Source organism: Panthera uncia (genome assembly GCF_023721935.1).
Source record: "Panthera uncia isolate 11264 chromosome A1 unlocalized genomic scaffold, Puncia_PCG_1.0 HiC_scaffold_17, whole genome shotgun sequence".
NCBI lineage: Eukaryota > Metazoa > Chordata > Mammalia > Carnivora > Felidae > Panthera > Panthera uncia.
The window spans coordinates 17,395,094-17,539,272 of NW_026057577.1; the positions used below are offsets into that span (position 1 = coordinate 17,395,094).

The window sequence follows — 144,179 nt, forward strand, 5'->3', positions numbered from 1 at the left end:
TTGAGATTCTCTCCCTTTTCAGAACCAAGATGGCTGCAGCAGGATCAGGACTTTCATCCTTACATCACCAAATTCTGTGGAGGTGTGAATACTCTCCTTTCTCAGAAGACTAGCCAATGTCTTGTCTTATCTCCTTGGCTCTGATTGGGTTAGATGCCCTTCACTATTAGTTGGCCAGAGGATTGGATATGCTAACTGGTTTTCCCCTGGAACAGGAGAAACCGGTACTCTAGGACAAATAATGACAGCAGAGGGGAATGGTTTCCCAATGAAATTTTAAAATACTAGAAAGAATGGAAATGTATGTTGGGCAACGGTAAGTACCCCCTATAATAATACCATTATGTTAGTAAGAGACGTTTTAAACTTTGCTTATATTTTTTATGTCTTTTTAAAGTTTATTTATTTTGAGAGACAGAGAGACAGAGAGAGACAGAGAGAGAGAGAGCACAAGCAAGGAAGGGGCAGAGAGAAGGAGAGAAAGAATCCCAAGCAGGCACCGCCCCATCAGCACACAGCTCGACGTGGGGCTTGAACTCATGAACCGTGAGACCATGACCTGGCTTATATTTTTTAAAGTAAGAAATAGGGTCATTTAGTCTTATAAGCACCATGATCTGATATACAAGTATAAAATATATCAAGCCCAATTGCTTTGATACCTAGTGAGATATTGATTTTGTTCCTCTTTAAGTCACTGCCCTTCCCACTTTGCCTCCCATATTTCTTTATGCAAATTGTGCTCCAGCCTCATCAATCAACTGTTCTAGATTGCTACATAGCTACTTCCTCTATGAAGCGATTGAGAAATAATGATTCTTTCTCCTAAATTTTCTCATAAATTTTAGGTTGAAATTTGCAATTTTACCACCAATTCCCACTCTCTTGACTGTGGAAGGTATCACTTTGATGTTGGCAATCTTGCCTGCTGACCTTGAATGTGGTCATTGAGTTCCCTATATAGCACTCCTGGAAGTCCCTAATAATCAAAGTTGCTCATCAAATGAAACTTACTGGCCATTTCGGATGAATACTGGGCATTATATCCTCACTCGCTCATGTTTGTAACTCTAATACCCCATGTCTTATGAGCATAAACATTCAATAAGTGTTTGGAAAGTGGAACTTAATTGAATCGAGGAAAACCTAAAAAGTAAGTTAGACAGTGGTAACTGGTCAAAGCTAATCATGAATTAAGGATACACACTTCTAACATGAACATTTAAAATGTGAGAGCTCAGAGTTTCCTTTCCCCAAACAGTGGGTTTTCACAAAATGTGAAATAAAATCTTAATGTACATAAAAGCTTTCCCTGAGGAAATGGTTGAAAACCATTTAAAGCAACACCACTGGCATTTAACTATTCCTGATCCTAAGAAATAAAATAGTTTAACAGATTCATTATTTAGAAAATATAACATGTGGCAGGTGATGTATTTGAAAAGAGGGAGGAAAAATCCATCCTCATAGCCAGATCTGGCTGGGGAATAATTTCTGGAATGGTGGACAATTATCGTATATATTTTTAGCCAGAATTTCAGATGACCTTGTAGCATTGGGAATTGCCCCACTTTATAGCCCAGAAGTGATTACATAAAATAGTGTTAAAGTGATCATAATAAGAACTACACAGGCAGTAATGTTTGCTGCTTTGCAAAATACTTAGCCCAGGAGACTCTTTAAAGCTGAATGGGACAGAAAGTGCTGGTAGTCATATTAGACCTATTCCTCCACTAAAAGTCAGTGCTCAGTGGCAACCAAAACACAACACCATTTTCTCCAAATTTCACATCTCATTTCCCACTTGACACCAAAGCATCCAATTACATTCTTCAAAAACAGAACAGACTAGCTATTTAGCATCATGTCATAAATGCTTCCTCACATCACCCCCATGACTTTTTATTTAAAATGTTCTGATTTGAATACACTGATAGTTAATTGCTTAAGGCCAATCGGTGAAGAAGGTGTCGAAATAACATAAGAATTAAAAAATTTTAGGGGCACCTGGGTGGCTCAGTCAGTAGATAAAGCAACTCTTCATCTTCGGTTTGTGAGTTTGAGCCCCATGTTGGATGTAGACATTACTTAAAAAGAAAATCTTTTTTAACAATTAAAAATTATAAAGTGTCGCTTAACTTAACCAACATAAAACTTCCAAGTTTTTGCTTTTAAATATCAGTTACTTTTCTAGTGATTTTTCTACATTTGTCATTAAGAACCTTCTCAATAGGGTGTTTGTCACGTTTTTCCTATACAAAGTGTATTGTAATGTTTCCATGTAGTTGATAAGGGAATGTTGTTCTTTATGGAAGAATCCCAATTGATAAACATGAAAGATTTATGGAACATTCAATAAAATAATAAATCCAGTAAGTGAACATCAGTGGCTGTTAACACTAGTAGACAAAACATTCATGGAGAATTTTATAATGGGGCACCTGGCTGGCTCAGTCAGAAGAGCATGTGACTCTTAACCTCAGCAACATGAGTTCAAGCCCCCACCCTGCGGGGTAGAGATTACTTAAAAAAATAAAATCTCCCCACCAAAAAAATTGCTAGTACTAATACATGAATTCAGCAAAGCCACAGCATATAAAATCAACGTGCAGAAATCTGTTGCATTTTTATGCCCCAGTAATAAAGCAGCAGAAAAAGAAATCAAGGAATCCCATTTGTATTTGCACCAAAAACAATAAGATACCTGGAAATAAACCTAACTAAAGAGGTAAAAGATCTCTACTCTGGAAACTATAGAACACTTATAAAAGAAATAGAAAAGGACATAAAGAAATGGAAAAGCATTCCATGGTCATGGATTGGAAGAACAAACAATGTTAAAATTCCATACTACCCAAAGCAATTTACGCAATTAATGCAATCCCTATCAAAATACCACCAGTATTTTTGCAGAACTAGAACAAACAACCCGAAAATTTGTATGGAACCACAAAAGACCAACTAGCCAAAGCAATCCTAAAAATGTAAAAACAAGATGGGAGACATCACGATTCTGGATTTCATGCTATATTACAAAGCTGTACTCATCAAGTAGTATGGTACTGGCACAAAAACAGACACATATATAAATGGAACAGAAGAGAAAATCCAGAAATAGACCCACAACTATATGGTCAACTCATCTTTGACAAAGCAGGAAAGAATATCCAATGGAAAAAAGACAATCTCTTCCGCAAATGGTGTTGTGTTGGGAAAACTGGAAGGCAACCTGCAGAAGAATGAAACTGGACCACTTTCTTACACCATACATGAAAAGAAATTCAAAATGGATGAAATACCTAAATGGGAGATAGGAAACCATCAAAATCCTAGAGGAGAACCCAGGCTGGAGCAACTTTTTACTAGACACATCACCAAAGGCACAGAAACGTAAGTACACATGAACTATTGGGATTTCATCAAGATAAAAAAGCTTCTGCACAGCAAAGGAAACAATCAACAAAACTGAAAGACAACCAACGGAATGGGAGAAGATATTTGCAAATGACATATCAGATAAAGGGTTTGTATCCAAAATCAATAAAGAGCTTATCAAACTCAACACCCAAAACACAAATAACCCAGTTAAGAAATGAGCAGGAGACATGGACACTTTTCCAAAGAAGACATACAGATGGCTACAAGACCCATAAAAAGATGCTCAACGTCACTCATCATCAGGGAAACACAAATCAAAACCATGATGAGATACCACCTCACACTTGTTAGAATGGCTAAAATTAACAACACAAGAAACAACAGGCTTGGTGAGGATGTAGAGAAAGAGGAACCCTCTTGCACTGTTGAGGAAATGCAAACTGGTGCAGCCATTATGAAGAACAGTATGGAGGTTCCACAGGAAACTAAAAATAGAACTCTACAATCCAGCAATTACACTCTTGGGTATTTACCCAAAGTATACAAAAATAGATTTGAAGAGATACATGCATCCCAATGTTTATAGCAGCATTATCAAAAAATAGCCAAATTATGAAGAGAACCCAAATCTCCAGTGACTGATGAATGGATAAAGAAGATGTGGTACACACACACACACACACACACACACACACACAATGGAATATTACATCAGCCATCAAAAAGAATGAAATGTTGCCATTTGCAATGCCATTTGCAATAAGGCGAATGGAGCTAGATGGTAGTATGCTAAGTGAAATAAGTCAATCAGAGAAAGACAAATACTATGATTTCACTCATGTGGAATTTAAGAAACAAAATAGATGAATATATGGGAAAAGTGGGGGAAGAGAAGACAGGGAAAGAAAGCACAAGAGATTCAATGATAGAGAACAAACTATAGGTTGATGGAGGGAGGTGGGGGAGATGGGCTAGATGGGGGATGAGTATAAGGAGGGTGCTTGTGATGAGCACTAGGTGTTGAATATAAGTGATGAATCACTGAACTCTAATCTTGAAACCAATATTGCACTTTATGTTAACTAACTAAATGTTAAATATAAATAAATAAATACATGCATAAATGTATGCATACATACATAAAATCTTTAAAAAGAAATGAAAGAACTTTATAATGGAATGGTCAGGTTGACAACACCTGAACCTATTGATCGATCATTAAAAGTATGTCAGGTAAACGGGATGTGATATACTAATAATTTTTTTTTTATTGTGTAATATGTTACTCCACAGTTTAATGGCTTAAAACAATACCAACACAATTTCTCTGATCAGGAATTGAGGAGTGATTTATCTGGGCAGTTCTAGCTCAAGGAATCTGGAAGTTGCTGTCAAGATGTCAGCTATGGTTACAGTCATCTGAGGTCTCATCTGGGACTGGGAGATCCACTTCCAAGATGCCTCACTCTCATGGCTGTTGGCAGGAGGTCTTCTCCATAGGGCCACTGAGTTTGCATTTGCCCTGACATCTGGCTTCCTGGAGACTGAGTGACCCATGAAAGAGAGAAGAAACAGCTATAAGGTCTTTTATGACATAGCCTCATAAGTCACGTATCATTTCACCTACACCCTATTGTTTCACAAGTCGGTCATGCTATTCATTGGGGGGTTGGGGAGTACTACACAGGGCATAGATATGAGCAAGCAGGAGTCACTGGGAGCCATCTTGATGGTCATCTCCCACAAATGGAAAGCAATCCTATGAAGTATTCTTGTCCCATCTCCCATAAAACCAGTCCAGAATTAAATCAAATATCTAGAACTAACTACCAATAAAACCATCCCAGAATTAAACATCTAGATCTGACTACCAATATATAAGGAGGAGAGGTGAGGAATGGGTACAGGAACAAATTAACACAACAGAGCAACAGTCAATTCCAGAATGTGAGACAATATAAAGAGGAAGATCTGATTTCTTCAGCTAGCCAGTGATATGAAGGAATGGTTATAGATGAAAAGAGATATAAGAGATAAAATGGCCAAATGATAATGATTAATACATCTCAATTGTAAAAATACTTTTTCCACAGTTGTAAAAATTTCAAGGACTGGGTATTAAATGGTATTTTAAAAATTGCTTTAAGGGACGCCTGGGTGGCTCAGTCGGTTAAGCGTCCGACTTCAGCTCAGGTCATGACCTCAAGGTTCATGGGTTCGAGCCCCGCGTCAGGCTCTATGCTGACAGCTCAGAACCTGGAGCCTGCTTCAGATTCTGTGTCTCCCTCTCTCTCTCTCTGTTCCTCCCCTGCTCTCACTCTGTCTCTCTCTCTCTCAAAAATAAAGATTTAAAAAAAATTTTTTTAATTGCTTTAAGATAATAGCATCATGGGTGAGTGTACCTAATGCCTGATTTCTTACTGGTACCTGCTGGAGTATGTGAAATGCAAGGTTGTGTGGGATTTGTTTTAAAGTAATCCAACAAGGGGCACCTGGATGGCTCAGTCAGCTGGGCATCTGACTGGCTCAGGTCATGATCTCACAGTTTGTGAGTTCGAGCCCCACACCCGGCTCACTGCTGTCAGCGCAGAGTCGGCTTCATATCCTCTGTTCCCCTCTCTTCCTTCCCCTCCCCTGCTCACATCTCTTTCTCAAAAATGAATAAAAATTTCAAAAAATAAAAAATAAAAATAATCCAACAAAAGTAAAAAAGTTGGGGAACATATAAAACACGATTGGCCAAAGTTGAAAATTGTTGACATTGGCACCGGTTTATGAGAGTTCATTCTGAATACGTTTGAAAAATCTCCATAGCTGTAGACCCCTTAAAGTCTGGGGTTCGTGGCAATAGCTAGAGGTATCCAAGGAGGCACTGCTGGATTTTTAGGTGAGTCGGAGGATGAGGATGGGTCTACAGTTGTGATTCTGCCCTTCAAAGACCTCGGAGTCTGGGGCAGGGGTGAAGGCAGACTGAGATGCAAGGGAAGGGTGGGCAGGGGGCAGGGATGTCAGTTTGGAGTCGAGGCAAATGCTGGTGCTTCATGGTGATAAAGGTTTCTTGTAGGGAAGTGATCCTAAGACCAGAAAGGAAGGAAAAAAAAGTCCTGCACTGGGAGGGGGTCCACATCCTCCTATAATCCGCACTTGCTTCCTGTCCAGTCACCACTATTTCCGGTGTAACTTCCCTCCCAGGGGTAATGTTTTATCTGTGCCTGTAAGCAAATCTCTTATCGTTTCAACTCAATTTTCCGTAACCTTAGAAAAGTTTTTGTTCTGTCTGCAGTTGAAGATTTGTTTTCAAGGGTGTTGTCAGGGCAAGAAGATACTAGTTGTTTTTACTCTACCTTTCAAGCTGTATGTCTCATAGGGGTATTGGGACAATATTTTAAAGTGTGTGATCCGTACTGAGCAATTTGGAGGAAGCCACTTTGCAAATACCGAATGATAACTATCGTGAGGATAAATTAGGTGTCACACAAGAAGACTAAGAAAGACGGTGAATTTTTTATAACTGCTTTATTTTGTTTTTTATTTTTTTAATAAAGGAGAAAGGGAACTGTTGATAGAAGAGAGAGAATAAAAGGGAGAGAGAGAATCCCAAGCAGATTCCACATTGTCAGCACAGAGCCCGGTGTGGGCCTCAAGCCCATGAACTGTGAGATCATGACCTGAGCCAAAATCAAGAATCAGACATTTAACTGACTGAGCTGCTGAGGCGCCCCTCTTTTATTTATTTATTATTTATTTATTTACTTACTTACTTACTTATTTTTGAGAGAGGGCCCAAGTGAGTGAGGGAAAAAGAGAAGGGCCGGAGAGAGAGAGAGAGAATCCCATGAGGGGCAGAGGGAGAAATAGAAAGAGAGGGAGAGAGAGAGAGAGAGAAGCGGGGCTCACCCAACACGGGACTCAAACTCACAAACCCAAAAAGTTCATGACCTGAAGTCAGATACTTAACCGACTGAGACACCCAGGCGCCCCTGCCCAGGTGCCCCTCTTATAACTACTTTTAATCCTCTCATTTAAAAAGTATTTGTGGGGGCGCCTGGGTGGCTCAGTCGGTTGAGCGTCCGACTTTGGCTCAGGTCATGATCTCACAGTCTGTGGGTTCGAGCCCCGCGTCACACCCTGTGCTAACAGCTCAGAGCCTGGAGCCTGTTTCCAATCCTGTGTCTCCCTCTCTCTCTGCCCCTCCCCCAGTCCCACTTTGTCTCACTCTGTCTCTCAAAAATAAATAAATATAAAAAAAAATTTTTTTTAAAGTATTTGTATATGACTTGAATGAACAGGCTCATTTAGGACTAATTTTAGAAGGTTGTTTAAAATGTTTATAGCTTCCCTGTATAGAAACCATTCCTATATAGAAACATCAGCAATTTGAAAACTTTGAATTCATAAGGAAGAATAAAGAAGTGTCCAAGGAAGAGGAAAGCCTCACTCTGATATCACCTCAGGAATGTTTTTTATCAAAATCTTTCTACTAAAAGTTTATAATTTATCCTAAAATAAATTGGAGTTCCCTAGCTACTCATAGCTCAGAAAATGAATCATTTTTTTGGTCATTTTCAGATATGATCTGTGCTTGAAAGTGGTGGTTAAGAGAGAGGAAAGGTAAGGCGTCTGGGCCGCTCAGTCAGTCAAGTGTCGGACTCTTGATATCAGTTCAGATCATGATCTCACGGTTCATGGGTTCAAGCCCCACATGGGGCTCCAAGCTGATAGCACAGCTTTCTCTCTCCCTCTCTCTCTCCTCCTCCCCCACTTGTGCACACACACATGTGCTCATTCTCTCTCTCTCTCCATCTCTCTCTCTCTCTCTCTCTCTCTCTCTCTCTCAAAAATAAATAAATAAATAAACATAAAAAACAAAGAGGGGTGCCTGGTGGCTCTGTTGGTTGAGCATCCAACTCTGGCTGAGGTCATGATCTCACGAACGATCTAGCATTTCCTGAGTTCGAGCCCCACATCAGGCTGGCTGCTGTCAGCGCAGGGCCCACTTTGGATCCTCTATCCCCCTCTCTCTCTCCCCCTCCCCCACTCACACCCTCTTTCCCAAAAATAAATAAACATTAAAGAAAAAAAAAAGAAAGAGGAAAGGTAGTCAATGATATCTCAATAAAGCTGGGGGAAAGCAGAGAAAGAAAGAGGAAATATAGTGAGTTTCAGTTTCCATAACTGAAATAAAGTTAATTATATGCCCAACTGTTCACAAAAAAACACTTTCTTGAGTATATAATGCTTTTGTTTAGGGAATTTGTTGAATTTTTTTGTATACCCTCCACATAAGGGATGTCATAACGATTTCAAATAAAGGAGTGAAAACCTGGACCTCTATTCTAAAAATGAAACAAATTAGTTGTAAAATGTAAAATTCTGTCAAACTGATCACCTGGGGTTATGTAGAACCATAAAACCTGATTTAATTACAACACAGTGTGCAATAAGGAATAAGTCAGGAAAAGAACACTTGTTTTTTTACAAAAGAGACCTGGTGACCTCTCTTACTAGTGAGCTCAAATACGTGTGCCCATGCAGGACCAGTATCTTTAACTGGATTCTTCCTGGGCTAAAGGATGGAGACAGCCCATGAAACAAGTATTGCACCTGTTCCCCAGTGTCTGGACACTTCCACTGTGGTCCCTGGAACAACACCTTCTGTGATAACCAGGAGCTTGTTAGATAGGCAGACTTTCAGGCTCCCCCCATCCCTCCTGCATCAGAAACCATACTTGAACACATCGCTGAGACGATTTGTATCCACAGTGCATTTCGAGAAGTACTGCTCTACATTATATCAGAAGGCTGTAGATTCTGAATCTAGCCTTCCACTACAAATCTTAACCACTAGATGCTTGCATCTTTGTCCCTGAGATGTTCCCTCTCCATTTCTGGCTCAGGCTTTCAGGATATCAGATAGAGCATCCTGGTCGAGACCCTAACGCCTCACGTTGTAAGTCCCTTGAGGGCAGGGAACTGGTCAAAATCATAGCTATATCCATTTTAGTTCCTGCCACAACTTAAGTACCATTTGAAGAATGAATGAAATGGATGGCCTGCAGTATTAAATGGAGGCAAGTACGAAGCCTGGCCCCTCCACTTACTAGCTGTGTAACATTGAATAAATTACTTAACTTCTCTGAGTCTCACTAAAATAGGAATCGTGATACCTATCTCAGAGATATTTCTCAGGAGTAAATGAAACTAAATGCATCTGGCATAATGTACACATTCCCTCCCAAGGGCGCTAGCTATTTTTTCATGTGTTAATAAAAGAATACTGTATTTCTTTCCATGTTTCACCATTGTTCTCTCTCTTAGTTGGCTTGGGCTGCCGTAACAAAATACCATACACTGGGTGGTTAGCTTAAACAACAGAAGTCTATTTCCTTGTGTCTCTGGAGGCTGGAAAGCCCAAGATCAAGGTGCCAGCAGGATCCGGTTTCTAGTGAAAACTCTTTTCCAGGCTTATAGAGAACATTCTTCTTGCTGTGTCCTTACAGCTGTCTGGTGTCTCATCTGTTTTTTGCAAGAACACCATTCTCATCAGATAAGAAACCTACCTGTATGACCACATTTAACCTTAATGGCCTTGCAAAGGTCTCTATCTTCAAATACAGTCACAAGTAGGGCTTAGGGTTTCAACGTATACATTTAAGAGGACACAGTCCTAGCATCCCCAATACTTGGCACCGAAGGGCTCATAGTCGCAACAAATACTCTGTATTTTAGACACACCTACATCCATTACAGCAACACTGATTCTGTTTCTTTGGCCTTTTAATATCTTCATGCTCCCCCATTCCAATTTTGTGTTTGTGCAGTGTTCTGTATCCATCTTACCCATAGACCCTCTTGTGGATCTCTCGTCTAATAATTGTTACCAGTCCTAGGTTCAGCACAGTGCCACACTATTCAGCCATCTGTCTGCCTCTTGAAATTTGAAGCCTTAGATTAAGCAAATAAGCTCTCAGAAATGTAAGTACTATTTATTTCCCTATACTATATCAAGATGAAAATAGGTTAAATGTATAATGACAGGAATTCCAAAAATTCATTTTGAAAAAAGATAATACAAATTAGCATCCTGTTTTGAATTTATCTCTGCTTATTCTTCTGCTCCCTTATTCTGTTTTTAAAAAGCATGTAGGGGCACCTGGGTGGCTCAGTCGGTTAAGCGTCCGACTTCAGCTCAGGTCACGATCTCACGGTCCGTGAGTTCGAGCCCCACGTCGGGCTCTGGTCTGATGGCTCAGAGCCTGGAGCCTGCTTCTGATTCGGTGTCTCCCTCTCTCTCTCTGCCCCTCCCCCATTCATGCTCTGTCTCTCTCTGTCTCAAAAATAAATAAACGTTAAAAAAAATTTTTAAAAAGCATGTAATTCCTTAAAAAAGGGCCATTACGTACTTTCCATTCATAGCAACATTATTTTTAAAATGAACAGGCTCTCTGGGGTGCCTGGGTGGCTCAGTTGGTTAAGTGTCCAACTTCTGCTCAGGTCATGATCTTGGGGTTCATTAGTTCAAGTGCCACATAAGGCTCTTTGCTGTCAGTGCAGAGCCCAGCTTCAGATCCTCTGTCGCCCTCTCTCTGTCCCTCCCCTGCTTGCTCTCTTTCAAAAGTAAATAAACATTTTTAAAAATGAACAGACTTTGCCCTAAATCCCTAGATGCTATTGTCTTCTTTCACTACTGTGATCAGGTGAAAACCGTGCCTAGTTGAACTCTTAAATATCCCCTAGAACTGTGCAGAGTTAGATAAAACATTTAACTCTAGAAACAATTAATGACAGGTTATAACTCAGTAAATGTCTACTTCATTCATCGTCCTTGGTAAGAATATAAAGATGGGAAAAACACAGATTCTTCTGTCTTGGAGCTGGTTGACTAGTGTGAAAGGCATGAATATGAACGAAAATTAAATAAAATGTAATCGTTGATTCTCTAATGAAAGTGTCTACAAGACACAAATGATTGGTGGTGTGTTAGGTATACTTTGACTGTGGTTGTAAATCGATATTGATGACAGCAAACTCCTCAAGAGCGTTCTTTAGAGTCGCTATCTTCCATTCCTCTTCTATTTTCTCTTGAAAATGTGCCGGGTAAGCTTTGATCCCATCGACTCCTTTGATACAGTCTTTGTCAAGGTCACCAACTTCTCAGCCTGTCCCACGGGTTAAATTCCATGGTAACGTCTCACACATGTATTTCCCAAGCCTGGATCTTTCCTCAGCTGAACTCCAGACCATCCCCTCGAAGGTAAGACAGATTTACAATCCGTATGGCATTGGTGTAATCAAAAATTGTATCTACACTGAGTCCTCAATTTTCTCCCACAAACCGTCCTCCATGCTCATTCCCCCATCTGTTATTTGCTGCTCAGTCCTCAGCCGCTAGACTCACCCTTCATTCTTCTTACCTTGCATCCACTATGGGCTTCACCATCAAGTCCTGTTGACTCTACAGCACGACTCCAAACCGTCAGTATTTCTTGCCTGAATTCTGCAATACAATACCTTCTAACTGCCCCCACCCTCTGCTTCTACTCCTTCTCCCTTACCCTGGATTGTTCACCAGGCTGCCGGAGACATCCTGCTAAAATTGCAGCCAAATCACGGCACTGGTCTGCTCCAAAAGCATCCAATAGCTCCCCATCTCACTCAGGGTAAAAGGAAACACACTGAGTGGCCTGTAGGGCCCTATGCAGTTTAACATTGCCGCCCCCACCTCCCCTTTGCCTCTCTGAACTCTCCACCAGCTCCTCTCGCCTTCCCTACTCATGTTCCACCTCACTGGATTCCTTGCTGCTGCTCACCCACACCAGTCATGCTCTTGCTTCAGGGCCTTTGCTGTTCTCTCTGCTTGAAACACTCTTGTGCCAGATATCTTTCTGCATAGCTTGCTCCCTCACCACCTTTTGATCTTTGCTAAGGTATCACCTTTTAAGTTAGACCTTCTGTTCCAGACATGGTTCAGTCAAAGGAGCAGAATCATATGGAAGTAGATGATAGATAGATAGATAGATAGATAGATTTAAAAAAAATTTTTTTTAACATTTATTTTTTTTCAGACAGAGAGAGACAGAGCATGAAGCGGGGAGGGTCAGAGAGAGAGGGAGATACAGAATCTGAGACAGGCTCCAGGTTCCGAGCTGTCAGCACAGAGCCCGACGCGGGACTCGAACTCACGGACTGCGAGATCATGACCTGAGCTGACGTTGGACGCTTAACCGACTGAGCCACCCAGGCGCCCCATAGATAGATAGATTTGAGAGAGAGAGAATGAGAAAGATTTGTTACAGAGATTGTTACATTGACTTCATGTGATTATAAGAACTTGTTAACAGTCTCTGTGAGGCTATTTTGTTTTCTTTCTTTTTTCTGTATTGTGGACGTATAAGATAAAATGATTAGTTTGATTTATTTGCCTTGAATCCACAAATTATTTTGGTGCCATCTAAGCACATGTGAAGAAATTACTGAGGATAGGTTTGAATGTTAACTATATTAGACCGATAATTATCTAACTTCTGTTGAAAAATCTTGGGAATTTGGATTTTATAGCTACACTGTATAACAATTCTAATAACAATCGCCCTGTCCAAAGCTCTTCCTTTTAGTTAACCAATAGTTCTTTTGTCATGATATATATCCATTGCCTTTTGATCTTTTGCATGGTATCTATCGAGACAATGGGAATGGTTTTTATTGTCGTGGTCTGTGCAATATTTGTGTGAACTCTCAAAGAACCCAATGAGGAATGATAACGCTCAAGGTTGGGCTTGCTTCCAGCTTTTCTTGTCATCTCTGCTGTACTCATTGAAGCAACATAACAGGTAAGGTGAGCAGACTTATACGTAAGACTGTTTTCTTCACATCCAATGCTGGAGCTTGAAATCTACAACTCAGAGAGTAGCACACAGGGACGGATTTAAAGCTGCAAAGAACAAGGAGAAGCTGGAACCCTGTAGGACACACTGGAACCCGAATCTGTTCTCAGTGCCTCCAACTTGTTGGTGTGGGTGTCCTCACAACTAAAGAACTGGCCCCCTCCATCCTAGAACTAAGCATCTAGCTGGCCCAGGAGTCAGAGAAGGCGAAGCAGACAGGGGAAGGTAGGACAATAGCAGTTCTGGCCACCGCCCTACGCTGATGACGTGAGTCAGCAGACAAGCTACAATTTTATGAGCTACGGTCAAACCTGTCCTGAGCTCTCAAGCATAAAAAACACAATGGTGGCCGCTTCACTCCCTCTCTCCAAATATTACACAGGAAACATACAGAGAAAGGAAGCATCATTCAGCCTGCTCCAGTGACACGTTACACAGCCACCACCCTTTCCAGGATCACACAGTCTAACATTGTAACCCTACCTTCAACACTCACTACCGTTGTTTAATTTGTCTCTATGGCATTAACTTTTCTCATATTTTCCTTATTTGTTTTCTCTACTGGCTGTCTTACCCCCATAAATGTGAGCTTCATAAGGACAGGGAGATTTGCCCACTGCTCTATGATAAGGGCCCGGAAGAGTACCTGGCACATAGTAGACCTTCTGTGAATATTTGTTGAATAAGTGAATTATAGAAGCATTCCGACGAACATTTTAATAAATCTTTCATTATGATTATTTGTCTCTAGGACAATCACATACAGATTTTCTGACTGTAGCAAATGAGAATTAGAAGTATCGGTGATAAACTTACAACCTATGAAATAGCAAGACAGCTAAGGACTAATGAGCTATAACTTATTCCTATTCTTTATCCTTTAGGAACAGGGAATAAATTCATAGAAAATGGTGAAGGAGCAAAAAGATGGTTTATAACATCTTTCAGATAATGTATGGAACAGTGAAGATAAGGCTTTGTTAAAGATTGCTTATCACCCGATTTCTCCCATTAAATTAGGCACTTGATAAATATACTTGACTGCTCTTGATGAGTATCTTGAACATTTTGTCTTACCCTTCCACTCTCTTTTCAAAATGAGCATGCTGTGCTCAGGTGTGACCATGAGAAATGGAGATCAATGCTTCCGTTTCCCCTGCACCTTGTTCAAAGCCCCCTCCTCAGAGAAAACTGTTTCCTCACCCAGTGGTAGCATGAATTATTCCTTTTTATAAAATCCTATTGTATCGGTTCATCTGCAACACAGTTCATCTCTTTATGAATCTCTGTATATCTGTCTTGCAAGCTCACTATAACAGTCAGGGTCCCGACACTAACCAGACAGCACACACACGTTGGGGTGATTCACAAGGAACTTGTTACACAGCTCCAGGCAGGATGCAGGAGTAGTGGAGACAGTCTATGAATCTGGGTGCTGTCACCTCCTTAGACACAAACGGAGGAAGGGGTTACCAAAAGGAGAGAAAGCTGTGGCCAGTGGGTCTCCTTGAGAAGAGCCAAGACTTTCTGTGATGGCCAACTTGTAAGGTGACTTCCCAGGAAGGTCACCAGGATCATAAATACCCTGACCTCATTCTCCTTCCCTCCTAATTGCCTATCAAAGCAACCCATTGGCTGACCCCAACCAGAAGCTGGGAACCACAAGACTCATTGATGGAATCTCTACTAGTTTGCTTCCTAGGACCAACAGCGGGTTGGGGAAGGGTGTGTGACGAACCCAGAATGGCATGTGGAAGCTATGCGGCACTCCCAGTGAAAAGCAGGAACTAGGTCTCCTTTTTATCCCTCAGAGAACCTTCACAAAATACTTGGTGTGTCCTTTGGATCCATACAACGTCTTCCTGTGAGTTCTACTAACCTACCTCCATACAGCTGGGCAGAATGTGAGGTAGATCCCAGGGATCACAGGTTGACTGTGGTCCTGAGATTATCTATCAAAAACCAGGAACCAGCCTAAAAGACAAGGATCTTCCACCAAGAGTCTTTGGCGACCTGATTAGGAGAAAAATTCAAGGGTAAGGCCCTGAAAGAGCTTCTGAAATATTTTTGGTTGGTTGATATGCTGACCTGAAGGTGCCAGCACACTCCCTAGGTGGGAGGCAGGGAAACCGTGCAATGAACTGTAAGAGCAATCAAACACTCCGTTCCTACAAAAGCATGCCTGGTGGTGAAACACTGGGAAGGTAAGAATTCACGGACTGGGTGTCACGGGTAGCATCATCGGTCCTTGGAAAACAACCCCCTCATATAAAGACAGTGTTTGGCAAAGTCTCACAGCTTTATCTTATTACTTCTTGCATTACTCTTTGAGCCTTACAACTTTCTGTGTATGATCTGTGCATTGTATTTAAATGTTGGTCGGTGACAATATAAAGGAAGATCAATAAAGAAAGGAGAAAGGTACCTGAGAACTTTGGAACTTAATTTTTTAAATGTCAGCCTAAGGAAATCGCAGAGGGCCACTAGGAACATGGCATATATCTTAAAGACCAATTAGCATTTTACATGTCTTTTATTAAATGGATACGTCCTTTAACTAGCCACATCACTTTCACTCAACAGCTTAATAACCCAGAAAGTAGTAAAACTAAATGCCTACCTTATTGATTAGCTGTCAAAAATATTATAATATTTTTCACCTTTCTCATAAAATATGTGCTAAAAATTTATTAGGACATTAATATACAAATTTACCATTCCAGTGGAATGTGCTATGAATTCAAAACAGCTTGCTTCCTTTGGTCTTTTCAAAAGCAGTGTTCTTATACAGAACTACAGAAAATATATATAAATATAGCAATTTTCCTAAATAAGGATTTTTTCCATGAGCCTTTCACATATGTTCTTAGTTCTTTTGTTAGGGTTTTAAAATAGCGTAATTTCTGTATAATCCTTTGAAGATCTTGAAGTAAGAAAGAAACCATATAAACATATATTAAACAGAGCTCATTTTTTTTCATTTCTGGAAACATACGATAAAAACAAAAATTATTGTGAAACAATCATGTTTTTCTCCCAGAGGATAAGGACCCTCTTTTATTTACCTTTGGATTCCCAAAGTTGACGTTAATCCTGGCATATCCTAAGTGTGTTATAAATGTTTTAGTCACCATACATGCTAAATATGTAGCCTATATCCCTCTCTTGTTATTAAAACCCATGCTGTAAGAATTCTCAAATCGCTGCAATGTACTAAATACATGGCTTACTCCAAAATACGCGAAATAACGTCTGTGGCATAGTTTATTAATTAGAAGGCTTTCGGCTTCTAGGAACAGAAGGCCTTGAAGCCTTGTTTTAGTCTTCCAAAACAATAGGAAAACTGATTCTCATGTGATAAGCGGTCATGAGATGGGGGGGTTCCGGACTGGTAAAGTTGGCAGCTTAGTGACATTTCCAAGGACGCAGATTCTTTCCATCTCTCTTTTGATTCCTTGCCATATCAGCCTCATCCTCAGACTAACTCCCCCCCCCCCACAACGGATAATTCCAGAAATGAATGCATTGTTCAGAGAGGGGAAATAGAAAGTAAAGTCCCTTTTCTTCCCTGAGTCTCTCTCTTTTTTTTTCAATGTTTATTTTTGAGAGAAAGAGAGGGAGAGACAAAGAGCAAGCAGGGGAGAAGCAGAGAGAGAGAGTGGGAGACACAGAATCCGAAGCAGGCTCCAGGCTCTGAGCTGTCAGCACAGAGCCTGATGCAGAGCTCGAACTCGCAAACCATGAGATCATGACCTGAGCCAAAGTTGGCCGCTTAACCCACCGAGCCACCCAGGCGCCCCTTCTCTGAGTCTTTTTTTTTAAGATCAAGGAAGAATTTCCCAGAATTCAATCATTATGCACTCAGCAGGCTTCTCCTCAAGTCTTAAGGGCCAGAACTCTGTGTGTGTGTGTGTGTGTGTGTGTGTGTGTGAGTTAAGGAGAGTACAATATCCTAATTATGTCAGAAACAGTTGTCCTCCTACATTCTAATAGGGCAATCAAGAATTTGCTACAAATTTAATTGGAAGTAACATGTTCCTTATAACTTACGATAGGAAAGCTTTTATGTACACAGCAGATGCTGTTGACTGCCTACCCAACAGCCATACTCCTTCCTTTTTTTCTTAGTAAAGCTCTATATTATTAGCAGAGGTCTTCAAGATCATCTCACTGATATTTGTTCACACTAAAATGTACTCAAAAATTTTTTTTGTTTCCTTTACTGAAAACCATTGTTTTTCATTCACGCTATTTGATACATCTAGGGTACGACTGTGAACAATACAGACCAAAATTCCTACCCGCATGGAACTTAAATGCTATTACAAATAAGATACACCTCAAATGAGGTAACGAGATGCCAGCTTAAAAATATGCAACTTTAGGGGCGCCTGGGTGGCGCAGTCGGTTAAGCATCCGACTTCAGCCAGGTCACGATCTCGCGGTCCGTGAGTTCGAGCCCCGCGTCAGGCTCTGGGCTGATGGCTGGGAGCCTGGAGCCTGTTTCCGATTCTGTGTCTCCCTCTCTCTCTGCCCCTCCCCCGTTCATGCTCTGTCTCTCTCTGTCCCAAAAATAAATTAAAAAAACGTTGAAAAAAAAAATATGCAACGTTAGTTTTTCATAATCTTAAAACAATCCAGTTTCTCAAAATTTATCCTGAAAAACTAGTCACATGTCATTGCAAGCATACGTTCACAGCAGCCTCTAAGAGGGGAAAATTGGATATAGCCTAAATATCCAAAATCGGGGACCTGGTTAAGAGAGAATTATTGTGTGTCTATATATATAATCATGAAAAATAATGACAGTTATCATGATGAGCTCTGAGTAATGAATAGAATTGTTGGATCACTATACTGTACACCTGAAACTAATGTAACACTGTATGTTAGCTATACTAAAATTAAAATAATAAAAAAAGGTAAGTTCAATCCTGAAACAATCAGTACATATTAAAGACATTTTAATAAAAGATAAATTCACATTTGCAAAAGAAAAACAAAAGACAAACAAAAGACAAATAGTATTTATTTATTTCTAAAAATGTTCAGGATAGAGGTGCCTGGGTCGCTCAGTCAGTTCAGCGTCCACCTTCGGCTCAGGTCATGACCTTGCATTTCATGAGTTCGAGCCCCAAGTCGGGCTCTGTGCTGACAGCTCAGAACCTGGAACGTGCTTGGATTCCGTGTCTTCCTCTCTCTCTGCCCCTCCCCCACTGGCACGCACTCTCTCTCCCTCTCTCTCTCTCCCTCTCAAAAATAAATATTTTTTTTAAATGTTCAGGATATGGGGCACCTGGGTGGCTCAGTCGGTTAAGCGTCCAACTTGGGTTCAGGTCATGATCTCACAGTTTGTGGGCTGGAGCCCCATGTCGGTCTCCGTGCTGACAGCTCAGAGCCTTCCGACTCTGTGTCTCCCTCTCTTTCTGCCCATCCCCTGCTTGTGATCCGTCTCTCTCTCTCTCTCTCTCTCATAAGTCAATAAACATTAAAAAAAAAATGTTCGGGATATAACGCTAAATGAAAAAATGAGCCACAAAGCAGTATGGAAATTACAGTAATGTTTTGTTACACATGAATAGGAATAACATCAATACAGTAACAGTACTGTGATACTGGGTGATGTAATTAGGTGATGTAATTGAGAGTAACGTTTTTTCCACCTGCTTTCCAGGTTTTCATTTATGAACTTGCAACGACTTGATAAATAAGAAGGTGGGAGGTTAAAGTCATCAACCCTGATTTTAATGTCTCACTGTAATACCATTAACCATTTATCAAGTACTTCCCATGTGCCCACTGATGCACTAAGCACTTTGTATGTATTTTTGCATTTAATTCTTTCAATGATCCCGTAGGTTAAGCTTTGCTACTTTCTCTATTTTTCCCCCCAGGCTATAAAATGGGTTTAATGGAAGTTAGATGTCGTGGCCAAGATACACACTACTAAGAGTGTATCTAACTACCAAGTGGTTCACCCTGAATTCAATCCAATCCAAAATAGTCTGACTCAGAGTCTGGTCTTCTAAGCACTGATGCTATTATGTCTACAAACACAGGCAGTTAAAAGCACGCTGACTATGGCAGAAAATCAATGAATTAGATCACAAAACTTTGGGGAAATTATAAATGGATAAAGGGCTATATCAAGAAGGCAGATTAACCACAGGAAACTATCTCCAAAAGAGTATCTTGGAAAAGAACATGATTATAGATGTATATATATAATGTGTCTTTTTTAAGAACACTGGAAAAGAATATTAACTGCTGGGGCGGCTGGGTGGCTCAGTCGGTTAAGCGTCTGACTTCAGCTCAGGTCATGATCTTGCGGTTTGTGGGTTCGAGCCCTGCGTTGGGCTCTGTACTGATTGCTCGGAGCCTGGAGCCTGCTTCGGATTCTGTGTCTCCCTCGCTCTCTGCCCCTCCCCCGCTCATGCTCGTTCGCTCGCTCCCTCTCTCTCTCTCTCAAAAATAAACATTCAAAAAAAATTTTAAAGAATAGTCACTGCTAGTAATATTTACAATTACCTGCCAGAAAGCAAGCCGTCTAAAATTTAAAATATGTTCATCTTGAAACATGTGCCAATCACACTAACCCCTGAGGCGAAGAATACAAAATGAAAGCCAGGGGTTATCGGCCACAGTAAGCAGCAGAGTGAGTGGTGCGGAGACTTGCATTCAGATCTACTGCATGAGAAATCTCCCGCTTGGAGAGATTTACCTCCAGGCCGGAGTAGTAGGTGTTCACGTGCAGGGCCCTGGGCGTCTGCATTGTCCAGGAGGACGCCACACCCAGAAGACCACTGCTGTTGTACCGGACGTTTCCCTCCTCTGTTGCTCCAAAGCACTCCAAGATTTAGCAGCTTAGAATTCTTTGGCTTGACTGCGCTCCATCAGGGAGTTCTTTCACAGCTCTTGCTTAGAGCTGCTCATGCAGCTGCAGGTGGACGGTAGCAGGGGCTGAAACGTGCAAGATGATGCAGCCACATGCCTGGTGCCCAGGCAGACAAGTTGGGAAGGCTGGAGCCCCTCTCATCCCCCCCAACCCAATTCTGCTTTCCTTTTCAAGAAGTGACCTAATGACCCCTGGGTGGCTCAGTCGGTTAAGTGGCCAGCTCTTGATTCTGGCTCAGGTCTTGATCCCAGGGTCGTGAGATCGAGCCCTGCGTGGGGTTCCACGGCGGGCGTGGAGCCCGGTTAAGATTCTCTCTCTCCTTCTCCCTCTGTCCCTCCCCTGTCTCAAGAAACAAATAAGCAGGTAAAAGAAGTTACCTCTTTCCCACTGTGCAGTTCCCTCAGCGGAGCTAAGTGCTTGTCCTCACAGGCAGGCCAGAAACCCCAGCTACACTGACGGGATCCCCAGCCCCTCCCTCCAGGGGATGTGATTTGTGAGTGACGTGGTGCAGGAAGGGAAAACACTTTCTCATCCGAGACATGGGCTGTTTAACCCACGGCTACGCATCGCGTGGTGAATCTGGGGCCCCAGTCAGGCAGCAGGGACGTAGCCCAGGGGACAGTGAGGACACACTGGGACCTGCAGGGCACCTCTGCATCTGCCTATCACTGTATCTGACAAAATCCCCAGAGACTCTTCTCTGTCCTTCTCTAACTTGGAACAAAACGGAGAAGGGGATTCGGAGAAAGAGAGCTCTCAAAGAAATCAAGCTGACAACCACACGCGGCATCACAGTTCTTAAGGAAAAAAATGGACATGATACACATGAACACATCAGCACAGGGCCCGGCCCGTAGTCAGTCTTTACTAAAAGCTCATTTATTCAACATAGAGTTCCTAAATCAAGTGACCTGTGCTAATAGTATTTAGACTCGAAATCTTTTAGGACCGTTTTAAACCTTGTGACTTGCTGGGGCGCCCAGGCATCTCAGTCAGTTAAGTGTCCAACGTCGGCTCAGGTCATGATCTCATGGTCTGTGAGTTCTAGCCCCACAGTGTGCTCTGTGCTGGCAGCACGGAGCCTGCTTGGGATTCTGTGTCCCTTTCTGTCTGCCCCTCCCCTGGTTCCTCTCTAACTCTGTCTTGAAATAAATAAAAATAAACTTTTAAAAAATGTGTACATGTGTTAAATATGTGATTTGCTGGCACATTTTTTCACAGTGACTGGCACTGCCTCTTGCCGTATCTCTTCTTTCGAACATGTTTGGAAACTCTTTATACGGATAATTGTTAATTTGGTTAAATAGCAAAAACAATACATGCATGTTGTGCATTTCTTTTATTTAGGTTTATTTTCACTAGGCTTGTAATCGAATCTCTAGTTTTAAAAATAAGAAGAATCTTAATAATTTTTTTTTAAATTTTTTTTTTAACGTTTATTTATTTTTGAGACAGAGAGAGACACAGCATGAACGCGGGAGGGGCAGAGAGAGAGGGAAACACAGAATCGGAAGCAGGCTCCAGGCTCTGAGCCATCAGCCCAGAGCCCGACGCGGGGCTCGAACCCACAGACCGCGAGATCGTGACCTGAGCCGAAGTCGGCCGCTTAACCGACTGAACCACCCAGGCACCCCAATAATTTTTTTAATATTAAATTTAACAATAATTTTTAAGGGAGCTTTTACAATTTTGTCTAAGACTTTCAAATGTTCTTCCACTGAATTTTTAGGTGCTATATTTTATTTTATTTCATTTTCAGTGTTACAGTTGACTCAAACCTTCCCAAGAATTCAAATGATTCTTTTCCTAACAACTCTATTGAGATAATGATTCACATGCCATACAATTCACCCATTTAATGCGTACAATTGAAAGTATATAATTTAGTGGCTTTCGTTTTTCATAGAGTTGTGCAATCATTATCACAATAAATATTTAAACATTTGCATCATCCCCATAGCCCCCATGTTCCTTAATCAAGTGACTCATAAATCAAATAAGTTAAATATATAATAAGATGAATCTTAAATTCTCTTAATTGTTCTAATTGTACTCTTTACAAACTTAGTAAGATTTCACCTAAAATCGCAAATATAAAACACTTATTCAATTATTCACTTTTATTTATTTGTTTGTTTGTTTTTTGAGAGAGAAAGAGTGAGAGTGAGTACAAGTGGGGGACAGGCAGACAGAGAGGGAGAATTGAATCTTAACCAGGCTCAGCTCTGTCAGCACAGAGCCCGACACAGGACTCAATCTCACAACCCTGGGATCATGACCTGAGCCAAAATCAAGAGTCGGCCGCTTAACCGACTGAGCCAACCAGGCACCCCTACTCATTCACTTTGGATTGGAATTATGGGGTCCTCCTAACAGGCCAAATTATCTAAAACGTTACAAATATCTAAATATAGATTAATCCCTAACAAAAATTTTTTTTAATGATATGGATTATCTACTTCATTATTTCTACATTTAATTCCAAATCATCCCACGGGTAAACATACACCTGCCCACTCAAGCAACCCTGTGGTGCAAATAAACATCCTTTGGGATTTGCTTTCTAGAGCAAAGTTGAGAAAATATGTTTCCATCCAGGTGTAGTTGCATATCAACAAGAGTTGATCAGCAAGTCTAGAACCAGAGATACCCAGGAAAAACTCTTCTCATAACCATGGGTGACAAGCTAAGCCTGCTTTTATGGGCACTATAGCAAGAAAATTGGCTGTTGGTGCCTCAGTGGCAGCTAAAGGGGAGAGTTTGGAATAACCTAGAAGAGAGAGGGGCCCAAACATTATGGTGGCAGGCAGAGGCTGGAGAGAAAGCTGTAGAAGAGATTTTATGTGAGGAAGGTAGCTGAGGAATTTTAGGACAGGAATGTCTAACATACTAAGCTGTAATTACCTTCTCTTATCTCCCAGCCTTCAGCAGAGGTCTGGTAGTCAGCCTCCTATTTGAAGCCCAGAAGTAGGACGAGTGGGATGGCCAAGAGTAGTGCAAGGAACATCGCGGCTCTCAAGGAGCAGACAGCGATGGGAGAAAATGCAGAAGCAGCCTGGATGCTTCTCCCCAAGGCGGTCTTCTTAAAATGGCTCTGGGCTGCAGTGATGAGGGGCTTGGGCCATGTTATTTGGCTATTAAAGGAAAAGGTGACCCCAGAAGGACAGAAGGCTAGGAAGCTCAGGCAGCAGAGGCTTGCGTTAAAGGAGGGTGTAGCCACCTGCTTTTTAAAGAAACTTCTACTCCAGAGAAGAGATGATGGGGTTATTTCCTACATTGCTCCTGAGAAGACCAAGTCATAGTGTATTTCATTTTGCTGAGTTACAGAATTTGACAGTTACATTCAGCTACTCAGCACCTCAGCAGCCAGAGAAGGCTTCCCAGATCCCCTTTTTCAACCAATGCTGATGAAAGAAGGTATCGTATCAGCCTTTCCTGTCATGAGGGAGGAAATGAATCATGTGACCGCTCTGGCACTTAAGACCTCTTGATTTGTCCCAGGAACTCCAAGGAATTTTGAATTTTGGTCAAAGTAAGCAGAATGTTTCGCTAATGTTTCCATCGGGGTTGTTTGTTTATCTTCATAGCCCTCTGATATCACTTAACGATTTAAAAATAGTATTTTATGTGCAACTATGATTATGTGTCCCCAAACAACCGATCTCTTTCAAGTGGCTACTTGGCCGTCACAAAGACACAAAATTTGGGCTTCGTTTCCCGCTTTCCATAATGATGGCTTAGCCCTTTGTATCGAAGTCAGGCCTTCTGGGTTTGGATCTTCGGGCCCCTAAGTGTACCCAGAGAGTTTTGAGAAGTGCTATTAATGTCCTACCTTTTATTTTCAACTTTGCCCAGGCGCGTTACTAGTCAAGGGATACGTAAGAGAAAAAGTGTGCACTGCTTCATGCCGCTACACCCTGGCTGCTGGGAGCTCTTTCATTCCAACCACCACAGCCTGTCCTGGCCATCCGTCTCTGGCATGTTGTCCACACTCAGAAAGAGAAGTCAGCGAACGCTTTGGTAAGAGAAGTTGAAAAAATGTGAGTGGCAGTTAGGAACTGTTCCATTTAACCTTAGTGAACAGTTGAATTTACCACAGACTTCAACTTTGGTGCCATTTTACAGCTCGCCGTGGCAGGGGGGGATTGCTCTTACTGACAGCCTTCACAGCCCCTTCCCACTGAATATGTTGCTTCCCAGCTGCTTTGGGGACAGGAGATGTGGGTAGACACTGACATGAAGGGGAACCTATTTTTCTGCTGAAGACAGAAGAAAGCACATGCAAGACTGAGCAGAGCTATAGTAATTAAGTTTGCTTTTTTTCTTTTGTCAACGTTCTCTGCACAGACCCCTCTCATATGAAAAAGCCTTTCCCCATGGAATGACATAGTCTTCTGGGCCTCAGTATACACCGTTTGAACTGCAAGGTGAAAATCTAGAACATGGCACGCCTTACAAAGGAAGGAGTTTCATTTTGATATTGCGTCTCAACTGTCCTGTGAAATACGCCCAATTTTTTCCCAATATTATGGTAAGAGGAACCCCTTTCTACTTGAGAACATTTTTAGGTTTTATTTTTTTATCTTTCTGGAATCATGAAATGCATGTGAAATTATTTTTTTTTAATGTTTATTTATTTTTGAAAGAGAGAGAGAGTGTGAGCAGGGGAGGAACAGAGAGAGAGGGAGAATCTGAAGCAGGCCCTAGGCTCTGAGCTGTCAGCACAGAGCCCAACGCAGGGCTCGAACCCACAAACTGCGAGATCATGACCTGAACCCAAGTCAGATGTGTAACCTACTGAGCCACCCAGTCACCCCCATGTGAAATTAAGTGAGTGAATATGGTGTTACAATTGCATTGTATGCCCTCAAGAGTCCTATGTGGGAGTTCTAACCCCCAGTTCCTCAGAATGTGACCTTATCTGCTGATAGGGTCTTTACAGAGGTTAAGGCAAGCTCATGAAGGTAGGGCCTAAATCAGTATGACTGGTTTTCTTATACTAAGGGGAGAGTTGGACACAGAGATACCCGTACAGAGAGAATGCCATGTGAACATAAAGATGGCCAGCTACAAGTCAGGGAGAAAGGCCTGGAAGAGATTTTCCCTCAGAGCCCCCAGAGAGAGCAAACCCTACCAAAACCTTGATTTGAGACTTCTAAGCCCCCAGAACAGAGATCATATATCTCTGTTGTTTGAGTTACCCAGTTTGTGGTACCTTGTCACAGCCATGCTAACAAACCAATACGTGTGGCAAAACAATCACCTTTCCTCCACGTCCAGCCAAAAGAGGCCACAATTTGGGTTTCTGCTTCAGAATCACAAAGTCAAATGCCGCCAGAGCCAAAGCAGATAATCCAAAGCAGTGAATCTAGCAGAATGGACTACGGGGATTGTTAAATGAGACGGCAGCACAGGGCAAAGTAGACAGCATCTGGCTCTCGGCGGTTGTGACCATGCCAAAATACACGCCTAGCACTGCCAGATAATCCGGCTTTTTTGAGAGAAACGCAAACTGCGGATTTTTTTTTAAGTGTCAAAATCTCTCTATTTTCAAATATTGACAACTAATCGAAGAAGATTTCAGTATCGTCCTGGCCAACACCACACGAGCCACATCACATTTGCGAGGATGCCCAGTTTCGCCTACCCCTTAGTGGTATTTTGAGGAGAGGTTACACAGGATGCTCTCAGAGCATAAGACGAGGGAGCCAAGGATTTCATTTCTCCAAAAACCTCATTTCCAAGCCTCCTTGAATGCAAGTTGGGACTGTGTAACTAGTTCTGACCAATGGAATGTGACCAACGGAAATGAAATCTGTCGCTGGTATGCTGAAACTGGCAAATACCTGGATGCCCTCAGATTATTGTCGTCCCCGTCCAGAACAACCTTGGAGGTACGTAGTGACCTTGCCAGTTTAAGAGGTCAGATTTTATCTGACAAGGGCAAGGACCTGGAGTGTGAAGAAAATTACAAGCTATTCACATGTGGGATACTTCTCCCTGAGGCAGACACTGAAAGAGAGAATGAGAAAAGAGACAGAGGGGGCAAGTTGCCTCATATTAAGATGGGGAACCAGGGTGCATGGTTCCAACTTCCTCTTCTCAATCTTGAAGAACAGGAAAAACATGAGTTAGGGTCCAGTTCCCAGTTCCAACTGTGAATGGCACACAGTAAGCAACAAGTGGAAGGGAACAGGTGTCTCTTTCTGGAGAACATCCACAAAGAGTTCAGTACCCTTTCCACATTCGTTCCCCCCCAAAGGACCTCTCAGAAGCACACAGCATATATATTGACGGCTAAGGGGTCCATTTACCTCTTGCTCATTCCTTTTTCCCCACTAGAGACAGTGTGGGATGATGACTTAGAAGTAAAACTTGCACTTCCTTTTTTAACTCCAAAATTATACTATCACCATAATCATTACAAAATCCTAATCAGTCACAGTTGTACTTCTAACATCTCACTACTTATAGAACTTAACGAAGTAAGAACATTACTAGAAATGGAACATGCTTTCTGGATCCTGGCAAATGCCACAGAAAGGCTCTGCTCCTTCTTTGGTCTTACAACTTGACCTTTGGGCTCTTTCAAAATTTCCATTCTCACCTAGATATAAACCCCTGGGTCTTATGACTCTTAGATGAATACATATTAACTTACTTTTGCCTGCTTATCGAGAACCTTTTACTGCTTTTGTGAGTTTATGTCCAACATTGCCCTGTCTATTGCCCTCAAAGCCTTTGCTGACTATTCCCTCCCATCTCCCACCATCATTTCTTCACCCAAAACCTCTCTGGACAAGCCCTATCTCATTAAGCTGACTTCTCAGCTTTTCCAACATTTTCATACATTTTTTTCTAATTTTTTTTTTTTTTTTATAATTTACATCCAAGTTAGTTAGCATATAGTGCAACAATGATTTCAGGAGTGGATTCCTTAGTGCCCCTTACCCATTTAGCCCATCCCCCTTCCCACAACCCCTCCAGTAACCCTCAGTTTGTTCTCCATATTTATGAGTCTCTTATGTGTTGTACCCCTCCCTGTTTTTATATTATTTTTGTTTCCCTTCCCTTTTGTTCATCTGTTTTGTCTCTTAAAGTCCTCATATGAGTGAAGTCATATGACTTTTGTCTTTCTCTGACTGATTTCACTTAGCATCATACCCTCCAGTTCCATCCACGTAGCTGCAAATGGCAAGATTTCATTCTTTTTGATTGCCAAGTAATACTCCATTGTGTGTATATACCGCATCTTCTTTATCCATTCATCCATTGATGGACATTTGGGCTCTTTCCATACTTTGGCTATTGTGGATAGTGTTGCTATAAACATTCGGGTGCATGTGTCCCTTCAAAAAAGTACACCTGTATCCCTTGGATAAATACCTAGTAGTGCAATTGCTGGGTCGTAGGGTAGTTCTATTTTGAATTTTTTGGGGAACCTCCATCCTGTTTTCCAGAGTGGCTGCACCAGCTTGGATTCCCAACATTTTTGTACTTTTATTTAAGGCTTTGCAATATTGCGGATTTGATATTGTAAATTTCTTTTTTTTATAAGTTTATTTATTTTTTTAGTAATCTCTACACCCAACATGGGGCTCGAACTCACAACCCCGAGATAAATAGTTGCATGCTCTTCCAACGGAGCCAGACTGAGCCAGCCAGGTGCCCTTGTCATTTTCTTGAGGACAATAAGAATACAGTGTATTTATTGGTTTATCCCAAGTACCTACTGTACCTAGTAGACTTCTATATTTAATTGATCACATCTATATCATTTTAAGTTATTTATATATAAGTATAATGATTTATTGTGATACTTGCCTTATTTCCACATTTCAAAAGTAAACCTTTTACTATGGGGAATAAATAAGCTTATTTATAAGTTAAGGACTGGCATATACAAACACAGAAACTGGTTCTACCTTTACATCCACATCTGTTAGTTGGTGTTTGTTTTTTACCGTAACATGTGACAAACCTAATGGCATTAGAGAATTATATTGTTCAGACCTTTTAACCATGTGACAGTTTATCTCACATGTTTATACTTGAGAACTAGTAGCTGTAAAGTCAAATAAGCAAGGAAGGTAGATTGTTATCCACAGAAAGAATTCACCTAGGACACAGGATATTGTAGAAACAGAAGGTGAGTACATTTTATTATTGCAGACTTTCCTCACTCAGCTGGAAATTTCCTTTTGTCATTTAAACATTAACTTGAATAGACTCAATTTTGCATAAATGTAAGCATTTTAATCTTCATCTCTGATGCAACTCAAGAACATTGCATTCCATACATGCCTGTACTGTTCTCTATACTTCTGAATAGATTGCCTTGTCAAAGACAAACCATCATAGCCCAATGGCTTCTGTTGGTTCTCTGAACTTCACCCATATGATATGTCTCATGTTTTTGCTCTTCTTCTTCTTTAAAAAAATTTTTTGAGTAATCTCTACCCCCCAACGTGGGGCTCACAAGGCCAAGATCAAGAGTGTCAGGCACTCCCAACTGAGCCAGGCAGGGGCCCCTGTTTTCACTCTTCTTCATACTTTTGAATTTCTAAATTTAAGCTACAGGGATTATTTCCTAATGGGTGGGCAATTTAGATACAGTCTCATGACCTATTTACCAAAATGTCCTGGTAGTTTGGGAGTGGTTGCAGAGATCTCAAGTCAGGGGGGTAATCGGGAAGATAATGGTAGGGTAAGGAGCGGAGGATGTGATGTAAGATCAGAAAAGAGGAACACCTTCAGAGGTTTGCAGTGGGTATGCTGTAAAGTCACATGGAGCCCCGGAAGTGAGTGGAAAAATACACTACGGAGAAGAGGCATTTCAGAGCCCAGTCCCCAGGAAATGGCTGGCAAGAATAACACAGAAAGCTGGCTAGCAGGGGTTCAAGGTGAGTTTGCCCTTGGGGGAATGACAAAGGATGAACATGAGCCCCAGAGACTCAGGCATAAGGAGGTCAAGCCATCCTCCCACCATCTCCCCAGTTGTACTTACAAGGCCTGACAACATGACTGCCAGCCAAGAATAGCACCGCCACTCTGCCCAGGGCTTCGAAACTCTACTGAGTAGAAACCAAAGCAATTTTTGAAATTCCCTATTAGCAAGGAGAAATCTATTGCCTAATCACTTTTGTTTACTGAAGATGGATGAGGCAATCTACAAATGACAGGGTAATTAGAGAAAACAGCTAGGATAGAGTTAGAAGTAGGACAGAAAGCTGGCAGTTTTCAAGTAAGTGCTTACCTCAGTAAAAAAGGTCCACTCAAGAAGACGCTTTTGCATCTTGGGTGGCTCAGTTGGTTACGCACCTGACCTCAGCTCACGTCATGATCTCATAGCTTCTTGAGTTCAAGCCCTGCTTTGGGCTCCACGCTGAAAGCACAGAACCTGCTTCAGATCCTGGGTCCCCGACTCTCTCTGCCCCTCCCCTGCTTGCTCATGCTCTCTCTCAAAAAAAATAAAAAGACTTTAACACAAATTCATTAAAATTATCGAGTAATTTTTTTTAATTTTTTAAATGTTTATTTTTTTGAGAGAGAGAGAGAGAGAGAGAGAGAAGTGGGGGAGGGGCAGAAAGAGAGGGAGACACAGAATCTGAAGCAGGCTCGAGGCTCTGAGCTGTCCACACAGAGCCCGATGCAGGACTTGAGCTCATAAACCATGAGATCATGACCTGAGCCAAACTCGTACCCTTAACCGACTGAGTCACCCAGGATCTGGTGACAGATCCTCATGATGAGTCTAGGTACCTACCATCTGTCACCATACAATTATTACAGTATTATTTACTATATTCCCTATGCTGTACATTACATCCCTGTGACTTATTTATTTTATAACTAAAAATTAATGCCTCTTAATCCCTTTCACCTATTTCACCTGCTCTCCTACTATTACCCCCTCTGGAAACCAACAATTTGTTTCCTGTATCTGTAAGTCTGTTTTGCCTTATTTGTTCATTTGTTTTGTTTTTTAGATTCCACGTATAAATGAAATCAGATGGTACTTGTCTTTCTGTGTCTGACCTCTTTTACTTGGCATAATACCCTCTAAGTCCGTCCATGTTATTTCACAAATGGCAAGATCTCATCCTTTTGTAATGGCTGGGAAATACACCTGTGCATATAAACACCACATCTTCTTAATCTGTTCATCTATCGACACTTAGGGTTGCTTCCATATCATGGATATTGTGAGTAATGCTGCAGTTAACATGAGGGTGTATGTATCTTTTTGAATTGATGTTTTCAAGTAGAGTTACTGGAATGTACAGTATTTCTGTTTTTAATTTTTTGAGGAATCTTCACCCTGTTTTCCTTAGTGGCTGAAGCAATCTACATTCCCACCAATATTAACTTGTGTAAGTTCTTTATACACTGTGGCTATTAACCACTTGTCAGATGTATGATACGCAAAAATCTTGTCCAACTCAGGAGTTGCGTTTTCATATTGTTGATGGTTTCCTTGACTGTGCAAAAAACTTTTTATTTTGATGTAGTTCCAATTGTTTGTTTTAGTTTCTACTGTCTTTGTTGGAGGACACTGGTCCCAAAAAAATATTGTTTCAACTGATATCAAAGAGCTTTCTGCCTATGTTTTCTTATAGGAGTTTTATGGTTCCAGGTCTTACATTCACATCTTTATCTATTCTGAATTTATTTTTGTGTATGGTGTAAGAAAGTGGTCCAGTTTCATTCTTTTGCACATGGCTGTCTGGTTTTCCAAACACCATTTATTGAAAAGACTTATTCCTCAGTGGGTGAGTGTGTGTGTGTGTGTGTGTGCGCGCGCGCGTGCATATTGGGGGAAGTCTATATTTTCTTTTTTTTTAATTTTTTTTTAGTGTTTATTAATTTTTGAGACAGAGACAGAGTGTAAGTGGGGGAGGGGCAGAGAAAGAGAGAGGGAGACATAGAATCCAAAACAGGCTCCAGGCTCTGAGCTCTCAGCGCAGAGCCCAACATGGGGCTCGAACTCACCAACCGTGATTTCATGACCTGAGCTGAAGTTGGAAGCTTCACTGACTGAGCAACCTTGGCGCCCTTAAATTTTCTAATTTGTTTGCACAGAGTTCAATTTTGTTTGTATATTATATTTATTTTTTTCTTTTTCTTTTTTTAAATTTTTTTTAAGGGAGAGCACGACCAGGAGAGAGGGTTAGAGGGAGAACAAGAGAGAATCCCAAACAGGCTCCACGCTCAGCACATAGCCCAACACAGAGCTCAATCTCACAACTGTGAGATCATGACCTAAGCTGAAACCAAGACTCCAGTGCTTAATTGACTGAGCCACCCAGGCTCCCTTGTAGATTAAATTTTTTAAGTTATTATTTTCATGTAAATCTAGAAGAAAATGGTACAAGGAGAAAATGAGTAGTACAGAGAAGATATGTCATAAGATCCAGCACATTTTCTAGACAGGGTCTGCCAATTCATCTGTGAGCTTTCTAGAAGAGTTTCAAAGAAAACTCATATAATTACTGATTCCTAATATCCATAAGATAGAAACAGCTCAGTTTGCCATTGTATTTTAGTCCCATTTTTTTAATGTTTATTTATTTATTTTTGAGAGCCAGAGAGAAAGAGAAAGCATGAGCTGGGGAGGGGCACAGAGAGGGAGAGAGAGAATCCCAAGCAGGGCTCCGTGCTGTCAGTGCAGAGTCCAATGCAGGGCTCTATCCCATGAACCATGAGATCATGACCTGGGCTGAAATCTGGAGTCAGACACTTAACTGCCTGAGCTACCCAGGTGCCCCAGTCCCATTTTTCAATCAGAGAAGCAGAAGCATTAATTGCCCCAAGTTCCATGGCTAATGTATGGAAGAAATGAGAATGATCCCCTGCTATTCAGCATCCCAACACACTCCTCTCTTCATTACAAAGTGGTTGTTCAAAAGAAGATGAGGTGAGAACAGAAAACATGCAGGGGGTGTCATTTGAGTATGACCAGAAGAGAGGGCACTATTTTAGCAATGTGGGAAAGAAATAGAAAAGGCATTCAAGGGGCGCCTGGGTGGCTCAACTGGTTGGCCGTTGGACTCTGGGTTTCGGCTCGTCATGATCTCACCGTTTCATGGGTTCAAGCCCCACATCAGGCTCCTTGCTGACAGTGCAAGCCTGCTTGAGATTCTCTGTCTCCCAGTCTTTCTGCCCCTCCCCCACTCGTGCATGCTGTCTGTCAAAATCAATAAACGTTAAAAAAAAAAAAACAAAAGAAAGAAAAGGCATTCAAAGCAGGAGCACAAATGCAGCAGCAGAAAAGTAAGATCGGGGAAAATAAGCTGTTTGTTGAGTGTTATGGTTCTGGGTGCCCAGCTTATGTGAAATGTAAACACTCTTTACCCATAGATTTAATACATTAAAATTTTAATGTATTTAATTAAATTTAATGTATTTAATTAAATTTAATGTATTTAATTAAAATTAAAAACTGGTTCTAAATATTATTCACAAAAAAAAACCATTTTCATTGGTGATAATAATAGTTAGCAGTACCTACTTCATAGGATTTTTGTGAAAATGAACCAATATAACATGTAAAATAATTAGCGGTTAGGGGACACAAGTAAGCACTCAGTACACATTAGTTGCTATTATTATTTTAATTATTATTAAGTCAATATAGTTCCTTCAAGGTATTATCTAAACACATTGTTTTAAGAACACATTTTTAAAAACCGGTAAAGATTTCTTTCTTCCTCCTTCCTTCTTCCTTTCTTCCTTCCTCCCCTCCTTCCTTCCTTCCCCCTCCTTAATTTTCTTCTTTTCTTTCTTTCTTTCTTTCTTTCTTTCTTTCTTTCCTTCTTTCTTACTTATCCTCCTGGAGGCAATGCTCTGGCCTTCATTATTTAAAGGAGAAAGTAGCTGTCGAAATTTCAGTCTACACTCTGCAGGCTGGCAACAAAACAAGAAGCCAATGAAGAGAGAGGCAAATCACTGAGAGTAGCTGTTTGCTCCCACTATATGTAAACTCAGGTCTATATCCAGAGCCATAGTCTTTGAATGCTATCAAAGAGCACTTATTTGAATAACACAAAGGAATCCATTGGATACATATGATGATAATAAACCAAATGATAAATAATCAAAGATCTGGAAGACCTATTACTACATATCAGCTGATTAAAAACCTAACTTGCCAGGGGTGCCTGGGTGGCTCAGTCGGTTCAGCATCTGACTTCAGCTCAGGTCATGATCTCATAGTTCCTGAGTTGGAGCCCCTTGTCGGGCTCTGTGCTGACAGCTCACAGCCTGGAGCCTGCTTCAGATTGTGTCTCCCTCTCTCTGCCCCTTCCCCACTCACACTCTGTCTCTCTCAAAAATAAATAAACATTTAAAGCTTTTTGTTAATTAAAAAACAAAAAAAAAAAAAACTAACTTTCTAGTTCCAAAAGGAGAGCCAAAATGGGGGCTTTTTCTTTCAAGATCAGTGTTTCTCAAAATGTGGTATTCCAATTTGGCCCCACCTCAGAGCATTTGAATCAGAAATACTGGGGAGGTGGGGGGGAGGGAGGGTGGAGCCCAGCAATCTGTGTTTGGTCAAGCCCTCCAGGGGACTCTGGTGCACACTCAAGTTTGAGAATAACTATTCTCTGTGAGTTGACTTTAACACAAAGACCTAGTCCCACAGAGAGTGAAAAAAGCCTTAACAAATTGACCGGCATCTTTCACGCTCTCATGACCAAGTGAGGGAGAAAGGAAAGGATGGTTAGCCAAAATATATCCAAGGGTCGGTTTCTCCAGCCACCATAGGTGAGTGGAGGAGATGGGTGAGGGAACATTCATACATGCATACATTACGTTCTCCTCCTCCCCTCCTCCTTCTCCTCCTCCTTTTGAGAGAGAGTGCACGAGCAGTGAAGGGGTTGAGGGAGAAGGAGAGAGAGAGAGAGAATCTTTTTTTTTTAAGTTTACTTGTTATTTATTTTGAGAGAAAGACAGAGCATGAGAAGGGGAGGGGCAGAGAGAGGGAAAGAGAGAATCTCAAGCAGGCCGAGGAGCCCATGGGGGCTTGAATTCATGAACCGCCAGATCATGACCTGAGCCAAAATCAAGAGTCAGATGTTTCACCAGCTGAGCCACCCAGGCACCCCCTGATACAGAGAAATCTTCAGCAGACTCCAAGCACATCATGAAGCCGGATGCAGGGCTCAATCTCATGATCCTGAGATCATGACCTAATCTGAAACCAAGAGTCAGAAGCCCACCCAACTGAGCCACCCAGGCACCCCTACTGGCCTTCTAACGGTATGTCAGAAGGAGAAATCATCTGCTTCCGAACCCACGTTTGTCTTCAAGTACCTGATTCTGCAGAAAGCAAAATCACAGAAAAAAGGGGACTAAAAGTCAATCACCCACTAACATTTTAAAAACACCATTGGTACCCAAACTTAAATGGGCTATATTTAATCTAGTTTTATCAGACTGTTTTATAACTAAAGCCTTCAAGTACTTTGAGAATCTGGCACCAAAGACAGAAAGGCTCACTATAATTGCTGTTTACCTGGACCGCCTTAGCCCCACAAAAATAGATAGACAACTGTAATAAAAGAAAAAAATGTCGGGGTGCCTGGGTGACTCAGTCGGTTAAGCATCCGACTTCGGCTCAGCTCATGATCTCGCGGTTTGTGGGTTTGAGCCCTGCATCGGGCTCTGTACTGACAGCTCAGAGCCTGGAGCCTGTTTCGGATTCTGTGTCTCCTCCTCTCTCTCTGCCCCCCCTCCCCCCTGCTCATGCTCTGTCTCTCTGTCTCACAATAATAAATAAACGTTAAAAAACAATTTTTTTAAATGTCCCCACAATCACACCTTCATAGAGTTTAAAATTTGTGAGAAAAAATTAATTGTACAGTCTCCACCAATTACAAATATGATTTCGCAGATATTTAGGGTCATTTTATATAATTTATTCATGAAACATCATATCATTATGAAATATAAAGAAGACTCAGGGTTCTTATTTAATTAGAACATTCTTTCAAACGGGGAGGGCAACAGGGAATGATATGTGAAGCCTGCTTCTTCATTGCAACGTGACAACTTTAATATAAAAACACACTGAGGAATAGGATGTTCTCATTAAAGACACTGAGTGATGAACAACATCACACTATAACTCTGTAAGTAACATATTGACTCTGCATATAATATTATTTTTCCATCTATGCAAATATTTTCCATTTACGCTCTGTTTGACAAGATAAAACCATTTTTAAATTACTTCCTTAAAATGACACCAACTTCTTTATTTTTTCTAAGCTCTATCTTTACTTTCAACTAAAGCTCTGGTTAAAGTTTTGGCTTCACTAGAAATTGTTTCAGGAAGGGGTTAGATATTGGCACAGGGAAACATTTTTTTAATTTGACAAAACACTACCAAACGCTTGGAATTTCTTCTGATTCCCGTTTGTACATACAGTGTTTCTTTTTCACGGGCACTATGCTGGCCAGGAGCTCATTCCCATTAAGGAATTAAGTTTCTCAGTAAACCTCAGGGCTCTTTTGAGAATTCACTTGTCTCATAATGGTGCTTTGAAAGAAAACATAATTCCCGTTCAAATGTCATCAGACGTACTGCTTTGGGGGCTGATTTAAGTGTGATATAAAAATGGTAAGATTCGAGACTCCCCCATTAGTCTGAACTTTAAATAGATCATATATATGCTGGCTTGAAGTCACCACATAGCTCTTTCATGGTCGGCCGCAAACTTTTTCGGTATTCTTGCCACCCTTGGTAATGCTTCTTGCTGTGGGAAGAGCGGCGTAAGCAGAAAATAAAATGTGTCTCTCTTTAATGCCATATGCGTCACCGCCTCCAGGCCACCATTCTGCCTCATCTGCCTAGAATTTAAGGAATGAGATTTCTCTGTTTGGCTCTGTGCGTTATCTCCTCTAATCTTTTGAAGACACCGTTAAGGAAGTTACTATTTTTATTACCCTCATCTTGTAGATGAGGAAATTGAAGCATAAGGATAATCAGAAACTGCAAAGCCTGCGTGTTTTACCACCGCGCGGTAGTTTTAGCGATGAAGGAGCCTCAATCAATGTGTGTTCATGGGATGTATACCTACTGCTCTGAAACTATGGGGTCTTACTGCATACATCCTTCCTCCCAAAGACTGGGATTTTTCAAGGCATTTGACTTCTGATAACAGTAGTCATTATAAAGAAAACCCATGCTTATCAGAGATGATTTGTAGTTGTATCATTTAGAATTAGGTTTGGCTATGTGTGACAAAAATTCCCAAAGAATGGTGACTGAAACACAAAGAAGTTTGTTTCTATCTGATGTAAAAGCCTGGAGGGAAGCATCTTTGGGCTGGAACAGCAGATTCTCAGAGCCAGGGAGTCATGTCCCCTCTGCTGCATTCCTATACCAGTCCCTGGTTTCCTTGATGGCCCAAGACGTCTGTCACGGTGCCAGCAATTACATTTGAATTCCAGCCTGCAGAATGAGAAAGAGGGTGAAGGGCAAGTCTCATCCTTTTAAAGAGATTTCCCAGGGGGCATCTGGTGGCTCATCTGGTGGCTCAGTCGGTTGAGTGTCCAACTCTTGATTTGCGCTCAGGTCTTGATCCCAGGGTCGTGGAATCGAGCCCTGAGTCAGACTCCATGCTGAGCGTGAAGCCTGCTTAAGATTCTCTTTCTCCCTTTGCCCCTCTCCCCAACCTGTGATCTCTCTCTCTCTCTCAGGAAGAAAGAGACATTTCCTAAAAGTTGTGAGTAAAACTTTGTTGACATTAAATAAGATGACCAGAACTTAGTTACATGGCCATCCCTGGCTATAAGGAAGGAGGAAAAGTTCTCTTTATTCTGGATTGCCATGATGCCTCCTGAAACCTAATGCTTACTCTTAAGGAGCAATGGGGTAGGGCTGGATTTGGGGGATCAAGCCACCTGGGGGTGGGGAGCGGCAGGTGAGAATGCATTCCTGTTGGGAGAACAACAGGGTGAACTGGGGATTTGAGAGATCTGGAGAGCATACATAGCCAGATCTTTTCATATTTTAAAGAGAAGCCAGAAATGTGTTTTTTTATGTAAAATTCCTGATTTTTAAATATTGCCAGTTCATTAAAACGAAAAAAAAAAAAAAAAAAAAAAAAAAAAAACACTGTGTGCCAAATAAATCCCATCTGTGTCAAGCCCACAGGCTGACAGTTTCCTTCCTTTGATCTAAAAGAATTGGCTTTGTATCTTTTTTAGATGTATTTTCGGTTAAACAACAAATATTGATAGAGTACAATGTGTAAGGTGCCATGTCAAGGGCAATGAAGGACAAAAAGATACTATCTTTCTTTGGGACAAGAAAGTCTCTGATGTAGGAGATGGGCTTGATGACAAGAATGGAAAAAAAGACCCTGCAATACCTGGTATTTATTTACTTACTTTTCTGTGTACAGACTTCATTTTTTTCACAACGATGATGATGATGATTTTATTTAAATTCAAGTTAGTTAACATACAGTGCGGTATTGGTTTCAGGAGTAGAATTTAGTGATTCATCACTTACCTGAGAACACCCGGTGCTCGTCCCAACAGGTGTCCTCCTTAATGCCCATCACCCATATAGCCCGTCCCTGCACCCACCTCCGCTGCACCAACCCTTAGTTTGTTCTCTGCGATAACTGGATTTTAGTTTTATGTTCTTTTCACCGTGGTCCAGTTTCTTTCCCTGACCTCCAGCACGGTCTTCTTTCCCTAGGTCTTTCCTCCATGTTTCATAGTTTCCGTCTCCATTTTCCACTCACCCAGGTCAAGAACTATGCCCCCTGAGTTCTGTATTCATAAATACATGTCTTGGAAATATTGAATAGTCTCTAATTTTGTTTGCCAACATTTTATTTTTCTGAAAAATTCCTTTAAGCATTTCTTCACATGCGCCAGTCCCTGGAAACCTAACCTTATAAACATACATCTCTGAACTTGTCTTATTGTCCTCCAAAGAACGCATTGATGGGACAAGAATTGTCAATACGTAAGGGTCTACAACATTCAGTATTATTCCTCCCAGAAGAAGAGAGAGGTGAGAGCCAAGGGTGAAGCCACCAAAGCCACTGAGTCAATTCTCTTAAGAACAGCATGGAGAGTGGAGCATAAGCTATTCTTCCCCTTGCCCTGGGGGACAGGAGACATCTAATTCTGCTGCGTCCTCTGGTGCTGTCATAACTGGCAGGCTGGAGTCACAGCTGGCTATAACATTTGCAGGACCCAATGCAAAATGAAAATGCAGGACCCCTTGTTCATAATTGTTAAGAATTTGCAGACAGTGAGAGCAAAGCATTAAAGCATTAAACTCAGCATGAGGCACTTCTGAGTGCAGGCTACAGTGTGGCTGCACACATCTCATGGCCGTGAAGCCAACTGTGACTGCGGTAGTTGCCAGGGAAGTGGGCAGCGGGTGGGTAGCAGGAAAACAAAGCCCAGAAACATACGGTGAAGGATTTGGCAGGGGCATTTTGGAGTGAGAGAGGTGCAAGGGCAGTTGGCCGTCTGAGGGGAAACATGGAGGGGAAGGGATAACGGGTTTTTGTTCATTTAAGTGTCACGATCTGCGTGTCTCCCTTCATGGTGTTCAAGAAATATGAGTGAGTGATCAGTTATTTTGAAAGAACGGTTTAGTCTCTAGGAGTCTGGTGTCATTCAGGGACTGAGACACTGGGGTCACAACTATAGACCCATTTCATAGCTACTAGCGAAGTCACTGGTTAAGGGATCACTGATACTTTTAGAGTACCGGTAGTCTGCATATTTATGATCTGTGAGAAAGAGAACACCATGCTTGACTTCCTTTCTTCCTTCCTCCAACAAATGTGAAGTCCTTCATTATCTTTGAATAAGGAGCTTCAATATTTTCACTGAACAATTGTTAAAAGTTAAGCAGCCAAAGGATTATTTGGTTAAGCAACCAAAGGATTATTTCTCCCACTACAATTGCAAAGATCATAACGAATCTTATTTGTTCATAGCTGCTACCCTATATGTCACCTCACTCAGTAGAAGTTATGTTCAAGGAAAAGGTCTCTCCAGAGTCTTCTGCATCTGTTGGCCTCACTCCTATACAACCTTCCATCCATATCTGACTTCCATTTTTCTCTTTTCACTGTGGCTCCTATAGCCCCAGTTCCTATGCAATCAAATATTCTTATATCATTGATTTCTTCCCAGAAAACTCCTTTGACCTCCATGCCTCGAGTAGTAGGTCACTTTTCACCAAAAAGATAGCTCATGCTGGGTTCTAAATATCACTTTTGCACTACCACTTTTTAATATCCTTGAAAACAGTTCCTTCTTCTTTAGATGCATACCACCTGCTATCACTCCTTGTCATTGGAAAGCACCTATTTCTGGTCACCCCCTCCCTTTTCAGGGGTCTCAAAATATTTAGCTGCCTTATCTTTCCACCAAGCTCATTCTAAAAATATCTAACCTTGAATCAATCCAACCATCCACCTCCACTCCTACACCTCCAATGCTAGACTACAGGAGAAAATAACACAAATGTTGGGATTATTGCCACCAGAAACATATGGTCTCCACCTCAGTTTAGGCTTCCAGTACTATTTGCCAGTTCTTTATATGTCCCGGGTGAATATTCTCTCCAAAACTTCACAAGATCTGTTGAAAATACTCTCCAATTTCCTCATGCCACCTGTGCTGATACTGACCTCTTTTCTCTTAGAAATTAGTCTCTCTTACCCCATAGGGAAAAAAGTGCTCTTAGGTGTGGACTTTTTCCATTTCCTGTCCCTGTAGTATTTACAAGTCTATGTAATACATACAATAAGTCTACATACAATAATAATACAATAAGTCTATGAATGCATCCACCCTGTGGTAAACTGGTTGCATCAGTGGCCCAAATTAATGGCCTCTCTTTTCCACACCCTTTGCCCTGCAACTTTGTAGTCCCCTCCCATTCTCACCCTGGGGTTGGCTCTGCGACTTCTCTGAAGGCTTGAAAAAGTTCTTGTGTGTCTCCACCTTCTTTTTTGGAACGCTGTCTTAGTCTTCAGAAGAAGCCCAGTCTAGAAGGATGAAAATACAGTAGCAGCATTGAATTGTCTTAGCCAAGACCAGCCTTGTCCTGCCAGCCCTTAGTCAATCCCTCAGTCAACCACAGATATAATCTGAACAAGCCCTAAGACAAGATTTGCCAAATCCAGTGGAACCACCTCACTGACCTGCAGACTTGTTAGAAATAATAAATGGTTTTGTTTTCAACGACTACGTTTCGGATGGTTTGTTATGCACAATAGCTAATACAAGACTCTGACTTCCCTCTCTCTGTTCTCAGAGGAAGAAGTGTGCCTTCTTTTTTTAAGGCAAATTCCTACTTCTTGCCCTTTATCCCATTCTTGCCTGTATCCTTTCAGATCTCTTCCCTTCTGATCATATCTCTCTGTATTATATTTTCAATCTCTTGATCAGCTTTCACCTCTTTCCCTAATACATGAACATGTGTAAATCTCTCTAAAATAAAACAAACATACACAAAAAAAATAAACCTGTGTGTTCAGCAAGTTACTAACCTATTATTCTGTCATTCTTTCCATTTATATGTCCTGAAAGAAAAGTCTATACTTGTATATTTGTTTGGGTTCTCCAGAGAAAAAGAACTAGGCTGGAGACTCAGGGGAATGTTGCAGTTCAAGTCCAAAGACAGGTCTGTTGGCAAAATTCCTTCTTGCTTAGGGGAGGTCAGTCTTTGTTCTATGAAGGCCCTCAACTGATTGGATGAGGCCCACCCATATCATACAGGGCAATCTACTTTACTCAAAGTCTGCTGATTTACATGTTAATCTCATCCCAAATACATCTTCATGGAGAAATCAAGAAAAATGTTTGACCAAATATCTGGGCACCATAGTCTGGGCAGGTTAACACAAGAAATTAACCATCACAACTTGCTGTATCCATTTTTTGTGCTCATTAATTATTAACCCTTTTCAGTCATCATCTTACTAATATGCCCAACACATTTAATATGAATAAACACTCTTCTTTGTCCTTTTACTTCCTTTATAGCCCTCTCTCCTAGACTGCTTCCTCTCTCTCTCTCTCTCTCTCTCTCTCTTTTTTTTCTGTTTTTAGAAAGAAAGTGTATGTGACCAGGAGAGAGGAACAGAGGGAGAGAGAGAGAGAATCCCAAGCAGGCTCCCCATTCAATGCCGAGCCAGATGTGGGGCTTGATCCCACGACCCTGGGATCATGACCTGAACTGAAATTGAGACTTGGATACCCAACTGAGCCACTCAGGTTCCCCCCTTTGCCTGCTTCTTAAATGACCCTTAGGGTTGTGCTGCCCAGACTGTCTGGATCCTTTTTTGTGCTAGTTGCTTTAACTACTATATTTTCCACTTAGCCCTCTTTTCTGAGTTTTGTGTATTCATTCATTTTTCCATTGAAGGTATTAATAGGGTTTATATTTTATTGAGTACTAAACACTAGAGGTTTGTGGCAACCTCTAAAATGGCCCCCAAGATCCCTGCCTCCTGTTATTCACACCCTTGTTCTGCCCCTCCCTTTGGGTGTTAACTTGTAAATGAGATGCTATTTCTCAGATTAGGTTATAAAAAGACGCTGGTTTCTGTCTTGCTCACCATCTCTTGTTATTGGTGCTGTCTCACTCTCTCTTTCCTAGAGTCCTCACTCTGGGGGAAGCAGGCTGACATATATGGTGTGAGGGGCATTGCAGGGAGGCTTGTGTGGCAGTAAACTCACATGTCCAGTCAACAGCCAGTGGGAACTTGAGGCATGCCACCAGCCATGAGAGTGAGCTTGGAAGGAGATCCTCTCCCAGTTGAGTCTTGAATTGGCTATAGCTCCGGTAGATATCTTTATTTCAGACTTGTGGGACACCCCTGAGTCAGAGGCACTCAGCTAAGGTGCACTTGGATTTTTGAGCCACAGATAGCATGAGAAAATATATTTTGTGTTTTTCAGCCATTTAAGTTTGGTGTAATTTGTTTTACAGCAATAGATAACTAATACAGGGTGACCCAGGATCCAAAGTCACTTAAGCAATAGCCCCTAAATGCAGTGATCCTCCAGACTATTAGGGGTGATTGAAAAGAGGCCATGATCACAGTACAATATGATAGGTGTTTTAGAAACATACAGAGAAGTGATGGGAGAACACAGAGAAGAGAATTTTTCAATTGTGCTTGAAGGCTAGTGGATTCACTCAGCAGATTTTATTTTGTCATTGAAGAAGGATGGTAAGTCATCTGAAGAAAATGAGCAGAAAAGGTGATAGGATGCTTGAGGAGAAAATTAATTTTTAGAATTTCTACCAGAAAGAATAATGAAGGATTTGGAAAAGAAATAAATAACAGAGTTGGAGGTTGGAGATCATGGACTTATACGACTTTCGATTAAGGTTGGGGGTTACTTATCAAATGGTCTTAGCAATACGGATACAAGATGAGAGAGGCTGGTGGTTGAATTTGGGATTTCAGAGAAGATTAAACAGAAGAGCAAAAACGAAGGCATAAAAGCACCTGAGAAAAATAGTAAGACAATTTTTATAGTTCTGGCTCATGGAATTCAGGTTGAATAGGGAAAGAAAGACAACCAAAGCTCCTAAGAATTTGTGGGAAATACAGCTGTTTCTGACCTCCTATCAATCACTAGGACTAAAGGAGTCAATAGTATTTGGCTTAGAGCCTAGGTCAGCCCTCCATTCTTGAGTTGGAGGAGACTTTTAGAAAGGAATGGTTACCCAGAAGGAGGGCCAGTTATGCTATCATGAAAAAAGTAATGAATGCTTTATAACAGAGCCTAGTGGTTCCCTATGATAGTTTCCATTTCCTCCAGAGTATGAGAACCTCTAATTTTTAGGGAGTAGAATAACAACTGCATTTCCTCATTTCCCATAGCTAGAGATAGCCATGTAACTAATGAGCTGTTCAAAGGGATGTGGACAGAAGTGGTGTGTACAACTTCTGGATTCGGCCTTGAAGGGAAGGGGATGGCATTCTATTTCCCTTTTACTCCTTTTCTGCCAGCTGGAAAGTAGTTGTGGTGGAGAGCTTACTTGACCATGAGGAAGAGATTACATCCTAGGGAGGGTAAAACAACAGAAGGAGCCCATAAATCCTAAATGATCTCATAGAGCCTCCATGGTCCTACATGACAAACTACATTTTTTTAAGCCACTATGTGAACCAGACGAATGCCATCTTGGACAAATCCACCATGATGACCCCTGTGTGACCTGAAGCCTACCTGAGCACAGCCCCACCAACACCCCCAACACATTCTTTCTTTTTGTTAACCACACCCTTAAGTACACCCTCAGGGCATAACGTCCCTGATCTGCTTTGGAGATATGACTATGGCACACACCTACTTTAAAAACTCTCCTCCTGTGTGGTCCCCAAGCAAGTACTCCCCAGCCTCTACGTCTATAAAAGCAGATCTTATGGGAGGTAGGGTTGTGGAGATCTATTCTGCTTGCTGCCACCGAAGGAACGCTTCTGTCTGTAAGTCTCCTTAATAAACCATTTCTTGGTCTTACGGCCTCTTCGGCCTCTGAAGGTCATTCTGCATGTACCTCCCTTTTACAGACCAGCCACTTTTAATTTCAGTCAAAGGTGGCTGGACTTATTTCAACCAAATCAGATGTGTAGTACAAAAAATAATCTGGGAATACAAATGGCCGTAGCAGAAGACAGAAAGTAGTAAGCAATAAACAGAGACAAAGGTAAACATTAGGGATGCAGAGAAGAATCCTGTCTACCCAGGCTGTGAGCTTTCAGAAGAGGTTAAAGTGTTTGATCAGTAACAGGTCCAGACTGTAGGTTGGTGGGGTGCAGGCCGGGGAATGCACCTCAGCAGCTGATTCTTCCAGACAGGGACACAGCAGTGGCTCCAGAAAGCAGTAGCACAATGGTGGCAATCGGTCTCTGCATGAAATTAACCCAAGCAACATTTGAAGTTTGATATACTTATTTAAATTAATCATGGTTTGGGCTAATGCATCTTGATAATCATCATAGAAATGTAGAAATTTAGGAGTGGGGGCGCCTGGGTAGCTCAGTTGGTTGAAGGCCTGACTCTTGATTTCAGCTCAGGTCATGATCTCACTGTTCCAGCCTTGTGTTGGGCTCTGCACTGACAGTGTGGAGCCTGCTTGGGATTCTCTTTCTCCCTCTCTCTCTGTCTGCCCCTTCCCCCTCGCGATCTCTCTCTCTGTCTCTCAAAATAAATAAATAAACATTAAAAAAAAAAACTTAGGGATGGAAAAAAAATCCTTGCAAATAGAAAAACCTGCTCTAATGCAGTTTAAAAAATAAGTTCCAGAGATGCTAAGTAAGTTTTGCACATAGTCAGTAGCACCCAGGCCTAATTCCCATGCCTTTGAGTGTTGAGAGTTTGTACTCAATTTGTAAAGAATCCCATCAAAGCTTTTTATTCCTCCAGCAAAATTATAACCCCAGGTTGCTGTTGGCAATGCCCTCTTTTAATTTTCCATGAGCATACTTTGCATTAGCAAAGCACTTTTTAGCCTTTAGAATATTTTCACATATTTTCTCATATTATCCTGAGAATAATCCTGTGCAATCAAGTGACTGGAGGATTAGTAACATTTCCATTTTGCTGCTAAGGAAATTGAAGCTGAAAAGTCTCCAAAAGACCATCCCAGGATGAGGCGCTAGTAATTGGCGGAGGGAATTATTAGGCTCTCGCCAATCATTCACTGCTTTTCCTGTTATTTGTCCAGGCTTTCTCTTACTTTATGAAGCAAAACTAATGTGTGGCTCATGTATCTGGAGTTAACTAAAGTGAAATAAAATTTAAAACTCAGCTCCTTCATCACAGTAGTTACAAGAAGGGCTCAGTGGTCATGCCTGGCCAGCAGTTACTCTACAGGACAGCGCTGACAGAGAACATTTCAATCATAGCAAAGAGATCTGTGGGACAGCCTAAAGAGGTGTCTCTTTTCCACCAAACCTCAATCTTGCCCTCAATCTGTGTATAATCCAAGCCTAAAGACTGGTCCCCAAACTCTTCCACCTTCCTGAAGGACACTTGAAAAGCGGTAATGCCGGTTTTAAAAGTGGCCCAGACTTGCTACGAAGGTGATGGTAATAAAAGTGCACGAGTCTTCCACCGACAGCACAGCAAGCGGGCGGTGAGAGGGGACGGCGACCCAGACGCGGAGGTGGACGGAGAGGCGGAGGGGCGGGGCTCAGCGCCGCGCTCAGGGGCGGGCGGCATCACGAGGCCGGGGCGGGGCCGCGAGGGGCGGGGCCGGGGGGCGGGGGAGCGAGGCGGCGAGCGCGCCAGCTTTGCCGTGCGTGCTCACGTGACAGGTCCGCGAGGCCCCGCTCGCGCAGTCGTCTGGACGAGCGAAGATGGCGGCGGAGAGGGAGCCTCCTCCGCTGGGGGACGGGAAGCCCACCGACTTTGAGGAGCTGGAAGACGGAGAAGACCTGTTCACCAGTACTGTGTCCACCCTAGAGGTGAGACCGCGTCGCCATGGGTGCTGCGCTCCGCTCCTGCCGCGCGTCTCACCTTTAGGTGCCTTTCCCCTGCCGGGACTTGTCCCTCCCCACCCCCCGGGTTTGCGGGGACCTGGTCGGGGCGACACCTGTGACGCGGGTCCGCCTCTGGTACCTGTCAGTGGGCTGGAGCGTGGCCTGGGCGGCCAGCCTCCCTCACGAGACCAGCCTGGCGGGCTGGGGGTCGACCTGATCCTTTGAGGGGCCGGGACCGGCCCGAACGTTGCAGCGCCCTTTCCCGGTTCAGCCGGCCTTCCTCGGTGTCATTTGCACCTCTTCTCCAAAGCCGAGGGTCTTGCCCTGAGTCCTGGTAAACCTTACCACCCTCCCGGGCGACCTCCGCAGCCCCCTTTGGAGAGGGGCTCGCTTTTCCTTTACCAAGGGAGGGTGTGCCCCTGGGAGGGGAGACCAGTGAACGGAGCGTTGAGTGGCCGTGGCTCTCCAGGGAGCTTGTGGATGCACTTTTCCCAGTCATGGCCCTTCATGGACTGCTAGTTCCCCTTGAGGGAGGTGCCTCTGTTTTGTATTGTTGAATGCACTTGACCGGTTTTGTCTTCTTTAGTTCTTAGACTTTTTAAGAATACGAGCGTTTATAAAATGCAAAGTTGAAGAGAGGGAGTAGTCCAGGAAAGTGCTGGTTTGGGTTTTCTGTTGTTTTTGTTTGTTTGTTTTATTTTTTTAAGTTGCCAGGAAGAAATAACCGGTCCTCACTCCCTTTTTCCTCTTTTCTCGCATGGTCAGCGGTCTCTGAAGTTGAGTGTTCCTGTTTTTGTCAGAGGAAACACTGTTAACTCTAATTGGCCTCCTAGATCCATTTCAGGTTTGAATTGCTTTGCATTTAAATGAAGTCACCCACACTTCATAGCCCAGTTTTAAGTGTGTGTGTGTGTGTGTGTGTGTGTGTGTGTGTGTGTGTATTAAAATGTAAGCAAATTGCCCAGGTTTGTTTACCTTAGGCTGTACTTCTTTATAAAGTGCTTTTGTAAGCTTTCTTGGCTCGTGCAACTCTACACCAAATCAATTGGAAATTACTGTAAAATGTCCATTATCTAAAACTCGGTTAGCTGAAACTTGGAACTTCGGGGAACCGTTTTCATCACTGACCATACTCTGCAAGTTGTATATACAGGTTCCCAGCCAAATCCCGCCTCCCCTTAGATTATATGCTTCTTGAGGCTGGGGATAGTGCCTTGATCATCTTTGTGTTCCTCACAAAATCCTGAACATTTGCATTTAGTAAATGTTTGCTGGATTTATTGTCAAAACCAGCATCTCCTAAGAATTAGTAAAAATTGCCTAGCAAAACAGATGAACCTTTGAGTTTATCTTTTTAACCCTTTATACGTACCATGTAGCTGGCTTAAAATGTATTGAGAGTTAGTGTCTATGCTGAATTCTAAGACCTGTATTTCCTTTGAGGACTATGAAGGTTTTCCACCAGCTAGGATCAAAAAACTACTGACCTACTGTGAACTAGAATTCTGTGAACGCTAAGCGTTCTGTTTAATTGAGGCTTTTCAGAGTTGAGTAGCAGGAGCTGTAAATTTCTATTTCCCATTTGGATGGGACTTTTACATAAGGTATTTGACTTTTTCAATAAAAGTCTACAGAAGTTTGAGTATGAATAAATTTATCTTGGTCGGTGCAATGTGAAAGTTGTAAACTTGGATTTGATTGTTAATCTAAACCCCTTATGTTATATAGACTCATTCAGGTTATTAGTTTTAAGGTAATATAACAGATTTGTAAAATCATAATCTTCCTTGCTTTCCAAACTGTTCTGGGGGGGATGGATCTATAGCAGTGTTTTTTAGTATACCTAAACTACTCTGAAGGAATGTTCTTTCTCAGCCCTCCACTTTTGTTTTCAAAAGTGCTTCTCAAACCTGAGAGTGTAGGGGAGACCATAGGGTTCTTGTTTGAAATGCAGATGCCTTCTCCTCACTGGAATCTGCGTGTTGAATGCTCAAGATCTTCAAACTTTATGCATAACTTACCTAGGGATATATATATACATATATAAAATTTATTGTCAAATTGGTTTCCGTACAACACCCAGTGCTCATCCCAACAGGTGCCCTCCTCAATGCCCATCACCCACCTAGGGATCTTGTTATAGTGCAAATTATGGTTCTGTAGGGCTGGGATAAGGCCATTATTATGCATTTTTAACACATTCCTCCTGGCATTGCTTCTGGTCCATAGACAATAAAAAGTTGCAAAGCCTCAGATGATTGTGATGCAGATCATCTACTTCGAATAGTTAACCTAAACTGTAAATTGAAAGTCAGATTTACAGATAAATGTATTTTAATTAAAGAAAAAGTAAGCATTTAAAAATTTATTTCTGTAGAAACTTGTTAAATTGATTGAAATTCATAGAAGTGGAAATCAAATTATAGACATTTTCGATGACAGTAAGCTTGTAATGACCGTACAATTTGGTGTATGATATTAGTCTATTTTTAACACAGTATTGGATTCCTTTCCTTTCACAATTAAGAACAGTCCCAGAAAGCCAAATTCAGTAAATGAAGCATATTTAAAAATTACAGTGTTTCTGTTGTGTTGTGACTGTGAAACAAGGAATTGGTGGAAGCTGGCATGGGGGCAGAAAATAGAATGAGAAGGGGAAAACATCTAGTGAAAGCTTTTTGGTACCAGAGAGCAAGGCTTTAAATTGTTTATGAATATTGCTTTTTCCTTAAATGATACAACCATAAGCTTAAAAGATGCTTCCCATAAAGAATCATGGAGAAAAAAGACAACACCTTTAAAAAAAAAAGTCAGGAAATATATACCTTTTCTCTATTTTATACAGCTGTATTGAAGTATAACTCATATACCATACATTTCACTCATTTAATGTGTACAATTTAATGGTTTTTACTATATTCACAGATATGTGCATCCATCACTACAGTTAGTTTTAGAACATGTTCATCACCTCAAAAAGAAACTATGGTTTTCAGCTATCACTCCTTGCCCCCATTTCCCAAATCTCTTAAACAACCACTAATTAAATTTTTGTCTCTATAAACTGTTCTGGACTTCTGTGAATGAAATCATATGTATTTTTTCATGACTGGCTTATTTCACTTAACATAATGTTTTCACAGTCTGTACTTCATTCCTTTATGGAATTGAATGAAATGGAATAATCCATTGTGTGGGTATACTACATTTTGTTTATCCATTCATCAGTTGATGGACATAGGGGTTGTTTCCACGTTCAGGTTGTTAATAATGCTGCAGTAGATATTGTACAAGTAGAATTACTGGGTCTTAGATTAACTTTACATTTAATCGTTTGAATAATTGCCAGACTGGTTTCCCAAAGTGGCTGCGCCATCTTACATTTCCACCAGCCATGTATGAGGGTACCAGTTTCTCCACAGCCTCACCAACACCCGTTATTATGACTTTTTTTTTTCCATTCTGTTTATCTTAATGGTTGTTAAATGCTATTTTTATGTGGTTTGATTGAATTGTTTTTGGTGACTAAAGATGTTGCAGATCTTTTCATGTGTTTGTTGGCCATTTGTATATCTTCTTTGGAGGAATGTCTCTTCAGATCCTTTGCTCATTTTTTAATTGAGTTGACTTTTACTGAGTTATAACAATTATTTACATATTCTAGATAGAAGTTCCTTATTAGATACATAATTTGCAGATGTTTTCTCCCACTTTCTTTGTTGTCTTGTCATGTTCTTGATGGTGTCCTTCTAAACACATTTTTTAAAAATTTGATGAAGTAAAATTTATTTTAAAAATTTTGTTTCTCATGCTTTTCACTGTCGCATCTAAGAATCCCCTGCCAAAGCTAAGGTCATGAAGATTTACATGTGTGTTTTCTTCTAAGAATTTTATGGTTTTGGCGCCTTTAAGTCCTTGATCCGTTTTGAGTTAATTTTTGTATATGTAATGAGGTAGGGACCACCTTTGTTCTTTTCCATTTGGCAATTCAATTGTCCCAGCACCATTTGTTGAAAAGATTATTCTTTCCCCCTATGAATGATAATTTGGCACCCTCGTTGAAAAAGACTTGACCATAGGTGCTCACACCTGGTTCTCAGACTAACCTCAGTCTAAATTTAGGTCAGTTGAAGTTAAGAAGAGGACGATAGTTTGCCCATGATAGGGATTATAGAGCATTTCAAATGAAATTTCGAGATGGGAGGCTCACAGGTCTTAAAATTCCTTTTCTCTAACCCCATGCTGCACTAAGTGTTTGGAAGACATCCTACTTGGTTGACTTCAGCAAATACTTGGGTATTTACCCTCTCCCGTACTATATGGATCATCATCAGAGTGCAAATATCAGCAACTACTGCAAATCTTTGAGGACAGAAAATCTCCAGTGGAGAAGAAGGAGGTGTACAGAAAACTCTGATACAGATTGTGATTTTATGGTCTGAAAACACAACCAGTTTTCACTGGAAGTACCACTGAAACATGGGGAGATTTTTATTCCTATCAATGTTCCTGACACATAGTAGATGAACACTAAATGCTTCTCTTGGCTGGGGAAAGCTCATTGAAGAGGTAATATTTAAGAGAGACCTCGAAGGGGTAATGAAATTTCAAAGTGGGAGAATAGCAAGGGTCACTTGAGGGTCAGTCCATATTCTAGGGAACCATAAAAAATTCAGAGTGGCTGAGTAGAGGATGTTACAAGTTTACTATGTGGTGAAATTGTGAAGGACTTTGGAGTAGGTGGGTGAGAGCTATGAAAAATTGTTATGGCAGTAACTTGATTATCTAGGAGGATTAATGTACTAGCAGTCTGAGGGATAAATTTGAGTGGGAGGTATTATTGATAACTCGATGAGTTGGAAGCTATTTTAAGTTTGAGGTTGAAGACCTGAAAAAGGAAAGCAAGTGCAAATAATAAAGGAGAAAAGGAAATTGATGCAACAATAGATGAAAAGCTAGACATCTAAAGACTTACAATGTCTCCCTCTCTTCAGGCGATTCTTAGACAAAGGAATTACAAGTTTTATTTGGGGCTACGTTACAGCAATTAAGAGAACATCAAGCAGCTAGAGATGCCCATGGGCTAGAAATGTTGTTTTGGGAATGTGTCATAAACTTACTGAATGATTACATTAAACCAGGCTGGACGTCTAGTCCCTGCCCTAAGGAATGAGTGTATAAACCATCAAAAGTCAATGTAATAAACCCAGCTCTGTGAACAAATGCCTGCAATACCAGATGTTACATGTGTAATTGAAATATGTATGTGCTACAAAATAGTATAGAAGACTAGAGTGACTTAATTACATAGAAATGATCTTTGAGATCTTGAAAATGGTTGGAATTATCAAAAGAAAATAAGAGTATGACAAGGGACTGTTGACAAAGACCTGCTCAGTTGGTATGTCTTGTACCTATGCAACAGGTAGTAGCAGTATATGTTTTCTTCTGTTTTCTGATCTCTAGGTAGGCCTCCAATTTTAAATGTACTAATTTTTCTGAAAATTTCTTTATGAATTACGTGTGTGTCAGAGCAAAAACATTTTGCAATCAGGTATGTTAAGGGGTGAGCACTGGAAATTATTAGAAAGATTTGTGAGCAGCCTGACTCTAGTTGACCACTTTCCCTTAAAGCTATTAAAGTGAGAGATTTTAGAATGAATTGTTTTTAGTGTCTGTTAAAAAATGTTGTTATACGAAGTTGCTTGCGGCAGAGTTGCTCACTTTGTTGTGCTTTTTTCTTAAAAAGAATGAAATTTGCCTTTACTGTTAATTTTACAAATACTCACTTTCCTATGATAAGTTGAACTGTTGTTTTTCCTGTGATGATAGTTTTTACTAGAGGCAAAATTTACCTCAGTTTAGTAAAGTGCATTTCCATCTCACTCAGGATAGAGACCACTTCCATCACCTAAAAAAATTCTCTCACATAGTTAACCCCTTCCCACTCCCAGTCTCTGGCAACCAGTGATGTCTTCTGTCTAGTTTTGTCTTTTTTTCAGAATGTCATATAGATTGAATCATACAGTATGAAATTTGGAGTCTAGCTTCTTTATTTAGTATCAAGTGTGAGACTCAGAGATGTTGCATAGATCAGTAGTTCAGTCCTTTTTATTTCTGAATTTAATTGTCTCACAGTTGATTGTTGTTGAAAGACAGTTGTGTTTCCAACTTCTGGCATTAATGAGTAAAGCCAATATAAACATTGATGTGCAAGTTTTTGTATGAACATAGTGTTCATTTCTTTTGGGTAATACTTAAGGATTGCCGGGTTGTATGGTAATTATGTTTTGACTTTGTAAGAAACTGCTGTACTTTCTGCCACAACGGTTTGAGGGAGGTGAAGTCACTTGCTTTTAGTCCCATGAGTTAATGACTGTAGTAATAATGTAATTCAAGACATATCCGTTAGGGCAGTGTTCTCTGAGTCTGAAAATTGTTAATCTATGGTTTCATTAAAACAGAAGCATGATGTTTCAATATAAAAGCATGTCAGTGTATTTCCTGGTGTCATAAAAGTTATTTTAATATAGAAATTTTATCCTTATTCCGAGAGTCACGTTTTATATGTATTACTGAGTGTTGGAATCTTGACAGCTAGCCCCAGGGAAACTTTTGTGCAGCTAGATTTGTCTGTTTTCATCTCTGGTCAAGTTTCTATTCATTTCATCTTTGAAATCTTATAAAATTATAGAAGAGTCAAAGGAGGGAAGGCAAGGAGGGAAGGGAAGGGAAAGAAAGCAAAGAAAGAAACTGTCAAGCTCTTTCCAAAGTAGATCTATCATTAATTACATTCCCATAGCAGTGAATGAGAATATGAGTTGTTCCACATCCTGTCTGCATTTATTAGTATCAGTTTTTCTTTTAGGTAGTGGTGAGCTTGAGACTGGCTTCTGTTGGCTTGAAAGAAGTGATTGTTAAATTTTCAGGGATTTGTAAGCTGGTTATTAAACACAGCCATTGTTAAAATTAAGTTATACAAACATATTTAAATGAATTATGTTAAAAATGACGGTAATAAGTATTCAAAACTTGTCACTTCCTAATTTCATTACTACTATTTATTATTTTTATGCTCTTGAGGTCATATATCTATTGTATTTTATGGTGCAAAGTACATATCTTCTCAAGTCCACTTTCAGGGAGGGGTAAGCAGCCACAGCAGGCACATTTATACCACACATCAGCAAAAGCTGTAAATCAGAGTCTTCTCCCCCAAAGACCTGGTTGCTAAGCATTAATCAGCACACTAGAGATTTTTAGCCATTCTTACAGGTTTCTACTGTTACCCTGTTGTAATTTTTTTTTTAATTTTTTTTTTTTAACGTTTATTTATTTTTGAGACAGAGAGAGACAGAGCATGAACGGGGGAGGGTCACAGAGAGAGGGAGACACAGAATCTGAAACAGGCTCCAGGCTCTGAGCTGTCAGAACAGAGCCTGACGCGGGGCTCGAACCCACCGACCGCAAGATCGTGACCTGAGCCGAAGTCGGACGCTTAACCGACCAAGCCACCCAGGTGCCCCCTGTTGTAATTTTAATATACAGTCTCTAATAGTGCTTTTGAGTGTCTTTTTATGTGCCTATTCACTGTCTGAAAATTATCTTTAGTGATGTCCTTCCTTTCACATCTTTTGCCCATTTAAAAATTTGAATTTCCTTATTGAGTTTTGAGAATTCTTCATGTATTCTAATTATGCATCCTTTGCAAGATAAATGTTTTGCAAATATTTTTTCCTACTCTGGCTTGTCTTTTTATGCTATTAACATTAGCTTTCACAGAGCAAAAGTTTATTACTTTGGTGAAGTTCAGGTTAGTTCTTTTGTTGTTGTTGATAGTACTTGGTATGTCACATAAGATATCCTTTCCTAACGCTAACCCAAGGCGACAAAGGTTTTACTTATGTTTCCTTCTAGAAGTTTTGTAATTTTTCTTTTACATTTTGGTGTAACAGGATTCATTATGAATTAATTTTCATGTGAGTTGAAGTGTCTAGTTTTTTGCATATAGATATCTAGTTGTTCCAGCACCATTTATTGGAAGATAATCATAGTGTTAAGGTTTGTTTTGTGGCTGAAAATATGGTCTTTTGTGGTAAATATTATGTTTGCACTTCAAAAGGATGTATGTAGTCAGATGTTGATGGGTGGAGTGTTCTATAATTGTTGGTCACGTTGGTTCGTTTTATTTTTCAAAATATACAACATCACCAATGAATCCCACATGCTTTAGGCTAAGTTAAAGAAGCTAGACTTAAAAAGTTTCTTGATGAGTTGTCTTTGCATCTTTGTCAAAGATCAGTTGAGCATATATATGTACATATATGTGTATGTCTATTTCTGGACTCCATTCTTTGTCACTGTTTATTGACTCTCCTTTTGCCAATTGTGTGCTGTCTTACTGTAACTAAGTCTTGAAATTAGCGAATGTGAATCCACTGACTTCTTTCAAAATTGTTTTGGTTCTTCGCCTTTTTTTGCCTTTCCATATAATTTTAAAAGCAACTTTTGACTTCTACCAAATAGGTCACCTGAGATTTTAATTGGGATTGTGATGAATCCATAGATTAGTTTGGGGGGAGTTAACATATTAACAGTATTGAACATTTAAGCATAAATGTACTATTTCTGTTTATTTAGGTTTATTTGATTTTTTCCATCAGTGTTTGTAGTTTTCAGCATACCAATCTAGTACATGTTGTGTGAGTTTTATACCTGCTTTGTGGTTTCTTTTACATTTGCTCATTGGTGGCATGTTGACCCTCTATCCAGCAAATGTGCTAAACACTCATTAGTTTTAGTAGCTTTTTTCTAGAGTCCTTGGGATTTTCATGTACATAATCATGCTATGATTAGAGTTTTATTTCTTTCTTTCCAATGTTTATGCCTTAATGTAATAACTAAGATTATCGGCATAATTTTGAATAGAAGTGGTAAAGTGGATATCATTTTCCTTTTTGTGAACTTAGAAGAAAAATATTCTTTCTCTCAAATATGTTATCTGTTAAGTTTTTCTTGTAGGTGTCCTTCATCAGGTTAAAGAAATTCTATTTATTTTCTGAAATTTTGTACTCATGAATGGATGCTGGTTTTGGCAAATTCTTTTTTTGCATTTAATAAGTTAATCATGTAGTTTTCTTCTTAGGTTAATGATGACATGGATTATGTTGATTGATTTTTTTAAAACATTGAATAAACCTTGCATTCCTGGGGTAAGCCCCGAAGTCATAAATGTGCTTACCCTTTTTATATGTTGCTGCATTCAGTTTGATAGCATTTGTTTCGGCTATTGTATCTGTCATGCTAGATATTTGTATAGTATTTTCTTTTAGTTACAATGACTTTGTTTGATTTTCGTACCAGAAATGCTGGTCTCATTAAAGGAATTGGAGAATGTTTATTTCTCTTCTATATTCTTGAAGAGGTTGTATGGATTAATCTTCTATCTTCTTTAAAGGTTGCTAGAACTCACTAGTGAAGTCACCTGAGCATGTAGTTTTGTTTTTGGAAGACTTTTAACTTCAAATTCATTATCTTTAGTAGATGCAGGACTGTTTCTTCTTGTTGAGCTTCTGTAGTATGTGTCTTTCAAGGAGTTTGTTCATTCAGTCTAGGTTGTGAAATAGGCATAAGGTTTTTCATAATACTCTTATTTTCCTGTGACAATGTCTGTGGGGTCTCTTGGTGATGCCTTTGCCTTTTCATTCCTAATATTCGTAATTTATGTCTTCTGTTTACTCATGTATTTTTTTGTTCATTTATTTTAATCTCTCTAGAGCATATCTTGGGATCTTTTCAAAGAATCATATTTTTTTTGCTTTCTTGATTTTTTTTTTCTATTGTTGGTAGAGGCTTCGATCATTGATTTGAAATTTGGTTGGTTTTTTGGGTTTTGTTTTTTTTGTTTTTTTGTTTTTTTTTTGAGTATTAGTAGTTAGCTGTATGTTTCTTTGTAAGCACTGCTTTAGTTGCATCCCACAAGTTTTGTTACTGTGTTTTGTTTTTATTCAATTTAAACTCTTCTCTACTTACCCTGGTGACTTACTCTTTGACCTATGGATTATTTAGACATGTGTTAATTTCCCAAATTAGGGAATTTTCTCAGTAGCTTTCTATTATTTCTAGTTTAATTTGATTATGGTCAGAGAATGTTTTATGATTTTAGTTCTTTTAAATTTGTTAAGGTTTGTCTTATGGCCTAGAATATGGTCTGTTACTGTGAATATTTTGTGTGCGCTTGAAAAGAATGTATATAATCTAATGTTACTGTTGGAGTGTTCTTTAAATGTTAAGTCAAGTTGGCTAAAGTATTTTCCAGCTCTCCTCTATGTTGCCTTATTACATACCTGTTCTATCCATTGCTGAGAGAAGAGTGCTGTAGTCTCCCAATATAATTGTAGACTTTAAATTTTTAATTTATATTTTCAGTTCAGTTTTTTCTTCATATTGAAGCTTTATTGTTAGACACATAGACATTTAGTATTGTTACGACTTTTTGGTAAATTGATGATCATTTTATCCTTTCATCCCCTCTTTATTGCTGATAATACTTTATTGCTGATAATACTACACTTGATCTTAGCCAAAAGGCTGAGAATCGATTGCTGATAATACTTCTTATTCAAAGTTTACTTTATCTGACGTTAATGTGGCACTCTGTCTCTGTTTTGATTGTTTGCATGATATATTTTTTCCATTCTTTTACTGTTAACTTACCTATTGTCTTTAAGTTACTTTTTTTTGTAGGGAGTATATTGTTGTGTATTGCTATTTTTATATCCAGTCTAGCTACCTCTGTCCTCTAATTGGTGTATTTAATGTAATTATTGGTGTGATTGGATTAGATCTGTTTGTTTTCTGTTTTTCCCTCTGTTTCTACCTCTGTTTCTCCCTTTCTCCCTTCTTTTGTATTATCTTGATGCTTGTAAGTATTTAATTTTAATTTATCTACTGGATTTTTTGCTTTATCTCCCCTTCCTCTAAGTATATAAATATACTTACATACATATGTATATAGAATATATATATACATATATGTGTATCTACATATATTTATAAAGAAGGTGGTTGCTGTAGGGATTACAAAATACATACCTAATGATTTATAGTCCAATTAGAGTTAATGTTATACTTATAAAAATAAAATGCAGATTCTTATGACCATTTACCTCCCTTTATATTAGTTTTCCCATGTATTATGTCTCTATACATTAAAAACCTTACCAATGTTTTAAGTTTTGCTTTCATAGTCATACACATTTTAAATAACTGAAGAGAAGGAAAATGGTCTATTATATTTCTCTAGTTAGTTACTGCTTCTGTAATTCTTACTGTATTCTTGAAGTTCCAAATCTTTGTTATTCATATCTGGTATCTTCTGGCTGAAGATTGTCTTTAAGGCCCTCCCCATTTTTTAGATCTATTTATTTCTTTTTTAAGAACTGGCCTGGTGATGGTAGATCCCTATAGTTTTCTTTCATTTGACAATATCTTTATTCCAACTTTGTTCCTGAAGAATATTTTTGCTGGATATGGAATTACGTTTACAATTCTTTTTTTTTTTTTTTAATTTTTTTTTAACGTTTATTTATTATTGAGAGACAGAAGCAGAGCATGAGCATGGGAGGGGCTGAGAGATGGGGAGACCTAGGATCCAAAGTAGGCTCCATGCTCTGAGCTGTCAGCATAGAGCTCAATGCGGGGCTCGAACTCACAAACCCAGAGATCATGACCTGAGCTGAAGTCGGACGCTTCACCGACTGAGCCACCCAGGCACCCCCGTTCCCCCCCCCCCCCCGCCCCCCCGCCAGCGCTGTGAAGACACTGTGCCACTGTCATGGTTTTCTTGATGAGAAATATGAAGTCTTTGTATCCCTAAATGGAAATTTTTTCTTTAGCTGTTTCAAGTTGTTTTTTTGTGTTTTTTTGTTTGTTTTAAGTAGACTTTACACTCAGCACAGAGCCCAGTGCGGGGCTTGAACTCATGACCTGAAATGAAGACCTGAGCTCAGATCAAGAGTTGGACACCTAACCTAACCAGCTGAGCTACCCAGGCACCCTTCAAGTTTTTTTATTTTTAATCTTTGGTTTTCAGCCACTTTTTATGATGTGGCTGGGTATGGTTTTCTCTGAAGCTGTCCTCTTAGAGTTAGCTTGTTCTCAAATCTGTAAATTTATGTCTTTGAACAAATATGTGAAGCTTTCAGCCATCATATCTTGAAATATTTTTGTGCACTTCTTTTTAGGATTTCAGTGACATGAGTGTTTGACCTTTTTTTTAATTTTTTTTTTCAACGTTTTTTATTTATTTTTGGGACAGAGAGAGAGGGAGACACAGAATCGGAAACAGGCTCCAGGCTCCGAGCCATCAGCCCAGAGCCTGACGCGGGGCTCGAACTCACAGACCGCGAGATCGTGACCTGGCTGAAGTCGGACGCTTAACCGACTGCACCACCCAGGCGCCCCAAGTGTTTGACTTTTTAATATTGTTTCACAGGTCCCTGAGGTTCTGCTTTCTTTTTTTCCCATTTTTTCTCTTGTCTTTTATTCAGATTGGTTATTTTCTAATGATCTGTCTTCATGTTTACTGATTTTTTTCCTGTCAAGAACTGTATAAAGTCTGAAATTTTATCATCCTTGTAAGCTAACACATTAACTTGTTTTATGGTTGCTGGAAGAAGACTTGATGAAGTACCTTTTTTTTTTTTTTTTTTTTTTTTTTTTGTTTTTTTAAAATTTTTTTTTGAGAGAGAGAGAGAGTGGTACAGAGTGTGAGCAGGGGAGGGACAGAGAGAGAGGGAGACACAGAATCCAAAGCAGGTTCCAGGCTCTGAGCTGTCAGCAGAGCCTGATTCCTGGCTGGAACCTGTGAACTGCAAAATCATGACCTGAGCCAAAGTCAGAAGCAAGTCGGAGGCTCAATCCGACTGAGCCACCCAGGCGCCACCCCCTTGATTAAGCACTTTTACTCCAAGCATAGCAAGCAGCATGAGTATCATGTTTGTGACAATTTCCCTTGCCTTTCTCTTGACAGGGTGGCGTGATGGGGTGTGGGGGGTGGGGTGGGGTGGGGGTGGTGTGGGGGCGGGGTGGAGGTTGATACTGCACCTGCCTTTGATCTGTGTCACAGCTGAAGAACTTGAGATTAGAGAACCCAAATCATTTATAATAGGCAGTAAGTGTGCCTGTTCTTTGCTCTAGAGGGGACATTGTATTATACCAGACAGTAAACAAATCTAGTCTTTGGAAAAGACACTGATTACCTTTTTTTTTCCAAGGCTGTTTCCCAGAAACATTGCCATCTATTAGAGTTGTAGCTGCCTGCATTGTCACACTCTTTTGCTCAACTTGGGCCACCCTTGCAGAAAAGCAGTGAAAGAAAAGAGAGAAAATACTGATGAAGATTTCTGGGTCCCCTTTTCCCCGTTCAGCTGGTTACACAAGTAAACTTTTTTCTTGGGGGTTTTAGATGCCAGTGCTCTCAGCACTGCTGCTTTAATGCACTTAAGCAACTGGGTCTGGCCTCAGGTCAGGGCCAAGAGAGACAACGGGGTAGGGATCTGAAGAAAAGGAAAAGAATTTTGCACCTACATTCTCTTGATAGCAGGGGCCCTGGTGTTATAGTCAGAAAATAAGAGTTTTCTTGGCATCATTGCTGTTCACACTGCTAGTATGGTTCTGCAGTTGGAGCCATTCTCAGGAAAAGTTAAAAGAGAAAAGAAGGGGGGGGAACCCATAAAATTCACCCTCACATTTTTGTCTCTTTCCCCAGTCTACCTGCCATTAGTTACTTTAAGTCTTTGTGCATTGTACTCTATCCAGAGATTTTAGTGTTAATCAGTGGGAGAGAAAGGGGTCTAGGGGGCTTCTTTAATGTTACTTGGGATCTTAAACACTACTTTTTAATTGAAGAGATACTAGCAACAACCTTGGAACTTATTATAGAAATGTTCAGCACGCTACTAGGTGATGACGTAGGGAGAAAAAAATAAACATTTATGAAAAATATTGAGGTCTTTACAATTGCGTATCTTGGAGAACTAGTTCTCATCACCCAGAACATGTGGTCCAGGCAAAGAAATCATCAAAGTTCCATCAGGTCCTCATTCACTGGCCGCTGTCTCCATACTCCTGTTCATCCCATGGAGAGGCAGGGGCAAAAATAAGTCCTCTCTCAGCCTTTAGTGAGTGACAGCTCCAGTTTAGTGTACAAGTTATATATAGGACCTTAGTGCTCATATCTTGCTCAATACAAGAATATCTTAGTTTTAATGAATATTGTCTGGAAGCTGAATCGTGTATAGGTGCCTACTTTTCTCATATAATGGCATACTATAAACATCTTTAGTGCCAGTGTGCTTCATTTTTTTAAATAGACTTTATTTGCTAAAACAGTTTTAAGTTCACAGCAAAATGGAGTGGAAGGTACAGAGGTTCCCCATATACTGCCCCTACACATGCATTATCCCTCATTGTCTGCATCCCCAACCACAGTGGTGAGGCATATGGTATGTTTGTTAGAATAGCGGAGTCTGCATTGTGGCATGGTAATCACCTAAAGTTTATAGTTGATGGTGTTTTACATGTTGTGGGTTTAGACAAGTGTGTAATGACACGATATGTATCCACCCTAATAGTGTTGTGTAGTTTAACAGTCCACAAATCCTGTGTACTCTGCCTCTTCATCCTGCCTTCCCCTCCTAACCTCCTGTCTTTATAGTTTTGCATTTTCCAGAGTATTCCATAGTTGGGATGATAGGATATATAATCTTTTTAGACTGGATTCTTTCACTTAGTAATATGCATTTAAGTTTTCTCTGTGTCTTTTCATGGCTAGATAGCTCATTTCCTTTTAGTGCTGAATAACATTCCATTGACTGGAAGGAAGCACCAGTTTACTTAACCCTTTAACCTCCTGAAGGACATCTTGATTGCTTCCAAATTTTGACAGTTATGAATGAAAGCTACTCTAAACATCATGTGCTGTGTTTTTTGTGGACATAAGTTTCCAGGTCCTCTGGATAAATACTAAAGAAAGCAATTGCTGGACTGTATGATAATATGTTTAGTTTTGTGAGAAACTGCCAAACTGTCTTCCAAAGTGGCTGGACCATTTTACAGTCCCACCAGCAGTGAGCATGAGAGTTCCTGTTGCTCCACACCATTGCCAGTATTTGGTGTTGTCAGAGTTACAGATTTTTGACCACTCTAGTAAGTGTTTACATATACCAGCATGAGGCATAGTGGTCTCTCATTGTTGTTTTAATTTGCATTTTCCTGATGATATGTGATTTGGGACGTCTTTTCATATGCCTGTTTGTTAGATGCTTATTTGGTAAGGTGTCTGTTAAGGTTTTGTCCCATTTTTAAATTGGGTTGACCATTGTCTTATTGTTAAGTTTTCATACTCCTTTGTGTATTTTGGATAGCAGTACTTTATCAGATATGTCTTTTGCAAATTTTTCTCCCAGTCTGTGGCTTGTTTTTTTATCCTCTTGACAGTATCTTGCAAAGGAAGTTTTAATTTAAGATTTTTTAGTGTTTATTTTTGGAGAGAGAGAGAGTGAGAGAGACAGAGCATGGGCGCACATGAACAGGGGAAGGACAGAGAGAGAGGGAGACACAGAATCCAAATCAGGCTCCAGGCTCCTAGCTTTCAGCACAGAGCCTGACTTGAACTCATGAACTTGAACAGAGCCTCATGAACTCATGAACCGTGAGGTCGTGACCTGAGCCAAAGTTGGTTGCTTAACCGACTGAGCCACCCAGGTGCCCCTAGTTTAATTTTTTAAAGTTTATTTATTTTGAGAGAGAGCATGAGCAGGGGAGAGGAGACAGAATCCCAAGCAGGCTTCGTGCTGTTAGCACAGAGCCTGACGGGGTGGGGGCTCAATCTCACGGGACAGTGAGATCATGACCTCTCAGTGGAAATGAAGTATCAGATGCTTAACTGACTGAGCCACCCAGGTGCCCTAAAGGAAGTTTTAACTTTAATGAAGTTTGTCTTATCCATTCTTTCTTCTGTAAATTTTATCTATGTATGTATTTATTTATATAGGCTTTATACCCAGTGCAGAGCCTAATGCAGGGCTTGAACTCAGGACCCTGAGATCAAAGCCTGAGTTGAGATCACTCAACCAACTGAGCCGCCTGTCTTATCAATTCTTTCTTTAATGGCATATGCCTTTAAAGGCTTATGCCTTTTGTTATTGTATCTAAAAACTCACTGCCAAATCCAAGATCGTCTAGATTTTCTTCTGTTACCTTCTAGGAATTTTATACTTTTGTGCTTTACAATTAGGTATATGACTCATTTTGAGTTGACTTTTGTGTAGGGTGTAAGGCCTATGTGTAGATTCATATTTTTACATATGAATGTTTAGTTATGCCAACGCTATATGTTGAAGAAACTATTTTTTTTTCTCTCTTGCATTACCTTTGTTCCTTTGTCAAAGATCAGTTGGCTGTATATATGTGGATCTATTTGGGGACTTTTCTGTTTCATTCATCTCTTCTTTCATCAATATCTCATTGTGTTGAGTACAATAAGCTCAAAGTCAGGTAGGTAGCTTCAGTCCTCCCAATTTTGTTCTTCTTCAGTATTTTTTTAGCTATTCTGGGTCTTTTGCCTCTCTATATAAACTTTAGTATCATTCTACTGATAATCCACAAAGTAACCTGCTGGAAATTTGACTGGGATTGCATCAGATTTATATGTCAAGTTGGGAAGAACTGACATCTTGAAATTATTTAGTGTTCCTATTCATGAATATGGAATGTCTCCATTTATATAACTCTTCTTTGATTTCATTCATAATAGTTTTGGAGTTTTCCTCATATAGGTCTTGTACATATTTTATTAGATTTATACATAAGTTTTGGGTGGGTGCTAATGTAAATAGTATTGTTTTTATTTTATTTTTTTAATATTTATTTTGAGAGAAAGCATGTGTGTGAGTGGAGGAGGGGGGAGAGAGAGAATCCCAAGTGGGCTGTGTACCGTCAGGGCAGAATCCAGTGTGGGGCTTGATCTCACATACCATGAGATCATGACCTGAGCTGAAACCAAGAGTCAGACACTTAACTAACTGAGCCACCCAGGCTTAGTAGTATTGTTCTTTTCCTTTCCTTTTCCTTTTCCTTTTCCTTTTCCTTTCCTTTCCTTTCCTTTCCTTTCCTTTCCTTTCCTTTCCTTTCCCTTCCCTTCCCTTCCTTTCCTTTCCCTTCCTTTCCCTTCCTTTCCCTTCCTTTCCCTTCCTTTCCTTTCCTTTCCTTTCCTTTCCTTTCCCTTCCTTTCCTTTCCTTTCCTTTCCTTTCCTTTCCTTTCCTTTCCTTTCCTTTCTTTTCCCTTCCTTTCCCTTTCTTTCCTTTCCCTTTCTTTCCTTTCCTTTCCTTTCCTTTCTTTCCTTTTCTTTTTTTATGTTTTACTTATTTATTTTGAGAGAGAAAGAGAGCATATGAGCCCAATAGGAGCAGAGAGAGGAGAGAGAATCCTAAGTGGGCTCTGCACTATCAGCGCAGAGCCTGACATGGGGCTTAAACTCGTGAGAACCGTGAGATCATGACCTGAGCCGAAATCAAAAGACGCTTAACCGACTGAGCCACCCAGGCACCCCTCAGTAGTTTGTTCTTAACTTCAAATTCAGTTTGTTCATTGATGCTATTTAGGAAAGTGATTAAATTTTTTGTACTAACCTTGTATGCTGCAAGTTTGCTATAATTGCTTATTAGTTCTGGAAAGTTTTGTCTTTTGGATTTCCTATTTAGATGTTTATGTCATCTGTGAACAAAGACAATTTTATTTTTTCCTTATCAATTTGTATACCTTTCATTTCCTTTTCTTGTTTTATTGCATTAGCAGGGACTTAAAGTACAGTGTTGAAAAGCAGTGGTAAAAGGTGACATCCTTGTCTTAATACTGATCTTTGTGGGAAAGCTTTTAGTTTCCCACCATTAAGTTTGATGTAGGGGCTGCCTGGCTGGCTCAGTGAGTAGAGCATGTGACTCTTGTTCTTGGGATTGTGAGTTCAAGCCCCACGATGGGTGTGGATGTTACTTCAAAAAATTTTGATGTATGTTTTTAGTAGCTGTTCTTTCTCAACGTGAATAAGTTCCCTGTAGTTTTAGTTTGTTGTGGGTTTTTATCATGAATGGTTGTTGGAACTACTCTGCTACATTTTTATGTAGGTGTGATTTAAGCTATTTCAAAATGTTCAGTATTGTAGGTAATCTCATTGACAAACTTGTGGCCACTTCTGAGGCATATTTATAATTGTTTTCTTAGAATTCATTTAACAACAACAACAACAACAAAGAAGAACTCAGTTAACAGACAGTCATTGAGCACAGCCAGGAATTGAGTGAAAAAGTAGTAAACAAAAGAAGATAGTCATAATCTATAAACAGTTAATAATTATAATGTGGTAAGAGAAATTATGATAGGAGAAGTAGATATTCTGTAGGAGCATACAGGCCATTAACCTAATCAGACTTAGCTAGAGATGAGGTTGAGATTGCCAGGAACATCTTCCACAAGAAAAATGTATAAGCTTAGTTGTTTTTAAATTCCTTCAAGTAAAATTGGTAAGGTAAATGGAGGCCCACCTATGTGAGAGGTTGGGGCTGTAAGAATGAGTTCCTGAGGGAAAAGAGAGCCTCTCCTTTAAATTCAGTAAATAATTGAAACTGATTTTGAAAGCTGTAAAGAAATGTCCTTATGCCATAGGGGATAGTTTACTTAAAAATCTAATGAGAGGGGCACCTGAGTGGCTCATGTGACTGAGTGTCCAACTCTTGATTTTGGCTCAGGTCATGATCTCACCCTTTCAAGGGATCAAGGTCCGCATCAGGCTCTGCTGACAGGGTGTAGCCTCCTTGGGATCCTCTCTCTCTCTCTCTCTCTCTCTCTCTCTCTCTCTCTCTCTCTGTATCCCTCCTGCTTGCTCTTTGTCTCAAAATAAAAAAATAAACATTTTTTAAAAAGAACTACAAGTCACTAAGAAAAACAGTAAAATGGGCAAAATACTTGGAGACTTCACAAAAGAGGATATTCAAATGGCCATTTAACATGTGAAAAATTGCTGAATGTCATTATTCCTCAGGAAAATGCAAATTCAAACCACAATAAGATACTCTTTATGTTGCCATAATAGTTAACATGGAAAATGATGGAATATATCAAAATGTTGAAAAGGATGTGGAGCAATTGATATTTTCATGTGCTGCTGGTGGGAGTGTAAATTGTGTAACCACTTTGGAAGATTATTTAATGATATCTTCTAAATCAGGACATTCACCTACCATGTGGTCTAACTATTCTACTCATACATACAAAGCAGAAATTCGATCCCGTGTTTGTTAAAACATACATACACTGGAGGTTTATACAGGATTATTGATGGTAGTACGAAAGTGAAGACTATCCACATGTCCCATCGGTAATAGAATGGATCAATCGAGGTATATTTACACAATGGAATATTTTGCAGCAGCAAGAATGAGTAATCTGTTACTATGGAAGTATCTTGAATACATAACATTAAAAGAAAACAAAACGCTAAAGAATATATTCTCTATGGTTCCAGTTTTATGAAGAACAGCAACAGTGGAAACTAATCCATGCTGGTTGAAGCTTGGGAGGTGGAGAGTAAAGAATGGGAGTAGAGCTTCTGGGGTTCTCTTTCTTGATCCTGTGCTGGTTACACAAGTGTGTTCGGTTTGTGAAAATATCTAGTGCACTTTTGACATACACACTTCTTATGTGATGATTTTAAAAAGGAGTATTGGTTTTAACTGTTAGGAAAAAGCTACAATAAAGCTAAAACCTTCACAGTCTAGATTCTATTTTGGTGGTCCTTGTACTTTAAGGTTAAGAAGTTCAAAAACAGTCCCTGTGCTCATTTGAGATGTAAATGTTTGGGAAGAGAGCTTATTTTTTGTTTGAAACCATAGAATTTTAGAATAATTTTACTCTTAATTCAACTAATACTAAACCTTTCTCTTGCATTAAAGGAATGCTTTGAACTTTTTATTCATGCAACATGTTTTCAAGATCTGATTTTTGCTCTTATGTAGTAATATTATATGTGACTGTAAAGTATTTTTTGTTAATTATAAGTCAACATGATAAATTAGTATCTCTAAAAGGATGATCAAAAAAGATTTTTTTAAAAATCTTAAATGAGTTTTTGTTAAGGAAAATGAATAAAAATGTGTTTTTGGTTCATTCTTACTCTCAGAGGAGGTAGTATAAATAGCTGTTCTTGTTCTTCACTTTTTATCAAGAGAATGTTCTATTTCTATAATGTATAGAGTCATAATTATAACAGCTAAACATGCTAATTCGTTATCTATTGTTATTTTTTTAACAGTCAAGTCCATCATCTCCAGAACCAGCTAGTCTTCCTGCAGAAGATGTTAGTACAAACTCCAATGGTCGGAAGCCTGCAGAGGTTGTCCTAGATGATGACAGGGAAGATCTTTTTGCAGGTAATTATAAATATTTTTATTTTTTTAGTAACAGTCAATTGTAGCATATATCCTGTTACATGATACTCTTGTAACGCAAAACTGAGATTTCGTGTAAGGTATTAGTGGTAGCTCTTCTTGTTAACACCTTGGAAAGATAGGAAATTTCCAGTTAGTTCCAGTTAGATCGCTTTGTGAAAAATACAGACTGTTGAGAGAAGCAAATATGTGATCCTTTCTTGTTTGAAGCATTTGAAAGTAAATCACATATTATAATTTTATGTTTTGACTCAAAAAACTAATGATTGTGGCATTCATACTTTGACAAATAGCGTTAATTGTCGTCTTTATTACTTAGAGGTTAACACAAGTAAAATTAAACTCGATTTTAAAATTATTTCAAATATGTTTGTTTCAATAAAATACTTTAGTATTTACCATAGTTCTGTTTTGATTCACTTGTGGATGAGTAAATTGTTGGTTGTGGTATTTATTTTTGATACGGGGGCAGGATTTGGTGTGGTCCTGCCTTTAAAATAATTGGATTCTTGGGGCACCTGGCTGGCTCAGTTGGAGCCATATGACTCTTTATCTTGGGGTTGGGTGTAGAAATGACTTAAAAATAAAATCTTAAAAAATTGGATTCTCTTCAAAACAGTTACCTGCTTTAACATTAAAACTTAGGCAAAAGCTAATGCTTGGATATTAAAAGGCAGAATCTGTTTAAGATTAATGACAAAAAAATTAAAGTAGTAGATCTTTAACAGCTTGATTTACCTGAACTGGTTTTCATTGAGTTAAAATTTAACAACATGTCCTCAGCTTTAACAGTAGTTGCATATTTGAGCCATTCTGTATTTTTTACATCAATGTCTTTGAAGATAAAATTTTACGTCTTGGGACACCTGGATGGCTCAGTTGGTTAACTGTCCACATTCAGCTCAGGCTGTGATCTCGTGGTTTGTGAGTTTGAACCAACTGGAGCCTGCTGTGGGTTCTATGTCTCCCTCTCTTTGACCCTCCCCTCCTTGCAAGTGCATGCGTGTTCTCTCTCTCTATCAAAAAAAAATAATAATAAACATAAAAAAATAAAAAAAATAAACATAAAAAAAAACCACATTCCTTCTTGATTAGTTTTATGAAAAATTTTTACTACAGATGAATTCGTGTATTTTAACATGTCAGAAAATTTAAAATACCATACCAAATACCAATAATATTTCCCATTTATTTATTCACTTATTTAGTAGCTACCTAACAACTTACAGTAAAATGACAGTTAACCAAAGTCATAATATTTCTTTTTGTTTTCTTTTATGGACTTTTTCCCAGGCATCCTTTAAAGTTTTTTCATGGCATTTATGTTTTAAAATAAAAGACATGAGTCCTTTCTCTTCTAAGTGGGTACTAATTTAAAGTATGTATTTCTAGGGCGCCTGGGTGGCTCAGTCGGTTAAGCTCCCACCTTTGCCTCAGGTCATGATCTTGAGGTCTGTAAGTTCAAGCCCTGTGTCGGGCTCTGTGCTGACAGCTCAGAGCCTGGAACCTGCTTAGAGTTCTATGTCTCCCTCCCTCTCTCTGCCCCTCCCCTACTCACACGCTGTCTCTCTCTCTGTCTTAAAAATAAAGAAGCATTAAAAAACATTTAATAAAGATTAAAAAAAAAAACCTGGCACATCCCAAATATTTTTTAAAAATAAAAAAATAAAGTGTGTTATTCCCCCAATAGAGGGTTTTACATGGAAGTTTTGGATTATCTGTTTTATAAAGGTCCCTTTCACCTTGAAGTCTCAAAACTCATACGTAAAGAATATGCTGAAAGTTCTAACGCCAGAACTATGTGAGGGTTTTTTTGCCTTTTTTTTTTTTTTTTTTTTTACCAGTATCCACAACTGATCAGTTTCCAAATGAGGAGTATACGTTGATATTTGCCCACTTAGCTTAATTAGAAAAATCTTTTTTGTGCTCTGCTCTACCTAGCAATCTATACTAAATATTGTGATTCAGTGATGGTCAGTGTTAGTGTTTGTTTTAAAAAAAGAGAGGCATCTGGGGGGCTCAGTCAGTTGAATGTTCAACTTTGGCTCAGATCCTGATCTCACAGTTCATGGGTTTGAGCCCTGTTTCCACCTCTGCTCTGACAACACAGAGCCTGTCTCCCTGTATCGCTGCCCCTCCCTGACTGACTGACTCACTCTCTCTCTCTATCTCTCTATCTCTCTCTCTCTCTCTCTCTCTCTCTCTCTCTCAGAACATAAACACTTTGTTAAGAATTTTTTAAATGTTTTTTTAAATGTTTAAAAATGTTTATTTTTTTTTTAGAGACAGTGTGTGAGCAAGGGAGGGGCAGAGAGAGAGAGAGAGAGGGAGACATAGAATCCAAAGCAGGCTCTAGGCTCTGAGGTGTCAGCCCAGAGCCTGACGCGGGGCTCGAACTCACAAACCGTGAGATCATGATCTGAGCCAAAGTTGGACGCTTAACCATCTGAACCACCCAGGTGCCCCCGAACAAAAATACTTTTTATACTTAATCTTTTGTCTTAAACTCAGCTGTATTTCAAAATGACATCATTAGATGTTCTAATAATCTGATCTTTTTTTAAAAGTTTATTTATTTATTTTGAGAGAGAGAAAGACAGCTCGAGGAGGTGAGAGGCAGAGAGAGAGAGAGAGAGAGAGAGGGAGGGAGGGAGGGAGGGAGGGAGGGAGAGAATCCCAAGCAGTCTCCACACCGTCAGCGCAGAGCCCATTGTGGGGCTCCATCTCTCAAACCCTGAGATAATGACCAGAGCCGGAATCAAGAGTCCGGTGCTTAACCTACTGAGCCATCCAGACACTCCTAATCTGATCATTTTTATGTGAAAGGATTAATACTATCTATACACTTCCATCTTAATGCTTTTAAGCAGGTGTGGTTCTTGGAACCATAACAGAGAGGAGCCTGTGTTATCAGGGTGATGAAAACTATTGTTCATTACTAAAAGAACATGTACTTAGTTTATTTCCCCTACATCAGGGAGAGAATATAAATATTGCTCTAGTGATCTAGCCATTTTGATTTTAAAACCACGAAAAGATTAGATACTATTGGTACTCTGCTAAGATGTTTTGGGGAGCATTTCAGGTACTATTACGTCAGGGGTGGTACCAGAAAAAGGTTGTAAGTGTGACATGTTACTGTTGCTAGTTTACTTGGAGAGCATTCACCAAATGTGGTTGACTATAAGCCCCTCCACCATTTGTTACATCCTTCAGACTAAGCTTCACTGCACATACTTCAAGACATTGTCGTAGAGGAATAACTGAGGGTGAGCAAATTACCTGTGTTGAAATTGTGTTATACTTTTAAATCTTGTTTTTGCCAGGGTCATTAGCTTATTTCATTTATGACACCAATTGTAAGTTTAACGAGTATTCCTTTGTTTAAAAAATTCTCTGGTATCTATGATACGCATGAAATTACTTCTCTGACAAAGTATCTCTTCCAAGGAGAAGTTAATCTTTATGCTTAAAACCTGTGGGGCATCTCCAAAGGTTTAAATTAAGTTCTGGTTTAAATTAAGTTATGTGAATTTGTTGTAGTAAAGTCATGAGAAGACTAAAGCAGACTGACTATATGGTAGTTAATGTGCTAAGTCTAATCTCTTTCTTTCTGTATCCATTTTCCTTCTCCGTATCAGCTATTTAAGTAGATCATAGTTAGCTTTTCTTATTTTGAGGTTACCTACTATTTATGAAACAGCTACTCAGAGTCCTTGCAAAGAACACAGAATCTGGTATCAGTGAAGTAAACTGTGATTGAAAAATTAAAGTTACTGTATCTGTCCTGATACATCAATAAAGTTTATATGCCTTTCCCTTTTTTTGTCTCTGGATTTGTTGTGCGTAGCAGTACCTCTTTCAGAGAATTTTAGATTTCTTTTTATTTATCTCTTTTGTTTGCTGCTTGCTGTTTGGCTTGTCTGTAGATTATGGATCTCACACCGCCTAGCTATGCTACACTGCTTTCTTACTTTCTTTTATTGCTCATTGGTTTCATTTCTTAGAAAATGAATAAATACTAGCAGTGTTAACAGCGTGAAGCCACGTGTAAGCTTTTAGTCGTTCTATCAGGGTCATTTATTGTCTGTGTATTTTACATCTACAGTCTATCTTCCTTCCTCTGGTTAGTATGATTTTGGTTATTCTTTTTATTTTTAATTTAAAAATATCAAGAGAGCTGAGTCAGTGAGGGTCTCATCAACATGAGAAAACCAGTAAGAGTAGATTGATAAAATGTTGACCTGTTTACCCTGTTCACATTTAAATGTAAATCTTAACATTATTTACCATATTTCAGGATCACTGACTGCCATTTCTACCTTCCCAAACTTCTGGGAATCTAAGAACCTCAGGTTAGAAACTGCTGGTCTGATTCTGTTCCCCTTACAGCCCTGCCTTCTCCTGTTATCAATTCTCTATAATCCATCCGAACTGTGGTTTTCATTATGGCCACTGAATGTAATTTTCATTTTTCTGGTTTTGCTTTTTCTTTATGCTATTGTTTCATTTTCCTAGAATTCTTCACCCATTTTTTCTCTATGCATCCAGATCAGTTTCATAAAGTGCTGCTGATTTTCCCCACCCTAACGTGTTGTCTTATCTCAAATGGTAGTGTTTGTTCTGTAGTTCATATACCAGTTAAATGTCTTTCTTGTAACATTCTTTTTTATTGTTCTCTTGCCTATTATTTGTCTTTTATTATTATTTAACATTCCACATGCTTGTGTCTTGTTTTCCCAACTAGATTATAAACTCCCTGAGGGCAGGTATGATACTTTACATTTCTTTGTGTTTATCCATTGCATTTAGCACAGTGTTAACCTAGTTTGTAGACAGTCAGTTTATTGATTTGATTTGGTTTTAATTATGTTTAATTTTAGATTTTTTCAAGTGAATGAGCATTTTAAATTAAAACCTAAACAGCTGTTTGCTTTGTGTCATATTTGTGTATTCAACTAATATCCAGTAATATCCAGTAATCTTTAGCAGTTAATTGCTTTAGATCACTAACTTTGTGGATTTTCCATAACGGATTTTTAATCCCATTTGGGATATTTCTGGGCAGTCTGTTACCATAAAATTTTTGTTTGTAAAGTAATCATAATGTTAGTTTGAATAAAAGATTTTGAAAGGTAAGTTACCCCAAGTATAAGATGTATGATAAACCCAAACATAAATGAATGTGGAATTATCCACATCATTGCTTTCCTTCTAGCTTTATTCTTACCACTAGTTTAGATAATTAAGCTGACATACTTTAATTCTTCCTGAAATCAACACAGTCACTATTGGTTTTAAAGTTTTGATAAACATTTAAGGAATGATTCATTAAATTATAACAACCATTTTTAAATGCCATTATTTTGATATTTGTGTGTAGTATAAAACTATTTTTCATGACTCATTAACTGCAATGTAGACTGCAGGGGTTTGTTATCACTGTCCTTAAGTAACTTGTTTCATTTGTATCTAGAAGCCACAGAAGAAGTTTCTCTGGATAGTCCAGAAAGGGAACCTATCCTCTCCTCAGAGCCTTCTCCTGCAGTTACACCTGTGACCCCTACTACACTCATTGCTCCCAGAATGGAATCAAAGAGTATATCTGCTCCTGTGATCTTTGATAGATCCAGGGAGGAGGTATGGGAAAATGTTTGTATTCTAGATTGAAATGTAAATAGTAAGCTTTTTGTTCCCTGCCCAGCATCACACTCTTCTGAGGCATCTCTAATCAAAGCCATTTCAACATTTGGGGAAAAACGTATTGGACTAAAGAAGTCAACTGATGTGGCTTCTAATCTTATCCTCATCACTTTTTAACCCAATGACTTGGGCACATTACTTTCCTTCTTAAGGATTTTGTCATTTGTGATCTCACGATGGTAATGTATGACTCAGGGTTTCTTTGTTGGTCAAATGAGAAAATGTTTGAAAGTGCTTTGAAAACTTTAATAAAGTGATATTTTGAGTAATTTTATTTGATGAATCCTGCAGTAATGTTAGTGGTTATGTTGGCAGGGTGCAGAGTGGGTTGTGAGTGGAGAGGAAGCACAAGAGGGCCTGCAGGCGTGTAAGGGTGGTTTGTGGAAGTTTCTGAGCTATATTTTTAGGGTTTCTGATTTATATACTTGACCTTACAATTCAAATAAGGTTTAGTTTTTTAAAAATCTGTACAAGAAGACAACTTTGGGGGAAAAAAGGGTTATGGTGAGAAAAACTAACTTTTAGGTAATTTTAGGCTATTAATATTACTCTAAAATATTTGCAAGATTTAACAAATTTCTGTGCTTTCTTCTTGAGAATAACCAGACTTGCCTGCAGAGCTGCTCCTAGATTGCTTATTTACAACGGCATTAAAAAGTGCTTCCCTGCAGTCTCATACGGTTACCATTTTTCCCACTTACTGCTTTATAGTCCTTTCGTTGTCTTCAGGAAGAATGTGTGTTTACTGGGTTATTAGACAAATCATGGTGCTGAAGATTCTAGTGTAATTATTTCTACTGATGGGTAGTGTGCTACGGGCAAAAGTAATGGCTACTTCCTCCTGGTCATTAAAGACTAGAGACAACTTCAGAAAGTGCTAGTATTAAAAATCATTAAGGTGTTAGTTTAATAATCTGAATCTCAAGATTCTGTATATAGAACAAAGAAAAATCAACAGTACTCTTCCAGAAGACTAAATCTGCGGAGGTGTGAGAACACAGGCTTTCTGTAACTTCTCCAGATGATCCTTTTCCTAGTTTCTGTACGTGTGTGTGTTGTGAATGTGTGCACATGTGTGTATGTTTTTTTTTTTTAATATTGTCAGGAAATATGAAAGCTTTTGTTTTTCAGAAATGGAATGCTGAGTGGCTTTTTAAATTGTTTTGACACTGACCCTAATAAAAGATCGTGAAAATTAAAGTTATTAGTGTTAAAACAGTAATCTAAATTGGAATCTTTAACATCAAAAAAGTTATCTTTTCTAGATTGAAGAAGAAGCAAATGGAGATGTTTTTGACATAGAAATTGGTGTATCAGATCCAGAGAAAGTCGGTGAGTCAATATTTAGTACACTTTAATTTCGTTCTTTTTGATAAGTACCTTGGTTGTTAGTATGCTGTTTTTCTTAAGTGCAATGTTAACAGTATTAAAATGGTACTTTCATTTTTAAGCTTCTGGGGCTTTTTACTCTAAATTTTACTTTTTTACTCATTTTACTTTTTTCAGCTTTATTAAATTATAACTAACAAATGATTGTATGTATTTAAGGTATACAGGATGCTGATTTAATATATGTACACATTTAATATATGTATACAATAATACATTACCACAATCAAGTCAGTCAACGTATTACTTCACATAGTTACCTTTGTGTGTGTGTTAAGCTTATTATTTTTAATAGTATTGTTTGACTTTTCTTGTAGGTGATGGCATGAATGCTTACATGGCATATAGAGTAACAACAAAGGTAAGCCTTTGCTCCTTCAGAGAAGTAGTAAGCCCTCACCATGTGTAGTGTGAGATTACAACATCCTGTCTTCACACAGGTTACCATCCAGTGAAGATTTCACATAAGTAGTTACATGAGTTATGGTTTGTTAAGTACAGTATTCTGCAAAGTAGAGGTAAAGTATTTTGCATTTTGTATGTAGGGAGGAACCTAATCTAGACAAAGATAGGGGAACATGATGGGCGAGAGAGGTTCTTGGAGAAAAGAGAAGAATGCTTGCTCCAGGCAGAGCGATTTGCTTTTGTAAAGGCCAGACCTCCAGAAAACAGTGTGCTTTCTGGGATCTGCAAGACATGGTACCTGATTGAATTGTTCGGCAGTAGCCTCCCTATATTACCAGCAGCCACATGAAGGAACTTGGGTCCATCCTGAGTATAATGGAGAGCAACTGAAGAGATTCAAGCAAGAGTGTGGCACAATTCGATTTTTCTTTTAGAAAGATCTCTCCGATTCCTAATTTGGGAGGGCAAAGTATAGGTCAAGATTTCCAGTTAATTCCATTGTCATTTCTAAAGGATTGTAGACCTTCGGATCTTAAAAGAGACAAAGAGGATCTGCAGCATTCCTAGCTGTGAGAAGTAATATTTTATACTAAAGAGTAGATTCTGGGGATGAACAAAATAATGGCTTCCTGAGTTGTGTAGGCAGTAGAATCAGTAGAGCTTGGATGTGCAGAGTGAAAGATGCCTAAGTTACCGACTAGAGGATCTCTGTGGTTGTGTCAGAGTGATCTCAGAGAACAGGCAACACAGAGGGAGCAACACAGTTTTTGGATGGGGGTAAATAATTTGTTAATTCATTGAACAGATATTTATTAAACACTTAATTGTGGGGTCTGGCTCGTTTCCAAGCACAAGAGTTTATAATAGGAAACAGTACAGACACGTGCCCTTCCCACATGGAGATTATGTTCCAGCAGGAGATGTGGTGAACTTGACGTGGCAGTAAGATTTAAGTGGAAGTGTCCCTTGGGCATTTTGATATATTGGACTGAAGCTCAGAGGAGATCTGGGCCAGAGGTAAAGATTTAAGAGTCATTGACATAAATGTAATTAGAGTTGATGAGATGAGTCAAGGATAGAATAAAGCAAACATTTTGTCCTTTTAAGTCTCTGTAAAAACAAAACAAAACAAAACAAACACAACGTATAATAACATAGGAGTTTTTTGGGGTTTTTTTTTTGGTTAGAAATGTGTATTCCATATTAGTTAGCTACCCTGTGGTCTTTTGCATAGTAAAACGTGTGTGTAGGTATACGTATGTTCACAGGTTTATGTGATGCTAACTTCTGAAGAATTGCTTAGTATTCAAAATTTAAAATGCCTCTTCTTCACTTGTAGACTTCTCTTTCCATGTTCAGTAAGAGTGAATTTTCAGTTAAAAGAAGATTCAGTGACTTTCTCGGTTTGCATAGCAAATTAGCAAGCAAGTATTTACATGTTGGTTATATTGTGCCACCAGCTCCAGAAAAGAGTATAGTAGGTAAGTATGAATTAAAAAAAAAAAAAAAAGTTACTGCTAGTAGTTCAGTTTTAAACTACATAGATTATTAGGCTACCATGATCATTTATTATTAGGATAAATTATAGTGTCTGGCAATACTGAATTTAATAAACATTCCATTTATGATAATCATTCATCAATTAAGAATGTATAAGCTCATACTTTTATTTTCTAACCTCTTAGGATTTTTATTTATATAGGATCAATTTAGGATTTGATTTATATAACGATGTTAAATATTGGGTCTGAATTTGCCAAGTTGAAGACAATCAAACCCTAACATTTTACTAAGTAACACTCAGAAGATACTTAATATTGGTAGCTTGTTAGCATTTTTCTAAGGAATGAAAGTATTTGGGTTTCAGCTATTCATTGTCCAAAAAGAAGATTTGATCCAGTCCAGATCTTATAAGAGGTATCATGTTAGTATATTCCATACCTCAATTTAATGCTTAAAAACATTTCTACCTATACAAGTAATAAAGGCTTAGTTAAAAATCTGTAGAAGGGAGCAAGCACCTGTTGGTTCTCTTGGCAGAGCGTGCAACTCTTGACCACAGGGTCGGGAGTTCAAGCCCCATTTTGGGTGTAGAGCTTTAAAAAAAAAAAAAAGAATATGCAGAAAATTTCAAAAGAGGACAACTTACATTGTCCCATTAAAAGACATGTCATCTCTTAAAATTTTGTGCTTCTTTTCTCAGTGTTTTCAATTTATTGTGAAAATATTCAAATTGAATTTTGCTGATCTTTAAATTTTTGTTTTTACTTTTTAAAAACATTTTGTTTGAAGAGCACTTCTGTTGGTATCTTTTATGACTTTAAAACCTGACATATTTAAATGCATTTATTATATTCTCTGAGTTTTTTTATTATAAAAAACTTTGTAGGGGCAACTGGCTAGTTCAGTTGGTAGAGCATGTGACTCTTGTTCTCGGGGTTGTGAGTTCAAGCCCCACGTTGTGGGTAGAGTCTACTTTAAAAAACTTTAAAAAATTAAGAATATCAATAAATTAAATTTTTGTAAGGCAGTGTAAGTTTAAGTGACAAGAGTGGCTTGCTTTTTGTTTGTTTTACTTTTCCAAATCTCTGATATCTGGCTTAATAGAAAATAGCTATGTTCTTATATCTGCTTCTGCATTCAATCTGTTGTGATATAACACACCATATAACCTTTGTAAAATTCTGCTGAGCTTTCCTAAAAGAATGAGAGTAAAAAAGACAATAGTCTGGTATTATTATGAAAATAGGCTTTTTGGTACACCCTTCCCCGACACCTGTCTGAAAAAGGGTCTCAGAAACCTTTCTTGTATTCTGACTGTATTTTGGGAACTGCTGACCTACTTCATAATCTTATTTCTCTTATCTTTAAAACTTTGGCAGTGGTATCTTCTGGCATCCTACTATTTATATGCATCTTAAGTTTCCTGTATCACAAATTATTTATTACCTTTTTTTCTTTGATTAGGTTGTGCAACTATTTTTATATATCAAAAGAGGAAAAATAAATTATTTTTCTCATTTTGCTGGCTAACATGCTAATCCAGTCTATAAACAAAGAGCAAAAAGAATTTTTTTGAAAAAGTAAATTTTAATGTCCAGGTTAATTGTTTTAAGCTAATATTTTGCCTTAATGATCTTCAACCTTCCACAAATTGTTACAGCATAATAAATAGTATGTGTAAATTTAAAATAGAAGTTAGAAACTAAATCTTAAGAGCATCCTTTTCTGATGTTGATTCTCACAGGCTTCAAAAGGCTTTTAGGGGACAGTCACACGGTTATGTTTGTATTATGCATACACGTGGCCAAGATTGCCCATTCCATTGTAAGGTTATCAATTAAATTATAGGCGTAATTAACATTTATTGAAAGTTACTGTGCTATGGCACTGTGCTAAATAATTTCCAGGAGATTCATTTAACCTTCACAACAACTTTATGAAGTTAACTTAGTGTTGTCCTTATGTAATAGGTAAGGAAGGTAAGGTTCATCGAGGTTACATAACCTGTCGTGTGCTATATTTATTTATATACTACTTTATTCCAGGAACGACTTAAGGCAACTACATATATAATGCAGTTAAAAAAATATATATGTACACACACACGCACACACGTATGTGCACGCACACGCACATGTGTACGTGCATATACGCGTGCGCACATGTATGCACATATGTGCGTGCACACGTGTGCGCATATGTGTATGTGTATGCTTGCATGTGTGTATACATATACACATATACATATCTATACGTATATAGATATGTGTATATATATCTAAAGAAAGAAATTAGCAGGAAAAATAACCATAGTCAAACAGTAAGATGAAACCAAGTTAAATAGTTTCTTTAAAATGTACATGTAAAGTCTGAACAATTACTAAAGGTAATTACTAAAGGTGGGTAACAAATTTGTTGTGAACTTCCTGGCAGCCAAGCAAATACAGAAGCAGTCATGTTTTCAGATTGTCTTACCAGTTTTTTAAAAAACAAAACTCAGTTGGTTAAGTGTCTGACTCTTGGTTTCAGTTTAGGTCCTGGTTTCACAGTTTGTCTGGGTTCGAGCCCTGTGTCAGGCTCTGTGCTGGCAGCACGGAGCTTGCTTGGGATTCTGCCCCCTCCTCTCTTCCCCTCCCCATCTGGCTCGCAAGCGCGCTCTGTCTCTGTCTCAAAATAAATAAACTTAATAAAATAAAAATTTAAAAAGTGAATAGGTTGTCCACAAAACTGTTGATATATGGGAGGCCCTCTTAAGTATACAGCCAGTGGTTTTCAACTAACAAACACTTAAAGTGGGGGCAGGAGAAAAGGAATTGTAATTTGTCATTTTTGCTGAAAAGTTAGAGCTGCCCCTGAAAGAACAGGAGTCTTTTCATTAGCCCACAGTTAACCTGTTTGTAAGATTAGTTAACTGAAAACCACTGTTTCACTAAGCTTTTAGAAAAGAACAACAAAGTTGAAAAGTTTTAAGAGTTAATTGGTTAGAGTAAGTGTTTATTTGCTCTGATGGCCCCTAATAATTACGTCTGGCATGAACAGTAGCATGAAGTAGCATGAACAGAAAATCCTTAAAGGGAAAAATGTAAAGAACTTCATAGCAGTAAGATTTTTTTTGAGGGAAACAATATGTTATATCAGTAACACCCCACTTTTAGTGGTCCATTCATGGCGGATAATTTTAGGTGTTTGAGTTTTCTTTTTCAAACTTGTATTTCAGAAGAACTAATTATGTTAGGCAAAACATTCATAGATGATATGTTTATTTACCAGATGTACCAGCCTGAATAAGAATTACATGGTTTTACATAATCTATTTTTAATAGCTTTGTTGAGATATAATTTAAATGCCATATGATTTATCCATTTAAAGTGTGTAATTTGGGGTGTCTGGCTGGCTTAGTTGGTAGAGCATGCGACTCTTGACCTTAGGGTTGTGAGTTCAAGCACCCCATTGGGTGTAGAGCTTACTTAAAAAAAATAAAGTGTGTATAATTCAATGTGGTATATAAGGCTTTTAGTATATTCAGAGTTGTGCATACACCACCACAGTCAATTTTAGAATATCTTCCTTTTAAATAAATTTTTTAAATATTTATTTTATTTTTTATTAAAAAAATTTTTTTAATGTTTATTCATTTTTGAGAGAGAGAGCATGATCGAGGGAAGGGCAGAGAAAGACGGAGACGCAGAATCCAAAGCAGCCTCCAGGCTCTGAGCTGTCAGCACACAGCCCGACGTGGGGCTCAAACTCATGAACTGCTAGATCATGACCTGAGTAGAAGTCGGATGTCCAACCGATTGAGCCACCCAGATGCCCCTCATGTTTATTTATTTTAGAGAGAAAAAGTGCACATGAGCAGGGGAGGGACAGAGAGAGAGAGGATCCAGAGTGGCTTCTGTGCTGACAGCAGAGAGCCCACCACGTGGCTTGAACCCACGGACTACGAGACCGTGACCTGATCTGAAGTCAAATGCTTAACAGACTGAGCCACCAGGCGCCCCCTCTTTATTAGCACTTCCCGTCATCCTCTAACTCCCCCAACTCCCTAGGCCTGGGCAGTCTTTAATTTATTTTCTTTCTCTCTAGATGTGCCTATTCTGAACGTTTCATGTAAAGGAAAATAAGTGGGCCTTTGTGACAGGTTTCCTTCACATAGTATTTTTCTTTTAAGAGAGGTAGCAAGCAAGGGAGATGAGAGAGAAGGAGAGAGAGAGAGAGAGAGGGCGTGTGCACACATGCATATGAGCCTGAAGCAGGCTCCACACTCAGCACAAAGCATGACCACCAAGCCTGATGCGGGACTCAACCCTGGGATCGTGACCCGAGAGTCAGACACTCAGCTGACTGAGCCACCCAGGCGCCCCTTTCATAGCGTATCTTTAAAGTTCATCCATGTTGTAGCATATGTCATTACTTCGTTGCTACAGAATTGATTCTGAAAGAAAAAAGCACAAGGAAAAAAGAAAAATATGCAGTTTGATACATTATTGTTAAAATTTAAATTGCCAGTACAGAAATGATTAACATGATTTTTTATGAAAGTGTTTGTTGTTTCAGCTATTACAAAACTAGCTATAATAAATAAACAAGATGTTTTTAGACTCTACAACAAGGAAAATACTTAGCACACTCATGGATTATACTCCATTTTTCTAGTTCCCAAACTAAAGAACCTTAATTATTACTCATAAGAAATGGAAATAGTAATTGAGCTTAAATTTGCTAATTTGAATGTCTTTATGCATATTGAAATGCAAACACATTTTAATTTACCATGAGTGTAGTATGTAACAGATAAGGAACGCAAATAGAGTTTAGAAAACTACAGACACAGCTCACCCTCTGCTTTATCTGGTTTCATGTTTTGCGTACTTAGCAAGATGAGATGTTAATATATGATGAGTTATAATTTCTCTAAAGTATGATACTGGTTATAAGTTTAGGAGCTCTTTTTTTTAATCACATTCAAATTTAAAGTGTGTTTTAAATTATGAAGGAATGACTATAAAAAAACTGTTTCAAATAACAAAATTATCATGAGTCTCATTGAGTGTTTTTTCAAAGGCATGACCAAGGTCAAAGTGGGTAAAGAAGACTCGTCATCCACTGAATTTGTAGAAAAACGGAGAGCAGCTCTTGAAAGGTAATTGTAGACAGCTATGCTTTATTACTGTCGTGTTTTTATTTCAGTAATAATAAGTCTAATTCCATTATATGGCACAACTATATTTTAATGTTTTTTTTCACAGTACCATTTCATGGTTCTACTAAGAGTGCTTTAAACTTTTATTAAGAAAATTACTTCTTTCAACAACACAATACTGTGTAATACTGTGTTCTGTTTTCATTAATCATCATAGTGGATTAGTATTTAGCAAATAGTGTGTCTAATAAAATAACATCTATTTTTGTATCCTGTGTTGTAAGCAGGAATATAAAGGCATTAGTTAGTTGGGGATAGAATTAATGTATCATAGGGGCACCTGGCTGCTTCAGTTGGTTGAGCATGTAACTCTTGATCGTGGGGTTGTAGTTCCAGCCCCACGTTAGGTGTAGAGATTTTTGTGGCACCTGGGTGGCTCAGTTGGTTAAGCGTCTGACTACAGCTCAGGTCATGATCTCGAGGTTCTTGACTTCAAGCCCCGTGTCGGGCTCTGTGCTGACAGCTCAGACCCTGGAACCTGCTTCAGATTCTGTGTCTCCCTGTCTCTTTGCCCCTCCCCTGCTTACACTCTGTGTACGTATCTCTTGCTCAAAAATGAATAAACATTTAAAAACAATTTTTGTAATAAAATAAGATCTATTTTTAAAAACATAGCTGTATTTTGCATTAGGAGTAAGGAATGGCTAAGCTTGTAAAAAGATACCATGAAACTTGTAAATGGGAAGAAAGAAATGATAAAAAATATTCGGATTTTTAATATTTAGTATTATTTAGGTTCTAGGAAGTTTTACCCATATTCACATTCTTTGTTGGATAATTTGGCTCACTATAGTTCCATTGAATTATTACTTGGCTAGGAATTTTATTAAACACAATAAAAAATTAAGTTTGTGCTCCCTCCTTTAATTTTGTATAATTGATTTTGACTTGAGTGCACAATTGTATGAGTCATTTATTGAGTTGACTGCATGCTTCAAGTCTGATACATTTGCCCTACCTTACTGCATAGTACTTGACATGTTTCCTTTAGTTTTGAAGGGTTGTCTTCAATGTTACAGACCAAATGAGTTACGGATAGGAGGAACCCACTCCCAGGATCTTAACATTTATTCTTTCCTTGCTATGCTGAAAATTAAGAAAAAAAAATTTGAAATTATCTTAAAGCCCAACTTTTAGAACGTAAGTTGGTAATCACCTAGACATAGAAATTTTCTAATTTCATAGGGTTTTTTTCCTTGTTATTTTAATTGAATGTGCTTATTCTTTATTTTCTCTTTTGGCTTAAAATCAATAGATGAGGTGGATAGGACAGATTTTAAGAAATAGTATGTCTATCTCCAGGGTGCACATTATTATTTAAACTATTTTTAAGTCACTTTATTTTTGGGTCTTATTAATAAATTGTTTCCATTTTAACAAAATGCTGCAGTACAGTCAGGTTTGAACAATTTACAGTAAGAAAGCTGACTATGCAACTTATTATTACAGAAGTCTTAAAGGATGAGATTGTGCCTGTGAGAAAAGCATTTACTCAGGAAAGGATTGAATTGTGTCCAGAGAAGTTTAGGTTAGGCTTTAGAATTGTTTCTGTTGTGAAAGAGGTCACAGACCAAATGTTTTTAAGAGTAAAGGTAGATAATGTTCTGCTTCGATTTCGCTTAGTTCTTCCTGAAAGTGTAACCATGACCCTTTGAGAAACCTTTCAAGTCCTATTTTTCTATGAGTAAATTTGAAATGTTTCAGATGGCATGCTTGATAAGGAACTTAATGAAGATTTATTGTACCAAGGACATATAATTTGATTCTACATTCACCTTTCTTGCAACTTGAATGCATTGCTTAGTACTTACCATAACATCATGTGGTATGAAACATTGAGGAGAGTTGTAAGGAAATACTGGGATTTGATCTAGTGGATATTTGAAAACAGTTTCTTTAGTGAAAACTGTTACTTGTTAAGTGCTACCTTAGTGGCTATTGCAGTAATAATAATAATAAACAAAAGAAACCATATACTATGAGGGAAAAGTTCATTTTGCATTAAAAAATATGACTAAAGAAAATATAGGTATAAAGAAGCAGAGGAATTGGGATGCTTTTTCTAAAGGGAGTTTTCTGTGGCATTTCATAAAATTTAAAAATTAGAACAGGCTTATCTATGGGATGCCTAACCTAGTTTTAATCTAGTGGATCATGGAAGTAGTTTTCTTTGTATATACTATGGTAATAAATTTGTATATTTGTTTGTTCAACTCAGAAAATTTAGATTTTGGTCTTGAATGAAAGGATGAACATCTGGTGTTAAAATACAGGAAGAGAGAGGGAGTCGTTAAGAAAGGGACTCTCCTGGGCCACCCACACTCACTAAAGTAAGCAGAAAGTACTTTTATTAAGAGTTTCTGTAAGATCACTCTCTTGGTTTTCTTGAGAGTGCTTCACGTTTTATGTTAAGAGCACAATGACTTTATTTCATAGGTAAGGATACACTTCTGCAGATATAAACAGAGAAGTATAGAGTAGCGTGATACAGTGTGTAGGGAGTTAGAATCCTTTCTCTGTTGAAGCCTGTATTTCACTACACACTATAAAGTATTTGTGTGGCCTTGGGCGACTTACTGAAAGCATTAAAAGCATTTTTCCTTATCTTAAATGTTATCAGGATTGTGTTCAGTCCAGGCACCTAAAAACTCAACTGGCTTGGCCTTAACAGTTAGTACAGATTAATTAATCTACGCTTTCCTATCAGGAAGTATTTAGGATTATCCAGCTTTCTGAAAATCTTGTTGCCAGTTTCTGATAATCTGGAATACAACCATTTCTCACTACTACCATAGTAGTCCAAATGCTGGAATTAACTCCAGTAGGTTCTTAATTGGTTTCTGTTTCCATACTTGAATCTCTGCTCTTTCTTAATACAGCAGTCAGAACCATCCTCTTAAAATATAAATCACATCATGTTTCTTGCTCCCCATGTCACTCCGTAAAAGCCACAGTCCTTATGATGGCCTGCAGAACCTCATATGACCTGCACCGCTCACTCTTATCTGTTCTATCTCCTGTACCCCTTGATCACACTGCTCCAGGCCACACTCGTCATTTTGCTGCTTCTCAAAGATCCCTGGCATTTTCCCACCTTAGAGTTTTCTCACTGGCCTCTCCCGTTGCCTAGAAAGCTGTTGTTCTCAAATGTCTGCATGGTAATTCCCTTACCTCTTTTAACTTTAGATGTTCAAGTATCATCTTTCCAGTGAAGTCTATTCTGATCATTGGCTTCATTCTAACCTATTCTCTTTGAATTGCCCCCAACGATACTTTGCACACTTGATCTCATTTGCTCTACCGTTCTACCCTCCTTTTTCCATAGCATCTGCCAACTGGTCACATACTGTATATATGATCTGTGTGTTTATTCATGATTAGTCTTCTCTTACTAAAATACAGTTTTCTCTCATATATTCTGAGTGTTCAGAACAGAAAATGACATGCAGTTAGTAAATGCTTTACAAATATTTGCTGAATCCACAAATGAATGTCATCAAAGCCCAGGCTCTTTGTGCCTTTCTGTTCTTTTGTTCATTATCATTAGCACCTGTGTTTGAGTTTCAAGCAAGAGAAATTTTTTTTTGTCAAAAAATTTTTTATTTTTATTTTTTTAAATATGAAATTTATTGTCAAATTGGTTTCCATACAACACCCAATGCTCATCCCAAAAGGTGCCCTCCTCAATACCCGTCACCCACCCTCCCCACCCTCCCACCCCCCCCCATCAACCCTCAGTTTGTTCTCAGTTTTTAAGAGTAAGAGAAATGTTTTTAACTTTATTCCTCTCAATTTTGTGTAACCTGCTTTATTTTGTTTTGTTTTCAGTAAGTCAGAACTTAAAACCCTAAGCGATTCTTCTAAATTTTTTAGTAACCCTTCCTTGGAGCAAATCTGCAGAACTACTGTCTCATGTTGAGTGTGATACTTACTTGTCAGCTTTTCCATTGTGTCTTCATTTCTTTCTTCTTCCAAATGCGTCTCTTCCTCCCCACGCCTCTTTTCAGGCCTCTTTCCCTGTGCTCCCTCTTCTCCCTCTTCTCCCTGTATTTTCCTGTTTTTGTTCTGTATCCATCCTTTATAGATCTACAACCCTGCGGACCTTAATTCTGAATTGGTGAATATTTACAAATAGTCATTAATTTAAAATATGTCCTAAGATGCTCAACAGCACTCATCATCAGGGAAATGCAGATCAAAACTACAGTGAAATATCACCTCACATATGTGAGAATAGCTAAAATCACATAGTTAAGAAACAAGTGTTGGCAAGAATATAGAGAAAAAGGAACCATTTTGCATGGTTGGTGGGAATGCAAACTGGTGCAGCCACTATGGAAAACAGTATGGAAGTTCCTCAAAAAGTTAAAAAGAGAGCTACTATAATCCAGGAATCTCACTATTGTGTATTTGCCCAGAAAATACAAAAACATTTATTCAGGGGAATGCATGCACCCCTATGTTAATTGCAGCATTATTTACAATATGGAAGTAGCCCAAGTATCCATGGATAGATGAATGGATCAAGATGTGTTTGTGTGTGGATAAAATGGAATATTAGCCATAAAAGGAAATGAAATCTTGCCATTTGCAACAACATGGGTGGAGCTAAAGAGTATATTACTAAATGAAGTAAGTCATTCAGGGTAAGAAATACAATATGGTTTCGTTTATCCGTAGAATTTAAGAAACAACAAATGAGCAAAGGAAAAAAAGAGAGGAAAACCAAGAAACAGACCCTTAAATATAGAGGACAAACTGATGGTTACCAGAGGGGAGGAGAGGGGAGGGAGTGCAGTAGGTGATGGGGATTAAGAGTGCACTTACCCTGATGAGCACTGAGTACTGTATAGAACTGTTGAATCACTGCGTAGTATGCCTGAAAGTAATAACAACACTGTATGTTAACTGCAGTGGAACTAAAATTTTAAAATTTTTTTTAAAAATGAAAAAATATACATCCCTATGAACATAAGGATTATGAAGATGAAGGATAGTTTCATGGCTTGTAAGAAATGATGAAAGTGATAATGGTAGAAAGATTGATGTGAAGGGAGAGCAAAATGCAAATCTGTTCCTTTATTGTCTAATTTAAAAACACAAACCACTTAGTAAAATAGGAATTGTCATTTAAAATGTGCCTATTGAGGGGCACCAGTGTGGCTCAGTCGGTTAAGCTTCTGAGTTTGGCTCAGGTCATGATCTCACGGCTCATGGGTTCGGCTCATGGGTTCGGGACCCACGTCAGGCTCTATGCTGACAGCTCAGAGCCTGGAGTCTGCTTTGGATTTTGTCTCCCTCTCTTTCTGCTCCTCCCCCACTTGCATTCTGGCTCTCTCAAAAATAAACATTAGAAAAAAAATCTTAAAAACATAAAATGTGCGTATTAAGATAAGCAAAGTAGATTATATACAATTTGAAGAATAAAATTCCATTGTATGTGATAGTACTTGGCAAATTATAAGAAAGCGAGTAGTGATTGTAGTATTAAAAAATACATTATAGTTTATCTGTAGGATAGAATTCCATGTAGTAAATAAATAAAAATGACATTAGAGAGTAATATATCATGACATAGAAAGGTATCTACAACTGACTGTTTTGCGGGAAAGGATACACACCTATAGGTATAATGGTGTAATACTTTTGTGAAAACCAAAGTATCTGAGTTTGTGTGTATACATACACCTTTAGAAAAAAACATTAAAAGGTAATTATCTCTGGAACAGAAAATCTGTTTTATATCCTGTTCCTAATTTTAACATTAAGCTTAATGCTTTTTAAGAAACAGTTAACTGCTATTTACTTCTGTGTAACCCTTAAGAAGTAAAGTTTTTCTTTTTTCTAGAATGCCCTTTTCCAAGATGTTGATGCCTCAGAATGCTAGTATGTGGTAGGATGACAAAGGAAAATCTAGACAATTGAGTTTTGTTAATGTAGGGTTTAACAAAGTTAAACCAGGTTTTTTTCCTATAAGACTTTGTGCAGCACTTAACACGCTGCTATTTAGGACTCAAAGAGAGTGATGTGTATGTGATAAGTTTCAGACTTGCCTGATTGTAGAACCAGTCTTTTTCCCGGAATACTGAAGGAGACTAGTATTCTACAGAGCTCACTTTGGAAAGCCATTTTAGAATGTAAGTAGTAGTAGGTAATGATATTTAGGTTTGAACTATTAGGATGTACGAAGTTTGGGTACGACATGTTTCGTCTTCCTTCCTGCTGGTTCATTTTACAAATGTCTGAGTACTTGCTGTTTGCCAGTTGTTGTGTGCACTCCCGTGAACAACTTATGCAAACTGCTTTAAGCGGTACATGCCCTAAACAACCAAATAACCCAATACTATTGGAAAACTTGAGTATTAAAACTGTAAGTAAAATTCCAGTGGTAGTATACCACCATTTCTTTGACACAAAATTAACATTCCTGTTGCATCTCGTTTTTAGCTTGATAATATTGGCAGTAAATTTTTTTAAGCCACAGTGTAGAATGTATTGCACATACCTGCTAAATGCTCTATTTCTGTTACAGTGTTTTCTTATGTGGGCTAATGACTTGAAGTTTAATGTATTTAAATATATAAAAACAGAAGTTAACATTTCGGCCCTGATAAAATAGTCGTTTTAACCACTGGGTAGAATTGTGACTTTATACCATTGTGACTTTATAGAAGGCTACCATTGCTTTTCAGAAGCTTTAGGCATGTTTTATAATCTTATAATGAGATCAAAGAAAATTAATGATTACATTTATTCTGTAGATGTATAATAAACATGTTAACTGTGAGGTAAAATATTATAATTGAAATACTAGTATATGTAATCATTAAGGGAAGAATAATTTTGCAGAACATGAGATTAGATAAGTAATCAAGAATAATTAAATAGTGGACCTTTTTTCTTTTTAGGAAAGAATGTTAATTATGGATGGCAGAAACTTGGGCTTTTCTATTTTCTAGTAAAGGAAAATATCTAAAGTTGGGCTAATAGTGATTTAGCAAGGGTGTTTCTCTTTACTTTTCATTTTTATTTTATGTTGTGTTCTATAAGAAAAACATGAATCAAACTTTTAGCAAAACCTTATTAAAAATAAAATTTTGAAGAAAATCAGTCCTTGTCCAATAAAGATCAAAGCTGATTTGATAATTTGCTGACAAGCAAAAAAATCTGGTAGGTGTTTCTCTGTTTTGGTGATAACAGCAGTAATAAAAAAAAATAGTTGATTGGAATATATATAGTGATATGTGTTAGGACTCTGAAATATTAGCTCAGAACATGGTGACTCCACCCAAAGAAAAAATTATTCAACAAACTCATATACCTTTTTACAACTCTATGCTTCGCAGTGAGAAGTTTAGTAAATTATTTAATCTCTCCTATATCCCCATCTCCACAACCTGCCATGGCTCTTTTTATTTATTTATTTATTTATTTATTTATTTATTTATTAAATACTTTTTTTTTTTACGTTTATTTATTTTTGAGACAGAGAGAGACAGAGCATGAACAGGGGAGGGGCGGAGAGAGAGGGAGACACAGAATCGGAAGCAGGCTCCAGGCTCTGAGCCATCAGCCCAGAGCCCGACGCGGGGCTCGAACTCACAGACCGTGAGATCGTGACCTGAGCCGAAGTCGGACACTCAACCGACTGAGCCACCCAGGCGCCCCAACCATGGCTCTTTTTATATATGATGAACTTTCAAAAGAGGAATAAAAAGCTTTTTAGTCATTAAATTGCTAGAAGAGTCTAAACAATTAGAGTGAAAGCAGACTGATATTCTAGGAGGCAGACTGAGGATATAATTTTACCAATTTTTTTGGTTTGTTTGTGTGGTTTTGTTCAAATAATATTTAAAATAAAGTGCTACTCATAAATAAAGGAGAAATTTTATTCTTATATCTAGGTATCTTCAAAGAACAGTAAAGCATCCAACTTTACTACAGGATCCTGATTTAAGGCAGTTCCTGGAAAGTTCAGAGGTATTATTTCTACTTTAAATTTTTGTATGATACGAATTTTCATATTATTTGTGTTTGTCATTTTATTTTATTTTTTAAAAATAAGGGTTTTTTTAATGTTTTATTTATTTTTGAGGGAGACAGACAGAGTGTGAGTGGGGGAAGGGCAGAGAGAGAGAGAGAGAGAGAGAGACAGAGAGAGACAGAGAGACAGACACACAGAATCTGAAGCAGCCTCCAGGCTCTGAGCTGACAGCACAGAGCCCGACGCAGGGTTCAAACTCAACGAACTGTGAGATCATGACCTGAGCCGAAGTCGATGCTTAACCGACTGAGCCACGCAGGCATCCCTGTGTTTGTCATTTTGATAATTTTTGTAAAAATAGATATTCGGTAAATGATGGGATTAGTGAATGGAACAAATTGATTTTCTTTTTTCTTTTTTTGGGGGGGTGGTTCTTAGTGTTTATTGTGAGAGAGAGTGCATTCATGGGGGAGAGGGAGAGGGAGGGAGAGAATCTTAAGTATGCTCCACACCCAGCTCTGAGCCTGACATGGGGCTCAATCTCATGACTGTGAGATCATAACCTGAGCTGAAATCAGGAGTTGATTTCAGCCACCCAGGTGCCCCTTGAGGTTAGTGTTTTAATAATTTAAATTATTAGTAAAATATCTTTTCTGCTTTGGTAACAGTAGGATGACCACTTTCTTTTTCAAAAATTTTAAACCAGATTTAGAAGAATGATCTCTAAATAGTCTAATTCTCAATGCCCTAAGTGGTTGTTTAGGCATTGTGTTGAAATAAGTTTATTCAGGCCTCCTTTTAGAGACAGCTAAATGTGTTTATATGTCTACATTCTAATATTCTTACCAAGGTTCTGAAAGCAAATTTGTGACTTAAAAGAGCTTAAATTATAACCATGCTGCTCCTTTTATTTGAGATGCTTAGTACATTTGGGGCTTGTAACAGTTTACAGTTCTAATTATTACTATTTGAGATGTTTTTTCTAATTTACTGGAATACTAGAATTTTTTAAAAATTTAGAATCACACCCTCCTAGCTGAACATAAGGAGATTTTTCTCAAGACTTTCTTCTTTCCTTATAAACAAGTTTATTTCTGCAAGCAAACAGGTGGCCAATGTTAAGGTACTTGACAATCTCTTAATATATTTTGACAAACAGAGTGTTGTTCCATCTAAATGTAAACGTGCTGAAGAAAAGCAAATGGAAAGTCTATTTTTTAAGTTTTCCTTTGAGAGTGTACAAGTAGTGTATTTGAGAAATTAGATCTCACTATTGAAATGTATGAGAGTGAAGAAAATACAACCTCCTTTTTTTTCTTTTTTTCTTTTTTTGGAGGGGGTGTGCAGTTCCTTTTGCGCCCACTTAAACCTCCAGCCTTTTAACCGGTTTGTTTGCCCTTATTTGTCATTCAATTCCAGCTGCCTAGAGCAGTTAACACACAGGCTCTGAGTGGAGCAGGAATATTGAGGATGGTGAACAAGGCTGCCGACGCTGTCAACAAAATGACAATCAAGATGAATGAATCGGATGCAGTAAGAGCTGATTTTTCGACTTGAATAATGAGATGAATTAATGAGCCCAACAATTGCATTTTAAAGCTGTACAAGTAGAAAATAGGATATTAATTTGCTTATTGAGTTTAGTCCTCAGCCACATCAGTTGACTACCATGGTTTTATATACACGGTTAATTTGTTGCTTTAAAACAAGGAATGTGGTTTGCTATTGGTAACCTAATTTACAGCGGTTTGTTCTTGCTAAATTAGCTCCATTTTTCATTTTTTTTTTCTTAGTGGTTTGAAGAAAAGCAGCAGCAATTTGAAAATCTGGATCAGCAACTTAGGAAACTTCATGCTAGTGTTGAAGCCTTGGTCTGTCATAGAAAAGGTTTGTTTGCCTCGTTATTTATGTGTTTAACACCATAAGTTAATTACAGATTTTATTTAAATTTTATTAAAATGCACATTCTGGAGCTACTATAGAAGAGAGAGAACAATAGTTTAAGAGAATGTTTTCCATTTCAACCTTGTTAATATTTTTTTGTTCTGTTGTAACCTAACTTAGTTGAGAAGTATAAAAATCCTGAGCTTATAAAAGTATAAGTTTGGTTTAAAACTGTTGTTCATTTGATTAACACTTTGTTAACATTCGTATAGTTTAATGAATGAAGATGTCTTATTAGTAACTGATACAGTTAAAAATATCAGCTTAAAAATTGATTTTTGAAATTTGTCTTTGAAAACTTTCTGTGTGCCTGCATTTCCTAGAAAATTTTGAATTATTTTCTTCATTTTTTGAACAGCCAAATTAAAAAGTCTAGGGGAGGGGCCGTTAAAAATTGATTGGCAATTTGAGTTGTATTTTTTTAATTCTATGATGAAGTTTTTGTGGTTTTCTAAGAATATGAGGATTTTCATGTTAGCTTTCTAAAGTACTTACTAAGTAATTTAGTATGTACCATTACCAGTAACCATTTCAGTAAAACAACTACAGAAATACATCAGTATGCTTTTATTGAAAGTAGTTTATAACAGCTTTTGCCATTTATACTGTATCTTGTAGAGAATGACTTTATGGTTCTTTTAGAGAATATTATGTAACGTAGAGCAATTTCTAGGCAATGTATTATTAGTTCTTGGCATTATTTAGCTTATAAACATCTGTGTCTGAAATGATTATGTTCAGAAATCTGTTTAGAAATTCTTAGTATTTCCACCAAGCACTGTTCAAGCATTGTACACAAAAAAATAAGATTTTTATGAATTATACAATTCTCTACAGTTTTACTTTGATTTTTTTCCTATTAGCTAAATAATGTTTTCGTTAAAAATTAGAGACATTTTCAATTTCAAATAAATGTGTAAAGGCCAAAAAATGTAGTATAAGTCAATTACAAGTCCTCCCAGTGCTTTCCAGAGACAAGAAAATATGTTTTATCTTTTCTAGGAACAGACAAAAACAGCGCTTCAGGAAGAAGGCGGAGGCAGATTATATATAATTAAACATTGTTCATCCCTTGGGAATATAGGCAGTGGTTCTTCTTGATTTTTCTTTAATGTTCTTCTAATTTTCCGTAGAGCTCTGAGCAGTTGGCATGTATGCCGAAGGCGTCTTAATGACTGGTTGTTTTATGTTAATTATTTTAAGATAATTATTTGAGCAATACATGAACAGGTAAAATTTAGAGAGAAAGTAGAGAAATCAATGCAGTATTTAAAAACTTTACTAGTGAACAGTAAAAGTGAATACTTTTTTATTTCAGAACTTTCAGCCAACACAGCTGCCTTTGCTAAAAGTGCTGCCATGTTAGGTAATTCTGAGGACCACACTGCTTTATCTAGAGCTCTGTCTCAGCTTGCGGAAGTGGAGGAGAAGATAGACCAGTTACATCAAGAACAGGCTTTTGCTGACTTTTATATGTTTTCAGAACTACTTAGTGACTACATTCGTCTTATTGCCGCAGTGAAAGTAAGCCTCATTTTGCAATCTTCCTTGAGTTTTTCTCACTTCAGTGGTTTGCTTTTAAGAAGAATTTGGTTACCCATTAGGCATGTATTTAAGTGTATAAGTTCTGTATTCTCTCAGTACATATAGATGGCTTCAAGATGGATGATTCATAGCCGAATACTTTCTTCCACTGTGACTTGGACAATGGTAGATACAACTGATGTTTTTAAGAGGTGTAAACAATGCCAAATACAGTGAAAACGATACACGTGTACCTACATACTTACCTATACAAGCTTGCACCTAACCGGTAGTATTTATTTGGTCACTCTAGCTTGAACTAAAAGTAGCCATGGACTCTGTTATCGTTAGTAAAGGTATGATAGGAAGCAGAACAAAACCAGAACTGATTGTTGCATAAATGTTGAATGGTGGCTTGTAGCATTCATCTGAACTAGAAGCAAACATTCTTTGCACACACTGAAATATGTAGTCACTGTATATTTAGAGCTGACTCGGGACTAGATTAGATAATGAATTGTGTTATCTTGTAGTAATGTTTAAGGATGAACAATTAAGTTTCTGAATAGTTGGGAAAGTAATCTAGTTAACTAATGAAAATTGGTTTTCTACAGATGTCTCCAGTGTTCATATAGTTAAAGTGCGTGTTATTTTATCTATCCTATGTTTCAAAAGGTACTTTAAGACCCTATGGTGTCTTTCGATTATTTTTATGAGCATTAATCATCATAGGGTGGAGGAACTGGGAATTTACCTTTTACTTTGAATTCAGACAGTTACTGAGACCTTGTTCCTTTTTTTCAGTTAAAGTCTGTGTCCGATTTAGTATTAATACGTAGAACATTGATACACTGTATATCATTTACAATCCTCTTCTCAAGCTAACCGTGACAGTTATTGCTAGAGGGTTCTTAGCTCTAAAGAATGGCGCTATCTTGGGATTGGTAAAATTACCAGTCTTGGTCGTATTTACTCTTAGGTGTTACTCTATATTTCTGGTGGTTAATTGTACTTTTCAGTTACTTAAGGTAATATAGACAATGAAATAGAAATCCATTTCACACATAATGGTTCTTGTTCCTCTCCCATCCAATCTCACCTCATTCCAGAACTCCCACTAGCATGAGGGCTGCTGTAAAAAAGTAGAGCACCTTTCAGAATACCTATGGATCCAAAAAGGGAAGCCAGGCAGTGTCTGTAAGAAGGAGTACCTGCTGAGGAGCACTAACCCGGGAGATTACTCCCTGGTGGGAATGGCCTGCTTGTGTCTTGGGTGATGAGCCCTCACCTGGGCTGGCCCTGTGCTGCCTCAGTCTTCCTGCTGTATTTTTACTTTCTCTGAAATTCACTTAAGTTCATGTTTTGCAGAACAACACTGACACCAGAAGATGTACCATGATCAACTGAGTTTGGGAGATAATGTATACAGTATCCCTGTCTTACAGATTGAGAGAGCATTAAAATGCTCATAACTGTCTAGGAGTAAAAAATAAAATAAAACATTTAACCTTATGTAATCCAGAGATTTACAAGGTCATATGAACAGGAGTTCTTTTCTACTTAATATCTTTTTACATAAATGGAACAGACTTTGAGAAGAACTGAATTAGTGATTCCTTGACTGAAAGAAAGTTAAAGAGCCATGCTTAAGTTATATCTTGAAGTAAATTAAGCTCTTTCACATCGACTTTTTGTTTTCTGCTGAAACCTTGCCCAGGTCAGCTGCACAAAGGAGTTGAGAAATTATGGGATAGATTGAGAGGGAATTTTTGTGGTCTTTGGTTTGGTTTGGGTTTTTTTTTAAACCGATTTATTTGTATTTGAAAATGTGATCCATGGACATATTAAATCTCAAACCCAAAAAGGTCAAGTTCAGGGGCTCCTGGGTTGCTCAGTCAGTTAAGTGGCCGACTTTGGCTCAGGTCATGATCTCGTGGTCTGTGGGTTCAAGCCCCGCATCAGGCTCCGTGCTGACAGCTCAGAGCCTGAAGCCTGCTTCAGATTCTGTGTCTTCTTCTCTCTGTGCTCCTCCACTGCTTGCACTCTGTCTCTCTGTCTGTCTCTCTCTCAAAAATAAATAAACATTAAGAAAATTAAAAAAAAAAAAAAAAAAAAAGCCAAGTCCTTCTCTACCCAATACCATGGGTCTCTTTCCTCAGTCAAATGCTGTTACATTCTTGTATGTCTTTACAGCCTTAGCTATGCGTGTGTATGACACTAATTTTCTTTTTCTTGCCACCTTTCTTTCCCTTTCTCTTTTTTCTTCCCTCTCTGCATCTCTTCCTTCTTGAAGAAGGAGCATACTATATGTACCATTCCTTGCCAGCTTTTTCACCCACTCTGTTTTGGGCAAGTGTTCACATTAGCCTCTGTAGATACATTACATTCTTTTTAAGGTTTGATTGGATAGCCTCAGTCTACTTGTGAATAGTAAGTTTTTTGAAAATCACTCTTTGGGCATAAACTTCCTAGAAGTAGATAGAGTTGCTTGGCCAAAGGGTATATGAATTTTAAATTTCAGTAAATACTCTTTTGTTACTGTCTGAAGAGATTATACTCCTTTGTACTCCCATCATCGTATGTGGTCCTCCTTCTCCCACCCAAATAACAAAGGTGCTTTTTGGTGTAAGTTTTCATTTCTTTAGTTATTGTGAATTTAAGCCTATTTACAAATGTTAAGCCATTTCCATTTCTTTTTGTGTGTGTGAACTCTTCATGTCCTGTGCCCAGTTTTCTTTTGTGTTTGGTCTTCTGTATTTCTAATAGCTACTTAATACTACCTAGCCCTTTGTTTTTATCCATATTGAAAATACTTTTCTGATGATAAGTTTGAAACTAAAAGTGCTTTAGACCCAAAGTGGGGAAGGAGCTAAGACCAGCCACTTACGTATTACTTAAGCCTGGCCGTGTATCCAGGAAACTCCTGCTTTTCTCTTTGTACAGGGCATGGCCTCTCACATGTAGGACTCCACATTTTGGCTAGTAATGTTACCTAACATATATTAAGCATTGAACTCATTGTATGCGTTCTCATGTATTGGCTGCCTGTGAACCCCTACAGTAGGGTCAGGGATTGAAAATACGGTTTTCAGTATGTTTTGCACTAGAACTTTTCATGAAGAATTCTTACAGAGAATGTAAATTTATAAAACATGTAAAATACCTTGTAAGCCCACTAGATGGTTTCCCCAAAGAGTTGAAAATCTTCTTTGTTTGGCTATAAGTAATCAACATCCTTTGACGACTCCAGGAAGCTGAGTGGCATATTTTCAGAATCACTGAATTGGAAGGTGATACTAATTAAAATTAAAACTAGGAGTGGATGTGTGGATCGCTTAGTCAGTTGAGCATCTGACTCTTGATGTCAACTCAGGTCTTGACCTCAGGGTTGGGAGTTCAAGCCCTGTGCTGGGCATGAAGTGCAAAACTAAAAAAAAATTAAATTTAAAAAATTAAAATTAAAATTGTAGTGTTTTGGTGTACCAGGGAAAATGTTCCACAACTGCAGCCTTGTCTAACCTAGGCTTGTTTGCGTACAAATGTATAACATAAATTGGCAGAGGGATGGAGGTCCAAAGTAGTTCATCAGTGTAAATCTGTCTCTCTTACAGGAGAGGCTGGTTCTACTAGAGAGATTTGGTTCTTGACATACAAGACAAACATTAAGTTGTGATTTAACTCATTTAAAAAAAATTTTTTTTAATGTTTATATTAGAGAGAGACAGTTCATAGTGCATGAGCAGGGGAGGAAGAGAGAGACAGACAGACAGACAGACACTCAGAGACAGAATTTGAAGCGGGTTCCAGGCTCCAAGCAGTCAGCACAGAACCCAATGCAGGTCTCAAACTTTTGAGCTGTGAGATCATGACCTGAGCTGAAGTCAGATACTCAACTGTCCAAGCTACCTAGGCGCCCCTAACTGATTTTTAAGGTAGCATTTCTAGAATATCAAGTGTGGTTTTGATCCTTTTTTTTTGGGGGGGGGGGGGGGGATTATAAGGAAAACAAACGAAGAAAAATTATTTCTCTTTAGAGCTGAGATTAATTTTTTTTTATTATAACCTGACTTTCATAGTTCTGTCTTTGTTTTAGAGCTCCTATATATGTGCCACAATAAACATGTAATGGTTCTGGAATCTGATTAGATAATAAATTGGGCAGGGATAAAATTAGTTTAAATTACTGTATCACCAAAAACGCCATTTTATATATATTGAGAACTTAAGCAAATATTGAAATTGAAGGGCATTTTGGTTAGCTTTTGCCCTGTATTCATACATATTTTAAGTAATCAAATTGTTACTAAACAGAGGAGTTTATAAATGAAGAACTGATGTTGTGGCCCTCTTTTAAAGATGAGAAATAAAATCTTAAATTTTGGTGTTGTGTATGTGTAGGGGGTTAATGAGGGGCAAGTGTTGTTTAAATGGTAGTGACTTTCTGCATCTACTTATGGTAAATGTATTATTTTTCTTATTTTTCACGCAATTAATTTGGCTGAAGCAAAATTAAGTTCTAATAAATACCTTGGGACAGACACCTGGGTCGCTTGATTTTGGTTCAGGTCATTATCTTGCAGTTCCTGGTATCAGAGCCCTGGGACAGCTTCCGTGCTGATAGCACAGGGCCTGCTTGGGAGTCTCTCTCTCTCTCTGCCCCTCCCCTCTCTTGCTTGTGCACACACCTGCTCTCTCTCAAATAAACATTTAAAATAAAAGAATGTCATGAGGAAAATGTCTTTTAACTATAAGAAAAGCAGGCAGAGCACCTGGGTGGCTTAGTCAGTTGAGCATCCAACTTCGGCCCAGGTCGTGATCTCTCATTTCGCAGGTTTGAGCCACACACCCAGAGCCTCTGCCCCACTTATGTGCTCTCTCTCTCAAAAATTAAACATTAAAAAAAAATTTTTTTAAAGCAAAGGGGACAGTAACATTTACTCAGTAATGTGAGAAGAGAAATTATATGAGATGACAAATTAAAACTAACAAGGTAGATTTAAATACCTGAAATAAGATGCTTTGACTTATCAGTTTGCCCACGATGTCTTTTGTCCTGGTTAATTTGAAATATGCAGGGTCTTTGGAAAGAAAACACTTCGGTTTGTGGTTGATTTAGAGGTTTTTTTTTTTGTTTTTTTTTTAATGCTGTTGCGCACATTTTTGAAATATGCAGTAATATAAATGTGGTCCAGTTAATGGTTTTTTCCTGTTATTGTGTTATTATTATTTGTACTTTTAGTATAAATCCAGGAGTTAATCAACTCTAATTTATTTGTGTGTGCTTTTAGGAATAATCCATAACAGTACCTGCTAATTATTAAACATCTGCTAGGTTAAGTCACTGTGCTATTTTTCATTTTATTTCCAATCCACTAATATAGATCTCCTTTTCTTCCTTCTATATTTGGGGAATCTGTGGCTTACAGAAATTAATTTACCCAGGATCATACAGTGACAGAGCTAGTATTTGGATCCAAATTTGGTTTGTTCCCAAGCGTATATTTTTAAGATAGATTATCTGTGTACTCTTCTCTTCAGCAAGTCCCCATAAGAACATGGATTTATTTATTTCTTGATCCAAGAAGTTCTTTATTTGGGATAATGAAAATAACTCTGGTTTACTGCTTTCTGGTTCACCCAGTGTATTAACACCGGCTTCATCGGTTCAAATAGTAAATACTAAAATAATATGAATATATCTCCAATATCAAAATAGAGGATTTATTATGACATTCTCCCATCCTATCTGTCACCGTTTTTCAGGAGATTCTAATTACTCTCTTATGTTCATATTTCAATTCTTATTTCCATCCTCTTGTTCCTACTTTGCCAAACTCCTTGAAAGAAGTAGTGGATTTGGTTGACTTGGTCTTTTACCATCTTTTGGTCTAGTTTTTCATTTGGTCCTGCCTACTAGATGTGTGTGTGCATGTGCGTTTCACACACACACATTTTCCCTGTTCATCTTGTGTAGGACTATCTCTTTTGTTGTTGTTACACCTTTACTTTTTCATTGCTTTGCTTTTATTTGCTGTGGGTCATCTCTTCCACATTTTTACTTCCTGTAGTCTCACGGGGTTTTCTCATTTTATTCTCTTCAATTTCTGGACTATTTCCAACACTTAAATCTGCTTTTGATTTTTTTTTTTTTTAAGTAGGAAAACTTACAATGTAAATATGATACCAGCCTTTTCCTATTAAATCTGTCTTCATAAAACTCTGTTAGAAACTTATTACAAGCTAAATTTAAAACCCAAATGGCTGGTGAAATAAATGCATCTTGTATGTAGTTTCTGTTTATTTATTCAGAGCTCTTCTAGTCACAGGGACTTGTTTTTGTTTTCAAGGAAGTGAACACAGAAATTTCTTTTATATTGGCATCATCTTAGCATATGAGAATCGCGTTTAAAATACTTTTATTGTTTTCAGTATTACAGCACTCCAAGTATAATGAAAGTAATTCAGTGGTAACTCTCTCGCTTAATAGCATTATGTCGTTCACTTATAGGGTGTGTTTGACCATCGGATGAAGTGCTGGCAGAAATGGGAAGATGCCCAAATTACTTTGCTCAAAAAACGTGAAACTGAGGCAAAAATGATGGTGGCCAACAAACCAGATAAAATACAGCAAGCTAAAAATGAAATAAGAGAGGTGATTAATATAAAATGCTTTATTTATCACTTTACTCAAATTTTCCGTGAGTCATTCGTATATGCATAATTTTTCATAAATTTTTTTCTGAGCCATTCAACACTAGCCATTTCTCCATAATTTTATGAACTGTGTTAGAATTACTTTAATGTTTTGATCATCGTCAAAAATCTCCAGAGCCCTTTCTTACTGCCACACGATTATTATGGAATGGATAAAGAAGCGCACAAGGAAAAGATTTAAATTAACCTCTAATTAGTAATTACACATTTCTTTTGAGATGGTTCATTTAATTTCAGATAATTACTTATTTTATGTTGTAGAGCATAGACTTGCCCCATATTTAGCTTTCCAAGCAACATTATCCCCCATATATATGTACTATATATGGTATTTTAGTAAATTTGTATAAGTTTATTATAATTTATACACTTCTTTTGCCATGCTTCAATAAGGAAATTGAAGAGGTAGGACAACCTTTATATTACTAAAAGTAAATGTACCTGCTCTTTGAAGAGTATGTACCACTGTTTTGGTTACATAGTGGGAAAATACCATTTCATTGCTTAAGTCTTCAGTTATTTTATTTTAGCTGTTCCATTGGTCACTGGTCACATGTTTTGTTGTTTCTGTACTGAATTTAATGTTGACGAGCAAGGTCTTCAGTAGACCATAATTCCACACATTTTTTTTAAGCCGAACATTTTACTATTAAAAAATGTTTTTTAAATGTTTGTCGTACACTTTTCTTAATTTGAAGTATTTCCATGGGCATATAAATTGTGATGAATGTGTATTCTTGAACTTGGCAGAATATTTTTGATATAATATGGAATTATTAATGATCTCAAAAAGAACACTGCTAAATTATTTCATAGTGAATTTTATACTCAATGTTTTCATCTTTCTTAGTCGTATAATTAAGCTGTGGAGATTGTAATTGATTAAGTACTGAAATATCCTCATCATGGGGTGCCTGGGTGGCTCAGGCGGTTGAGCGTCCAACTTCGGCTCAGGTCACCATCTCGTGATTGATGAGTTCGAGCCCCGCGTCGGGCTCTGTGTTGACAGCTCGGAGCCTGGAGCCTGCTTCAGGTTCTGTGTCTCCCTCTCTCTCTGCCTCTCCCCTGCTCATGCTCTGTCTCTGTCTCAAAAATAAATATAAACATTAAAAAAAATTTTTTTAATATTGTCATCTTGAGTAAATGTGATAGTGAAATATTAATGAAAATTAACCTCCTAGGTGTTTCTGCTACTTAGGAGTTAGATGAAAGTTTGAATGATCCTGAATTGGGCTTTGCCAGTAGTGAGCTTCCTCAGGGTCTACAGACCTTACATTAAATGAGCTAGTTCTATAATATTTTCCTGACAAGAGTTATAAATTTGTGCTTTTTTGTTTGTTTTTATTAGTGGGAGGCAAAGGTACAACAAGGAGAAAGAGATTTTGAACAGATTTCTAAAACAATTCGAAAAGAAGTGGGAAGATTTGAGGCAAGTATAATAATTTTACACTTGTCCCAACAACGTGGTCTTTTTTTTTTTTTTTTTTTTTGCTGTGATTTTGTAGTAAAATCAAATTTAGTTTTGTACTAATGTAGTTTTTCTTCATGTACTACAGAAAGAACGAGTGAAAGATTTTAAAACTGTTATTATCAAGTACTTAGAATCATTAGTACAAACACAACAACAGGTAAGCTTGTTTTCTTTATGACTTATGTTATAACTTATAAATTCTCCTAGGACTTACTTTGGTATACGTCTTCATTTTAAACACGTCAGTGAAAGGAGCTTTTATACTTACGGAAAATAAGAAATGGGGTAGAGAAAACTGATGACCACAGAGGAAATAATTACTGGTAGTTAAACTGGAAAGTCTCAGGTCCTTTTTGCCTCTGCTCTTGAACACCAGGCAAGATGCTTTTTTCCCACCGTTAGGTGATGAGAAACTTGCTAGACAGTCTTTTCCCTTTTCTTGTCTTCCTAGTTTTAGTTCTCTAGTGATCACAGTGGTTTGAGTAAATTCTTACAGTGAGTTCTCTTCCATAACAGAACTTAAATGAAAAACTAGCCTATTTAAGGTTACCAGGCAGGGTGGCGGTTGTGCTGTTTTGGTCTTTGTTTTATTTTGTGTGTGGTTTGTGATGATTGTATGCCACAAAATTTGTCTCCTTAACGAGAGAACAGAGAAGACCGTGGCTTTTAATTAAAGTCTCTAATAAGAAAATAGTACAGGTTTTTTTTTTTCTGTTTGCTCTATTACAAGTTTGAGTAATCAAATTATATGTAATGTTTTGAATAAAAGGATGTCTTCTTTCTCCAGTTTTAAAATATGTGGATAGAAACTTGATTATGTAATATAAAATAGATTAGTTTTTGATTAAGCAATGACATTATATGTTCAGATTACATTTAGTCTTTAAATACTTAGTTCACCAAGTTAGATTTTTTAAAAGAACAATTTACATGAACTTGTTTTTAAAGGAGTTGTTTTAAACATAACTTCAGTTTATACTTTCATTAATTCTGTGGACTATTGAAGAAACACTGGCAGCTGATTCCTTCCAGTTTCAAGAGAGACTGCATGTGTCCCTTTCTTTCCTGCCTAGTGTTTTCTTTTCTTGCTCTTTTTTTCATTGTTTTTGGCTACCAATAACATAAAATGTGAATACCCTCTGATTAGGATGTTATCCCTTCATATTGGAACAGTTCATTGCAGTTTTATTATTTAAGGTAGTCTCATTTAATTTACAGTAACAATCTGTTTCTATATACAATTCCACATAAGCCAAAAAAATCTGAAGTTTTAAGGTATTTTAAAAACTATATTGTTTACATCAAAAACTGAAATTAGCCAGTGGGAATTAACATTTAAAATAATTTACGCACGAAATATGTTGACAGACTTCAGTTAGGGACATTTAAATGATCCCATTTGGAAACAGGCTATAGTAGGGGCTCCTGGGTGGTTCAGCTGGTTAAGCATCCACCTTCAGCTCACAGTTTGTGAGTTCGAGCCCCGCGTCGGGCTCTGTGCTAACAGCTCAGAGCCTGGAGCCTGCTTTGGATTCTGTGTCTCCCTCTGTCTCTATTTCTCCCCGACTTGTGCTGTCTCTCAAAAAATAAACGTTAAAAAAAAAGTTAGAACCAGACTTTAATAAATGTTAGTCATTGTTAGCTACTTACATATACATTTTTAAATGCGGTATGGAATATGTGCATATAAATGACAAAAAGGTAATTAGAATATCTTTGGTTATGATCCACAGCTGATAAAATACTGGGAGGCATTCCTGCCTGAAGCCAAAGCCATTGCCTAGTGAGAAGATTTCTGTTATGAAGATCTTGGATGTTTGTTCCAGTTACGCTGAATTCCACAGTGAAACCATTTAAAACCATCTAAATAAACCACTCTATATTTTATGAATTACATGTGGTTTTTTATATATATATACATATATATATATATATATATACATATATATATATACACATATATATACTTTGCCATTTTATTACAAGCTGCATGTCCCGACCCTCCTTGACTTAAGTGGACTGTGGCATGACATTCTGCAGTACTTTGCTGAATTGAACACTGTTGTGTCTTAAATACTTGCACTAAACAGTGCACTGCAAGGCCAGACAATTTTACATATTTTTTTCTTTACAATACATTCTGTAGCGTGTTTGCCCTCGTTATGAAGTGAATTATCAACATGTTGATTAATGTTCACTTATACATTCCTGTACAGAAATTATGATTTTGTGATTACAGTAATAAAATGCTATTCCTTGTGAAGTATTAGTAACAAATTATTTGGGTATATAAACATATTAGAGATCTTTTGAAAGCATTTTTAATGGGAAGAAATTTTTGCTTCTAGATATGCCTAGGTGATATGATCCATTAATTTTTTTTTAGTTGACAGAAAAGGCTGAACTCTTGTTATAAATGACTAAATGAAGGTTAAGTTTTCTTCTGAAATCATCATAAACCAAAGAACATTTATCTTTTGATTCTACTCTGGAGAATGTTCTTGTCTTTAGTAAAGCAGAGAATGAATGATTGCTTTCTTGTTTTACTCCATCCCTATTACCAATGTCCAATTTAGGAATTAGGAAAAAAATGTATTTATGTGCTTCTATTACAAGTCCTATGATTTCGCTCATCTTCAAAGCCCTAGACTTTGTGTCTTAGTTAGCTTACTCCTTGCCTTTTCTTTGTTTTTCGTTTGAAACTAATGGTAAGGTCATCTGTGCTCGTAACGGACAAAGAAAGGTACCACGCTAAAATCCCCTATGATTTGGTGAATAACCGTGAATAACATAAAGCAAATTTGAAGTAAAATGAAATTTGTCTTTGTCAACCTTCTTACCTATTCTGTATCCTCTTGAGACGGCTGTTACATGCTCCTTGAGGCTGTCGAAAGTTCAAGTTATGACTGGCATCAGAGTTGTTTTCATTTTTTAACGTGTTCTTAAAGATACCCCTCTTCTTAAGCTTACCACGTGCGTCTCCCAGAGGAGACAGATGTGGTACGTGTAACTGAGTCCTTTCTGGCAGTTTACTGGATACAGTTAATAGCTCAGAGTGTTCTCAGGATGTGTTTGCTTCCACTTGTTTTAGCTGAAGTTTTAAGCCTACTGTCGGCATTACTGATTTTTATACTCCTAGAACTCAGAGGAGTACCTGATTCTTAATAGGTTAATAGGAAAGACTTGATCAATCGAACAGGAAAAAGAAGTCCTGGAAGATGCAAAAATAAGACACTCTCTTAAGAAGGAGAAACTAACGCAGAAATAGGACTTCTACTGTTGCTTCTGTTGGAGATAACTTAGAAACTTGTGCCAAATGAGCAGTTCGTAGTAGAGTGTATGAGATGCCGTCTTCTGGTCCCATTAACCCTGAGCAAAATCTCACCTTACCGGGAATAGTTTGGCTACAGTCATGTCTTGTTACTATGTCCATAGTCACATTACTTGCAGAGACAGAGTTGACATTCAGGGTAATAACTCGGTGAGATCACCCATTCCACTGGGGTACGCTCATTAGAGTATTCAGCACCTCTCAAAAGTAATAATTATTCTCAGTCTTATTCAAGCTGAAGAGAGTAACAGACCCAGTTCCCGTTCCAGATTTCATTCCCCTCAGTAGTCTTTACTAGAAGAGAAAGAGTCTTTTGGAAATTTCAAGTAAATTATATGAGCCTCTGGTAGCTACCAGCCTTTTTAATATCTTCACCGCTGAGCCCACCTCCACCTATAATCTTTGCGCCTCCTATTCATACTACTGAAATAATTTCACTCCAAAGAAATAGAATAGGAACATTAATAGTGCTAACAACGTTAGCCTTTTATACAACTGAACTTAATTTTTTTCCTTAAACCAGACAAATAAGGACTAAGTATAATACAGTGGATCAAGCTGAACCTGGAGTCAGCATACGTGTGTTCATTCTTCTATCACTTTGTAACTATGTGACTTTGGCCTTACCACATAAAATTCATCTGTAAAACAAGGGTGTAAGACTGATTCCTGAAGTGCCTTTCCACTTTAAAATAGTTTGCTTAGGGGCGCCTGGATGGTTCAGTCGGTTAAGTGTCCGACTTCAGCTCAGGTCATGATCTCATGGTTCGTGAGTTCGAGCCCCGCGTCAGGCTGTCTGCTGTCAATGCAGAGCTCACTTCGGATCCTCTGTCTCTGCCTCTGTCTGCCCTTCCCCTGCTCATTCATTCTCTCTCTCTCTCTCTCTCTCTCTCTCTCTCTCTCTCTCTCTCAAAAATAAGCTTTCAAGAATAAAATGTTTGCTTAAAATACCAAACTTCAATATAAATATTCTGTTAGAAAATTAAATTGTAATCAGAACCACCTTGTATAATAAAATAAAGCTAGAAATGTATGTAAAAATAGGATTTCTAAAACAAAAAGATGTTTTCCTGGTTGTATTTTTTGACAAGCTCTTTTCAACTATTTGGCTTGTTTTATACATACATATATATTTATACTAGCCTCATAACACCCTTGTTTCATTGTTCTTTAAACTTTTTAATTTTATTATCCACATCTAGTAAAGTTTTACAAGTTCCTCGTGCAAGTTGTTTCATATGTGGTTTTTAAATATAAATGAACCTCTTAACAAAGTCCTACTTCTCTAAAGGAATGAAATCAGATGAATAGAAAAGTAAGACAAAATGCTTCATATCTTGAGGTCTAAGGGGAATGAAGACATTTTTCTGTCTGAAATAAAGCTCGGTGACTTCACTTTTCTTGTGGCTCCCTTTTTGAGCAGTCGCAATTAACAAAAGTCGAGGGGACAGCAGAATTTCAGTAACAGTTACTAGAGATAGGCTGAGCAAAAGTTCTCATGTCTTAAAGGATGGGAGCTTGCTCAAGGATCCTTTTCCCAAGGAAAGATAACATCTGGGGAAAGGAAGTCCAGTCACTGGCTGGGGAACTTTGGAGGCATTTTCATATTCTGTTCGCTAGTCCGGAAATGTATATATTTCTCCATGTGACACAGTCACTGTCTCAAAGTATTGAGAAAAAGACTTTGAATAGAATCACCATATCCTTCCTTATCCAGAATCCAGAGTCTAGTAAGTATCAATGCTAACCCTCACAGTGAAGGCTATGGTTTCAAGTAATAATGAAGATAGGTGGTTGGCCAGGTGCAGAATAAGCAAGAAGAGAGGAATTACAAGAGTGGTGTGAACAATGGCTGATTACTCTGCTTTTTACTCTCATTCCTGTGGAGGGAGTTCATGGTTATCTGTGGATGAGGTCCTTAAGGGTTTAGACCAATAAAAATGTAATGTGAGCCTCCTAAATAATTTGAAGCTTTTTATAGCCAAATTTTAATGAACAAAAGAAACAGATAAAATTAATTTAAATGTATACCAGTAGCTCATGTCAAAATGTTATTTTAACGTGTAATCCAGTATATCAAGGATTATTGCAATCTTTTACATTCTGTTTTTCATTCTAAACCTTTGCTATCCATTGTGTATTTTCCATTCTTACCACCTCTCCATTCACACTAGCCACACTGCAAGCGATTGGTTGTCACGGGTGGCTCGTGGCTATGATACTGGACATTGCAGGTTTGAACAACGCCTGTGGCAGGCCAATCTAGGTACAAGACTTTGTAGCATGGTGCTTTGCAAGTAGTGGATACTCTGTATCCACTGTGAATTAATTGTAGCACTGTATTGCCAGAAGCCGACTTCAAGACTCTGGGACAACTTCTTCCTCTTCCTGATGAGCAGCAGATCCAGAGTTTAAATCATTACCATTGAACTGATTTTTCCTGTTAACCATCTGTGAACATTCTTCCTTGAAAACACGTGATGAGCTTTTCAAGATTCCGCTTCTAATCGTTAACGAATATAATTCTAGGAAGTCCTTTGGGATGCAGAGAATTTATTTCTTCCAACTGTTAATTCAGAAGTGGCTATGAATAGAAGACTGTACAAAACAGGAAAGTTGCAGCTTGCGGTCTAATCTTTTAACGTATGTGAAGAAATTAAAAATGGTCCTCTTCCTTTCTTCTGTCACATACTTTTTAAAAAATTCTTTACGGATTAATTCAGAGTATTTTTTTTTAAATAGCTGGGTGAGATGGAAACTTTGTAATTAAAGCCAATTAAGGTGAAGCTGCCCACTTGTTAGTACACAGAAAATTATTATTTTTTTTTTTTATTAAGGCCAATTAATGGGATAAACTGCTCTAAGGGAGCACTTGGAGAAAGAAGGCTCTATTTTAAATTTATATATATGTATATATATATATATATATATGTATCTGTTTGATAAAAAAACTAAAATCAGACAAAATTTAACAGAACTAAACAAATTGCCTTGTTGCTTCCATAGTCAAGTCTCAAGTTATATTTTGATTTTAACTTACATTTTCTAGATCTTTATTTCAAACATTTCCACTATGTATATGTGTGTGCAGATTTGTATGTGTACATAAATACATGTGTCCATGCATCACAGTGACGTTTCAAACTTCGTTTTCTAAATTTCAGCTAAAAATGTTATCCAGCCTCTTGTAGTTGAGACGTAAAGCGAATGATTTATACTTTCAGTTCCATTGCTTTAGGTGCCGTTGTTTTGCCAAAACAACTTGAGTTGAATCTGTTTCTGAATTGTATTCCCTTCTCATTTCTCCTGTTTTTCTCTCCCAGGGTCAGGATCTTGTGACCATGTACCAGAGCTATCTTAAGTCTCCTCTGAAATGCGCATTATTTCAGTCCCCCGATGTCAGCCCTCCAACCTGCTAAAATTATCCTCCTAGAGAACAATTCTTACCACAGTACCATGCACAGAAATCCTCAATAGACTCCCTACAGACTACAGATAAAATTCCAAATTATCCAAAATCTGGCCTCACGCTACTTCCTGTCTCGATCTTACCCCTTCCCTTTGCTGTAATCAAGTGCAGCCCCTGTCTTGTGAGCATGTTCTGAACCTTCCTGAGTCTGCTGTTGTTACCTTGTCTGAGTTACCTTGTCCCCTTTACCCGCAATTGTTTATATCCTATCCTTTCTTTAAACTCTAAGGTCAAATTTAAAAGTCCACATCTTCCATATATCCTTTTTAGACTCTTAACCAGACGTAAGTAAGGAGCCTGTCTTGATCCTTCAGTAGGACTCTAATATTAAACACCTTGTGCCTTCCAAATTGTGCTTATTGATGTCTACATTGCGTGGCAGTTGATAGTTGTCTGGTCTTGGTGCTCCGACCAGTCTCTGTGCCCCCTTGAGGAATGACTGTGCCCTTGTTAGTTCTTGTAGAGCCTAGTACGGTTCAGCCACAGGGTGTGTATAGTTATGCATCCAGCCCACCAGTTTGAACCCTGACTCAAGAATCTATATCACTGACTTTAAGAATGGTATTTTTCAATAAAACTTAGTTTCCACATCTGTAAAATGGAAAGTAATAATTGTGCTTGTTCAGGTCATCTTTAAGGGGCTTAAGATAATTGATGTGAATTTCTCAGCCATAGCAAGTGCTTAATAAATGTTGGCTATTATGTATCCACTAAGTGTTGACTGAACAATTAATACCTCCATCTGAGCAAAGAATACCTGCCTTTGGGTTATTTCACCAGTATTTGAGCCTTCTTGAAAAAAAAATAATAATAATTGGTGTATGCTTGACCAGAGTCTAACTGGCCTTGTCAGAAGGGTTTCCTCTCAGAACACTGCCTCTGAGATACGCTCTTGGAGCCCTGGGGCTGAGGGTCGGAGCTGGAGGAGGGGAATGCTTCTGGTTGAGATCAGCTTATATCCAGCCAACAAAAGTGCAACACTGTCCCCCCTCAAAATGGGTCTTGTCAGGAAATGTACTAGAGACTCTTAAGCCTAGGACAAAGGGGAAAAGGGTGAGATAGAAATGTGGCAGTTGCCCAGGGAGAAAAGTTTATTTCCACCCACAAGAACTTTGAAGATGCCATAGACTAAAGGAAGTAGTAAGCAATGAAGAAAAAATAACGGAGAATAAAAAGATGGTGATAGCGGTTGATGGGGCCGCAGCAATTGGCCAGCCAAGTGACAGGGAGGGTCTGACCACTCGGTGGAAGTACAAAAGGAGATAGTCTACAGAAGTGGAAATAAAAGTGGGTAGGTTCCATTCCATAAATACCTGTTCAGTCTCCACCACGTGCTTCAGGCACTGAAGCAATGGATTAAGATCAGGGAGATACAAGAAGGTTGCCCAGGATGATGACCAGGTTTCCAGCTTTAACCACTTACGAATACTGCTGCTCTGCTTAACCGTGATATTAAAAGGAGTGGAGGCTTGGGGAAGGATGAAAACGAGTCAGGACTAGATATTGCATCATCACTTTAGAAACGTGACCATGCTCTGTTCCTTAAAACCATGATTGTTCATGCAAGTAGCCTCGGAGAACAAACAGGAGGAGATGAGTTTGCCGGGGACACATCCAGGGTAAAGCTAATGTCTAAAGTGGAAATGGAAGTTCAGAAGTCAGGTAGATGGAAAAGAGCCTCAGAACGAAGTAGAGAGGCTTCTTCTGAACAAAAAGGAAAGGAAAGTGGTGTGAATTTGGAAATAAAGACTGAAATTTTTTTCTTGATGTAACAGGAAGTTAAGCCATCAGGGAGTGATGTCAACAGGAAAGCCAAAGAAGATTGCAGGGCAAGGAAGAATGGTATGTGTTTAGACAACTGGCCTACAGATGGGTAGGAACAGGAATTACAAATGAGCTTAGAAATCGTGAAATTGCAGTGAAGCCAAGCAGAGAGAATATCCATTTCTTCAGCCATGAGAAAGCAGGATCTAACACAGATTGTTGGATTCATTCAGAACTAGTGATTGGTGGTGGGTGTGAGGGAAAGTCAAGGGGAAGGGGATTTTGAAATAAGTTTGTAAGACTACAGAGGCACCTGGGTGGCTCCATCGGTTAAGCGTCCCACTCCGGCTCAGGTCACAGTCTCACGGTTCACGGGTTTGAGCCCCGCGTCCGGCTCGGTGCTGACAGCTCAGAGCCTGGAGCCTGTTTCGGATTCTGTGTCTCCCTCTCTGCCCCTCCCCTGCTTGCGTTCTGTCTCTCAAAAATAAACAAAAAAATTTTGTTTAATATAAAAGAATAAAAGACTACAGAGGCACAAACTGAGAGAGGCAGATGAAGTGATGAGGTCAGAGGAGGAAACCTAAGTTTCTTGACATTAGTTGTTAGTATGTTGCCATTAAAAAAAAAAAAAAAATACCATCAATATGCCAAACAACTGCCCAGGGCTCTTTAGTGGTGCAATTCAGGTTATTTCCTCAAATTTACCTTTCAGCTTGCCAACCTATTGAAAGCTTTTGCTTGTCAGTAGATAAAAATCAACTCCAGTCTTAATGATTTTTAAAGTAATGTTTATCTCGGGGCGCCTGGGTGGCTCAGTCGGTTAAGCGTCCGACTTCGGCTCAGGCCACGATCTCACAGTCTGTGAGTTCGAGCCCCGCGTTGGGCTCTGGGCTGATGGCTCAGAGCCTGGAGCCTGCTTCCGATTCTGTGTCTCCCTCTCTCTCTGCCCCTCCCCCATTTATGCTCTGTCTCTCTCTGTCTCAAAAATAAATAAAAACATTAAAAAAAATTATAAATAAATAAATAATGTTTATCTCATCCAGTTATTACTTGTATACAGTTTGGAGACTAAACTAGTTTCAGGGAGCACCCAGCTGCCTCAGTTGCTGGTGCAGGCACCTCTTGATCTCAGGGTTGTGAGTTCGAGCCCCATGCTGGGTGTAGAGATTACTTCGAAACAAAATCATACATATATATATACATATATATTTTTTTTTCAAGGATATATATATCAAAAAATACATATAAATATCCTTGAGTAGGAGGAAAATAAACTAACATCGGAAAGGCTAAATGACAAAATAGAGGGCGTCTATGCCCCACATGTACCTCAGTTTCCCAGTACTTTTCCTGAAAGATAACCTCTCTACGTTTAGCTGTTCTACCATTTACATCACCTTCACATTTCTAAATAAAGTGCGTGTCCGGCTAGCTTTTTGTCCGTCTGCCTCATGCCCTCATGCCCCTCCTCCCCCGCCCCCGTTCAAGTGTAGTTAGGTTACAATTTCTGGTTAAATCCGTATTTAATGCTCGCAGTAGTATGCCTATACAAATATTGTTCAGCATGGAAAGTTGTAGTATATTTAATCACGATTTTCTTTTTTAAAAAACAAACTTTATTTTCTAGAACAGTATTAGACTTACAGAATCTTGGGAAGAGTCCCCCCAATATCTCATTTCCCTCATTACATATATATATATACACACATATATATTTTAGAAAGCAATATTATTTTTTAATGTTTATTATTTTTGAGAGAGAGAGAGACAGAGCACCAGCAGGGGACAGGTAGAGAGAGAGGGACAGAGAGAGAATCCCAAGCAGGCCCCACAGCTGTCAGCACAGAACCTGATGTGGGGCTTGAACTCACGAACCGTGAGATCACGACCTGAGCCGAAACCAAGAGTAGGACGCTTTACCTACTGAGCCACTTAGGCACCTGTCTTCCTGTTTCTCGATTTAGCCCTCATTTTGGTGGATATACGGAGTAGTTTCCTGAAAACAGATACATAGAAACCATACTTTTGAGACTTTATTTTAGTTTTCTTCTTAATAGATAATTTAACCAAGTATATGTTGAGAATGATTTTCTCTAGAACTTTGAAGACAGTGCCTCATTGTCTTTCAGCTTCCAGTGTTGCTGTTGAGAATTCCAAAGCCATTCTTTTTTCTGATCCGTTGTGTATGAGCTGTTTGCCACTCCAACCCTGCCACCCCTCTGGACTCTACAAGGTCTTTTGTCCCTAGTGTTCTGGAATCTTACAGAGATTTGCTGTTGTGTATGTCTGTTTTAATCCAGTATGGGTGCTTTCAATCTGGAAACCTGACATACAGTTCTGGAAATTCTCTTGAATTGTTTCACTCATGATGTCTTCCCTTCTGTATTCTCTGTCTTGTCTTTCTGGAAGACCCATCATTTGGATATTGGATATCCTGGACTTGGGCCAATATTTTTCTTTCTTATTTTCCATTTCTGTCTTTTTTTTCTACTCTCTGATTACACTTCTTTGTTTTGTGATCATTCCTTTTTTTTTTTTTTTAATGTTTATTTATTTTGGGGGCGCCTGGGTGGCTCAGTTGTTTAAGCATCTGACTTTGGCTCAGGTCATGATCTCACAGTTCACGAGTTCGAGCCCCGCTTCAGGCTCCGTGGTGACAGCTTAGAGCCTGGAACCTCCTTCAGATTCTGTGTCTCCCTCTCTATCTGCCCCTTCCCTGCTCAAGCTCTCTCTCTCTCTCAGAAATAAACATTAAAAAATTATTTTATGTTTATTTTTGAGAGAGCAAGTGGGGGAGGGGCAGTAAGAGAGGGAGACAGAGAATCTGAAGCAGGCTCTGTGCTGACAGGAGAGAGCCCCATGCGGGGTGCAAACTCGTGAACCATGAGATCATGACCTGAGCTGGAGTCAGACACGGAACTAACCAGGAATTCAGGTGCCCCTGATCAGTCCTATCTTTAAGGCCTGTATTTCTCTGAGAATGTTACTTTTTATGGTACTTTTTAAAGTTCTTTTCCTCCCCGTTTCTGTATCCTCAAAATTATTTTCTCTATTTTGGCCTCTCTTTCACGTTAGATGCTCTCCTCAGATACCTATTAATCACTGAATGCCTCTTCACGTTTAGCAGTGAAACATGTTTAGCAGCGAAAGCTAGTTGGGTGCTCTGAGCATAGTCACGGGACCTGTGAGATTTAAGCATCACTGAAGAGTGATCTCACTGAGCTGTTTGTAGGAAATTTCCAATGTGGGTGTCTCCAGATTTCTCCTCTTGGGCTGGTCAGATTTTCCAGAGAATGCTTTTCCTGTTTCCTGCCTGGAAGGTAGGAAAGTTTTCAACGTTCATCGTTCAGCATGTATATTGCCACCACCCCCCAGACCCTCAGACAGGGTGTCAACTTACAATGCAAGGCCTCTGTCTTCTCCCCTCTCTTGAGGACATAACCTCCAGCACGTCTAGAATAGCATGGAGGTGAGGAGGTGATGAAGGAAGGGGTCTTCCCGATTCTCAGCTAGGTGTCACTCCATCTTCCGAGTTGTAGCCAACCCCCTCCCATTCTGGGAGGCACCTGCTGTTCCCTGTTGCTGTGCCTTTGACTGTTGTGCTGTGTAAATGAGGCTGGTTTTCAGCTTTCCCATTGAAATTCAGCTTTTTCTTGTTTGCTACAACAGTTACTTCTCATCCATCTGCTTTCTAGCTCACAAATATCTTGTTGCTGTTCTCTCTTCTCCTGTTTTCCCTATTTTTATGGGTGTAAGGGAAAAAAAGGGAAAGTTCCTTGTAGTTTTACTGGGGCTGGAGGAAAACGTGAAATCGGTTATGGATGTTCAATTTGCTATCGTAACCTAGAGCTCTCTAGATAGGTTTTCTTTGTTTCTTTTTTTTAACAGCAACGTAGTATTCATTGTGTGGTTTCACTGTGGCCTCTGTCCTTAGCTCTTATATTTCTTGCCTTGGGGGAAGCCAGCCTCCATGTTTTCAGGATATGCAGAGGGACAGATAGAAAGATCCAAGAGGCCAGGAGCGGAGGCCTCCTGCCAGTGACCAACATGAACTTGCCAGGCATGTGAGTGACCCACCTCGTTGGTGGGTCCCGTAGTGCAGTAAGTAGACTCTGGAGATGACTGAGCCTTGGTGGATATTTTGACGGCAGCCAAAGCTGCTCCCAGATTCCTGACCCATAGAAACCGTGAGAGATGATAAGTATTAATTGCTAAATTGTGGCGGGAGGTAATTTGTTATGTGCTAATAAACATTTAACACAGATTTTTGGGCCCAATTGAATTCTTCTGGGAAATGCCTGTTCGAACTGTGAACATTTCCTATTATGCTGTTAAAAAAATTGTGTATTCTTTACATGTATAATGTACATTAGTCCTCTGTTATACAGGTTGAAAATATTTTTCTCTGCTTGTTGAATGTTTTTTTAAACTTTATGCTCTTTGGCTTACATTGCAATTGACCTTTGAGCAACATGGGTTTGAACTGTGCGGGTCCACTTACATGTGGAATTTTTTATAAATACAGTATATTATGGTACCTGTATTTTCTTTCTTATGATTTTAACATTTTCTTTTCTCTAAGCTTTCTTTATTGAAAGAATACTGTATATAATACATCTAACATACAAAATGTGTAATTGAAGGTTTATGTTCTGGGTAAGGCTTCTAGTCAAGAGTAAGCTATACGTACTTTAGTTTTTTGGGAGTCAAAAGTAATACGTGGATTAAAAATTTTTTTTTAATGTTTATTTTTGAGAGAGACAGACAGACAGAGTGTGAGCAGGGGAGAGGCAGAGAGAGAGTGAGATACAGAATCCGAAGCAGGGTCCAGGCTCCGAGCTGTCAGCACAGAGCCCCACGTGGGGCTCAAATCCACGAACCGCAAGATCATGACCTGAGCTGAAGTCGGACGCTTAACTGATTGAGCCACCCAGGCACCCCAAGTTATACATGGATTTTTAACTGCGGGGGGAGTCAGTGCTCCTATCCCCTATTTTATTCAGGGGTCAAGTGTAATTTTAAATCCTTATCTAGTCTAAAATAGCTTTCCATTAATGTCTTTGACATTTTGTATATTGTAATAAGAAGATTTCATCCACATGAAGGTTTTTATAGCTTTGCTTTTTCATAGAGATTTTTACTCTATATGGAATTCATTTTTAAAACCTATTTTATTTTTCTTTCAAATGGATAGCCAGTTGTCTATAAACTCGTCTCTATACCATTTATCTAAACACCATTTATTTTTAACATATGTTGAAATTTTACAATTTAAACATTTATGAAAGCTAAGTAAATACCATTTGTTGACTACTCCCCCCCCACCCCACCCCCATGAGTTTGAAATAACACTGTGTGGTTCATGCTACATTGCCATATATTCAGGGATCTGTTTCCGGACTACTTGGTTCCCTGGAGCATTGTCTCATTCTGTTCCAGGATGACCCTGGCTTCATTACAGACTCTCCCTGACCTATGCTGGTTTAGCTTAAGAGTTTTTGCCTTTATCCTGGTGCCAAAGCAATACCCATTCTTCACATTTTGAATTTGCACCTTCTCTCAGGTTGATGATGTGCAGTATGATACTCTCTTGTGATGCTGGGCGGCCATAGCTCCCAATTGACCAGGAGATCACACGGGTGAACAACTAACACACCTACAGCATTCTTTTTTTTTTTTTTTTTTTTAATGTTCCATACAGTATTCAATAAATTCCAGGAGATAGTCAATACTTGGTTATAAAATAGTCTTTGTGTTTGATGATTTTGCCCAAATGTAGATTAACAGAAACATTCTGGACATGTTCTGGACATCGTGGGCTAAGACTCGATGTTCACTAGGTTAAGCAAGTATTAAATGCATTTTTGGCTTAACGCTATTTTCAGCTGATAATGGGTTTCTCAGGACATAACCCCATTGTAAGTCAAAGAAGGTCTGGGTTATGGCTTTATAATGTTTGATGTCCTGTAAATTAACTTATGCCTTCATTCATTTTTCTTCTTGTTCAAACTTGCCCTGACTATTCATTTTTCATGTGAATTTTAGAACCAGCTTGTCACTTTTCTTAGCTTATTGGGGTTTTAACTGCATTGACTTTATAAATCATATTGGTGAAATCTCCTATCTTTAAAATAATTGATTCTTTCCATCTGGGAACATGCTGTAACTATTTGCAGACCTTTCTTTATGTCCTTTAATAAAGTTTTTTATGTTTCTTCAAAAGGTCTTGAACATTTATTGTAAAGTTTATCGTCAGACATTATAAGTTTTAAAGGTTGTTACTGGTGATATCTTTTGTTTTTCCCAATGTTGTTTTCTAACTGATTAATGTTAGTGTGTAAGAAAGCTATTGTATAAGAAATCTACTGATTAGTATACATTGATTTAATATATGGTGCCTTATGAAACTTTTATTAATTCTAATAATTTTTTAGTTGACTGTGTTCTATGTAGAGTTCATCTACACATAACCTTGGTTTTCTTTCTTCCTATCCAATATCTGTACCTCTTAGGTCTTTTACGTGTCTTATTTCACTGGCTTCCAGCAAAATGTGAAAGAACAGTTGTGATACACTTATTGGTACTGTTATGATGTCTCCTCATATAATGCTGAATAGATTTGCTGTGGGATTATGGTAGTTAACCTTTATTAAGCTAAAGGTGGGGCGCCAGGGTGGTTCAGTCTGTTAAGCATGCAACTCTTGATCTCAGCTCAGGTCATGATCTCATGGTTCATGAGATCAGGCCCTGTGTCGGGCTCTGTGCTGACAGTGTGGAGCCTGCTTGGGATTCTCTCTCTCCCTCTCTCTCTGCCCCTTGCCAACTCATGCACATGATTCTCTCTCTCTCTCTCTCTCTCTCAAAATAAATGCATAAGCTTTAAAAGAAAAAAAAAAAGATGTTTCTAGCTCTTCCTAGTCTAAGAATTATTAGGAAGTGGTACACTGATTTATTAATGATTTTTTAGGATTCGCTGAAATATTCATTTGGTTTTTTTTCTTTTCTAATATGATGCTAAGAAATGCGTCAACGGATTTCCTAATGTTTAGGAAATCCACCAACATAACCACCTTTATGTTGCTGGGATAAATCTTATTTGGTCATGATGTATTAGTCTTATAATTGAGTGTTGAATATGTAATACATTCCTGATAGATTTTGGTCAAAACTTCTAATATAGTGGTGCCTGGCTGGTTCAGTCATTAGAGCATTCAACTCTTGAACTCAGGTCAAAAACTAACATAAGTTCGTGTTTTAACTAGTTTATATTGCTAAAATATATTTCTACCCAGTATTATGTAAATATGGTATTTTTACTGTAAGAGTTTTATACCTGGATTCTAACAGAATTTTATTATTTTGGTTATGCAAATTTTTTGCTTTTGTTTAAAAAAATTTTTTTGAACATTTAATTTTGAGACACAGAGACAGAGTGTGAGCAGGGGAGGGGCAGAAAGAGAGGGAGACACAGAATCCAAAGCAGGCTCCAGGCTCTGAGCTGTCAGCACAGAGCCCGACGTGGGGCTCAAACTCCAGAACGGTGAGATCATGACCTGAGCTGAAGTCAGAGCTTAACCGACTGAGCCAGCCAGGTGCCTCATATTTTTTACTTTTATTAACAGATACTAACTGTTCAATGTCTTACATATGTATTTGCCATGTATTTTTATTAAGGTTCTGAGAAAAAATTTAGCTGGCTTGTCTCTGATCGTAGAGTAAGTCTAAAAATTATGTAGGAACAACAGGATAAAATAGTTGCCATGTTCTCTGTAGTGTTATTCTTTTCTCCCCTTCTTAGTGTCTACTCACAGAATTTGGTTAGAAATTTAGCCTGGGTGGCTCAGTCAGTTAATCATCGACTTGATTTAGGCTCAGGTCATGATTTCATAGTCCTGAGATCAAGCCTCACATCTGACTCCATTAAGATTCTCTCTTTTCCTCTCCCTCTGTCCCTCTTCTGGTCCCAATCATACTCTGTCTCTCCCTCTCCCCCTCACACCCCCCAAAAAAAGAAAGAAAGAAAAAGAAAAGAAATTTAGCTCTTTAAAAAAATTAAGGTCTTCTATTAGCTAGGAATTTCATAGTTACTTATTTTGTCTAAGCCTCAATTACGCCATCTATAATAACTGAAATAATAGCAATACCACTTATGGCTGAGCCGATAGACCCCAAGAACACACCCACATATTGGATTTTCAGCAAGGCAAAATTAAATTATACACAGCTATTAGAATACAGCAAATAGTTTTCACTTGGGCCATTCTGTCAGATCTTCATAGATCCACACATTTCTGCCTGTTCAGTTCAACAGGTAAACAGGTGAGTGATGCCAGACAAAAATGTATATGCCAGGTTACTAGCAGGCTTTGGGGTAGGAGAGTGTAGAAAGCATGCTAAAAGTTTGCTCAGCAATCTCTAGCACAAGGGTTTTATGATTGCATAATCCTGGGTTACATTAACCACTGAGACTTTTTTTTTTAAAGATTCTATTTATTTATTCATTTATTTAGGGTTTATTCATTTTTCAGAGACAGAGAGACAGAGCATGAGTGGGGGAGGGGCAGAGAGAGGGGGAGACACAGAATCCAAAGTAGGTTCTAGGCTGTGACCTGTCAGCACAGAGCCCCACGTGCGGCTCAAACCCCCAAGCCATGAGATCGTGACCTGAGCTGACGTCGGATGCTTAACCGACCCAGCCACCCAAGTGCCCCTATTTTATTCATTTTTTTTAAACTTTAAAACTCATGATTTTTTTTCCATGTTGAGCCCAACATGGGGCTCAAACTCAAAACCCCGAGATCAAGAGTCCTATGCTTTTCTGACTGAGCCAACCTGGCACCTCACCATTATTATTCAAAAAGAAAAAAAAACAAGACAGGGGGTGCCTTGGGTGGCTCAGTCAGTTACGCATCCAACTCTTGATTTCGGCTCAGGTCATGAAGTCATGGTTCATGAGTTCGAGCCCAGTGTTGGGCTCTATGCTGACCACACACAGCCTGCTTGGGATTCTGTCTCCGTCTCTCTCTCTCTGCCCTACCCCCTTCTCTCTCTCAAAATAAATAAAAACAAACTTAACAACAACAACAACAAAAGAAACACTACTTCTTAGTTCTTTAAAGTCCTACAGCAGATCACACCTCCTCATGGGGTTATCAGAAAGCTTAATACTGAGACAGGGTAGTTAATAGCATCTGCCATAGTACCTGCTGCATTCTGCTGCTTTTGTAGAGATTATTTAAATGCTTATGCAAGGCTTTCAAGAAAAATGTGCCAGGCAAAGTGCCAAGCAGGGGATAAAGAAAATATTTTTAAAGGTATATGCCCTAAAACCTACTGAGTGAGGCAGAGAAGTGAATCACAGAACACCCAGTGATAGTCACCAGAGGCTTAAGAGAACCTATAAGCCAGGCTCTGAACTCAGCATGGTGTCCATAGAGCTGTTTCCCAACATGAGATGGTGCTGGCCAGAAGAAAAGAGGAAGACGAGTCTGGTCACGGGGCACAGATTTCTGCTGAGGCATGGAGTTCTGAGGGGGGGGATGCTGGAGTCGCAAGTGTGTGGGTCAGCACACAGGTCTTCAGATGAGGCTAATGAGGTTTTGTAGGTCCACATCAGGCCCGTTCTTTCTTTCTTTCTTTCTTTTTTTTTTAACGTTTATTATTGAGAGAGAGAGAGACAGCATGAGCATGGGAGCGGCAGAAAGAGGGGAGACACAGAATCTGAAGCAGGCTCCAGGCTCTGAGCTGTCAGCCGAGATCATGACCTGAGCCAAAGTCTGACGCTTAACCTACTGAGCCACCCAGGCAACCCGCACATCAGCCAAGTTCTTAAAGGAAAGGGCCTGATGCTTTCTCTTTTCCCACGATTTAGGGGCTCAGGATAAACTTCAGAGCTTACCAAGTTGTAATGCCCCTGGCCTCCAGAGCAAACAGAGTTAGAAGCAGGTGTTTAGGGGCACTTGGCTGGCTCTGAGGATATAGAGTGTGGGACTCTTTGATCTGTGGGTTGACAATAGAGTGTGGGACTCTTTGATCTGTGGGTTGACAATAGAGTGTGGGACTTTTTGATCTCTGGGTTGTGAGGTTGAGAAGCTGATTGCCTGCAGCCCCAAAGCTCACTGGCTGGTCACTTCATAATGTGACCCACAAGTCACTTCCAAGTTTCTATTCTGCTCCATGCTTTCTTTCTTTTTCTTTCTTTCTTTCTTTCTTTCTTTCTTTCTTTCTTTCTTTCTTACCGTTTATTTATTTTTAAGACAGCATGAGCAGGGCAAAGGCAGGGAGAGAGGGGGACACAGAATCCGAAGCAGGCTCCAGGCTCTGAGCTGTGAGCACAGAGCTGGACGTGGGGCTGGAACCCACAAATTGAGAGATCATGACCTGAGCCAAAGGCAGACGCCTAACCGACTGAGCCACCCAGGCGCCCCTCCATGCTTTAATCTAAGGCAGAGTTTGCAAAGGTAATCTGCTAACATTTCATCTGTTAGGCACTTTCAGCTTATCTGGTCCTGGCCTGAAGAGCACATTCGGGCCCTCTTTTTTCTTTTCTTCCTTCTTCTCTTTTCTTCCTCGTGTGTGTGTGTCTGTCTTCTAGTTAAAACGCCACAGATACTCAAAGGCAGTATTTTAGAATTGGACCTAGAAGCCAGAACGTGGGTGTCTGTGGCCCGCTGACTTTCAGGTTCAGTATTACAATACCATCCCCAGCTTCGCGGGCGAACTCAGAACGAGACGCTGACCTTGGACTCTAAGGCAAATAGAAAAGTCTGGGTAAAAAGTTGGGAGGGTTCGCTGCTGTTCCTGCCAGCCGAGAGTTAAAAACGAAAACCCAAGCATCCGAAACCAAACCCAGGAGCTCCATGCTTTTCTGTCGCCCGCGGTCCCGCCATCCGCTCGGGTGGCGTCTCGGGAACTGCAGACACAGCGCGGGCGGGCGCCCGAAGGACAGGGAGCGCCCGGGTGCGGCCCGGTCCCGGCGCCTGGCGCGGAGGCGCGCACACCCCTTTTCTGCAGACTCACAGGTTTGCAGGCCCCGCCTCCTCCGGGCCCAGCTCCGCTCCGCCGCCCTGCGGGCCCGGACCCGGGAGCCCAGAGCCCCGCGCCCTCCGCCGCGGGGGGCCCCCAGCTCCCCGCCCCGTGCCCCCAGGAGCGCGGCGCGCCAGTGGTGCGCCGGAGGCGGCGGCGGCTACGGCGGCGGCTCCCGGCCGGGCCGCGCAGCCTGTGGGTCCTGGGGGTGCAGGGCAGGGAGGCGGGGCGCTCGGCCGGGGGCGGAGCTGCGGCCGCGAGCCCGCCCCCCGCTCGCCCTCCGCCGGCCGGCTGGCGCGGCCATGGAGGTCTACATCCCGTCCTTTCGCTACGAGGAGAGCGACCTGGAGCGGGGATACACGGTAGGCGCGGGCCGCGGCCGGACAGGGCCCCCGAGCGGGGCCCGCGGCTGCTGAGCGCGGTGGTGCCCCCGGCCGCCGCCCGCCCTGCGCGGGGGGTCCCCGGGCTGCCCTCCCTTCCCTCGGGCCTGAGGCTGGGCTGCGCCCCGGCGCGGTTGTCAGGGAGACGGGGCCCCCTCCGCGGCGCGGCGGCCCCGATTCGCTCCCTTCCCCCTCCCGGCCCCGCTCCGGGCCTCGGGGCAGGAGCGCGGGGAGTCCAGCCCTCGTGCGCCGCGCTCGCCATTCTCCCCGCCGCTCGCCCTCTGCAGCCCGGGGTGGGCTGCGTTCGTGTCTGGCACGGCTGCCCCCTCTCCGCCCAGACAGGAGTGGCTTCGCGGCGGGTTGATGTCCGTTTCCAAGTTCCGTGGGTCCATTCAGATGGAGAACATTCTAATTAAAAAAAAAAAAATCATTTGTAGAGATTTATTAAAGCCCGAGTGAGCACGTGTGTTGCTTTTAGATGGCTTCCAAAGTTTCCCCCCCCCCCCCACCCTCCTCGTTCTGCAGTGCCTTGAGATGGCATCATCAGGTACTTTCTGAGCACCTGTTCCGTACCTGAGACTGATCCCTGAGAACTGAGAAACAGGCCCCCTCATCTCAGGCGTGGAAGAGTGTGTCGGGAGGGTGAGGGAGGGCCTGGGACCTTTGGGTAACGAGTTCAGTAAGTAAACTGTGGGTGGTTGATTTCCCAGTGAACGTAGGCACCTTTATCTAGACCATCATTGCTAAAGGGAGAAATTCCTCATGCTGGTTGGACCTTGAAAAGAATTTTATTTCCAGTTGTTAAAGAGAAGGTAGGCAGAGAAGATTGCAGAGGGCAGCCTGAAAGGAGTGATCACATTATTCAGCTCTAACTCACTCACTTGCTAAACACCAGTGACTTTCATTCGGCAGGCAAGGGTTTGAACCTTTCTCTCCTCTAAACATTCCTGGGTTTTGGTGACAGCCTATTTGGAACCTTGTGTGTTTTCATAGGGAGGATTAAATCTACCTCTCAAGGGAATTTTGAGAATTAAGAGCAGTGATTAAAAAAAAAAAAAAGCAGGGAGTATGTGGGCTTTTAGGATTAAGTAGACCTCTGAGTTCAGGTGTCCCAAAAGAAGTACTCAGAGTGCCTTCTTTTGGGGAGGAAACTACAACTGGGGAGGGTGGGGGAGGGCAGAGCTGAGATCTGTTTGGCCATTATTTATATAAATAAGTCTTTACAATGAATTGACATTTGGTTAAATATTGTCTTTTTTAATTAAAAAGGGGGGGGGGGGGGTGGGAGATTGAATTTAAGCTTGAACGTATGCAAACCCTTTTCCTTAAAGCCTTGAAACCTGGGTTGTCTTTAATTCTTCCAGATAGGTCACTTCCCCCGTCAGCATCAACAGTCATGGAGGGCTTACCATCTTGGGGACATTCTTTAGGATCTGAAGATCATAGCCTGGTTGTTTGGTCATTTTTAGATGAAGGCGGTCTCAGTAATCCAAACTAAAGTTAGTTACTTCCCCAAAGAAGCACTTTCAAATCAACATTAAGGCTTTTTGGCCATTAGCGATTCTCTTCTCTTACTGCATCTGTGTTTTCCCACACTGTTTTCAAATACCTTTTCCTGACTTGTATTACTACCAGGCATGTGCCAGGTTGTGAATTAAATCGATTTGGAAGGAGCCCGTTTCTTGGTCAACTTGGCAGTGTGAAGGTTGCCTATGTGATGACAGTTGGCATGCTTTTTAAAAGTTAACTTTTTACAAAAATCCCATCTCATTTAGACTGGTAACCATATTGTTAAGATACCACTGCAAGTGATTTTTTTTTTCTCCCTCTATGAGTCTAGGAAGCAGCTATTGGATACTTTGTTCCCTCTGAGCAGCTATTTTGTAACTGCTCAGCAGTTACTCATTTAGCAAATATTAACTGAATGCCTGCTCCCTGTCTGTATTCTAGGTCCTGGGAATTTAGCAGCGGATAATATTTCGCCTTTAACAAACCCTCAGAATTTAAAAATACGATCGCAGGTTGCTCAACAAGAAACTTGTGAAATAATGGATACTTCGGAGTAAAGCACATCTTTTTACTCTAGTGATTATGTCTGTTTTAAATTTAAGAAATAGTGTGCTCAAACAAATTCAGTGATACGAGGTTCATTGTAGCGAAGTGTGGTTCTATCTCCTTGCTTCTAATCCCTTGCCCTAAAGACATAAAACGTGGGGGTGCTGTCTTAGAGACTTTTCTGTTTGCCCTGAAAACATGTTGCTTTTTTCCCCTTAGAATAAGTTGTAAGATTCATCCTACAACATGGATATCTTTCTGTGCCGATATGGATAGGTCTGTCTCCTCCTAGCTACTAGCAAAGGATCTTCCTCTTAAGGAATACTCCATCATTTGTTTACCCAGATCTCTTGTTCATGGCGACTGGCATTTGCTTCTAATTTTTAAAACATTTTTTTAAATGTTTATTTTGAGAAAGAGCAAGTGGGGCGGGGCAGAGAGAGAGAGAGACAGAGAGAGACAGAGAGAGAATCCCAAGCAGGCTTCACACTGTCAGCATGGAGCCTGATGCCATACAGGGGCTCGAACTCATGAACCATGAGGTCATGACCTGAGCTGATAACAAGAGTGGGACACTTAACCACCTGAGCCACCCAGGTGCTTGGACATTTGCTTCTAATTTTTAGCACCTGTGTCAAATGTTGGCCTGAGAAATCCCCATACATGCTTTTTTTATGCCTACTACTAGAATCTACCTAGAACCTTAACTAGAAGTGGTACTTCTGGGCTGTTTAAAGTTTTTATACATATTGCTCCATTGTTATTTAAAAAAAAAAAAAAGTAGGGGCGCCTGGGTGGCTCAGTTGGTTAAGCGACCGACTTCGGCTCAGGTCACGATCTCGAGGTCCGTGAGTTCGAGCCCTGCATCGGGCTCTGGGCTGGTGGCTCAGAGCCTGGAGCCTGCTTCCGATTCTGTGTCTCCCTCTCTCTCTGCCCCTCCCCCGTTCATGCTCTGTCTCTCTCTGTCCCAAAAATAAAAATAAAATAAAATAAAACGTTAAAAAAAGTATACAAACTTATGCTCCATGTACAAGGTAATTTACCTTTAAAGAGTGAAATTTTGCCCTTTGAGCACTTAAACATTTACTGTGGGCTTGCATGATGTCGAGAGGGGAATTGAAAGGTGCAGGGGTGTTGTTCCTTAGGGACTCTCAGCTGGGAGGGACAAGGTAGGAAAGGGCTAGGGTACCCTGGTGTTCGCGGGGCAGAGGGAGAGGGCACTTGTGCTCTGCCTTAGGGTGGTGTGCGGGGATGGGGCCGGCGGCGGGGGGGGGGGTGGGTTGCTGCTTAGGAACGCTGACTTTAGAAATCAGGTGAGGTTTTTGCTGACATTGTGAAGTCTAGAAGGAGGAATTGCAGGGCAAAAATCTCATCTTAAGGGCAAGGCATTTTAAGCTCCCCGATTTAAACAAACAAGCTGGGAGGAGGGGCGCTTGTAAATCATTTAAGTTTATAAAGAAGCCCGAGAGGATATTCTAACAAAATTCACATGCACTCAAGTAGTACTTCATCATAGCTTATTTGTTGGCTGGCTGTTCCCCTGCAAGTCTCTACACTTTTTAAGACTCAGTGTCCGTCTCCACAGCTGTATTCCAGTACAGGGCCTATCACATAGTCAGAATTCAGTACATGTGCGCTGAGTAAATAACGAGTGATTGAGTCTTCTAATAGGAGAGGAACACCAGAAGAACAGTGATTATGAGGCGTGAAGCAGCTCACTGGGTGGGTGGGGGTCTGGGTGCAGACTGGAGTTTCTAGGAGCAGCAGGGATTCTGCAGGGTGACTCCTGACCCTCGAGAGAGGTGGGGAGAGACCAGCTCGGTAGCCTTGAGAGCTGTAAAGAACTGTGGACTTCAGCTCCGGACTTTGGGAAGTCGTTGGAGGATTTTTAGGAAGGAAGTAAATACAGGATGATGAGCTTTGTATTTAGAAAGAGCACCCTGGAGCATTAATCATTTAAGGAATGCTAGCAGAAGGACCAGAAAGGAGAGAGGGTGAGAGCCTGAACTAAAGGCATCTGGGAAGGGAAAGGGGAAAACGCCAATCTCCAGGGCCTGGCGACTGGACGTGAGGCAACAGTGGTGACTCCCGTGGATGCCGTTGCTGTTGACCAAATCAGAGCAGAAGCAAGGAGGAAATTTCATTTGGGGCCGGACGTATTGAGGTTTTTGTGATTGATGAGGCTGCTTAGTTTTGGAGCTCAGGATAGAGGTCTGGGCTAGAAATACCACTCTAGGTGGTCGTTCAGCCCAAAAGATGAAAAAGTATCAAAGTTGATGCTCTTCCCAGGAAGAGCATGTGGAGGGAAGAAAGATGGTGGACTGAAAGTAAACTCCTAGAGTCTGCCCGAGCAAAGACCAAAGACGTCTCAGCACTGCATCCTGAGGGAGGAGGGGGAAGCAAAGGGGTGGGAAGAGAGAGAACGGTAGGTGCTTTACCGCAAGGAGGGTGCTGGCGGTGGCTGAGTGGTCTTGTAAGGATGGAGGACAGTTCGTTGGATGTGGTGGTAAGCAGGTCCCCGGGGGCGGGGTGGGGGACCGTGTAGGCTGCTGTTTTCAGGTTTCAGATATGTTGTCGGTAAAAGTAGCAACACCAGAATTGCTACCTAGGTAGCAACACAAAAGTTGAATGTATTAGATTTCATTGTTTATAGCTGTGAAAAAAGGCATTGAATTAGATGGTTTTTCGAGTTTGCTTTAACTATATGTGACTGTGTTATGTGTGTCTGTGTTGTGGTTATACAAATCTTTTTCTTGGATTCTGGACTCTCACTGATGTACCTGATGTATCATGGTTTTTTTTTTTTTTTTTTTTTTTTTTTTTTTTTTTTTTTTTACTACATAGGGCAGCTTCATACATACATGATCATAATGTTGAGATATGTGTACGGAACATTATTGTTTTAATACTTTATGGAATAGGGGCATCCAGGTACTCAGTTAAGCGTCTGACTTCAGCTCAGCTCATGATCTCGCGGTTTGTAGGTTCAAGCCCCACATCAGGCTCTGTGCTGACAGCTCAGAGCCTGGAGCCTGCTTCAGATTCTATGTCTCCCTCCCTCTCTGCTCCTCTGCCACTTGTGCTATCTCTCTCTCTCTCTCTCTCAAATTCATCTCAAAGATGAATAAACATTAAAAAATTTTTAGATGGACGCCTGGGTGGCTCAGTCGGTTAAATGCCCAACTTCGGCTCAGGTCACGATCTCACGGCTTGTGGGTTCAAGCCCCATGTAGGGCTCTGGGCTGACAGCTGGGATCCTGGAGCCTGCTTCTGTTTCTGGTTCTCCCTCTCTCTGCCCCTCCCCCGCTTGCGCGTGTACACTCTCTCAAAAATAAACGTTAAAAAATTTTAGAATACTTTATGGATTAAAATACAAAAAAATAGAACAACATGAGGAATCATTTACTCCTTACTCACTTTCAGTATTTTAAATTATTACTTCATTTGTCGCCCCTTATTTTTCATTTTTTTAAAATTCTGGAATATTTTAAAACAAATCTAAGCTATAATTTCACCTGTAACCATTTCACTTAGGATATCCAACAAGTAAAGACTTAAAAAAAAAAAAACAAAAAAAAAAACCTATAACCAAAATGTCAGTATTGTCACACAATTATCGACACCTTAATATCATTCCAGTTCTCAATTCTTTTTGTTGTTTTTTAGCGTAACCCCAAAGCAGGTATTGCCTTGGAATTAACAGTGATCTGCAGGAAATATTTTTATTGCCATTTTGTGTTTGTGAAAATGAGAAGAAGTTGAATGAGGGCATCTGGCTATTCAGGAGTGGCCCTCCTCTCTGCTTTCACCTGGTGACGGAAAGGAACAAGTTGCAGATTTAAAAAAAAAAAAAAAAAAAAAAAAATTGTGTGTGCTTGACTTCCAGAGGAAGCCAGGGCGTTCCTTCAGGATATGGGCACTTTCCTCCCAGAATCTCGGAACAAAATACCTCTCCTTTCATATCCTATTAGTCCCAGTTGGTTTTCAACCAATCCTGTTGCCGGGGGAGCTCCGTGAGCTGATTGGCTGAGACCACAGCCACCTGGACCAATCACCGTGGCAAGGCTACGTTAAGTAGATGGAGTTAAAATAATAATAAAAATAATAAAAGCTCCAGCCTTTCTGGAGCTGGGAATGAGGTCAGTCCCCTTCCTGCCACCTAACCCAGTAGGCACGGCAGTGGGAGAAGGTCAGAAGGACAGTGAGACCACGACGTCCACCACAGTATCTCAAAGTCACTCATTATAAGCATCTATGATGAAGGAGGCTTCTGTGTAACAAGGACATAGCCGCCACAGTGCCTCATGCCCATAAATTCACAGCATCAGCAAACATTAAATATGTGCTGCATAATTAAACCAGGCACGGGTAGGGTATGTTCCTTACCCTTAAAGACAGGATATACAATTGTGAAAATATTCTTGAACGTTAGCCAACACAATACTACCTTAAGAATCAAAATAGGGCACAAGAGGATTGAATTCTGCAAGTATGGTGCTTAGAAATTTGGGGACAGAAGTTTATTTTCCTTGGGCTAGAAATACATTTTAATCTTTTTTTTTTTTTTAATAGTTTTCATTTTGTAATTTATATATTTTTAAATTTTATTTTAGTATACTAATATTTTAGAGAGTGTGCAAGCAGAGAGAGAGAACCTCAAATGGGCTCCATGCTTTGCCCAACTCGGGGCTCGATCCCACCACCCTGAAATCATGACCTGAGCGAAATCAAGAGTCTGTCAACTGACTGAGCTACCTAGGTGCCCCGTAATTTATATGTTTTTTTTTATTAAAATAAAAAAACACATTTATTTATTTTTGAGATGGGGGGAGGGGCAGAGAGAGAGGGAGACACAGAATCTGAAGCAGGCTCCAGGCTCTGAGCTGTCAGCACAGAGCCAGACGCGAGGCTTGAACCCACAAGCTGTGAGATAGATCATGACCTGAGCTGAAGTCGGACGCTCATCCGACTGAGTCATCCAGGTGCTCCATATGTGTTTTTTAAAATAAACTTTTAATTGTAAAATAATTTTAGACTTACAGCAAAGTTGCAAAGTTAGAAAATGCAAGTACCTGTATACTCCTCACCCAGTTTCCCTCGTTAGCATCCTGTATCACCATGGTAATGTCAAAACAAGGAAACTAGCATTGGTATATTACTATTAACTAAGCTCCAGACTTTGCATTTCACCAGTTTTTCCACTAATGTCCAATCCAGGATATCATGTTGCATTTAGTTTTGTCTGATGTGATGTGAAAGTAAGTTAGTAGTCCACATTACAGCACACTGTCTCAAAAATGAGGCGTGTGTGTCATTAGAAACGAACCTGTATGGATCAAATCAAATTTTAGCTATTTTAGTTGCTTTATGTGTAATTTTTACCATTTGTCAAAAAGCTTACTTGTTCTTTTCCACCAGTTTGTGACAGAGGCTGACACAGCCTAACGGTGAAAGGCTCAGGCTAGAGACTCATGCTGTCTGCATTCAAATTTTGCCTCTAACATTTAGCTTGAAGTCTGACATTGGACAAGTCACTTCATCCCCTGTGCTTTATTTTCCTCATCTGTAAAAGAGAATACTACTACCTACCTTGTAGAATGGTTTGAGGCTCAAATGACATAATTCTTGCAAAGTGCAAGGAATAATGTATCAAGCTATGTTTATAATTTATTCTTAATAGTAGGGACTGCCTTGAAGTTAACTTTTTTTTTTTTTTAAGCTCTTTAATGTCAATGAATAATGTAAACAAAAGTCCAGGAGAAATAGTCATCTGCTATATAAAATAAAATCTTTGCAAATACTCTGAAGTACTTCAGAAGTAACACCATGGATTCATTTCATATTCTTAGTACAACTTTCAAACTGTGTGATCAATTCAGGTTTTGTTTTCTAGCCTTATTTACTGCCTATGTTTTTTTTTTTTTCCCAAGATGCTACATAAGTGATTAGGATATATTTTAGAGGGCCTAGAGATACATGCTTCTCACCTCCCCAGTCCCAGCACCCCTGCAAAACACTGGGGCCATCAGGCTCACACCTTGCATTCTTATGCTGGTTTTCCAGGTTCTTATTCAGATTTTCAATGCAATTTTCTGTTATTTTGCTTTGAATGTGCCTTTTCTGTTTTAATTTCCTGTTGTCTTGCCCCCCTCCCTTTTTTGTTATGAAAAATTCCAACATATAGAGCAATGAAGAAAATGATGCCTTTACTAAGCTTTTAAAATAATGAGCTTACAGCCAGCTTCGTTTCCCCTCACATTCTCCCCTCTTTCATTGTGAATCAAATCTCAGACCTGTCTCTGAGTATTTCCAGCATGTATGTCTAAAAAACGAAGATTCCCCTTTAAAAATATAATCCTAATATAATTATCAGACACTTTAAAAATGAACAGTAAGAAAAAAAGCAGAAATTCTTCTATTATTATAAGTATCAATTCATTTTTACATCTTCTTAATTTTCCCAAGCATGTTCTTTTTTTAAATGTAGTTTGTTTGAATTTGATTGAAACTAGGTCCATATCATGTGATTGCTTAGTATGTGTCCTTAATCTTTTTTAATCTGTAGGCTCTTTTAAACAGTTCTGGGTTTGTTTTTTTTTAATTTGTTTGTTTTGAGGGATACCCAGAGCAAGTTGGGGAGGGGCAGAGAAAGAGAATCCCAAGCAGTCTCCTTACTGTCAGTACGGAGGCCCCAACCAGGGCTTGAACCCCACGAAGCCTTAAGACCATGACCTGAGCAGAAACCAAGAGTCGGGAACTCAACTGACTGAGCCCCTCAGGTGCCCCTTAATCTCTAAGTTCTTTTACCATCTCGTTCTCTTTCTCTTTTTTCTTTTACAATTATTTTGTTGTATAAACTGTGACATTTGTCCCATAGAGTTTTCCCCACTGAATTTTGCTGATTACATCCCTATGATACCTTTTTCATTTGCTTACGTCATGAAAAGGCAGAGGCTGGGTCATTTTCAGCTTTGATTTGTGATGCTAGCAGCCCTTGAAGAGCATTGCCTAGATCTCTTAATTCCTTAGTGGTTGCTAAGTATTGATAGTTTAATTTTATCGTTCTTCCTTCATTTATTGACTTGAATACATGTGTACAAAGAAACTTTGCCTCGTAACTTGGTTACCCTGAGGTGTAGTTTTTCCAGGAAAAGCAGGATAAATGCCTGCTTCTTTCTTTTATTATTTATTTTTCAAAACCATAAGTTGGCTGCCTCAAAGATCACAAATTAAAGGTTTTCAGAGAGGCTGTCTTTAAAAAATTAGTATTGTTATGAATTTGTGGATATTAGCATATTCGATACAATGTAGTCCCTTGCATTTATGATTCTGATATACTTTTTGCCCCTCTTTGGCCATCTTTCAAGTTTGGTTTCTTTGTAACGTTTTATTTATTTTTGAGAGAGAGAGAGCACGAGCTGGAGAGGGGGTGGAACAGGGAGCGCAGGCCAGAAAATCTAAAGCAGGCTTTGTGCTGACAGAAGCAAGCCCCATGCAGGGCTCAAACCCACGAACTGCGAGATCATGACCCGAGTGAGCCACGGTCAGATGCTTAACCGACTAAGCCACCCTCAAGTTTGGCATTTTCAAATTGGGTGCTGTGTCACTGACACAATCTTAGTGGTCTTTGATCACTTCCTTGCTTCCTAACAAGGTATTCAAGGTACATCTTTTACCTTTCCTGGTCCAGTTCTGGAATTAGGGTTTTCCCTAAAGACCTCTGGTTGCTTGTATTGAGAAATGCTATTTAGAGACCATGAGCTGGGCACAGGGTATTTGTGAAGGTTTCGAGATCTCTTCGGTGGTCACAGCATAGGAATTTTTTTAAGTTGAGGCCAACAGGAATTTTTATCTTGATCTTTTATCTTCAGTGGTGTCTTGTCTCGCATCGAAAATCTCAGTACTTTAAATGCTGAGCTTGATGGAATTAGAATATCATGATTAGCAGTTTACTTTGTCTCACATTATACACATCAGCACAGAGCCGGATGCTGGGCTCAGACACATACAGTGTGAGATCAAGAGTCTGGTGCTTAACAGACTGTGTCACCCAGCCTCCACCTTAGGGCTTTTTTTTTTAGAAACTGATTTTGTTTTATACCTGTGTAAAGTATGTACTGCCTTAGGTTTATCTGCTGAAACTGGCTTCTTTTTATGTTCCCCTCATTCTCCTCTCTTCCTCTCCCTTTGATGACCATTAAAAAAAAAAGTTGTTTATCTTTCCATTAAAAAAATATAAACAAATACAGGTACATTTTTGTACCCTTAGATGAAACTGTGGTCTAAAATTAAACAGTAGTGTATTAAAACATTTTTTTCCACCTGCTTTTTTTTTTTTTCTTTTAACCTAACAATATACCTGTAGTTCACCCCCCAACGGGCATATTTAAAGATGCCACCTCCTTTTCAATAGCTCAGTTTTCCATTTTTGGCCGCAGTCATTAGCCTTGTGCATATGTGTTTTTGTATTTTTGTCAGGGCATCTTTAGGATAGATTCCTAGCAGTGGGTTACTGGATCAAAAGGTACATGCCTATTTAATTTTGCTAGACATTGTCAAATCCCCTTCCTTAAGGATTGTGTTATTTTGCATTCCTATAGCAGTTTATGAAATTATGTGTTTCCTCACAAGCTTGCCAGCTGAATGTGTTGTCAGGCCCTTGGGTGTTTGCCAATCTGATAGGTAAGCAGTGGTATTTCAGTATACACTCTTTGTAATTTGCTGGCTCAATGGCTGATGACTAGTTTGGGCATGTTTGAAACATGCTAGTGTTCCTTGTGGTTGCTTTTCTCTTTCTTTCTTTCTTTCTTTCTTTCTTTCTTTCTTTCTTTCTTTTTGAAGTAGGTATTGGGTGGGTGGGTATTTGAAATAAACTATTGTCCCCTTGTTGATTTTTATTAAAAAGGCAAATGACTTAGGTTTTCACCCTATAATTCTCACTCGAGGGAAGAATCAGTGTGTAAGTTGAGTCCTACCAGCCGCCTTTCCTTAGTTCTTTGCATTTAGGCATTTAGAAGTTGTTTGAGAAACTAGAAGCTTCTCTCTCCTCTTCACCCTCACCCTTCTGTCTACCTTGCTAGTGGATGGATATTGTTCTTACTGTCAGGATTACACAAGGCAGGTAGAGAAAACACTCATTCACATGATTATGTATTATGTGCTTAGGTCTCCCAGGCATTGTACTAGTGTTGTGGGCTCAGGGGTAACTGACCTGAATGCTTGCTCAGGAAGGATGAGTGGAAGTTTGCCAGTTTGGGCAAGGGAAGATCATTTCCGGTTCTGGTTCCAGGCAGGACGTGGTGAAGGGTAGGAAGTACTGGGAGTCAGTAAGGAGGGGTAGGTAGTGGGGGTAGAACACGAATTTGGAGTTTGGGTTGAGTGGTTAGTGGGACTGTGGATACTCAGAATTTTATCCTGGAAGCAGCTGTAAATAATGAACATGTTGGTTGGTTGCTTGGTTGGTTTGTAAGAGAATAAAGACATAAAGACAGAGGTACAAAATGACTGAAACATATGCAAAGATAGTCACTCTCACCAGTAATTAAAGAAAAGCAAAGTAAAACAGACTTTTAAAAAGTGAATAGGCAAGGGACTCCTGGCTGGCTCAGTGGATAGGGCATGTGACTCTTGATCTCAGGGTTGTGAGTTCAGGTCCCATGTTGGGCATAGAGCATACTGAAAAAAAAAAAAAAAATGAATAGGTAAAATGAAAATGATAAAAACCAGTACTGATGGGAATGGGGCTGAGCGGGGACAGGTTCTCTAACACCCTGTTGGTGAGACTGTAACTGGGAAGATGTATTTTGGAAGCCAATTTGGCAATATTTATTAAAGAAAATGTATACTCTTAGTCTTAACCTTTCCCATTCTTTGGTCTCTACCCACAAATGCACAAAGGTAGACACATGAAGCTATTCCTTGTAACATTGTTTATAATGTCAAGAAAATATGGCAACTAATCGTTTGTTTAACAAATGTTTATTGACAGCCAGCCGTGTGGCTTGATTGGCCACTAATTGATTAGGCCACTAATCTGCCTGTTGGAGATAGAGCAGTGAACAGAGCAGTGAAGTGTCCCCTCAAGGAGCTTACATTCTAGTTGGATGGGTGGAGAGGGTCAGACATAGACCTGACAAGTACATTATACATAATATCTCAGATAGTGATAAGTGCCACTGATCCAAATATACATGGGAAGGGGAGTAAAGAGTACTGAGAAGCCCTCCCTGGGAGAGTAACAGTAGAACTGAGCCCGGAGGTTGATGAGGGGTGAGTCATGAGGTAATCTAGGGGAAGAGTGTTTCGGGCAGAGGGAACAGCACGTGCACCAAGGGCATGAGATAGGAATGTGCCCCCTGTGTTTTAGGAATAGAAATGAGTCCAGGGCAGTTGGACTGAATCAGAGAATAGAGGGTGGTTCGAGATGAGGCCACAGGTAATATGGTAGAGGGACAATGTGAGGTAGACTGGCGGGTGGCGAGGACTGAGCTGGTAGGCCCGGTAGGCACTGAGAAGACTTCTACTTTCAGAGATGGGAAGCAGGAGTAATGAGGTTTAGTAAGTATTGGCCACCAGCCATGTGCCGGGCCCTCTTTGAGATGCTGAGGACACGGTGAAGAAAACACATGGAAATCCCTGCCCTTATGTGGTGGTGACGGGAGTTGTTTTAAAAGGATCAGTATCGTGGCACCTAGGTGGCTTAGTCAGTTGAGCGTCTGACTTGGCTCAGGTCATGATCTCACGGTTTGTGAGTTTGAGCTCTGCCTCGGGATTTATGCTGACAGCTCAGAGCCTGGAGCTTTGGATTCTGTGTTTCCCTCCCACCCACCCCAACCCCGCTCTCTGTCCCTCCCCTCCTCAAGGTCTGTCTCTCTGTCAAAAATAAATAAACATTAAAAAAAAAAAAGATCATTCTCATTTTGGTGAGTACAGACTCTAGGAGTATTGGGTGTAGCCACAAAGTTCAATTAAGAAGCTATTGTACTTTCCTGGGTAAAAGATGATGATGGCTGAGAACAGTTCTATAAGTAGACATAGTGGAAGAAGGTTGCATTGTGGGTAGATTTCTGCTCATGGAGCCGGTGGGATTCACTGATGGATTGGATTTGGAGTGTGAGAAAAAAAGACCCAATAGGAGGACTACTGAAATGAAGAATTTGGGTTGAGCAGATTTTGGAGGAAAGATCAGAAATCCTATTTTGGACGTGCTCAGTTTGAAATGTGTGACCAAATATCTGGGTGCCCTGTGCCCCAGTCAGCTTGACACATAACAGGAACCATCACAAACCTACCCTTTGTCACGTGGACACGCCTGCACATCTCCTCACACCATACCTAAGCTACAAATAAAAACACTGACAAGGTCGTAGTTCTGCCCAGCAAGATACAACTCTCTAGTGTGCAACTGAAAACACGTGAACCCCTTACCCCGAAGAGGTGATGAATCCTGAGTCATATGTACTCTTCTCCTTGATATCCCCTAAGTTAAATACTATGATGTTAAGTTAGCACTCCTTAAATTCTGCAATATGAAGTCATTACCTCTTATGTTCCATGATAAAGTGATGAGAGGGAAGAAAAAGATATCTGCTTTACATATGTTAATAGGTGAGCACATAAACATACTGAAGACAAAATAAGGAGGGACTATTTTGACAATTCCAGTCCTCATTTCTGTGACCTATCACATGGTCATGGCTGGTATTTATAACTACTTTCTTTGGCTGCTCACTCTGTATTCCCTTTGTCTTCAGTGAACACCTCAGCTGGTTGTGGTTCTTTACCATGTAGGGTGACTCAGATCTTTATTCCTGAGGGGTCTGACCATTAGTAGTCCTTTTTGAATTGAGTCATTGTAGCTTTCCATGGACTTTAATCACAGGGCATCTTACTACTAAGAGACACCATTAAGGATCTCCTCCTATCCTACATTTGATCTTCCTTGTCTCCACTGTGGTCCCCTTTCCCCTTGCTAGTCAGGATCAGTCACCCCAGCCAGCACGGTCATCCCCTCCCTTGCTTGTTGATTCGGAGACACAAGGAGCTCAAAGTGGCCATGTGGCAGTCTTAGCTTCCAGTTCAGTAGAATTGCTGTGTCTCCTTGTGGAAGCATTCATCCTTGTGGAACTAAGACCTTCAGGCCAACAAAGCATAAAGTCACAGAGACTGGAAGCAATAATTTTGGGCACCTAGGGGTAATAATGAGTGATGTCACTCCCATTTCTATGCCTTGATTCCTAGAACTGTGAATTCTGGTTATGGGGACACAGCATCAGGTACTGGACACCGATTCAGGCTACATACGGCCACTTAGAGAACTTTGTCCCAACCCTGCAAGGTGTTGCCGCCCAGCTGGCACTGTAACTGAGTGTGTAAAAGGCCATGCCACTATTCTTTCCAGCCACCTGCTTGAAGACAGTGGGGAACATGATCATACCAGTGAATTCCATGTTTATGGACCCACTGCATCATTTTGTTTACTGTGAAATGAGCCACTTGATCAGAGCAGTGCTGTGGAATACCACGGTCATGGATAAGGAATTCCGTAAGTCCAAGAATGGTAGTTGTAGCAAAAGCATTGCACACAGGGAAGGCAAATCCTTATCCAGAATAAATGTCTATTTCAGCGAGAACCAGACACTGTCCCTTCTACAATGGAAGTGTAACCAATGTAATCAGCCTCCTCCTGTGGTGCCAGATTGGAGGTGCAGAACTGGCCTCTACTGTTGGCAGATTGGGCACTTAGTGGTGGTCATACCCAGACTGGACTCACAAAGTGGAAGTCCATGTTGCTGAACCCGTGCATAACCTACATTCCTGTCCCCATGGCCATTTTGTGAGCCCATTGGGCAATGACAGAAGTGACTGGGGAGAGAGCCTGACTGGCATCTGCAGAACAAGTGATCCTATCTACTTGATTGCTAAAATCCTCCTTTGCTGCAGTCACTAGTGATGAGCGTTCCCATGAGACACAAAAAAGTTTCACATGTTCCTCCTCCCTTCCCCTTCCCCTTCCCCTTCCCTTTCTCTTCCTCCTCCTCCTCTTCCTACTCCTTTGTTGCCTCCTCCTTCTTCTTCTTCTGCCTATTCAGAGAGGTCTGTCAAGGTAACCTCATCTTCCCCTTTCCTCAGAGCCAGTTTTCTAGTCATGTTCTTTGCACTTCCCTGACCATCCAGCCAAACTATTGACCATAGCCCATGCATCAGTATCTAATCGCACATCTGACCGCTTCTCCTTTTCAGCCAAGTGAACTGCTAGGTGCATTGCTTGAAATCTGCCCCCAGGGAGGGTTTCCCTTGACTCTTGTCCTTCCTAGCTGTCCCAGAGAGGGACTAGATGGCCCAGGTGTACATTCACAGGAGGTGCTTGCATATGGTACAGACTCCTCCATCGACCAGGTCCTTCCTCTGTCAACTAATTCTGGGGAACTCCTCATGAGGCCACAGGTGCAGGCTGGAGAGGGAAGCTAGTGCGGCAGGAGTGGGGACCAGGGGCACTTCTTCACATAACTTGTGCCTTCAGGACCGGCTTGGGCTTGACCATGCATATGCCATTTTAATTTGGTAACCGAGTGTTGCTGTGCCCAGCTTTATAGCTTGGTGGGTCAGATAACACCCACTTCGTGAAGGGCAGCTCAGATCGCCTGGTAACTTGGTAGTCTCTTGTCAAGCCTCCAGTCCCTCCTAAGGTGCAATAGCAAGCCAAGAACTCTGTCTCAAAAGGAAAGTAGCTATTCATGGAGGATGGCCGGGGTTTTGCTCTAACTTCCTAAGGACCTGTGCTGTCGTTCACTTGTGGAGGCCTGCCAGAGGCTCAAAACAACATCCCTATCGGCTTCTGCCACTTCATGCACTATGGGATCTGGTGGATCATATTGACCCATGTGGCAAAGCACTTTGCACAGCACTGTGGACCTCTTGCAGATCCTTCTCTTGTTCTGGACCCTAGTCGAAAGCATTAGCTCTTCGGGTCATTTGGTAAAGGGGTTGGAATAACACACTCAGAGTAAGTTGCCTCCAGAATCAAAGGAGGCCCACCACATTATAATTTTTTTAAATGTTTATTTATTTTTGAGAGAGAGAGAGAGAGAGAGAGATTGAGAATCCAAATTGGGCTTCAGGCTCTGAGCTGTCAGCACAGAGCCCAACGTGGGGCTCGAATTCACAGACTGTGAGATCCTGACGTGAGCCGAAGTTGGACGCTTAACCGACTGAGCCACCCAGGCACTCCTAGGCCAACCATCATAGGGGTCAATCTGCTTTGCTCAGTCTGTAGGTTGAAATATTAATCTCACCCAAAACCACTTCACAGAAACACAGACAACAATGTTTGACCAAATATCTGGGCACCCCACGGTAGAATTCACCATCACACTTCCTTTTAAAATTGAAAGACGCACTTCATCAATAAACATGGTAGTGTTTTTCTTTCTTTTGTTTTAGTTCAGATGTGTGTGACACGAGAAAACACACTTTAATATTTTAGGATCTGATATTTACGGTAAACTATGTTTAGTGCTTTCTTGCTCTTGGAAGGTTCTTTCCTTCAGATGCATACCCGTGGAAGGTTTGCACCTCCATTTCCCAAACGTGATCGTAGTGCAGGGAATAAAAGTTTGTAGAAAAGGCCTGCTTTCCTTGTTTATTATTAGTGGACAATTAGATCTCATTGTCAGTAAAAATTGATGGCGGCAGCTTCCAAATTATCGAGCCTGTGCTAATAAATGCAACAGTTGTTCATAATTTGGTGGCAAATGACCTTTAAATGTAGATGTTTACGCAGGCTGTCCTTGGGGAACAATTTAACTTCCAAATGACACCCATGAGTACTAGTTATCATTTAAATATGCTTCCTTTTGTCAATAACAGAATAACAAATACTGGTTAGATTTCTAATGTTGATTCAGATACTAGGGAACCTGCTGAATAAATTAGTATACATTTGATTTATATTGACCAAAATTTTTTACACTGCTGTGTTACAGGTCAAGGTGGCATGCATTTAAATGCATTGTAGAGCAGAGGTCATGCTTGACTGACACGAATGCTTACACTGTTTTTAATTAACTTTTAAATATTATCCTAAAATTCCTTCTCAAATACCAATTATTAGGAACAGGAGTGAAATTAACTTAGTCAAGAGAAACCTTATTTTAAAAGTCAATAACCCTGATCTTTCCCATAAAAATTACTGGAGTAAATTATTGCTACATTTTTACCTTATAATTTGTAAAGAAATCAGATGCGCTTTTTTTTTGCATCGCAGACTCTGAATTCATGGTGGGTTTTACACGGGTAATTTTGCAGAAATAATCTGAAATAGTGTTGAAAATAAATTTTGCAAAGGAATGAACAGTCTTACGTAGTGCAGGAAGTACATTACCAGGCAAAAGCATGTTCTTAGTGCTCTGAACTTTTTCGTTGATGTTGTCATGTGTATGTGGAAGGAGGATGGTTTGCAGGGTGCAGATGTGAGTGGATTTTGTCCGCCAGCCATTAGTAGTCCAAAGTAGTGTACGTTCTAGGGAAGCTTTAATCAACAGCTCATTTGCCCTTTGAGACGCTGTCCTCACAATGAATGCTGCTGCTTTTGCATAGAAATATTGTTGGATAAAAAGCATTTTGCTATCAGTGTAGAATTTATTTCATTTATGACCCATGCCAGAAGGTTCACATACTTCAGAAGTTTAGAACTGAAATGCACAAAGGTCGTTTTGTTTTGTTTTAAACCATGAAGATCTTTGTAGGCAATCAAGAGTGTGCTTTGGGAATTCAGGAGAACCTTCTGAGCTTTGCTTCTCCAGAAGCTGCGTGGCATCTCCAGAAGCTGCAGGACAAACCTCCTCTACATGAAAACATTGCATCCACAGGAACTTTTCCACTCCCCTTCAAAGCCAAAAAGGACGTCTGCTCAGCCTGCCTGCAGTGAATGGCATTGGTGCTGGGATATCAGTTCAATTTCAGCCACAGTGCGGGTCCTTAGCTAGTAGCTTTGTAACTAGGCTTCAGTGTACCCAGAGCAGCATTAACCCAGATTGCCCAGAAGGGCAAAAGAAGGGACAGTATTGAAAATAGTAGTAAGAGAGAAAAGGAAGTGGGGATACTGAAATTGAAAGTGGCAAGAGAATGACAAATGTTGCATGTGCCCAGGAGATGAATCATTCAGTAGTGGGAAGGCTTCTGAAGGACAGAGAGACAGTCATGTAGCATTTCTCTTAAGTGGGCCTGCCTGTAAGAAGTGATTGATGAATGGAAAGACTTCTGGGTGGCAGCCGATGCTAAGGGAGGAGGCAGGGAGGAGGAGAAAATAGGCTCATAGTCGATGTGATGGTGCCGCTGGTAGGTAGCACTTTGGATCTCTGTCCAAATCGGGGCTTGGATTCTGGTGCAAATAATGAGCTGCTAAGGCCGTGGCGCCCAGCCCACGCTGCACCCTGCGATCACCTGGAGACCTTTACCAACTGCCAGTGCCTGGGTCCCACCCTCAGGGAGTCTGGTGCTTCTGGAATATGGGTTGAGCATGAGAGTTTTTATAAAGCTCCCTGGGTGATTCTAATGAGCAGTAGAAATAGAGCACTGCCATAGAAATGTCCCCAAGATTCTTGTGGAGATCATTAAGGCAGGTTACTTGTCCCCATACATCTTAATAAGGTAAGTCTATGGTTCTTGGGAGAGATTAAACACATAGACTTTTCAGACTTTCTGCCCAGAGATTCTCATGTAACTGGGGCTCTAGCTTTGGTATGGTTTAAAAGCTCTCCAGTTGATTTTAATTTGTAGCCAAGCCTGCAAATTATGAAGTGACTTACCCTGTTCTGAAAAAGACGCCCTATAGAGTGCAGAGTTAGCACGGAGGAGGAGAAACGTTAGATTTGTTTAAAGCTTTGAAGGACCGGTTCACATTGTGATTCAGCAGGAGTGCATCTAGGACTGAGGGCCTGAACCACTCTTGATTCTTTGGAGCCATAAACCAAATGAACTTAAGCTTTTCTGACCTCAGCCGGTTTGAGGAACTTCTAAGGAGGGTCATTTCTAAACTTTGGAGCCAGACAGACTTGGTTCCACATTCTAGGTGTGATACTAGTGAGTGTGCTTGTGCTGTACAAGTCATAAACCTTCCTGGGCCTCATTTCCCTAAAATGCTTACCTCCTTTTCTCTGAAAGCATCCTTGTAAGTTCTGGGCACAGAGTAGGAACTCGCCATGTGGGTGGCTCTTGTTATTTCTAGTACTTTTTTTTTGTTTGTTATCTTACGTAATCTCTACATCCAATGTGGGGCTTGAGCTTACAACCCCAAGATCAAGAGTCACATGGGTAGTGGACTGAGCCAGCCAGGTGCCCCATTTCTGGTACTCCTAATTAAATCTTTGACAGAATGGGTAAAATGTCATGATATATTTTACCTTCCTGTCATCTACTATGAAAGTTTTTCCTTTTTCCTTACTTTTGAATAACTCTATATTTAATGCACTGCTTTAAACGAATTCTTTTAAAAAAGTAATATCAAAAAAACCTTGCAGTGCTTTCGTATTAGAGAATGACATCTACAGTGTCCTAGTCATTTCATCTGTAAGAACACGTGAAGAGTGCCGATGGTATGTTTAACCATCGAGTTATTGACAACTATTTGTCAATCACAGAACCCCTAGGTGATGTGTCAGCCACTGTTCTTTGCTTTAGATGCTTAACAGTGTTCTCAGGTAAAACTTTGAATTGGTTTTCTACATTCTGCAAATATAAAGTCTTTTTAGAAGAGGCCAGACAATCCTGCCTCCATTTATAAGTGTTTAATTATATGGCACTGGCTTGGCAGTGGGAGTGAGGCCATCCCCTATCCAGACCCATTCTTGGTGTTGTGCTCTGAACTGAGAGAGAGGGAGAGGGAGAGCGAGCAAGCGAGTGCAGGGGAGGGGTAGAGAGAGGGGGAGAAGAAGAGAGAATCCTAAGCCAGCTCTACACTGTCAGCGCGTGCGGCTCAAAGTCACAAGTTGTAGGCCAACACGGGGCTCAAACTCACAAATTGTGAGACCATGACCTGAGCCAAAATCAAGAGTTGGACACTTAACCGACTGAGCCGCTCAGGTGCCCCCAGAAGTAGAACTTTTGACTTCTGACTCATCATTGTTCAGCTTTGCTAGGTTCAGTTTTAACAAATGATGTTTTAACCTAGAGCTTTGTTTTGAAGCTGTTTTCTACAGTCAGGGTTTGCTCCTTTACTGACTCTTGGGTCTAAAAAAGTACCGTGGAACTCATCTTTTTTTAAAATTGTATTTTATTTTAGCGAGAAAGCATGCAAGAGTGGGGGAGAGTGGCAGAGGGGGAGAGAGAGAGAATATTTAAAAAATTTTTTTTTGATGTTTATTTATTTTTAGAGAAAGAGAGACAGAGCATGAGCAGGGGAGGAGCAGAGAGAGAGAGAGAGGGAGAGACAGAATCCAAAGCAGGCTCCAGGCTTCGAGCTGTCAGCACAGACCCCAATGTGGGGCTTGAAGTCATGGACCGTGAGATCATGACCGAAGCCAAAGTTGATACTTAACTGACTGAGCCCCCCAGGCACCCCAGAGAGAGAGAGAGAGAGAGAGAGAGAGAGAGAGAGAGAGGGAATCTTAAGCAGGCTCCATGGTCTGCACAGAGTCTGACCACATGGCTTGATGCCATGCCCCTGGGATCATGACCTGAGCCGAAATCAAGAGTCAGATGCTCAACCCACTGAGGCACCCGGGAGCCCTTCTGTGGCCTCATCTTTCTGTGGCCCAGAGGATTCTAAATGGGTGTCAGGGGAGGCTGGCGGTCTGTTGAATTGGAAGTTTAGTTCAGAGTTTATGTGATCTGCTCCACAGCAGCACATTTGCAACCTGGGTACTCTACGTGGTCTGAAGAGGGGACTGGCCGGGAGAGCCAGGAAGAAATGCCAGGTGGGAGCTGTAAGAGGTAGCAGCGGATGAGGGTTGGCAAAGAGGCAGAGAAGTGGAGTGTGGGACACAATTTTATCAGCCCCAATATTTACTTGTATTCATTTATTCAGCCAATGGTGCTGGAAGGCCTGCAGTATACCAGGCACTGTACCGGGCCCTGGGGATGCCATCATTTCCTTATTTTCTCTCCAAGACCCTCATGACATTCCAAAACTCTCTCTCGCAAAGGGATTCTCCCTGTTTGTGAACACAAGGTACCCTGGAGCTGTAGTAAACTAATCGTGTGTTGCCCCGCGGATTGCTGAACGTATACGTATGGTTGTGTTATGTTAATAAGCTTAAATTTGAACACATTGGGAACTTGAGTTTCCTTGTCTTTAAAATGGGTTAACATTAGTACCTAACCCATACAGCCACTGCCAAGTACCCAACCTGCAGTGTCCTTGCCACCTTTAAATGAAATAGTGCATGTGAGGGGCGCCTGGGTGGCTCAGTCGGTTAAGCGTCCATCTTTGGCTCAGGTCATGATCTCATGGTTCGTGAGTTTCAGCCCCACGTCGGGCTCTGTGCAGACAGCTCAGAGCCTGGAGCCTGCTTCAGATTCTGTGTCTCCCTCTTTCTGTGCCCTTCCCCAGCTGTGCTCTGTCTCTCCTTCTCTCTCTCATTCTCTCTCTCAAAAAAAAAGAAAAAAAAGAAAAATAGTGCATGTGATATGCCTGGCAAGGTGTTTGCCCCATACTATAGTTGGCTCAGTAAGTATCACTCCTGTTATTAGGCCTCTCTCTGCCTTCACAGTCTCAGCTTAGCCTTTTCCCAGAAGGCCAGGCACTAACGTTTAGTCAGGAAACCTTTGTGAAAGTCAGGAGGATGTCTGGGAGAGGGGACTCTCGACAGGTTGTCTCAGATGCTGGGGAAGCAGGGATGGGACAGTAAGTAGACGAGATTGGTCAAGTGGAGAGGAGCATGGTCAGCGTGTTGTACTTGATCTGATATTGAACAGCACAGCATCACAGCCAGCTCTTGTGAGTCAGGCAGAAGCTGAGGTTATGGTTATTTTGCAAACTTGACCTCTTTGGGAAGATGTTCTATGAGAGGGGAAGTAGCAGTGTGGTTGAAGAGTACACTTTGCTGTTGGTGACATGGAACCACTTCCTAACTATGTGTTTGATGACCACTGGTTGCCTAAATGCTCTGAGCCGTGTCTCCCTAAGTGGGAATGATAGTTCCTGCTTCGTAACTAATAGGGATTGTTTAAGCAAATGAAATAATGGGTGTAAAGCCCTTAACGTATGTAGTTAGTTCTGTAGTAGTTAGTGTTGGCATTTTTTTCTAAAAGCTTACATCTTTATGTTGGATTTCTAGAGAGGGTTGCCTGAGTGAGGGTTGGGTGGGATTTCTGACATGAGTACCATTGCAACCATAAATTCATCTCCTGTTCCTCTGCTTTACCACCAAAGGAAAACTAAAACAACAAGAAGAATGCCTGTCAAGTAAAAATTTGAGAGACATTTGAGTATGTGGGGGCTCACGAAATTGAGTTAGAGTTTAACCCCTGTTGATTTTATCCATGAACTATCCAGAACTGTGTCTTTTGAGCAGTAGACACACCCTGTCAAAACCAATTAATGATAGGGGTGCCTGGGTGGTGGCTTAGTCCAACTTCAGCTCAGGTCATGATCTCACAGTATGTGGGTTCAAGTCCTGTGTCGGGCTCTGTGCTGACAGCTCGGAGCCTGGAGCCTGCTTCGGATTCTGTGTCTCCCTCTCTCTTGGCCTCTCCCCTGCTCATGCTTGCTTGCGCTCTCTCTCTCTCTCTCTCTCTCAAAAATAAATAAACATCAAAAGCAATTAATACTAGAGTTTTAACAAATGAGAAATCGATGCTGTGGGAAGAGATTACTGAGAACACTAGAGCTCACATATTAAGACCTCGTTTTTATGGAGAAAAAGTATATAAGTCTTATGGATTGCCCATCCAAAGATGCACTTGTCAAGAAGTCTTCTCTTAGTATTCTGCCATCCTTTGCTTGAGGCTTACACTCTAGGAGTTCGCCGCCTCGTTTGTGAGATGAGAACTAGCATTGAGAGCCACGAAGAGAGAAAAGTAATGCAGATAATAAGTAACAGGCACCTAGCACAGTGCAAGGCATGGACTGAAAGGCAGCTGCTCTTATCATTGGGCATCCGTCAAGGTGGCAGAGAATGGTATGTTCTCGTTTTACTTCTGGTGGTGTCACCTCTGTCTCTGGCCTGGGCATCTCTGCTCTCTTGCTCGTTGTCACCGGCCCTGAGGCCCACAGTCTCTTGGGTTCACACTGCGTAGTGGGGAGCCGTTTAACCTGCCAGGTGGATTGTGTGTGGTAGACTTTGTGCTCTGGAAATTGCAGTGAAGCCTGCTGTGGTTCTGGTGCCATGCACGGTTATTCTTGGCCAAAGAGTCAGAAGCCCCAAAGACCAGGATCCTACCCGAACCATCTGGGTCCTGAGAGCTCTGCCCTTGCTGGTGCCCAAGTGCCTGATTGGGGGGGGGGGTGTTCTTGGGCACATAAGGAGCAGGTTTAGGGGGCAGATTTGAAACATGCTCCTAGTTCATTGGGGGTTAACTTAAGCAACCAAAGAGAGTTTTCCAGTAATATCATTAAGCACTAGAGAGGAACTGAAAACAGAAACTCTACTAAGGATGATCTGTGGTACAGTGAGTTTTGGTAATTTGAAGAAGTACCCTGCAACCTGAAGTGTTCAGTCATGCGTAGAGTTAAACTATAGGAAACATTTTCACATAAAAAATGGTTATAGAACCAGAAGTGCCAAGAACTGGCTTATTAAATAACAGTGGCCAAAAATGATTGTATGCTGAAATGGACTTCAACACTTCTCTTCTTTGATTTGCCCACTTTTTGCTTCCTTTGGCTGCCCTAGGTCTGTGCAAGACCACCTCACTGTATGATGGAACACTGTGGAACTATGCCCTTTCCTCCTGAATCTCTGGTGTACTATTTTGTACTGAAGCCTTTATAAACATGCCCACTGGTTTCCTTCAGGTGCTGTACAGACTGTTCTTAAATGGATGTGGATAGGCCCTGGGTTCTTAAGTTGGCTACAGTACTGTCATTTTGAAAATATATTATTTGTTTTACAGTTTTTTAGATTTGGAGAGTTTTTTTTTAAGGCAACATTTGCTTTATGTTACAGATATATTCATTTTTTTTTGCCATTTATAATAGCATTAGGTTATAAAAATGAAG

At 39.7% G+C, this 144,179-nt stretch overlaps 2 protein-coding genes and 1 long non-coding RNA gene across 3 annotated transcripts in view; 2 read left to right on the top strand and 1 right to left on the bottom strand.

Annotated features, from left to right (window-relative positions):
* The first annotated feature begins 45,472 nt into the window (after nt 1-45,472).
* On the top strand, nt 45,473-101,883 carry SNX2 (sorting nexin 2). The gene is made up of 15 exons (XM_049649091.1): nt 45,473-45,635; nt 66,020-66,137; nt 71,632-71,795; nt 73,124-73,190; nt 73,565-73,608; nt 74,992-75,133; nt 80,221-80,299; nt 88,264-88,339; nt 89,763-89,876; nt 90,137-90,230; nt 91,606-91,811; nt 98,320-98,463; nt 99,874-99,958; nt 100,086-100,153; nt 101,730-101,883. Exons 1-15 carry the CDS (start codon nt 45,528-45,530, stop codon nt 101,778-101,780), a joined length of 1,560 nt encoding a protein of 519 aa, XP_049505048.1. The 5' UTR covers nt 45,473-45,527; the 3' UTR covers nt 101,781-101,883.
* Nucleotides 101,884-107,028: 5,145 nt separating this feature from the next.
* LOC125935439 (uncharacterized) lies at nt 107,029-108,235 on the bottom strand. Its single transcript, XR_007461677.1, has 2 exons — nt 108,110-108,235; nt 107,029-107,829 (listed from the first exon to the last, which is right to left on the bottom strand). It is a non-coding gene; the product is annotated as an uncharacterized LOC125935439 (long non-coding RNA).
* Nucleotides 108,236-119,799: 11,564 nt separating this feature from the next.
* Nucleotides 119,800-144,179, top strand: part of SNX24 (sorting nexin 24) — a 156,313-nt gene continuing 131,933 nt past the window's right edge. The window contains exon 1 of the mRNA XM_049649093.1: nt 119,800-119,947. Coding sequence (XP_049505050.1) covers nt 119,888-119,947 — 60 coding nt within the window. The 5' untranslated portion in view covers nt 119,800-119,887. The remainder of the gene's footprint in view (nt 119,948-144,179) is intronic.

Coding starts and splice junctions, on each gene's coding strand:
- SNX2 (XM_049649091.1), top strand. CDS start 45,528: ATGGCGGCGGAGAGGGAGCCTCCTCCGCTGGGGGACGGGAAGCCCACC. Junction 88,340..89,762: donor AGTTCCTGGAAAGTTCAGAG/GTATTATTTCTA, acceptor ATTCAATTCCAG/CTGCCTAGAGCAGTTAACAC. Junction 99,959..100,085: donor AGTGGGAAGATTTGAGGCAA/GTATAATAATTT, acceptor TACTACAGAAAG/AACGAGTGAAAGATTTTAAA.